The 144179-nt window shown below is 37.2% G+C and overlaps 1 protein-coding gene and 1 long non-coding RNA gene across 4 annotated transcripts in view; one reads left to right on the top strand and one right to left on the bottom strand.

The window, feature by feature from the left end:
* The first annotated feature begins 2861 nt into the window (after positions 1-2861).
* Positions 2862-69969, top strand: HNF4G (hepatocyte nuclear factor 4 gamma). 3 transcript variants are annotated; one of them, XM_084510170.1, is made up of 11 exons: positions 2862-3109; positions 30410-30512; positions 49196-49364; positions 51405-51499; positions 55185-55291; positions 58272-58427; positions 60845-60932; positions 63013-63165; positions 63305-63541; positions 66485-66607; positions 66998-69969. In XM_084510170.1, the coding sequence occupies exons 3-11, from the start codon at positions 49219-49221 to the stop codon at positions 67114-67116; spliced, it is 1224 nt and encodes a 407-aa protein (XP_084366296.1). In that variant the 5' UTR covers positions 2862-3109; positions 30410-30512; positions 49196-49218; the 3' UTR covers positions 67117-69969. The 3 variants fall into 3 exon arrangements, with proteins under 3 accessions (XP_084366296.1, XP_084366297.1, XP_084366295.1); XM_084510171.1 differs by lacking the exon at positions 2862-3109 and adding an exon at positions 24775-24961; XM_084510169.1 differs by lacking the exons at positions 2862-3109; positions 30410-30512 and adding an exon at positions 45959-46151.
* Positions 69970-91242: 21273 nt separating this feature from the next.
* Positions 91243-144179, bottom strand: part of LOC311432587 — a 72200-nt gene continuing 19263 nt past the window's right edge. Inside the window, exon 2 of the long non-coding RNA XR_014690153.1 lies at positions 91243-92137. This is a non-coding gene — a long non-coding RNA (uncharacterized lncRNA). The remainder of the gene's footprint in view (positions 92138-144179) is intronic.

Here is a 144179-nt window from a genome sequence, read left to right on the forward strand (position 1 = left end):
GGGCTGAGCCAGCGGGCAGCCGCTTAGCGGGGGTCTGCAGCCACGGCCAGCGGCGGCCGAGTGCTTAGAGAGGTTTGTCCAAATTGCCACGGAAACTCTACTGTTCGGGGCTTCCCCCTCGAGGTCAGCGCCTGGAAATATTCGTTAACTGCGCCGCAAAAGGCTATGTGTATTTGCTCGCCGCCCTAACCTCAGTAGCGTCTCCCTGCCTTGCCTCCCGGGATGTAGTTGGGGGTGAGAAGTGGTGAGCGAAGGGGCATCACCTGCCCCTGCTGGCCCAGACGGTGCTTTCAGAGATCCCAGGCAGAGGATCCACGCTGCCGCCGTGGCTTGCTTGGTGCTCCCTCCTCAGATGAGGGGGGCAGGACTGAAGTTTGGGGGAGCCCCTGCCGCTGGGGGGAAGCCGGGGGGTGACGCCGGTGAAATTTAGAGCCACTGCGGCTCTTAGGGCGGTCTCATGATTTCGTCGTGGAGGTGCCACGTGAAAATGCTGCTTCGGAGGTAACACTGGCTGCGAGGTGACCGTCAAGGGACTCTATGCTGCCCCCCACTCTTCCTCAAAAACGTTGTTGATAACTAAAAGAGGCAACCACATCATAAAAAAAAACATTTAAGAAAACGCTGAAGTCGAAATGAAAGCCACTAGTTAGATTAAGGTTAAATCAAACGTGGCCTTATGTGATGAGATATACACACAAATATTCCCCGCACAGGAAAGAAATTCTATTTACTATTCTTTAGGCTATTTGCTTTTGGTACAAAGCAGCACCTTTTCCGCAGAAAGAATAATAATAACGTTTGTACACGCTGAGGTGACTGGAATCAAAACGTCCAGCCCCCCCCTCCCACCTTCCCGCCCCTTCACCCCGTAAAATCTGTTCACATCTCAGTTTACGATCCAGATTCAAGTGTGGAAATACAGTTGCTACAGATGACCACTTGGCTTTAGTATGTTAATTTTATTTTAATTAAGACAGCAAAGAGATGAGGACCCATCCTTTTTATTCACGTAAGCAAACTGTTTATTAGCTCACGGCACACAGCTGAGATTCTCAAAAGAAAGGTAAAAAGCGACCCCCATGTAAGTGACAGTCACTTTTTAAACCGGCTATTTGCTCCTGCGGATCGCTCCGAGGCGCGCTGTAGCCAGCAGCAGTAACGTTTATTTCACTGTCAGTACTGCCCTCGCCTGCAGTATTTTATCTGTGGCAGGCGATGGGCAAGAACTCCTCAGGAACAAGTCTTCCTCGGCGACTTTTATTGGCCTTTTAAAAACCACCTCTGAAATAACACCGGAGGACTTTGGATGTATTTACACCTTTCTTGTGGCTATCTGGGCGATTATTTCCAGTGATTATTAATGTTTCGTAATGGGAGGGAATTGTCAAGCGAAATTCCCTTTGTTCCCTCCAAGTGACAATCGAAAGCCTCCAGAAATTGGCTCCAGAGTTTCCACGGGGAAACTCTGGAAATGAAGAATTGGCCATCTTAACGAGATACAACAGCATGGCAAGGTACCACCGGTAAGAAAGTAAAGCAACCTTGCTGATCTCCTCACTGGGGAAACCAATCAATCACCGGCCGCTTACAGAGGCTAGAAGAAAAGAACATTTTTCATATTTTTTTTTCCAATCTCCTTCCTGTGCAGAGCCCGCGTAGTGCCTCTCCTCCGAGAGTGCCGTTAAATCACTGACACGGGTGTGCGGCTACGGGAGCCAGACATGCTCACGCATCAAAGCAGACCCTTTCTGCGGGGACTTCCCATTCTCGCATGGGACCTTCTTCCTCCTCTTGCACTGCCACCCGTCGTGTATCCCGCGTCCCCCACCCCGCACGATGTTTGGAGGTACAAGACGACACCTTCACCGCCTTGAATTACTTTCTTTCTTCCTGATACCTCTGAGGGCGTGAGCGGGTGATATCGTGGTCAAGGCGTTAATTATTGTTTCGAGTCTGTGAATGTGCAATGTCGGAGGACAATGACAATTATTATTTTATAAATACTTCCTTGTGTCATGACCTCCTCCCTAAGAGGCCGACGAAGTGCCTGCAGTGCTGTGAACAGCGAGTTTGCGGTGGATCCTCCTGTTTAGCCCCGTTCCTTTGTACAATCAGGCGCCTAACTAAAAAGGGGAGGCTTTATTTTTGCTTTCCTCCCCCTGACGGCTTCAGAGAAGCAAAGGGAGCGTCGCACGGGGAGGAACCTTTGAGATTTCTGCTCCCCAAACCCCTAGCTTTCAAACACCGTGGAGCCCCGAGGGCTGCGGTTTGGCTCCCCCGCCGCGGGCCGTGCCGTGCCCAGCCGTGCCGGGCTGTTCTTGCGTGTCCCCAGCCCAGGGCCGCCTGCAGCCCGGGCTGGTGCCGCTGCTTCCGGCACTTTCTCTGCCCTGAGCACCGGGCCCGTAGCGGCCGCTGGCTGAGCCCTCAAGCCAGGGTGCTGTGCCCTTCGCCCCGCGGGGCTTGGAGGAGACCCCGGCCCTTGCCGTGCCACGGCAGGAGGGTCCCCACTAAGGGGCACCCACTCACGTTCCCACACAGCGGGAGGGGTTGCCGGGGGTGGGGGGAATGAAGCCAAAGCCCCGCCGCAACACCGCGGCGAACGAGCCCAGCCCGCAGGGAGGGCGCAGGAAAGCCCAGGTGCGGCCCGCCCGAACCCCAGCGGGCCGAGCCGGGCCGGGCCGGGCCGGGCCGGGAGCGCCTTGCGCGGCCGCGGGCGGGGCAGGAGGGTGCCCGCAGGGCCCAGCCTCTGTCGGCAGCAGCTTTCAGTTTTCATTGAGCCTGCTGGTTACTGTTTAACATCCCCACCCACGTTTCAGTTTGTTTAGTAAATCGATCTGATGCTTGTACTGAGGCTGCTGCCCTGTCGCCATTGAGCAAAGTTAATTCCCCCCCCCTTTCCACACACACGCTCTCCTCCGCCTCCTTCCCTCCCGCTACAGCATATGGTAAAGACGGTGCCAGCGGCACCCAACAAGTCACGCAGCCCAGCGCCGGGACGCCCGCGGGGAGCCGGGGGGTGCAGGGAGGCAGGCGACCCGGGGGATGCTGCCGCCGCCGCCCTGAGCTGCGACCGCGCCGCCGGAGCCCGAAGGACGGCGCGGCCCCGCCGGTAAGTCACCGGGGCTGGCGGCCGCCCACTGACCCAGCCCCGCCGCAGGAGGCAAACGTGCGGAGTGGGGAAAGTTGGCCCGGCTGGCGTGAGACCGCCCGGCAGCCGGTTTTGGGGGAGGACGGGGGGGGGGGGGGGGGTGTTCTGTGTTTCATACATACGACTTTTTTTTTTTTTTTTTAATAAATACGTCTGGTCACGTGTCTCTGTTGTCGGCGCCCCGGGGCGCACCGGAGAAACGCGCAGAGCTGGGCACAGCCTCGGGCCCCCGGGGCGGGGTGTGCTGCCCTGCCCGGTCGCCGGCCGAGGCCGTGGGAGCGCGGCGATGCGCGGCCCCGCTGCACGCTCCTGCGGTCCCGGCGCCACCGGCCGGGAGCGCTGCTACCACTGCCCGGGGCTGTGCAGGCATTTGGGACGCCTTCGCAGTCCAAGTTACATTTTTGGACTGCGTTTAGGAAGATTTTCTGTTTGCCTCCCCCCCTTTCCCCTCCCCCCTTCTTTTTTTCTCCGTCCCCGCCCTCGTGGTCACCTGTGCAGCAGGTGGATTTGTTATGGTGGTGCTGCTCCTAGTAGAACTTCTTGGTTGCTGCAATACACCTTGGTAAGGAATCCCGGAATACTTCTAGGGGAAAAATAATGACAAAAAAAGAAAATCAAAACATTAAAAGGGCAAAGCAAGCCAAGAAAAAGTATTGCAGGGAGATAGAACGGTGGTGCCAGTGCTTTAACAGTGCTGCAGGTGCATTGAAATGGGCTACCTTAACTTTGCTGAAGGCAAACTTTCAGATGTTAACACTTAATCTGTTCCTGTACACTGAAATAAGAGATGTAGTCAAACGTTTTCTGAAGTAAACAGTAGATTGCAACGATAACACTATTTTAAAACAACTTTTCACATTTGTAGTAATGAGCAATATCCCATAGTGATGTATGGTTATATCAGACCTTCCTTTTTGTAGGCCATTTCTTGTACAATGCAGCACATACTTTATTGTGATTTCTCATCGATATTACGAAGACAGTAGTCTAGTTTAAAGTGACATCTTTGTTATTGCTGCTGAGTTTGTTAAAACTGAGTTAGTGAATAAGAGTGATTATGCTGCACATATTTGCAAGTCCCCGAGTCTTTTATGTGCTGGAGAAAACTGCAAAGTGCTATGTAATTCTTCATATTCCTTAAGAATAGCAGTTCTCACAACTTATATAGAAGGCATATTAAATATTTATATATGTGCAGGTGCTTTTCAACTGTTAGGAATTGAATCAGCCATTTCATTCTTCTTTCCTTTTTCTAGTCATATGATAAGGGAAAAAGGAAGACAATGCTGTGTTGAAACTCAGTTCATGCTTCCCATTATCACAGAATCATTGAATCATTAAGGTTGGAAGAGACCTTCAAGATCATCTGGTCCAACCATCACCCTACTACCAATGTCACCCTCTAAACCATGTCCCTAAGTGCCAGGTCCAACCTTTCCTTCAACACCCCCAGGAACAGTGACACCACCACTTCCCTGGGCAAATTGTCCCTTGGTCTGTGAATCAATGAGAGGAAAAAAAAATAATTTAAATTATATTTTCCATCAGCCAGTGCTCAGCTCTCTGTCCCTGTTTTGCTTACCAAAGCATACCAGACTGACTGAGGGTCACTTCATACATATGAAAAAGAATGCAGTCAGGTGTAGGACAAGATCAGGATGCCATCATCTTGCTCATGGAATCAAAGAATCACTTAGGCTGGAAAAGAACTTTATGAAGTTGCCTTTCATTTTATTAGCTCAAGCATTTGGAGCCTAAAACTGATTTCCCAGAACTAATTCTTTACCACTTTCTCTGTGACTTATATAATTAGAGGAATACCTATATTCCATAATGTTGTATTAAGTGGCATTAATGTAAAAACAAGGCAATGCAGAGATCCAGTTTGGATTTTCAAGACGGCTTTTGTAAGTACCGATGTAAAATATACTGGGAAAAGTGTCTGTTGGCATTGAGCTAACACTGTCGTCTATCCCACCTCCAACCAATGAAGAGCAGAGGAGATACAGAGAGGAAAACAGAATTCCTGTGGCCTGGCAGTATCTAGTTCCTTGGATGGTCAAGTGATATTTACTGCTAATTTGCGCGCATCACTAAAACAGCTTCAGGCCAGCTCCTTAACAAAGGTATTCTAGTATAAACACACCTTTGCTACTCCTATTCCTCCAGAGGTGAAGGCCTAGTATAGCTTTGCCACATTTGAATTTCTGAACCAAATCCTGTTTGATCCCTCTGAGTTTACTATAAACTGCACTAGTGCAAGAACAGAACTTGGTTCTTCTGATCCACATGGATTCTGTTTTGAACCATGCTGCAGAATTTATAACAGATTGACTCTAATGCAAGAGGTTGTTCCTGTTGTCTCTTCAAGCTCTTTAGGGCTGGTGTGGAGAAATGAGGTCCAGAACATATCACCAAAGTTACTTGCAAATCTTCATCACATAGATCAGTTTCCACTGGCTTTTTGTCACCTACAAGAAACGAAACACTACTTTAAACACTATTCATTCTTTTTTACTAGATTGTTAGTATAGACTTCATGAGAAAATTCAAAGGTACCAATGCAGCAACCCATTCTACTTTTGTATGGTCTATATCAAAAAGATTCTGGTAACCGTTAAAGCTACAGAGGTTTTGGAAAATCCATCAAATTTTATGCTTGCTTATTTGGGAATTGGATTTTTAAACAAAACAACAATAATAGTTCTCAACTTGATTTAAGACTGAGTCATTGCTATAATGTGGTTCTGAGTTGAGCAGCTGCACTTTTATGTCTCTCAGATAGCAGGGGCAAGTTACTCCATTTATTAACTGACAAACAGACTCTTTCAGTGTGGGAATTTAGCTACCTCACATCTCAGTGATTTTAAAGTTCCATCTTCATCTTGTAAGCTTTGAAATATTCTCTGTTTATTTTATTTTATTTTATTTTATTTTTTAATTTAAATGAAGTGGTTTGGCTGTTTGGAAGTCTCTCTTGATTCCTATGTGTGTTTAAAAGTGACTGAAACAATTCACACTGTTTGAAGCTAAGCCTGAAAATTAGCATGATTTGAATATCTTGTGCCATGTTGATATGAGGTATATACCATCAGTAATTGCATTTTTCTGGTACTCAAGCCTGGTAACATAGACTGCTTTAGAATATAAAGAAAGATTTTATTTCTGTAGTAAATAGTTACCTGTTGTATATGGTAATATGTTCTGTGATAGAATTTAATTTCACAAGAAAAATATTGCTGCAGCATAAGGTAACTTAACATTACAGAAAGGCACGGCTCTTAGGTTTTAATGTCTTTTAATGAATGAAGCATTATGTAACATGATGAGAAAACAAGGAAAATTCATTTCTAACAGATTAAGATGTTTGAGTGTCTTGAAACAGCTTTGATTGAATCAAATATTTTTCATTTCAAATTTTCAATTTTAAAATAGCACACCCTAAAAATCAGGTCAGAATGCTGTGTGCAATGTCAGAGCTGAGATATATCAAACTGAAAGGCTCCAACAACATTTTCAAACCTTTCTCAATTGTCAATTTAAGTTAATTGAAAATGAAAGGTCTTGGTTTCAGGATTGGGCCATTTAAATAGAAGCCTGCTGCTTTCATTTTGTAGAAGGGCAATCTCCTTCCACATACGTGTTTTAAAAGGTTCATTCATAATTCTCCCTTCACACTTCTATTGGAAATGACAGAATTCATTATTTTGAGTTCTTGAACTATTTTTCTGCAACTTGGGTGATGAATTGTATGAGATCTAGTTCATAACATGGTACGGCAACCCACAAGATTTAAAATTCTCACAGCTCGATCTGTCACTTTATGACGCTTGGCTGGCAAAGGTGCATGAAGCCTCCATGTTCATCTTCTACCCATAATGGAGTGGTAGGTTGGGATTTTTTTCTTTAATACTAACTAGGAAAGAGACTAGCACCCTTATTTGGTAATTCACTAGAGGTATCCAATCTACAAGGATATACATTACAGTAAGCTATATAAAAGACACTGTGAATTTTCTTTGCCTCCAGCTTATCTGGGAATCCAAACACAACAGATGTATATAAATATTGCTGTTTACAGTCTCTATTCCTAACATGGCAAACTTTGCCCCAAGACTTCTGTTTTTAATTATATTTAATTCTCTGATAGAAGAGGAATTTTTTGGCACATATGTACAAAAGTACCTGTTAAAACACAGGTTCTGTTGGGAGAGGGGATTCAAGAAGTACTAATTAATACTCTGAACTGTTCCCAAAGTTAAGTTCTATCTCTGTGAAATGGTAAATATGATTCAGCTTGCAGCTGTAGTGCATCTATGGCAATGGCAATGTTGCAACGAGAATCCCCCGATCTTTTGTACGGGGTTGCTCTGCTGTACCAGCCTAGTTTGTACTTGTCTGGAAAAAAAAAAAAAAAGTAGCAATGCTTACCAGCTACTTCTTTACCAAAATAGGCCTCACTAGCAGTAAGGTAAGCATACCTTAGAATTTCCCCTTTTCTTTGTTGAACAAGACATTTGTTCATTAATTACTTTATTTTGAAGTATCAGCACCAGGCACAGAATGGAACCTGTTAATGCTCTCAGAGCTTTCTCACATACTTAGACTCTTAATTGAAACCACCATGTTTCTTCATATGCCTCAGGCACATTTTGTGACTCTTGCAGATAGAGATTTTTTCCTTTTCCTTTTCCTTTTCCTTTTCCTTTTCCTTTTCCTTTTCCTTTTCCTTTTCCTTTTCCTTTTCCTTTTCCTTTTCCTTTTCCTTTTCCTTTTCCTTTTCCTTTTCCTTTTCCTTTTTCCTTTTTCCTTTTTCCTTTTCCTTTTTTTTTTTTTTTTAATTGATGACTGTGATGAGAAAGATTACTTTTGTTCATATTACTTGTCTCAGAGTCATGCTCCAAAGTGTTTTGCAGACAGCATCTTTTGATATGCCCTTCAAGATAATAGTATTTATTCCTTGTGCAAGGAAATGTCAGACTGACATTACATTAGCAGATGAAATTCCTTCAGTAGAGGTCTAGAGATGACTCAGAGAAATGAAATGGTGCCTACACTGTGATTATACATTGATACCCACCCACTGTCCTCAGTAGCTGTAGTCATGTGTTGGTTTTTGTCTGCTGCTACAGTTGCAGGAGTAATTATGATTTTGTGAACTGACAGGATTTCATTTACCTTATTGCTAAATACTTCACCTGTTTATTACTTTTCTTCTCCCAACTGCCGAACAAGGTAAAAACAGTCTTTTCTGCTGGACCATTTAGTAGCCATGCAGTGACGCTGGCAGTTTGGATAGAGACCTTATACAGTGCTGGCTACATCTGTGGTTTCATATGATTTCTGAGCAGTTAACCTTCGATCTATATTTCTTCTTCTGTGTCGTGGTTTAACCCGACCGGCAGCTAAACACCACGCAGCCGTTCGCTCACCCTCCCCCCTCCCTCTCTGGGACGGGGGAGAGAAATGGAAAGTGAAGCCCGTGAGTTGAGATAAAGACAGTTTAATAAGACAGGAAAAAAATAACAAAATAATAATAACAATAATAATAATGATGATACAATGGTGATAATACGAAAGTAATAATAGTATGTACAAACAAGTGATGCACAATGCAATTGCTCACCACCCGCTGACCGATGCCCAGCCTAACCCCGAGCAGTCCGGCCCCCTCCCCCTGGCTAGCCACCCCTATATATTGTTTAGCATGACGTCAGATGCTATGGAATACCCCTTTGGCTAGTTTGGGTCACCTGTCCTGGGTCTGTCCCCTCCCAGCTCTTACTGCACCCCCCAGCCTGCCCGTTGGCAGGACAGAGCAAAGGCTGAGATGTCCTTGGCTTAGTATAAGCACTGCTCTGCAACAATTAAAGCATCGGGGTGTTATCAGCACTCTTCTCATTCTAAGCCAAAACACAGCATTCCACCAGCTACTAGGAAGAAAATTAATTCTGTGCTAACTGAAACCAGGACATTCTGTCATCACAGAAATGGAGGTTGACTTTTTCTTACGAACTCTGAAAACAAAACATAGGTTTTACTACTAGGTCTGACTTTGTTGGTAGTTGCTATCTACATAATAGGTATGTATAAGCATTACTTAATACCCTTCTTAACTTTTGGGAGAAAAATGGTATTCCCATCTCCAGTGTCCAAATCCAAAATATTTTTAAAGGACTTACATTTTTAAAGAAGCTTTAATGTCTTCTGAGCTTATTGTCTCCATTCATGTTTAACAGTATTAAACAGTTTATTATTGTTATTATTATTTATTTATTTATTTAATTTTTCCCCTTATCATGTGGCTCTTTCTTTCAGCATCAGTGACTTTTTCATTCACTTCAGTTTTGAAGTGCCAGAACATGGTCTGACATTTAAAGGAGAACTTTTGATTTAATTACTGTAACATGAACAACTTTAGCTGTGATAGTAAAGAAAAAAAAAAGGCAAAACAAACAAAGGAAGGCACTCAGTTTTATTGTGAGAATCTTGAGAATCTTTCTGTGTTTCATTTCAGAATCTTCTAGATAAATTACAGGGATTCACAGTATCCCCTTTAAGAGTTTGGCTTGACACCCAAGCTTACTTGAAAAACCTAAACGTTAGATCAAAGATGAAACACCATCAGCAAAAATGAATTTCCCCAAAGAAAAAAATTAAACACAGGATTAAGGTAATTTTTTTTGTTTGTTTGTTTATTGATTGATTGGTTTAGGGCTATTTTGGTTTAATGTTAGTCAAGATAAAAAGAAAATAAATAAAAACAAGTGCTTTTCAGATTCTTTATCTCCTTTGCTATTGTTATTTTTCATTGAGAATAAAACATGAATGGGATGTAGTACAGCTTCAGCTTCCGGGAATGAACAATATGTATTACATTAAAAAATGGAGGTGCATTCTGTACTTCACGAGCACATGTTTGCTTTGAGCCTTTGGGTTGATTTGGAGTCCATTTTCCCAGCCAGATTTCTCAGGCTTTATTAAAATGCATTTGTTTGCAGGTAAATAAAAGCAGAGAAGAAACTCTACATGCTTCCTGATGCATTTCACACAGTTCAGTCAGGCCTGACTGAAATAACTGAGGCAGTTTATGGCATTAGCACCATTTGCTTATATGCTTCATCTTCCACCTCACTTGAAGGTCTTTGTCCCCATAACAGAGGCAACAGAATGCATATTCTTGTTTCCAACAGAGGTAGTAGTTTAAGTTGCTGCATGCAGAGCCACTTACATTAATGTAGTGGATTATGAACATCAGTGTCCAGGTGTGGGTGCATGCTTGCCTCTGCTTTATCCATAGAGTGGAATGGTTGGTTCTAAGAAGAGACGAGGCTGAAGTTGTAGAGTACTGCAACCAGATCATAACCATAAATTGTTATGTCAGAAATATTATCTATGCCTTTTCTTGCTCCCAAGAGTGAGCTGTACTGGTGGATGTGTAATGGTGGGGATATTTGCGTGCTTGAAAATTGATTGAAAGCACTTCATCTGTCGTTTTTAACATCATGTTGATCAGTGTAAAATAAGAGAACAAGCAACTTTGCTATAGAAATCTTTATAATAGAAAGTCTGTAAAGACCTTTTTAATAACAGATAAAATATGGGAAACTTTAAATAAATAGGCTTACATTTCAAGGACAAGGAAATGCTAAACTATTTACAGGCTTTAGCTGAGAAAGGAATTCAAATTTTAGCAAAAATTTCATCATTAATTTTGCTATCTAACTTAATAGAGTTTTTATCTCATTTTAATCCACTAGGCCAAGTAATTTATTTCTCAATATGTATTTGAGGCTGAAAGAAGGTAGAAAATGAAAAACACTCCCAATGATCATTCCCAAGTTTCTATGGTATCATAAAGTGTAAATGAGCATTTTGAAATTAAGATACATGTATGAATAGGAAAAACCTTGGCAGGTAGAAAATGAGCACAGCTTTTACTGGCTTGAAGAACATATCTAAAAGACTGCAGAAAACATTTTAACCCTTTATGATGTTCTTTTGCATCTAGCAGCTTTGAATTTATAAGGCTGGCCTCTTGCTTTCCACAACAGGAACGAAAGCAATGTTGTAAAGCAGCTCAAGCCAACAAGGTGCTTGTTAAACCTCCGCTGTGTGAAGAAGGTTATGAAGGAAAAAAAAAAATCCTGATACAGAAGTATTTCATTAGTTGGGCAAAATAGCACAGTTAGTTGTAGGGAAGCTGCAGTTTAGAATGAAACACATTATCAAACCTAGAAAGACAATGTGCTCTGAGAGGTCACTATGAAAACAGCTTCTTTGTCTGCCTTGTCTGGTAATTTTAGGTGATCAAAGTAATAGATTTCTATTTCTCAGTTTAAGAGCACTTTCTACCTCAGACAAGTACAACTGATGGTAGAAACTGTGGGGAGTACAGGCATCAGTAATAGTTTAGAAATGTCAAAAATGGCTAGCGTGGTATACTTCACCACAAAGGGTATATGCCCACCACAACTGTAGCTTGTGATCCTAGAAGATTAAAGATTCTCCATTGCTCTTAGCTAGATAAAGAATCCAACATGTCCTGTAATCCAGGATGAGACAAGATATATTTTTTCAGATAGCAAGAAAATCTGCCACTTTCTAGTGGCTGCTGCTTTCAGGAATCCTTTTATTTCAGCTAAGACTCTTTCCTTATAGAGTTTGTATTTGTTGTGGAACAGAACATACAGGCATCCAGGTGTCCTAGTCCTAATACCAGTGAATTCAAAATCCTAGCTAATTTTGTGTCACACTCAGTATTGGCTGTTTGAAATGACCCTGACCTTACAGTCAGCGTAGATATAGTAGAACTGTGAGAAAAGCTTTTGTACGTACAAAGGTAAGTACAAGGGTTCCAGTTAGGAACACTGGGCGTTACTTATGGTGTATCTCATGCTTTAGATACATCACTTAGATGAATGTACATTTTCTGTGGTTGGGAGTCATACAAGTCTGCAACTTACTTGCTTTTTTTTTGCCCTGAAACAACAAAAATAATGCTGTTATTAGTATGTGACATAGTTAGATTCCTGTTGAAAATCAATAACCTTCCCTTAAAACAACCCTTACATTCTTTCCTAAACCCATTTAGAATCATTTTGTATGCCTCATTAGCCTTGCAATTTAAGAAAGAACAAAAGAAAGAGAAAACAAGCCAGCCACCTACTGTTAAACGGCGTGCCTCATTTACATTTTCCAACCAAAGGGAATGTTTATGACACTAAATATATCTGTTAGTCTATAAGTACCTCTGTTTAGAATTGAACAGGACAGTGGTTCTCAAACTGAGTCCCATCAAACATGTAGTAATGATTCCCAGTGTGCTGTAGGAAGTTTGAAACCACTGCTACCTTCCTTCTTTTGTCAGCTATGTGGCTTACTTACATAGGAACTAAACAGATACTGAATGCATTCTTGAGGATTCTGTGCAACTGCCTGTTAGAAGGTGGGTGGTAAATGTGAACAGATATGGGCATTTTATTTTTTAAAAAGTAGGCCCAATACTTAAGCACAGTTGGCATTTAAAAGAAAATGTACTGAGCTTCTGAAAGGAAAGACACTGTACAATGTAGAATAATATTGTTGACTTTTAAGTGAGTGTTTTGGAAGTTGATTGATCAGATTATGGTGAGAGAAAGGGTCATGTACTTTTATGTACAGTTGTCAACTTTTAATTATAGTGAACCTTTGAAATTCCATGCAGTAACCCTGTGGGAATCAAACCAAATGAAATAAATGAGATGGAGGTGATAATGACCTACAGAAAAACTGAAGCTAGGCATTATTTGAGTTATAAAAATATAAACTGTCATATGTAATGCATGTTTGAAGAAATAAGATTTGCTACACTTATAAGTACAGCAACACCTACTTTTTCATGTAGTAAAATGTGTAGCAAACCAAAACAGATGCAGCTATATTAGACAGTTATAAGAAGGAAAAAAAAAAAAAAAAAAAAGCTTTTGACAGCTCCTCTATTAAACAATTCTTACTTTTTATAGTTATTTTTACTGTATGTATGTTTATATTTATTTATGACAAGCAGTCAATGTTTAGGAATTTTATTTGAATATATTAAGCAAGCTGTTTGCTCTTCTAAATTTTATTCTAAAAAATAATCTCAATATTTCAAAGATTTGCTTATTTAATTATTTATTTAGGAAATAGATTCTTAACATAATATGTAAAAAAAAGAAAAATAAAAAAAAAATATTGGAAGAAGTGATTGAACAGGTTTTGGCAACTTATATCAAATTCTTTAATTTCTAGGAATTTGACTTAAAACACGTTGGAATAATATCTTACATGTATTTTGCATGACATGAATCTTCTGGTAAACTATTTTTAAATAGAAAGTGAAGGTTTATTAAGTTCTATTAAAAAACAGAGTTGTGTCTCTTGAAGGAAAAAAATACCACACATTTTCAGTTTTCTGAGTATTTCTTTGTGTTTCATTCATCCTGTTGACTTTTTACCGCACTTTGTGCTCAACATTGAGAGGTTAGACTTTTTATATATTCTGTGTTAATACCTATGTTCAAAGAGTTAACTTTAATTTTTCTATGGATGCCTCTAAACAAGGAATAAACATACACACATTTTTATTTAAGCAAAATAATTTATTTATATGAACTTTGTATTACCATTATATGTCTTTCTCCTATTTTTAGTGTAGTTGTCTGTTTCCTTCAGAATTGCCAATTCACCTTTAGGTGAATTAAGATAAACTTGCGTGTTATTTATAAGTGTTAGTACTAATAAAAAGTGTTTTTTTATTATTTTTTTTTTCTGTGTATAAAGGCTGATCATATATGTATGCTTTGTGTGTGTGTGTTTGAGAGTTTGAACTTTTTCTTTTTTCTTTTGTTTGTCCTTTGAGTAACCCATCAACTTTTGCTAAAGACACAAGTTGAACAGCTGGCTACATATTAAATGTAGCTGGTTGGCTGGTAGTTGCAGCATAAAAAAAAATGTGGCATACCATGATCTGCTTCCATTGCCGTAGATTTCTTCCAAGCAAATGTTTTGGTGAGGGAAAGGGTGAATGCTGGAGGACTTTTTTATTAGTATTATTTTTTATTTTTCGTAACTTATTCATGGGGAAGGAGCAGGAGCACCATTCTGTGTGTTAGAGGATGGATTATAGTCTGTACATCTGTAGGACTAGAGAGCTTGTCTCGAGGACAGAAGAAGGTGTAACTGGATTGAAAACAGATGAGTGTCAAGATGAGGAATGTGGTGAAGATGCATGTAGAGTGCATTTTCAAAGGCTCTACCCTCCCACCTTATGTTTGGAAGGGATGAAGTGAGGTGGCTTGCCTCTAGCACCTGAAGTGGTTATGGCCAGGAAGACCATAGTTCAGGTATCAGTTCTAGCAGCTACTGAACCGGGCTCCAACTTCTAGTTGGAGGCATCTTTGAAAAGAGACAAAGGCTGCAAAACTTTACATTACAAGGTCTTGGTTTCTGAGTAAACTGTTGCCTCATGGTTTGTGGGTAAGAAAAACACTGCATCTGCACACCAAGGAAATCTTTGTATAAAGAGAATGTTTCAGGAATCATCAAGCAATTTGAAGATGTAAGAGAAGACCCGATTTGATGCTGAGATTATGAAATAGGCAAAAAGTTCAAAAAGAACAGAGAAAAAGGGCAGATAATGAAAGAGATTATTTGTTTGGGCTCATTTAAAGCTTTGGTATAGGAAGCCAAGAGGAAGCCTAGAACTTGAACAGCAGGGACAATGTTGAATAAGATATGAATGATAACAAGTGTCTACAGATAAACATCACTGAAGATGGTGTAGTGGTTAGCATTTAGGTGACTGATGACCTTAGGTCTGATGCTTAGGAGGTAGTAAGGTGATAACCTGGGAGAGAACAGAACAGAGGGCTCAAAATTGAGCCTTGCAGGACTACGTAAAAGAAGGATTCTCTGCTTAGAAGAAAATGTTGAAGCATGTAAAACAAGTTTTTCACAGATAAAGCAGTAAGAAGAGATGTATATTCCCATCCAGCAATGGGAAAGTTGTAGGCATTAGAGAAATATGTGTGCATTACAAGGTGTGTGTACATATGCATGTTAGAGGGTTACTTTTAATATGTTGCAGGTTCCCAAGTTTATTAGGGTCTTATTCTGTACCGTATGCACACTTACGGAATCATACTGCAGTAAACCTGATAAGAATAATGTAATTCCCTGAAGAGTCATGGAGAAATGCTAGCAATTTTCAGCTGAAGCCTAGATTTTTAAAAGCTCAGCTGAAAAAAAATAATGATAATAATTTTTTATATATTATAAATATATAAATATGTTTATATATAATTAAAATAAAACATATAAATAAATAAATATTTTTTAAAATTTATTATTATTATTATTATTAACACTTCCTATTTCATGCTGAATAAAGAATTCCAAGTATTGCTTTTCAAAGTGAAACTGTTTCAATTGTCATGGGGGCTCTAGGAACATCTGCATCAAGCTAGATTATGCTATTACTGTTTCATGTGCCACATCATAACAGTGATACTGATATGATGTGGCACATGGGAATCATTAGAACTAATTCTGCACACTGTTGATGATTTCTCTGCTTATCATACTTTAATTAGTTGAGTTACACCAGTTTAAAATAATGGCGACAGAAGGAAAAATGAATTATTTTGTTTTTATTATAATTCACAATCCTTGTATGAAACATTTTTGAATTCAGTGATACCCTTCTTTGCATGTAATTCCATTGAAGCAATTGTATGACTTGTACCTCAACCATGGCACATTTTGGATACAGACAACTACTTGTTCTTGATTGCAAAAATTACTTAGAGGCATCATTATATAACAAAGTGTTTTCTCACCATAGAGAACCTTAATAAATGTCTTTGCTCAATCCTTTCATCTGGAAATCACTTTCAAGATCAAGAAGTGTATTTCAGCAAAATCAGTGATTAACATTGACACTCCTATGTTACTGTAAGGAGGTCTTGTTTTTATTAACACATTCTCATTTGGTAATGAGAGAGGTGATAGCACCTTACCATAGTTCAGGTTTACTTGATGAAGCAGACTTGTAGACCTTGAGAGAACGGGACCCATAGGATTGATTGTGGTCCAGTTTCTCATTTGTGATTTTCTCTTTTTCATTTTGTTTGAGATTGAATTTGAGAGAGGGCTTTGTTCCGGACAATAGTTTATGGCAGTGGGCTGAAGAGATGAGATTTCACTGAATCATAGAACTAATACACAAAAAGAAAATATGTGAAAATTGAAATGACAAGGTAGAGTAGCTTGGTTGTTGAGGTAGATAAAATAACTAGGTTCTCAGGGAAATGAGGTGGGGATATTTTCCTGAACTAGATTTAGTTTGAACAAGAGCAGTTGAGATGGAAAACCTAGACATTATAAAAACTTGATAAAAATAGGAAAAAAAATGTATTTGTCCCTCTTTTTGTTGTAACTTTATATTGAAGGGTCTGTAATGGTGTGATACCACGGCCCAAAGGAAACAAACTAGAGTCCATTTTTGTCAAGGTAACACAGCTAAATGAATCATAAGTATATCTGATCAGAGTGTATTTCTTTTTACTTTATTTACTATGCAGCATTACTGTCTGAGCAGCTTGTGATGTAGAAATGCACAGGAAAATGAGTAGTACTCAACAAAATCAGTGTTTTGTTTTTTTTTTTTTTTTTAATCTAGAATAATAGTATATTTATTTTATTTATTTTATTTTATTTTATTTTATTTTATTTTATTTTATTTTATTTTATTTTATTTTATTTTATTTATTTTATTTTATTTTATTTTATTTTATTTTATCTTTTCTTTCTTTCAAATCATTCGGGCAAGATGTGACTGATCTAAGATATGTGAAGTACCCTTTTGTGAACAGAAGAATAAAGTCAGTTCAGTATAATCATGCCACAGCGCTGGCAGAGATATACTGTTTTGGGCTAAAAGAACCAGGAGGGCTGCCAGGGTTCTCCAGGTCCCAAATAACTGTCCCCCTGTGATGTGACCTAAAGAGAGAGAATTATTTTGCCTTTGATTAATAAGGATTTAATTTCAGTAAAGCTTCTTTTAACTCTTCTACAAATGCTCAGGGAGAAAAAGTCAGCACCACTTTTGGTGGTACAGAAGGGAGCATGCCTTAGGGAATGCAGAGCTTTGCAACAAGCAGAACAAGCCTGGACTGAACCCCAAGCAGGACAGTATTTCTGATTTTTTAGTGCTCTTGTTTTTAGCACCGGAACAGATGTCCGTTACGGTAAGATCACATCAATTTTGAATGTAGGACAACTGTAACAAATTTGTCACTTTTTGTCAATTTGCTAATTTTTTTTTTTTTTTTTTTTCCAGAAGTGTAGTTTTTTCATATTTGCTTTTTGATTTTTTTGTATGTATTGTATGTAAACTTTCTGTATTGCATCTACTAAATTCCCATGCAGTATTATTTACTACTATCCTGGATCATATTTTTTCACCAAAATTGTTAATCTGGCACCAGATAACTACATTCTCATCCCAACACTTTGAGCTATCAGTTCCATCACCAGTGAGGAACACTAAACATAAAGTGTCTTTCTTTTTCCTCTTCTGCTCTTATTCCTCTTCCTTGCATAAGCAAGTGGTGACATCTTACACTGTAGTTTCACTCTTCCATTTTGCTGTTGGCTGCTGTCGATGGCTGCCTAAATTTAGAATTATTTATGGAACTGTACAAAAATATATGATGGGAAAGTTTAAAAGTCAGTAATTTAAATTGACTGCTGACTCCTAACTTTCCATGCACCTGAGGTTCAAAGGAGACCCCAGACTGGTCTGAACCATCACTAGGTTTTTCATATATTGCAGTAATGCTTGCTAGCCTCAAGAGACTGAATGCTGTTTGCTGGCATAATAAAAAGGTAGCCTTTGCTCTAGGACCGTTAGTGCTTTTAAAAGTATTATCAGCAAAGTTAATATTTCTACTGCAGATTTGACTTTCACAGCCCCTTCCCTTCTTTATTTGCCAAAACAAATTGGCTTCATTTTTGACCTGTGGAAAAGCAGAGTTTACTCACTCCATTTGTTTTTCTTTCAGGATGACACACTGCCAAAGAGGGAGAACTTTTAACTCTTTGAAACTACCTTTTATAGTTGTTGTTTGCAACATAGCACACTCATTTATTTGGTGTAAAATGAATGAACTTGTCCTTTTTGAAAAGTACCAATACCTCTGTTTTGGGAAAACTGATGTCTGGATGTTCTGGAGGTATCGTTAGGGGAGACAAATGCGTAACTTTGAAGAGCCATATGGTATAATCAAGACCTACAATGTCCAATGTAACCATCACAGTAGCTATAATAAATTGACTGAACATTGCAAAATAATGTAAAAATCTTTTTTTTTTTTTTTTTTTTTTTTTTATCTAATTTTACAATCCCCCTTACTTCTTGCTGCCACCTGCTGATATTTGTACCTGGCCAAAAGGAACTTGGCTGGAAGTGATTCTTTTGAATCCTCTGAGGATAGCTAGTTATTTGTTAAACAGAGCAGCGAGACTGCCAAGTTCCTTTCTTAAAAAACATGAAGTTAATTAGTCACCATGATCAGAGCAAGAGACTGATGAGGCATATTTAATATGAGTGAGAAAAGTGGTCGTCAAAGGAGAGAGATAACTTTATTAGTGTAATATTTTAATTAAGTTCCCTTTTCATTCTTTTGCTGTACAAACATCATAGAAACAAACAGTTCTGATAACTTCTCTAATTTTTCCTGCCCTTAGAGGAGCACTGCAACAGTTTAGTTTATGTTATAGAGGTTAGAAGTTACTGCTGTAGTACCTTGAGAGCTGGAGCATATGTGATTACAGGGAGGTACTAATGAAGTATTATGACACTCAGTGAATCTACCCTTGTTTTCACCCCTAGAGAAATAAACTTTCACCCCTAGGTAATAAACTAGAACAGAATGGTATTTTAAGGCTTCAAACACTGCAATTTAATATCAGCTTTTTTTTTTTTTTTAAAGTGCCTTTTGTTGTATTTGACAATTAAAACTTTTGAAAGTAGAATTTTACTCCTTGATTCAGTAAAAAAAATCTCTCCAATATCTTATTTTTTTCAGTGTGTATATATATATGTATATATAGGGAAGTGACGTTCCCCCTGTACTCTCAGAAATACGGCCCCCTCACTAAAAGAAGGACATTGAGGCCCTGGAGCATGTCCAGAGAAAGGCTATGGTGAAGGGTCTGGAATACAAGTCCTATGAGGAGCAGCTGAGGGAACTGTTTTTTTTTCGTCTGGGGAAGAGGAAGCTCAGGAGAGACCTTATTGCTCTACAACTGCCTGAAAGGAAGTAGTGGGGAACTGGGGGTCGGCCTCTTCTCACAGATAACTAGTGATAAGACAAGAGGGAATTGCCTCAAATTGTGCCAGGGGAGGTTTAGGTTGGAAATTAGGAGACATTTCTTCTCAGACAGAGTGGTTAGGCGTTCCAACGGAGACCAGGGAAGCTATGGAGTCACCATACCTTGCGGTGTTTAAGAAAAGGCTTGTCCTTAGAGACATGGTTTAGTGGGTAGGGAAGTGGTTGGACAAGATGATCTTAGAGGTCTTTTCCAACCTTAACAATTCTATGATACACACACACACACATATATAGAATGCATATTTTATGTGTGTATATACATGTATTTTACATGTGCACACCTTGCAGTAGGATTGAAAATGCAGTGATCACTGTCCAATAATGGAGGAAGACACAGCTCTTGCTCACAAAACATTTGATGAAGATCTTAGACTTAAGAAATGAAGTTGTTTTCTACAGCTAGCTTGTCTTTACTCTTATCAAAACTATGGGGCTTTCCAATGTCAGGACACTTGGTGGGTGGTTACTTCTTAGAAGAATAAAGAGGACTTATCAGTGTTTGCTTAGGATATATTACATTCTCAGCCATAAAAGTAGCTATGCTGTATATAGCACTCATAAATCTTCAGCTAGTCAAGGCTACTGTCTCTTTCTTCATGCAAGTTTGCAGTTAAAAACATGGGCATAAACCAATTGTATGAAATAGTTGTAATCTCAAAATACCTAATTTCTTCACTGCTGGTTTTGAGAATTGATACCATAATGCAGTTCACAAAATTGTTCAAATTACTTACCAACCATGCCACAGAATCATTGTCTTTGTCCTTAGAGTGAAAACATATTTCTTGGGCACATACTCACCAGAGGGCACTGTTACACATATTCTTAGAGATTATGTTTTTAATTATTTATTTATTTATTTATTTGGGGGTGGGGGGTGAGTAATTTCTGGTCTTGGAAGAAATGGTGTATTAGTATTGATTTTCTTAGGGGAGCTGTTGTTAAAAAGGCAGTTTGAACTGTGTTTTAGTCTCTTTATATGGACAAAGTACATTCTTCCTAGTCATAAGTGAACACTGCTACCAGAGCTGACATTTCTGCTGAAGAGGGCCTATCTTTTTATGAATTAACTAAATTATGTCAAGCCCCATATAAATTATAAGAAGTGAATCTAAAAATTTCTGAACCTGTAGATGTCCACTGAATCAGTAGCAGAAGAGCAGTGATATTTCTGTTCTTCTTATTTTTTGTTGAAGAGAATGGACAGGTAATATCAAGGAAAACCAGTAATTCAGCTTTAGATAATTATTATGTCTTCAGTTGATTAATTAAAAATACATACTTGGGTATTGAGGCAACAATATGATTACAGAGGAGATCTTTATATCTACACAGTTACACAAGTTTGTATTGATATTAGGTAAATAATTATAGATGAGAAAAATAAATAATGACAAAGTAAATGATTCAGGCTATATTTTATTGTGGAAATAGGCTAGTTTTGCCAATTTTATTGAGACAAATTTTACTCCAATGTCTCTTCAGCCTGATCATGTACTTCCTGATTATTTGTATTTTTTTATAGCAAAATGTGTTCCATATGTGCTTTTTTCACTTTTTTTTTAGTGTTTTTCAAAACAGCAAAATGAAATAACACATGCCATATAAAAATGGACTTCCCCACAAATGAACACAGCCATTTGTTAAGGATCAGACATGTTTCCAGTTTTTACTGACCACGCTTTGACACCTATTGTGGGTGAACATCAATGACTTCTGGTTGCAGAGTGGACTTCTCATATTTAAATAAATTCATTATCATTGATCTGGTTGGCATTGGTTGCAGAGAGAGAGCTGCCATCTAGAGTCCAAGCTGACAGCACTGCCTTTTATGCTACCAACGGTGAGGTGCTTCTTTGTCCATGCAGAAGAACAAAGGTAGGAGCATGAGAACCACCATTCTTGTCCTTTCCACAGGAAGTTGTTACACATCATCCTGGTAAAAAGAATGGTCATTCTAGCATGCTGTTTGCAAGTAGGAAGATATTTGAAGGTATTATTATTTCATCTATCTTGCTACAGCATGATCCATAATTACTAATCTGTCTCACTAGCCCATGTCTATGTCACTATATACCTTTGTATCAAAGTACCAGAATGTCATGGAAAATGGTAAATGCCACACATTTTTTTTTCCCCCCTATATAAAGGTCTGTAGATGAAATCCAATGAAATATAGCGTAAGCTCTGTATAGAAAACAAAGTGTTTAAGTTATAACAGAAAGCATATTTCCAGCAGGATCACCCACTTCATAAGATTTTACGTCTTTCAATAAGTTAGTAAATACAGGGAAAAGATATTACTGATCTTGGTGTGCCTTGATGGAACTCCTGGTGCTATGTGTTCCCTGTCTCCTGGTCCCTGACTATCCTGTCCTGAGAAAGCAAGCAAATGCCATAGCTCCTGTCCCATCATCAAGAATGCTGAGAGGGAAACAACAAGTCTGCTGCCCTTATCCCAATATAATTCATGGCTAAGACTTGGGAATTTTGAAGTGCTTCCTGATTGGGACTTTAGACACTATCACAGCATAGCCAGTTTTCCAAAAAGTCTTTGGCAAATTTCCTCCAGAAAGCATTGAAAGAAAATAAGATATCATGGGTTAAACCGAAAGATTTTTCCTGGATTAATGATTGTTTAATAGATGGAAAACAAAGGGTAGGGCTAGGATTAGGCTTATGGTTGGCTTTTGTAATGAAAGGATTGCTAACATTTTATCTATTTATTTATTTATCATATTTATCATATTTATCTATTTCTAGATAAATAGATACTTCTGGGATTTCTGCTATTCAATATATTCATCAGAGCTTCTTGAAAGGGGTTGATTCATGATGTAGTAAAGGTTGCTTGTGCTGCAAACCTGTTGCATCCAGATTGCACCAAAATCTTGAATACTGGATGTGGATCTGGTAACCCACTTAAAAAGATGTAAGAGGATTTGCAAAGATACCCTCTACATGTCATTTTGGTGTCAGTCACTATGGCAGCCATCACAGTGATACTGGGCAGGTTTTTGTAACTACTTGAAAAGCTTTTGGTAAAGAGCAGCATACTCAGGAGCATGACACCATAGATCTGTTCTCCACAAAGTCTGCACTGGAAATCCTAATAAAACAGAAGTGTTAAGATAGTCAGACAACATAAAGATCATAGAACTTCTAAGTGTGTCACTTTCTTTTTTATTGTTTTGTGATTTTTGCCAACTTTTCTGCAACTCCAGTTGATTATACTTAGCACAGCCTTGATTCCATGTGCTTGAATTGTTGTATCAGTGAGATTTTCTATAAAATAAGTTACACATGAATTGTAGGCCATTATCTGTCATTAGCTCATCTAGAATGTCATGGTGAACTAAGTGCTATGTATAATGTGTTTTCTCAATTGCTACTGGCTGTGTTGTCTTAGTATAGCAGAATGTGACTGATACACAGTGCCATGCGGTTGGACTGCTGGAAACCAATTTTTTAAAAAAGGGGTTTAGTTAATAATTGCAGATTTTTTTTTTTCAGTTATTTTAATTAATGAAGAGGCATTTACATTAAAATTTATCCTGTATTTATTTTAGATTTAGTAGTATACATTGCTCATGAAATTCATATCCATGCAGAAGAAAAACAAGGAAAAGACCTTGAGCTCTTTTTTTTTTTTCTTTTTTTTTTTTTTCAGGATATATTTACCAAAAAAAAATACATTTTCAAGTTAATCAGTTGGTGTTTGTACTTTCCAAGAACATGTTTCTGAAAATATGTCTCATTTTCACCTGGAATTGAGCTCTAAGACTTGCCTACAAACATTTATGATTGCCTTAATCATTTACAGTTAACTGACAACTGATGAGCTCAAGACACAAATGGTTTAGTGAAGACAAGCCCTTATCAGCATACTTCTCAAAGGAATATACTTAGGACTGGGATCAGATTTTCACAGGGGCTCATGCACTAGAATATATATGAATCTTTTGATTTGTATAAATAGATATCTAGTGAAATACAGCTTCCATATCTTAAGCAGATAATATCTATATTATTTGTATGTAAACTCAGCTTCTAGTCTGCCAGCAAAAAGGAACAGGATGATCGAAACCATCATAAATAATTATGGGTCGTAGTTCTCTTTCATGTTACAGTGAATACTGCAGCTGTGTGCATGTGTGGAGAAGTGTCTTGTGTGGCACAAGATACTTGCTCCTTTTCACCTTCTTAATGTTAGTGATCCCGTCCTTTAAGTCTTTCAGTTAAAAGTTATGCATTTCACCTTTCTGGTTCCCAATAGGATGAGGCTAGCCATTATTTTAAGAGCCATAGGTTCTTTGCAGTGCAAAAGAAGGTGCCTGAATGTTTTTGAAAAATCTCTGGATCTTTTTTTTTATGGGGGTACATGATCTGTGGATTGTATATACTTCTCATTTCAGTTTGCTCACTGATACTTTACTTTGCTGAGAATATGAGTTCTCAGCAGGTCTAAGGTCTCTGTTCTTGGCTGCTTCTTTAGAATTTTGAACCATTTTAGTATATCACACTTTTTTATATATTTTCATTTCATCTCATCTCACTTAATTTTGTTTAATTTCCTGTAGACTAGATACTGCTTTGCACATTTTCTATACCATGTCTTCCAATACTTAATAGAGTGTTTCAGCTAAAATCAATGTCAGCCTATTAACATATTAATAAGTATTCTTATGGCACAAAACAATGGGAGAGTTTTCTTTCTGTCCCATTAAAAAGTGCAAAATTTTTCTATATAAAATTTGACCATCTTTGGTCAGACTTGCCATCAAGCCATTATCTGAAGATCATCCTAGTTCTAGATCTACTTCTATTTCTAAACTCGAATGTACTTTCTAAATGTACTTATTGCTAACAGTTTTAGCTAGCTTTCCTCACAGGCTTTTTTTGAAAGTAGTATCCCAAATGGTATATTTTTTTTTGTGATACTGATAAGGTTTGCATCCTTTGTCCTTCAGTACCTTCTAGAAGATACTGCATGTTGCTATTGTTGCAGATGTAGTGCTGCTTTGTAATAATTTGCTCATTTTGTGTGTGGATTTGGTTACTGATTGGTATATTTTATGACTGTGTTCAGTTAGTTGTTGGAAGTTTATTGAGTGAAAATATTTGTTTAGCTTAATACAGGTATGTTGGAAAATCAAGAAGAGTGGCTTGAGAAGGCAGTAATCTAATAACACCCGTGCTACAAGTAGTACCATTCACTTTTACGTCTCTGACCAGCAATAGTTTCACTGATGAATTTACCAAAGTGAGTGGTAAAAATCTATGTGCATTAACATAGGAAAATATAATCCTAGTAATATTGAAAAGGATACGGGACAGGTGGATAGGCACAGAAGAGTAACACTGAAAAAATTTAGGGGCTTGAGTGAATTGTAAGGTAAGACATGATTAATTTCATCCAGAGGTTGTGAATAAAGCTGGTTGATAATTCTGCTTTTCTCTGGTTACAGGTTTCCCAGGAGGAAAAAGATAGTATCTTAGCTGGATATATGTGCTATACTGTACTGTAACCTACTGTACTGTAGGGGACCTTCTGTCTTGGGACATTCTGTAGGTCAGAAAAATCATGTAATTTCATAGAAGAGATGATGAATTGGCAGAAATTGGTATAAATCTCAGCCTGGGTTCAGTGTTGCATTTCATTACAGATAGTTAGAAACACAATTTTATTTGCTAAAGTTCTAAAGGATTAAAAACAAACAAACAAACAAAAAAAATGATTAATATATATTTTTTTCATATTTGGATTAACATTTTGTTAATTTTGATAATCAACTTGCTCCTTTTTTTTTTAATTTTTCACTGTCATTATTTTCTAGATGCTTTTTCAGGAAAATTGTTGGATATATCAATTATACTAGTTAGCTATATACAACTTACAACTTATATACAACTAAACAACTTATATAGTAGTTGCCTAGCAAATATCATTCTTGTCAGATACCTCTGATAATGTTAATCTAATAGCTGAAGAATAATTAATAAATATAATAGTATATAAATATAATTAATGCTTACAGTGTCTTGGAAAAGTGTCTGTTAGAAAATCCAGGAATAAATCTGTTATATTTGTATAAATGCATATTTTTCAACTTCATAACTTATCAGCACATTTCATTAAATATAATTATATTGTGTTCAAACATGACTATTTCATAAAATTGTCACTAACTCAACCTGCATAGCCTTCTCTACCTCTTTGTATACACAAAAACATGCTATACCTGTGATGAAAACCAAATTGTAATATAAATCTGTAGATATTAATTTTACTGTATATTCTGTTAATTTATTTACAGTATCCAGGTAAATTGGCACCGGTTTTCATTCTGGAAATGAAAATTGTAACTATTAGTGTGAATATATTTGCTTATCCAACTTCAGTGCCAGCTTTTGCTATTAAGATTAGTTAAAGTACATGTTGGCCACATTTTAACTGTGAGTACTTAGAATAGTTTAAACATGTAAGTAAACAAGGCACAGGGCATATAAGCAGTGTCATTTAAAAGAAAAAAGGAAAAAAAGGTCATCTGTAGAAGTCAGCTACAAATTACTTTTTCCAGTCTAGTTTCATTGCCACTATTTAAGTTATAAAAATTCTTTTTAAAATATACTAAAAATGTTTTTTTAATTATTATTATTATTTTATTGCTGGGTAATTCATTCTTCGTTATGGACATTCTTCCTTGATTTATTTTTAGATTCTTTATTCAAAAAGGTCTTCAAATTTAGGGAGGCATAATGTTGACAAAAAGCTATTTTCCTAGTCTTTTCCCAATTGCCTGAGACTTTGCCAAGAATATAAAATTATGTAGAGGAGAGCAAAATATGGATTAAACAAAATTCAACCACCCTGAAAGGGGTATTTCTTTGTTTTATTTTTCTGCCATTGTCTTCTTAGTTTCTCCTTTATTTTTTTTTTTCCTTGTATCTGTCCATATTTTGTTCTCTGTTTTTCAGTGAAATGAGGTGATTTATACACTGTGCTTTACTTTTGTCCTGGCTCAATAAAATAAAATAATTTAACACATAGCTCTATTTTATTGTATTTTTATTTCAGCAAGCTTTTTTTTTTTTTTTTTTTTTTTTTTTTTTTTTTTTACTGTAAAATACTTTTTGGACACTTAAAAATTCAGATGTAAAAGGACATTTTTTTTTCTTCATAGTAGTTTTTGACCAACTTTAGAATAAGCTTTTTGAAGAATGTTGCTAAGCTTTTTCTGTATATCATGTGCACTTGCTTGTGCAAACACAACCTGTTTTATCTTTTTGCTTACAATATTAATGCACCGTACCACATATTGTCCTGGTCAGGTAATTTGTTTGTTCTGAGCAGTTGCTAGTGTATGGCTTTGCTTCCACATTTGTGTAGCTCATCCCAGTTTGAAGGAAGACAGGTTCCCTGAGCATATTGGAGACGAACAAAACACTGCTGAAATCTACAGTAAAACAATTTCTGATAAAGTATCTCTGGAAAAGTCTAGAGCAGATGGGAAGAGTAGGAGTATTGCAGCAGATGTGTATTACAGCAGGTGAAATGCAGTTTAAAACCCCAGAATTTACTGAAAAGAGAATTTCAGATCTAAAAAGTGATTTAAAGACCAGTCCTGTCCAAATTGCCACAGAAAATGTATAATTACACTCTCACACATTTGTTATGCAGGTTTTAAAGAAGAAAGTGAAATCTGCTCATATTTCAGTATGATGTAGTAATCCAACAGAGGTCTCTTCCAGGTTCAGGAATATTATGACTTTTTCATCTGGAAAAATGGTTCCATGAAAGGATTTCTCTAATTTCAATACCAGTCTAAAGACATTTTAGCTTCATTAAATATAATGTTTTTAATTTATTTTAGTGTTCTTTTTCTGTAGGGAATGAATTAAACAAAATTAAAGAGGGAAGAGATTGATTGAAATTGAGCAAGTGGGACAGGGAAAGAAGAAAGAGAAATGTTGGGCAGGAAATACTGGAACATACACAGCACGTGAGTGAGGTGAAACTAAAATGATTTTGCAGACATTTGATATGACAAATTGGCAACCCTAAAAAGATAAAATAGATTAATTTTCATTAAAAGAGAGAGAGAGAAAAAGAGAGAAAGAAAGAGAGATAGATAGAAAGAAAGAGGGATAGAAAGAGAGAAAGAGAGAGAAAGAGAGAGAGTGAAAGAAAGAAAAAGAAAATAAAAACAAGGATGGTTGAAGGGTGAAACTAGAAATATCCAAGCTGGAAATAAGTTACTGTTTTTTGACTGTGACCATATTTGTGACTGTTACTAGTCAATGCCATTGGTCCCCTGTGTTTTTGGTAGGCCGTTGATCATTTTAAAATCAAAATGGATTCTCAAAGGAGATGAACATGTGCTTGCTCCTGGTTATGAATAACCAGGTCAAACTGCACTTTTCTGTGTTAATCAGAAGTCAGGGTAGATTAGTGGTATTTTATTAAGAATGGATTTTAGATTGGCACAGCAGTGACTGTAAAAGTAATTACAACATGCTGTAGTTAGTACATCTTCAATTTGTCTGCTTGTCAAGTATTCTGAGAAGAGGAAAGCCTGAATGGCCATCAGATTCACAAATACATAGGTTTTGTAAAAAACTTTCTTACTAGTAAAGATGTCTGTATTGTCTAATAACAATACCCACCAAACTCTATGTTTCAGCCATTTTATGTACCTAGTTTGGATAATACAATTAAAGGCTGAGGCCAACATTTACACATTTTATTACAGTCTCAGTGCAGATGTGCACATTTTTCATTGCATCTAGCCTGTTCAAAGTGTGGGCAGCAGAAATGCGGCCTGAGCACACCTGGTGAGGCAGACCTGATGTCTACTCGTAACCATTCTACCTCACCTAACTACTCTACATGTGTTGCTTTAAAAGAAAATGAGTTTAGGCTGAATTTGAAAATAAATAAATAAATTCATACAACTAACCATTTTTTTTTTTCTTTGAGCTTTTTGTTTGTTTGTTTGTTTGTTTTTCATGGTTTTTGTGATGCAGGCTGTAAAGTATTGGGCATGTCTGAGAATAAGGCTAACCAGGGATTTGAGACAGAGGAGGAATTAGTAACAGCTCCAGGTATCACCAGGTACGAAGGTCTCTGTCATTAAGGACCATGACTAAATAAACAAGCTGGGATATGATTGCTTTATTGCTCTTTGCTCATTTTATGTCATTTTATTACCTTAGTAATGGCTATAGGATTAGGTGTGTAAGGGAGTTCTGAAAATGTAGCACTGAAAGAAGTATATTAAGAAGTGTGTGCTTCCTATAGAGATTCTAAATTTTCCTAATCATGGATGATGGAGAGGCTGATTTAATTTGCGTAGAAAATTTAGGGTAGGGAGAGAGGTGCAAAAGGGTTTAAAGAACAGATCAATTTCTAGGTTTCATCCTTACTTTAGTATAGCTGATAATATTATGCGCCTTTACAGTGGCCCCAGTGGGAGAGGAAATGTCATTACATGTACTGCGCAGTTAGCCAAATGGTACATTTCAGTTCCACAGTCGAAGTGTGAAAATATGCAGATGAGAATTAGTTTTATGTATACATAACTACTAAATAAGTCCTGATATTGCCAACTACTAAATAAAACACTCTAATTTCTAATATTGACAAAACTAACCTCATACACTATAACAGCAGTATCACTTCTGAGGACAAAAAGTACTTATCAGCTAATAATTTTACTGTTTTCTGTTTTGCATGCACTGCAGTTTATACGATCAATAAGGAATACATGTATAATGCCTCAGCAGACCTACAATCTAGACTGTAAGAATATCTGTTCTTGACTAAAGTCCTGTTACATCTTAATAAGGGAAGATATTTTCAGCCCTGGTGTCTAGAAGGTGTCAGTTTATTCCAAGGGAAAGAAAATATACAATCCATAACATTTCTAGTAAAATAAAAAGCAAAGCAAAGAACACTTTCTTAGGTTAAGCCTTTTTTTTTTTTTTTTTTTTTTTAATAGGAGAACCTGAAAATAACATGCTTTTACTTGGAATTTAGTAGTAAAGAATTAGATTTGAGAAGCAGAAAAAAAAGTGTCTTTCAGTGTATTTTAAGTGTATTTTGTTTGTATTTAAGGATTTCTTATAAATGTACAGACTACAGATGTGTAATAGTGTATTTAATTTATAGGTAGCATTGGCAAAAATGTGTATAATGAAAAAAAAAAAAAAAAAAAAAAAAGGGGAAAAAGGGGGGGGGGGGGAGGAGGGAGAAAGGTAGTACTGCTCAGCTAAAGCTTAGTATTTAAAAATGCAAGTCACTCCAGAAAAATTAACATGGCTGTAAGATGTGTAAGGTAGTTCTCAAAGTTACTACAAGTTGTCCCTTGCTTTCCTTCATACCTTTATCCATTTTGAAATTCTCTGCACATAGTCAAACTAAACTTACTTTTCTTTCAGACTTTACTACTACAAAGCCTGTTTTGCTATGTAGTTTATCCAATACGTAACATTAGAGTTATCCAAAACCCAGGGAATCTTTTATTCATATGCTTCTCTGTCAACAGGTCGAGTCTTAAAAACATTTTTTCTCTTTTTCACTATATATAATCCTTGCAGATAGTATTTCAAGAAATTGAATAAATTCTATGCTTTTTCGCTCTACAAGTGGAAGAAAATATAGCAACATTGTCTGATGACTTAAGCATTTTCTTGAAGTTTCTTTAATCTTCTGAAATGCCTATGTACTTTGAATGAATGCACTGTATTCTCAGCATTTATAATCAAAATACATACGTTTTAGAAGCGTGGTTGGTTTACGTTACAGGTAGCTTAGCATTTATTTTACTCTTGTTTACTGCAGGTGTTATCTACAAGTGAGGATGGAAACACAACCCAGGAAATTAGCCTTTCCTCATCTGTATATGGAGAACTGAAGGTTCTGCACTCTTGTTTTGTGCTTGAATGTAAGTTTTGCTGCATGCTTCAATATCCTTCTTGCCTGTTAGAGATTATATAGTTAGCTGTTCTATTTTGACATGCCACTCTCTCAGAAAATTGTGACTATTTGAAGACACAGCTGTCTGAATGATCATGTGCTCCTGAAAGCCACATAAACATCTATGAAATTGAAGAAATTGGTGGTAGGTTGGTGGAAGATATGCCTAACACAAGGACTTTTACCAAAATGTTGTACTGCATATGTCTATGCATCAATTATACATGATTGATATGTTGTTCAACCAAGGCTGTTGTGTGTTCCATTTGAGACAACTGCTCCTTCATCATATATTACTATTCCACCTGTCCAGATTCTTCAATATCTTTCTGAGAAAGGTGACCAGAAGACCTATGAATCACTAGCTTTTTCTTTAATTGTCTTGCTTTAATCAGCTAATTACTTTGCAAATCCAATAAATATTGCCCTTGAAGACCAAGCACTGAAGGGCAAATATTTTATTTTTATTTTTTATACTGTTTTCATTAGACTTTGAATGATCAGATATTCTCCAGTTTGAGGCCTTAGATATACAACATTTCAAAAAATATTTTTCCTCTTTCCACTTTCTTAAGTGAATTCTACCGTGACCTTCTGCCCCCAGTGAACTCCATAGTTCCCATTTTGAGTGAGCAGAAACTCACTGTTTTAATTCAATCACAGTTGGTTCATCAGGATGATTTTTTTGCACATTTTTTCCTGTTTAATTATGTAATGCTTCTTTTGCTCGGTTTGTGTAAACATCCTTTGGACTTGTTACAATTTGATTTTCTGTCAAGGATAGGTATGAAGAAGAGAAAATGATGGGCAGAGAAAATAATGCTGGGGTATATCTTATTTGCAATTCTAATAACAGCTTTGTGAATTTGAACATGTTAGTAAAGAGCACTTCACTCAAGTGCACATTAGCACAGAACTTTCTAAGCATGCCTAAGAATAATGCTACTCCAATCTGGGCAAATTAGATGGATATCACTTACAGCACTTGTTAATTATGTATCAGCTGCAGTCACAGCATAATTCTGTTAATTGCTTATCACACTAAGGTTAACTTTCTGTCATTTGTATTTGTTTAACACATACTTGGAATATCACACTTGATATTGTTCAGTGACCACTTAAAAAAAATAAATCACGATACAAGTGTTGCAAACCATAAGACAAAGAGATATTTCCTAAATCATCACTTTGGCTGAAGTCATCAACCCAAATAATACCTTTCATAAATAAATCGCTGTCTCTTAAAACCAGTTAGGTTCCTTGCCTCTGCCACCGAAGTGGAAGTTTGTTACAGTGCTCTAAGCCTTCCACATTTAGAGAGTTTTCACTTGCCAGCCTAAAAAATATTCCTTTGTTCTTTTGATGGCACTATTTTATTATCTAAATATTTTTCCCCCTACAGCATTCACCATGCATGATTTATTTCCAGAAAACCTTCCCTCTCACTTTTGACTTCCCTGAGATGGGCAAACCAACTCCTTTTAGCCTCTTTCTGTAGTATGTACATTCTCATGTTCTGAACATGGCTGGGAAGCCATTAGCGCTCCTTAACTCCAGCTGTAATGGTAGCTTTTAAGCCCTCCCCCCGTGTAGATGGAATCAGAAATACTGTACACTCTCAGATGAGTGACAGCAGGAGGTGTAGATGAGTTCAGGCTCTATGAAATGTGCCCAGGAGTACAGGTAGAATAAACTGTCTGATTTTTTATCATGGCTAAATGGATGGATGCTACAGTATTTTAGTTAAAATTGAAACAGCTAAATCAATCTTTTCAAACTGAATCCATCATGGTAACTTAATTTATGTATATATCTTAAGCATAAAGAATGTTTTAGCAATTTAGCTAGGGGAGGCTGGAAAGGCATTATGGTCCTTAGAGAACTGGGGAATAATCTTATACTAGGGGGAGAATTAGGGGACTGGCTGGGGAGCAACTCTGCTGAAAAAAATCCAAGGGGTATTGACAGATAGGAAGCAGAGCATGAGCCAGTAGTGTGTGCTGGAGCTGTATTAATAGGATCAAGGGAAGTGATTTCTCCACTTCATTCAGCACTTATTAGGTATTATCTAAAATTGTGTATCCAGTTTTCCCTCTCCTCTTCTGCCATGCAAGAAGAAACATGGATAAACTGCAGCAAGTTCAGTGGAGGGTCACCAGGATGGTCAGGGGCCGGAGCACCTGCCCAGTGAGAAGAGCACTGAGTGAGGCACCAGGGATGTCTTAGCCTGGACATGAGATGGCTTTAGTGGAGGGAGCTTTACAACAGCTCCCAGTACCTCAAAGAGACAAAGAACTAAGTAAAAAAGATGTAGCCAGGCTTTTCACTGTGGTGAGGGAGAGGGGACAACAGGCTATGGACATGAGTTGATACAGAAGAGTTTCAGTCTGTGTGTAAGGAGAAAAAAATACCCCAGTGGGTGAAACCAGATCTGACAGAAGATCTGTCAGAAGATGGCCCAGAGAGTTTGGGCCATCTCCATCCTTCATAGTACTTCAAGATAGGACTGAATAAAGCCCTGAGCAACCTGGTTTGACCTGCATTGAGCAGGAAGTTGAAGTAGATGATCTCCTGAGGTCCTTGAAATTAATGATTAAGAACGCATTCAGGATTCCTCATATATATAGTTTCATTTCATATAGTCCTGTAGACTATATGAAAATTTAGTCTTCATGAGTCTTGTCGGATTTATAAAACTTATTACTGGGTGCTATACAAATGCACAGCCTTTTAGTTCACTTCTGTATCTTTTCTTTCTTGGCTGCATTTTATATTCTGATCCCCTTCAGGAAATAAGAAAAAGCCAGACGTTTTATTTATTTTTTATTTACTTTTCCTTCTCTGCTTCATCACAGCAATCTGCTGCAATACTACTTTAGTCAGTTTAATTCTCTTCAAACTTGGGAGTTAGCAAAGTTTTAGGAAGAGATCACATTTCCTGCTAGACCAAGCTGCTTCAAACAGCAAATGTTAGTATGACGTGTGAGGAGATCCTCTGGTGCAGAAATTGTTGCTGCTAGGTATAACAGTCAGTCTACTAAACAGTGCCTGCAGCTCTAGACCTTACATCACCTGAAAAAGAATATCCTGTCACACCTAACACTTCAATTCACCTGCAGATTCTGAACTTTTTTTTTAATAATTAATTTGTTTTATTTGTAAGAAAACCTTAACATAAATGGTTAGATACGCCCATTAATGACCTTTTTGTCATATGCCTAGTTTGTCATCTTAGTTTCCTTACACCCCATCTCTTCTGACTCAGAAACAGACTTCCTGATTCCTAAACAGATATATTTGTTCTGTGGTTCTTTCTTACCAGGAGACACTCTTCTAGTGTGCTTTTACTTGTTTTTGGGTACTGAAAGACTAACTTTTCACAGGAAGTTACTCTTACCATGCTCCCAAATCAGTTAGTGATATTTAAATACAAATGTGTTTTATGTGCTGATGTATGTATAAAACTTACTGATCAAGTAGACTGTTACCTTGAATATTTTCTCATGTGTAATTAAAGCAATATCATTACCTGGATAATAAATCAGCTTTAGATAGAGAAGGTTGCCAAGGCATTTAATTTTAAATAATACAGTTTACAGATGCTCTTTCCTCCTACATCAGATGAAAAATTGTATGTCTTGACAGCATTATTTTGAAAAATAACTAAAACTTTGGGGTACAACAATTTTTTTTGTGTCTCTTCTTAAATATATTTAATAAATCAGTTGTGATTTCTCCTTTTGTTCAATATAGCATGTAGCTTTGATAAGGCAGCTTAACCTCTAGTGGAGATTCCTGTGGCTGTATTTATACCTTGGGTTGAAAGCATAACAGTCCTTTCCTCAGGAATTGCACCTGAACGGTGTACCAGCAGACTGGGGAACTGGCCTGCGTTTGCTGCATGCCTTGTCCCCAGACCCAAGAATCACACAGAATCACAGAATTTTCTAGGTTGGAAGAGACCTCAAGGTAGAAGGTACTGGCTGGACTCTTATTTTGTCTGCATGCTTGGTGTTCCTTCCAAATGAAACTATACAGTCACCATCCCTGAAGGTATTTATAGTGTTGCCACCTCTGGAAGTATTTAAGAGGACCACACAGAATCACAGAATTGTCTAGGTTGGAAGAGACCTCAAGATGACCGAGTCCAACCTCTAACCTAACACGAACAAGTCCTCCACTAAGCCATAGCACTAAGCTCTACATCTAAACCTCTTGTAAAGATCTCCAGGGATGGTGACTCCACCACTTCCCTGGGCAGCTCATTCCAATGCCTCACAACCCTTTCAGTAAAGAAGTTCTTCCTAATATCTAACCTAAAACACCCCTGGCGCAACTTTAGCCGATTCCCCCTCGTCCTGTCACCAGGCATATGGGAGAATAGACCAACCCCCACCTCACTACAGCCTCCTTTAATGTACCTATACAGTGCAATAAGGTTGCCCCTGAGCCTCTTCTTCTCCAAGCTGAATAAGCCCAGCTCCCTCAGCCACTCCTCATAAGATTTGTTCTCCAGACCCCTCACCTTGCCCTTCTCTGGACTGGCTTGAGCACTTGTACTGGGGAGCCCAGAACTGGACACAATACTCCATGTGAGGCTTCACCAGGGCAGGATCACCTCCCTTGACCTGCCGGCAACACTCTTCTGACTTCACCCCAGGATACCATTAACCTTCTTGACTACAGGAGTACAATGCAGACTCATGGTTAACCTGTTGTCCACCAAGACTCCCAGGTCCTTCTCAGGGCTGTTTTCCAGGTCAGCTCCTAACCTGTACTGGAGCATGGGCTTATTCCTCCCTAGGTGCAGGAGTCTGCATTTGCCCTTGTTGAACTTCTTGAGGCTCCTCACTGCTCCAGCCTGTCCAGGTCCCTCTGAATGGCAGCACAACCCTCTAGGGTATCAGCCACTCCTACCAGTTTTGTGTCATCCACAAACTTGCTGAGGATGTACTCTATTCCATCATCGTCATTGACAAATAGGTTGAACAGGACTGGACCCTGTGTAGACTCCTGGGGTACACTGCTAGGTTCAGGCCTCCAACTAGACTCCATGCTACTAATCACAGCCCTCTGAGCTCTGACATCCAGTCAGTTCTTAATCCACCTCACTGTCCGCTCATGCATCCCACACTTCCTGAGCTTGCCTCTGAGGATGTTATGGGAAACAGTGTCAAAAGCTTTACTGAAATCAAAGTAGACAACATCCACTGCTCTCCCCTCATCCACCCAGCTAGTCATTCCATCATAGAAGGTTATCAGGATGGTCAAGTATGATTTCCCCTTGGTAAACCCATGCTGACTACTCCTGATCATTTTCTTCTCCATGTGTTTGGGATGACTTCCAATATAAGTGACTCCATCACCTTTCCAGGGATGGAGGTGTGACTGACTGGCCTGTAGTTTCCTGGGTCCTCCTTCTTGCCCTTTTTGAAGATGGGGGTAACATGGGATTTCTGCCAAACCTTAGGCACCTCTCCTGTTCTCCATGACCTTTCAAAGATGACAGATAGTGGGCCAGCAATAACTTCTGCCAGCTCCATCAGCACTCGTGGATTCATCTCCTCTGGGTCCATGGATTTGTGGGTTTCAAATTTGCCTAAGAGATCTCTGACATTTCAGTTCAACCCACAATCAAAGACAGGTTTGATGAATCTGTTTAGAAGTGCCAGTGTCTGTTCATTGTATCTAAAGGCAGTTAGACTTCTAGTTTGCATACAGATTACTATGTTGTAGGCACATGGACTCATGTGATAAACACTACCTTTAATTGTCCTTTGTTTTGGTTCTCTGTTTGTAAAAAGAGGAATATAGTTTGACCCTCTCCTACAGATACAGAAATAATTTTACTGACTCCAAGATTCTCAAATATAGTGATGAAGCCTACATGAATAAAAAAGGAATATGACCATGTGAATATAGCTGATGTCTAAAAAACCACCCAGGCACAAGAGTTATCTATAAAATTTAACACAGAATTGATCATGTAACTTACACTATTGTAGTTACACATAGATTGATCTTGATGATTTGCGTTGTGGTTTTGGTCATAACTGCACCTATGACTATTTCTTAAAGTTTCCTCAATTGACTGTTTCCTAAAGTTACCTGGACATAAAGGTAAGCTGAAGTTCAATTTTGCAGCACTGCTTCCCTACCAATACCAATGAATTTTTCGTGTTCATCTTGATCAGTTTTCTGGTTTGTTCGTCAGACAGATAAGTCCATTTTAGCTCTCAAATATTAATCATCAGCTTTCTAATAGAGAATTTTGCTCATTTTGATCTTATTAAAATTGCTGTCAAAAATTCTGTTGGGAATACTTTCATTTGTATCTCTTAGAAGCAATGAGAGTTAATGTTTTATTACTACCTGAGAACAAACTGAGCATGACTTAAAAATTAAGAGTTAAACATTGGCCAATTGCAGAGCTGATATCTCTGTGTGTACAGCAAAGAATAGACTTAAATTTCCTTCCACAGATAATTATTTTTTTATGCACAGCGGGTTGTGAGTTTATTGAATGTACAATGCAGATGCCTCTGCCCATAAACATATTAAGTGTCCAGGGCCTTCCCAACTCTTAGGAAAGCCAGGTTTGTATTTTCAAGGAGACACTGTTGTACTTATGTATTCCCTGAAACCAAGAGTGGCTTTGTTCTCTTAAGGAAAATAATGTAACAATTTCATTGTGAAATTTCTTGGTTTAAAAGCTAGCATAATGGTTTTATTGGCCCAATTTAGGGTTTCTAGAAGCTTTGGATTGTTGGTTTTGACACACTTTGGATGCTAGATTTTCACCAGTATTTAATGCTGTCATATATTATTGTTCTCACAAGGAAAAATATCCTTTTGAAAGTCAGGGTATTTACATACAGGGCCCCACAGAAGATTAGTTGTTTTAAAAATTTTAATATTTATTTGGTGCATAAAACTGAGTTATTTTGATACTTTAAAAAAATGATCCAAAGTATCCTTGAAACAAAATATATGGCTTTCTCTATTCTTGTTGTGCCTTCATGTAGTATTTTGATTTTTCCGTCCCTTTGCAGTACCTCGTTTTTAAAGACTACGACTTTAACCTCGTAGTCTTTAACACACTCTGAACTTTTCATTAACTGAGTTTTGTAACAATAAAAATGAGAGAAGTTGTCAAGCTAAGCATAACTATGCCAATGGCTTGGAAGAGTTACGCCAAGTGTGTTGACATGAGGTTCTCTCTGCAGAAATGTGATGAGTCAGTTCAGACTCTAGTTAAAAATTTTAATTTTAGATAGAGTAACTGAAAATAATGGGACGTTTCTGACCATCCAGTTATTTAAGTAGTTTTTTTTTTACGTAGGACTGAGAGTTATACAGTCACTAACATGGGCAGAAGTTTACTGAATTTGTCCTGAAACATTATGTAGAATATATTACCTATTCAGCAAGGGATAGAATATAGAAGACTTGCTGTGATTGATTTGTCAGAAAAGAAAGATTCTAGGCAAGCTTGAAAACAAAACAAAACAAAATAAACCTTGCCTAGATACTGGTTAACATTTTTTTTTTTTGAACTCTTTTATTGTGTATGACAAAGACAAGGGTGTTTATGGAGAAAAAAAAATATATAAAATATGTATCATTATATGGTATTTATCAAGGTAAACATTGATAATTATAAGCTCTATAACCGGCTATGTAAAACTTTTTTTTTTTTTTTTTTTGAGTAAGTTTGAATAAAAACCTGCCAAGAAGGCTTAATAAGAAATTAATAATCACCTGAGGGTGACTGAACAAGAATGTTTAATCTTGTTTATCGATATCATGATGTTTTGCTTTTATCTTATGCCTGAATTCTTTCCTCTTTTCTTCTCAGTTCATTCTGCTCTTCAAGACAAGTCTCTGATTAATTTTCCCGTGTGTATCAGAAAATAATAAGTTACCTGATCTAAGCAAATAATTAACAAGAGACTTCAGTCATTTAACAGTAACTCAGCAAATCTCATCACAAAAAATGTATGCTACAAAAATCCTTTAAGCCCTCTAAACTGGCAAAACTTCATGGCTATTCTGAGTATTCAAGAATAAAATGAACTGAATAATATTCAGTTAAAATAGAAATATTAAATACTAAAGTCTACCTAATAATAATCCACATACCTAACAGTAAGCCTTATCTGTTGCTATGTAAAAGCAAAAGTATCCTATTTTTTTATCCTACCTCCCCATGAAAAAGTACAATTATCTAATACTGCCTGCTAACACCAGATAGGGTTAGCAAATTTACTGTTAATCTGGACACAAAGCAAGCGCGGGAATGGATTGAAGTGGCAAAATTCAGATTTACTACTAGCTTATGAAGAAAATCTGCATGCAGACAATATAACATCAAGAATTACTGGGATCCAATATTTAGGTTAAAAGTCTCAAATGAGACTTTTTACGACAAAATAGAAAGCTTTCCCCTGCCAAATACATTTTATATAGTCGATATAATAATTCAGGTATAATATATTCAGATATAATAATTCACAGCTATAGTTGATAATAATTCAGGAGCCAAATCCAACTGTTAGAAAAACACTGAAAAGAAATTCATATGTGTATACATACACATATACATGTGTATATTACATAAACTATCTTTTGGTATCTACATGTGTCTCAAGGTCTACTGTCTCCAAATGCCTCCTGGAACTGCTAGATAAGGAAATATAACTACTTTGTGTCCTCAGTCTTCTTCACTTCCTAACCCCTAATCTCCTAACCAGGAACACTATGTCATGACTGTCATCAGGCTTCCACTTCACCATTAGCTGTCCCTCTAAATCTTCCCTTAGAAAGGTGCTTCTTCAAGAGGCACTATCATGACATCAGATTCTCCTTCACACAGACACACTGCTCTCCACCAGTGTGGTTGCACAGCTGCTATCTGACATTTTGTGGTGGCTTATATTCAGTGGTCCGTATGTGACTTCTAGGCTATGAGATAACATTTCCTGGTCAATTTTAGCTCTTCAATAGTGTTATTATTTGGTGGAAGGCTGTCCAAACCTATGCTAAGATGGAAGCCAAGTAATCTCAGAAGAAAGTTTGTAAGTTTCAGTTGCTGACATAGAATTATTTTAGGTGCAATCCAGCTCTCCTAGGTTGAAGAAATTCACTGCAACATGAGGATAATGAAGAAGTGAAATAATAATAGCAAAAATCTTCCTGATTTTGGTATTTATTCAAGGGCTGGTGGCTGCCACTGCAGGACCACCATGCACAGGAACACCACTCTTTTTGCTAGATCGTTGACAGTAGCAGAGCACATTGGGAAAACACATAAGATATTTTCTTAATAATTTTGATCTGTGCAGAAAGCAGGTACTTCCAACATGAGAATAATCCTCAAAACATGCCTTTCTCTTACAGAGAGAGAGAGCTACTAAGGGTTTCTTATCTAAAATGTTTTCTACTTTGATAGTTTCTATTCAAGACACTCACGGCAAACTGATATATGTGAGCATGTGTATGTGATAAATAAAATCAGATAAACCAAATAGCTTTGTTTACCTTGACCTTACACAGTGGGTATAATGTCTTCACTTTGCATATGGCTGCATTATATTAGTGTTGCTATGCTAGTATAACATCTCCTCAGTGACAATGTGGAATGTAAGAGGAATAGAATCATAGAATGGTTTGGGTTGGAAGGGACCATAAAGGTCATCTAATTCCAACCTCCCTGACATGGGCAATGACACTGTCCACTAAACCAGGTTGTTCAAAGCCCCATCCAACTTGGCCTTGAACATTTCCAGGGATTGGGCATCCACAGATTCTCTGGGCAACCTATTCCAATGCCGCAGCACCCTCAGAGTAAGGAATTTCTTCCTAACTTCTCATATAAATCTCCCCTCTTTTAGTTTAAAGCCATTACTCCTTGTCCTATCACAACACTCCCTGACAAAAGAGTCTGTCCCCAGATTTTCTGTAGACCCCCTATAGGTACTGGAAGGTTGTTTTAAGGTCTCCCTAGAGCCTTCTCCTCTCTAGGCTGAACAACCCCAACTCTCTTAGCCTCTCTTCATAGGAGAGGTGCTCCAGCCCCTTGATCATCTTTGTGGCCCTCCTCTGGACTCATTCCAATACTTCCATGTCCTTCTTGTGCTGCAGGGCCCAGAATGAATAAATCATTTATCTTTTAGAATAAGCTGCAGAGGATGATATTGGAATATGGTGAGAGGATCTGAAGGTAGAGTATATGCTCACCTAGTGTAAATTATCTTCAAATGCTCCAGTAACAATTTATCAGGCTTAAAATATTTTACAGCTTTCATATTCCTTTGATATTTCCCCTTAAGTGCAGACAAGCCCCCAGTGGATGCAAGATTAAAATTGTAAATTGCACTTCATAGAATTTGGAATATTAAATCAGCAACTGACCTTTGAAACTTTGATGTAGACTAGTCATAGACATCCTCATAACAGTCTGGGCAATATTTCCAGCTTGCAAAACATACTAAATAGTGTGGGTCCATACCATTTGACAAGTCAGAAGCCAGGCATGTTCTTTATTTTCTCTGTGTATTCATATTTATGGTTGTTGAAGTAGGCGATTGTTGCATTAGATGCTTTATGAAGCTAAAAACATAAAGACAGTTCACACCTCACAGTAACTGTGTTTCCTGTTACTCCAAAACGAAAACAGATAAACAAAATGAACAAAAAACACACAAACAAAACAAAACCCCACAACCCTCTTCATAACTTATTAAAGAAGTCTGTGTATTTTAGCTGTATGATGGAGTTCAATGTAATGAATAACCAATTCAAGTGAAAAAAGAGGCAGATTCAGTATGTGCAAGTATCTCATTTTTATAGAATGCCTGGGGTGGTCTAAGTGTCTAAAAATGTGTGTAATAGAAACAGGCTTAGCCTAGATTTCCTAGAAAGATTTATACTTATGTTTCACCTGGCATGATTTGTCGCAGCTAATCTTACTACCTTGTTTAATACGTGTGTCATGAAAACCTATTCTGGTTCTCATTTCACTTTTCTTGTATTTTATTTAACACCTGTTCTTTCAGGACACAGTGAAAATGGAGATGTAAAATGAAAAAAGACACAGAAGCCTGTAAGTGCTAGAAATTTACTCGGTAAAGCAGATAGTTGATGCTCTGTTTCAGAAGTACGATGGTGCCTTTAATCAGATTATTGGAAGCAGTTGTGCTGTGCATTTACTCTCATGATTCACAAATTGTTCTGAAAATTCCTTTAACCTTAACTATCTCTTTGAGATAACAACATTGTCCTTTTTGTGGTTTGGAACTATGTTGTTGTTTACTGGGAGGAAGGGGAGGGAAGACACCACTACGTTAGAGACTTGTACTGTTTTAGAACTGTAGAGGACATGGCTGTAGCTGTGTAGAAACTGTAGCCATGTTTCCATCATGATATTTAGGTTTTAAGCGCAAGAGATAATTTATGCTCCAAGAAGTCCAAGAAACTGGGTAATAACACATTTGGATTTATCAGTCTTTTTTTTTGGATGTGATTCACCTTTGACATTTTTGTTTTCAAAAAATAAAAACAACCTGATCTCTATCACGCACAGTGATACTGCAGCATTACAGATATCTTCATATCAATCACTCAAATCATTTTATGTGTAATGGAATATAAGCAAACATTTCCCAGCCATTGCTCATGGATAATTTATGAAATACTTTGGGGTGGGTGGCGGCAGAGCTGATGCAGCCTCCCTGTGAAGATACCTGGTGTTGAGGATGCATTACAGAAGAGGGACACTCAGTCTCTGCTAGGTTCATGTTTATGAACCAAAGGTGAAATTCTCCACTGGTGTGAGGAAATTTATGATCAGCTTCCCGCATATCAAGCTTTTAGCAAATAAACTCTGACTTGGAGATCTTTGGCTACGTTGACTGTTGCAAGCTGCTATTATGGCATAAGTTCATATGATTTCATTAGGCTTTGTTATACAGGCTCCCTGACTGCCAGCAAATGGGAGAAAAGACATTTCAAAACATGCGTTATTAACATACTGAATAAGTATGCCAACTTATTGACATAAGTAGGATGTCCATTACAACTCACTGTACATGCAAAACAAAGAGATACTGTGAAGATGTGTTCCTTTTTCAGAACACATGGGAAATAGGAATACATACATTTAAATAAAGACCTTATTATAGGCACCTACATTTCTTACTAAGCTAGAATAATAAAAGGATGTATTGCTACTTATAAAAAAAAAAAAAAAAAAATCAATAGTGATAGTAACCTGAGATTTGTTTTTATTTTCATGAAGACTTTTATGGAAACAACCTTGATTTTATTAGCTTGTGCTCTATTTTATACCACAATCAGAAAGAATGATTACATTTAGTATGGAGAGCTGAACAATTAACAGGGTTAACAGTCCTAAAGATAAGATAGGAATGCTTTCTGTATGTCACAGTGAGGTCAGATGTAAATAATAAAAAATAAAAATAAAAATAAAAACATATGAAGAAAATATTATGCAGTTTTCTACTTCTTCAGAATTAGTGTAAAATTAATTTTGAAATATAACTTCTTACTCAAGTTTGCAATATCACTTACCTGAAAGGTCTGTTTTGCAGTCCAATTATACAACTTTAAAATATCTGCTTATCTAAGGCTAATATTTCTTGGCTGTCAGCAGTAGATGACTTAGAATTTGAAAGAACATATACTACAAGCTGCAAGGTCACAAAGAGTTTGAAAAACAATGGAAGTGTCTAATATGAAAAGAATATTGCTGTACATTGATTCGAATGCTAATGAACTTTATAAAGTTTGGACTGACAGGACCAAAAGCTGATCATTGACTTCCCTCCTCAACTGCTCTAGTTTTGGGACAGCATTGTGATCCACTTCAGAGATAAAGAAAACATATTAATATTTTAGACTAGTCATTTACTATACATTAATGGTTCATGATGCCAAAAATCCCCATATGAATGCAGATTTTTTATGAATTTAAGATTTGACTGCAAGTAATTTCCTTAGCAAAACATGAAGAAGTATAATGAACATTAAAATGGCATAAAGAACAGCTTTCCTATCATTATATATTTTTTTTCCATATCAAAAAATCAATCAAAATTAGTTTTTATATGACAGAGGCACTAATTAATTCCATCTCTTTAGTAGTCACTGAGGGGCCTGTTTTAGCAGCATTGAAGAAGTTCTATTAACAGTGGAAAGAATACTAGGATTTGATCATGTCATATGTGATATCTTCCATTTTACATTCATTTTCGTATTTCAAAGTTATTTGTATGCCAAAGTGGTTTTGGATCTGGAGTTTTGAAATAAAACACAGCTACTTTATGATATATTAAAATATATAAAATTGTATAAAATATATTTTTTATAAAATGATATAAAATAGTTTATGTTTGTGTTTGAGCAACACACAGTCTTGCTATGAAAAAGCCAGAAATTATTAATTGAAAATTTTATCAAGGAATTAAGGAAAATATAAGGAAGGAACAAAAGATAATTCTAGTTAACATGAAAAATTAGTATATTACTTTATGTATGTTAGTATATTATTTTAGTTATATATAGTATATTATTTAATGCAATGAATCATTTTATTCATATAACTAGTAACTAGTTTTGTAGCAAGTAGTGCATTGAAAAAAATTCTATTGAAGAAACTTCAAGCTGAACCATTGGAGTGTAATAGGATTCTATCTCATGATGAAACTACCGTGAGTTCCTAAACAAATAAGGGATGTCAATAAAAAAATAGCTTTTTGTCAATCTAAATTTGCAAAGATACCAATATGCTTTAAAAATAGGGAAAAAATAGTAGTTAGAATCAAAGATAGTGAAACTATACACTAGAAATTTGTGAAATGGCACTTTCTGAATAGAATTTCATGTTTGTAGACATGAAATTGTTTAACATAATGCTAAATATCTTATAACTTTGCCAACTATTGTTTATTTTCTGCAGTGTATAGGAAGTACAGCAGTAGGTTGAAAAGGATAGCCCCCATGGACACCCTCCAAAATTTGCAGAGAATTTGTGCAATCAGGAACACGATCAGAAATGTTCTTCAATTTGGGGATGGCTTTGGGATAGCCACTTCTTTAGGAATCCTATTGTCATAATTATGCCCGTGGTGTCTGCTGGGATCCATGTCCACAAGGAAACAGGACAATTTGTGCCTCATGTAATAATGAGGACTGGGAATTTAGAAGGATGAATTTTGAAACTTTTTTTTTTCTAGGTTGTCTTCTGAGAATGTCCATTTTTCATTGATAGTTTGCCTGATGTTGATTGCTGTCTTTTTATTTATTTATTTATTTATTTAGTCAAGGAATTATTTTATGATGACATTTTGTGGCTACCTATAGTGAACAACAACTGCAGGCACTCTTTCCATTCAAATAAGCATTTCAGTGCTGTATGTATAGTTGCCCTTGTTAGTTAAGCAACCTGGAAAGTTTTCCTATGTACATAATCTTTAATGTAACTGTTCTGAAGTGTAAAGGGTAGTTCTCTGTACAGAATTACTTGGGAAGCAAAAACATTTGACATTTTGCTAATTAGCAAATGAAATTCAGCTTTCCCACTGATACTCAATTAACTTTTTTTTTTTTTTTTTTTTTTTTTTTTTGGGGGGGGGGCAGTTGGCAAAGGTGGAGGTTAACTGGATTTGTATATGCCATGTACACCAGTCGATGAGCAGTGGACCTACCTAAAATCTCTGTCTTCTTTTTAGAGAAGGTGAATTATATTTTTTCTTGTGTCTCTGAATGTTACTTGAAAACAACATGCTTTCATCATAACCTAAGACTGTGCAAGATCCACTGCTGCCATTACGACACAGGATGTGATGGAGGGAATCTCTAAGGTTTCCTTTCTTGCTGTAGCATTTGTGTTGCTTGAGGTCTTGGTTAAGTGTGCCTACACAGTTGCTTGTTGTCACTGTTATTAATAAATAAATAAATATTGTTAATATATAAAAAATAACAACTGTAGAAATAGGTATATTTTTTTCTTTAAATAACGATAAATATATGGGGCTTGAGCATAGTCCATAATCATATCACATTTATTTACTGTTGAGAACAGAGAGAGCAAAATGGCATGCAATCCATTTACAAGCAAGTGTGGTTTGTTTAGGACCTTTTACACTGCAAATTGACAACAAAATGTGTAGAAGGTCGTAAGAGATAGGAAGCTTCCTGGATGTACTTGGGTTCACGGAAGAATTGGAGCCAGTGCAACTCCTGATAAGGTTATTCCATAAAGCATTCCAAGATTATCAGAAGGGTTGCACTGTATCATAAAAGAAAAAAAAAATGCAGACAGAATATAGCATGCAGAAGCAGTTTTCCAGCTCCTCCCATTGCAGCACGCAAGAGACACGGTTATAGTTAACTTTGGATTATCAATCACTGTGAAACAGAATGGAAAGGTTGTACATTTGAGTAGCTTTTTCACTGTTTTTGCACTGAATGATGAGGCTCTCAGAACCAATATTAGACATGGAAATGGCAAACTACAGTGAAGTTTTAGATCCAACGTATACTGCTCTGGAGTTTGAAACTATGCAGATTCTGTATAATGGCAATGGTGAGTTCTGTTCCATGATGCAAAATCAAGACAGTTAGCAGAAAAAGTGAAGTTTAGTAATGTTATAGGGTGGTAGCTAAATGTTTTATTTATGGAGCTTTTGGGGATTGTTTTCAAACTACAAATCTGTTCTTTTACACTTCATTGCTAACTCTAAGTTAATAATATTATAATTCTTTAACATTAAGGGAAATAAACGAGAGGTTATATGTAATAAACTAACTGAACTAACTGTCATCAGTCAGTTAGTCAAAGGAAGAAAACGGTGTATTCAGCAGTTGTTTTATTTGCTGTAAGACAAATGAATAACTAGTATTGACGATTTGGACATGAAGTCTATTTTGTATATAACACTCATGAGGACAGTACAAAATTGTCCAGAGGCTTGTGAAAAAAAAAAATAAATAAAAAGTCTACTGCTTCTTGATGCCTAATTTCTAATTATTGGACTAATATTTTACTTATTTAAATATTAATTAACCATTCTAGATACATGTATCTGTGAATGAGAGTGATTATTTTAAATCATGTTGGCTTTCTACAGGGTACAGTTTAGCTGAGAAAACCCATTGGTATTTGGCTAATATAGCATTAACCACTCTACTTACTCTAGGTGGAATTTTTTAATGCAATTTTTTTTTTTTAGAAATTGAACCAGTCAGTTATGCTTGAAATAGAAAGCACACCATTTAATTCTGCCTTCTTTTAACACTGATGAGAAAAATAGGAAATCTCAGACTATTAAAGTGAAGTGTCAGGTGAATTAAACTAAACTAAACTAAAATGACTTTCGAAATCTTCTAATGTATTTAAAAAATTGTTTTAGCTTTATAATAAAGCATAATTCATAGTTATAGTGTATATATTATAGTGTATGTAATATACATGAAATATAATATATGTTAAAAGGCAAAACAAATATTTAGTGATTTACAGGAAATATTCAGCACCTGCATTTCCTATATATATAAATTCCTGCCATAGGGAGCCCAAGTTAGTTTTTGTTGTTGAGCTTGAAGTTTTATTTGAATTTCTTAGTAAACAGAAAAGTAGATTTGGTTATTGATTTAGGAAGAAAAACCTTCACTGCCAAAATGATTTTGAAGCTATCAACAATGATTATGTAACTTTTAGATGATTTATCTGATTTTTCTTTCAATATAGGTGATTTCATTACTCATTTAAACCTTCACTGCCAAAATGATTTTGAAGCTATCAACAATGATTATGTAACTTTTAGATGATTTATCTGATTTTTCTTTCAATATGGGTGATTTCATTGGTCATTTGTGTTTTGCTGAATTGCACCCTTCAGATCTGTTAATGTTACATAGAATGGGAAAGCAGATTAGGGAGGTTATGCTGTGTTGCGTTATGTGTTGGTGATACAGTTAAATTATTCACTGTAAATGATTAGTTTGACAATTATTAGTTATTGAATGTAGTCCTTTTCTGTTTAGCATTTGCTTTGAGCTAAGCTTATGTGCTTTATGATAGAATTTATCAAAAAGTTTGACTTCGAGTTACAGTGCTAGTCTGGAACAGAATGTCTCTTCTGAACTTTCATATGTGTATTTTTGAAACTTCATTAATTAGAACTATTCAGAGAATGTTAACTGTCCACATTCAGACAGATTATGCAGTTCTGTTGAAATCTGAGAATTTTACAAAATCAGGTCGATTTCACAGATATTTTGTTTCAGAATAATAACAAGGAAAACAAGTATCTCCGTCTCTCTCTTTATGTGTCTATATGTGTCTATATACAAACACATACATGCACATACAAAGAGATACAATTTTATTCTTTATAAACATATACATATACTATATGTACTATATATACTATATATATAATAGCTTACAAAGAAAACTTTTATATTTCTCCAGCTAAATTATTCTGTAAACCATTTTAAAAATAGTTTTCCAGTCAAACAAACCCAATTTTAAAATAATAAGTTCTTCATATAACTGAATTGTTAACTTTCTTATTTTTATATGAGCATTTTATAATTTTCATCAAACACATCTCTGTAAAACAGGAAAAGTTGGTGCTTCTTCTCTCTTTGTCTAAAAAAATCGATTTAAATTTTAAGATCCTTGGAACACAAGCAAAATTATATTATATGTTTGCATAATACATTTCAGATGGATCCACTATGACATGACAAATTATATTTATCAATATCAATAGTTTTACTTTTCAATCTGACCATTCTTCATGAACTGAGGTACTTGAGTTTTTAATGCAGGCTTGAATATCTAAGTAATGTGAAACTCTTTCCTCTCTGACTGAATAAATACAAATGCTTAAGACATACTGCAAACAGTTTTCCTTTCATAAGACTAGAAACATACTCAGAAAACATCTGTTAAACCTTGTGACTCAAAAGAGAATAAATATGACTGTTCTGTTTTAAGGTAAATTTCTTCAGTATTGTTTAACACATTCAGTGACTAAATGTTAATCATATGTAGATAATCTCTCATGGAACCGTAAAGTCTACACAAGTCTTCCTTTGGGAAATTTCTTCAAGGAAGTTAAACCAAGTCATCTTAACATTCATTTTATCATTTATTATGCAAATATTTTATTTTTTTTTTATATGTCATGCATGCAATTGTTTCTTTATATGATAGGAGCTGGCAATAATTTGTGACTACGAAGACAGTATATATCTTTGCCAGCTAAGTAGGCAACACTAGTCAATGTCAAAGTTACTCATCATGTTAGTTAGAACATATATGTAATTATACTTACAAAGTTATACTTTAATTTTTAACCCCTTTCAATTGGATAGAGTTTGGAATAAAATTATTTCTGTTGTGAGCTTCATAAATTCTGCTAATCTGACTCTATCAATTTGGAAGTGTTCATCAGAATGACAACCAGATATAATCACACGTACTGTGGTAAATAAATAGCAAGTGTCAATTAAAAGAGAAAAGACCTGAAAACCCCTCAATTTAAGTATAAATTGGTCATGGAGTCGTTGTTGAAAGTCTTGTCTGTAACTACATATGTTGTTCTTGCCTCTCCTCAGATAGTTCAGGTGAAGCAGTCAACATGAATACTGTTGACAGTGGAGTCAGCAGTCTCTGTGCAATATGTGGAGACCGAGCAACCGGAAAACATTATGGTGCTTCCAGTTGTGATGGATGCAAGGGATTCTTCAGACGAAGTATACGGAAAAATCATGTTTATACATGCAGGTATTAAAGAAGTTCCTCTAGATGCACCAAATTAATGAATGTACCAAAAATTACTTTCAGACTTTTTCAGAATTTTCAGAACTTGTAAGGGGTATTTCAGCTTTATCTGAAGGAATTCTAAACAACATTTTAATGGAGTATGTAAGTGATGGTATGTTCTCAAAATTTGGAAAAAAAACCACCTTCCACTCAAGACTACTGAATTGGACTATCTATAAATGGCTTCTCTGAGGTGAAATTTCTGTAACACCGTACATGCTTTTTTTTTTTTTTTTTTAATTATTATTATTTGTGATTGTAACATGTAAAATTTTATTTATTTATTTATTTATTTTTGCTATGAATTATATTCTTTTTGTCTCTACTAGAAAAAAATTGTCATTGTATTACTAAAGACTAAAGAGCTTACTTTTTTATGGTTATAAAAGGCATCACAGAATCACAGAATAGTTAAGGTTGGAAGGTTGACCTCTGGATGCCCTCTGGAGGCCATCTGGTCCAACCCCCCAGGGACACCTAGAAGAGGTTGCCCTGAACCATGTCCAGAAAGGGATCTCCTGAAAAAAAAAAAAAAAAAAAAAAAAGAAAGAAGAAAACAATATATTTTCTTGTCTCTTCACTGGTAATGTGGAAAGTGTGATTCTTAACTGTTTTTTTTTGGTTTTGTTTTTTCTTTCAAAATTGTTCCTTAGAAGGCAGTTTCTGAATAGAATTTATGAGTCTTCTGAAGACAGTTCAAGCACATCCACACATCTTTCCACTTTGGTGACACACTGCTCCTTTTAGTGACAATTCCCCTCTCCACTCCCCTCCCCCCTGTCAGTATGAATGGCAATCTCCTAATATTTGGATGCTTAGCTGCCCAAATTGTCATATTGCAGGTATGTGTACCATATTTGAGGAATTGCTCTGTGCATGCACAAGTCTGTAATATACCAGTTTTAAGTCATGCACAGGAGTACTTTGTGAGTTTAGATACATCAGTAGCAGAAAACTTATTTATAGCCTGGAAATGCTAAAAGCTATTGCTGGAAATGTTTGCTCAGCTCTTCCTTGAACACTGAGCTTTCTTATAAGGAAGTATCTGCCTTATAAGTAGATTACATTGATATGTCATAGACATGCTTCCAAAGTGGTGTGACATGGTGTGACAATAACTGACTCCAAGCAGAGCTCTGGAAAACATACATCTATTTATATATTTATCTGTGATTTATCTAATACATGCACAACAAAAAGGCAAAAACAAATGGAGAGGAGAGGATATCTCATATCCATTCTCTGTAAGTACATCTATCTGTAAGGGTGAATGAGAAAGCTAGGTAAGCTTACTTGTAGAATCATAGAATCATAGAATCATAGAATATCCTGAGTTGGAAGGGACCCTTAAGGATCATCAAGTCCAACTCTTGACACCGCACAGGTCTACCCAAAAGTTCAGACCGTGTGACTAAGTGCACAGTCCAATCTCTTCTTGTAGTGCTCTGTGCATTTCCTCATGTCTTTATTTTATTGTGGTATTCATTTTTTTTCTCTCACATTTCCTGTTTAAGTTGTCATCTGTAATGACACAACTTGTTCATTGGTATTTCCTGGAAAAAGTAAACTCTGCCAGACAAAGGTACCAGTGTTGCAGGTATGGGCTCCTCCGTGCTTGTAACAGTTGACATTTACATCAATTGTCCCATCTTTTTCCTATTAGTAGGTTTCCTACCCTCCCTCCCCTACCCACCACCTTTCTGTATAGGCAGTTGCTGGCTTAGTTTACAAGTAGACTGAGGTGTAAATAATGCACATAACTCCAAATTTTTCTACACTTGTCCATTCCAATACACACTTTATACACACACACATGCCTACAAAATAAGGAGGTATGAAATGCCTCTCAAGACTGGCTAATGGAAAAAAAATGCATATAAAAAGTGATTATAGACATTATTCTGTCAGGACAGATTATTTAGTTTTCATAATCAAGGTGGTGCTTTGTTAATGCTCTGTATATTTATCTTTTTTTTTTTTTTCTTTTTTTTCATCTGATAGATTCAATCGACAATGCGTTGTTGACAAGGACAAGAGGAATCAATGCAGATATTGTCGTTTAAAAAAATGTTTTCGAGCAGGAATGAAAAAAGAAGGTAATATAGTCATTTACTATTTGATATACTAAGAGAAATAATCTGAATGTGTTCTAAAATTTGATCAAAATTAAAAAACATAACAGCAGAATAATTCAATAGAAAAGTCTGCTCTAGTGCCTGAATGATGGAGAATTGCTTTTATACTGAGGTGACATATGCATCATCTAATTTTCAGGTAGGTAAGAAGTTTTAACACTTTGGGCATTACAAAACATTATAGGTTTAAAGTAAATCTGAAACTGTTCAATGCATGAATCTTGGCACTAAAATGTATTAATTTCTAAACATTGAGCTGTATGCCTGGAAAAATTCAAAGCATGAGATTTTAGTTCAAATTTTTATTTTTTTTAACCAAATTTGAATAATAAAATCCACATCTAGGATTTTGTTTCTACATTACTGAAGTTACAGTGCCAATTTACTTGTTTTTCCCTTAATTTTTGATGTTTGAAACATTTAAACAAGAGGAAGCTTTGTTAAATTGAGAGAAAAAGTACTGATGAGATTAATAGAGGTAACTGTCAGTAGAGTGTCCATAATCAGAAAGACTTCTAACCTCACTGGGGTTCTCATTCGTGTGTATGGGAAGATTTTTATTTAGGCATCTCCATGGCAGACATGAAGAAACATGGGTATCCCAGTGATCTTCTTGTGGAAGTGGAAGGATTAGACAAAGCAATAGCGAAAGAAAAGCAGTAAGAATATCAGAGAATTCTTGTACCAGGTTGTTGGGCCTGTTGCTTCACTGCCAGTTATAATGTAGAGGCAAAAGACATCCTAATCTGGTTCAAATAAGCAGTTAAAATGGTTCTTTCATCACAAAATTTATGTTTGCTGTGATACTCTTTGCAACCTGTTTTATTTGTAACATGGTATGTCCACTTGAAGGCCAGTCTGCAATGTGAGCACATGGCTCTCCTGTACTGTAACTAGTCTATATTAGCTTTAGTCTAGACACAGCTTTCCTAATATGAGGCTTTTTTTTTTTTTTTTTTTTTTTTTTTTTTTTTTTTTTTGTGTGTGTGTGTGTGTGTGTGCATTTTTACCATAGTATTTCTTTGCTAGTGATCAGGTTGTGGTATGAGATAAAAAGAATTTTTTCCTTGCAAACACATGGGAATATTCTAAATAGAATAGTGCTGTGAATATATGAAATGGGTTTGCTAATTTCTGTGGAGCACAGTTTAATCTTCTGAAATTTTAATTAATAAAATTAGTAATGTTGGGTATATATCATCAATCTAAAACGAAGAAAAGGGGAGACTTTCAAGTCCATAGCAGCTGTAAAACTTCTGCAAAAAGCAGAACTTTACAGACATTCAAAAACTGGAATTAAAGAACAGTTTACCTCAGAAGGGACATCTGTAAGTCCAGGCCCCCATTTAAAGCGGGGCTAACTTCTAGCTTCTGTCAGGTTGCTAAGGACCCTGTCTGGCCAGGTTTAGACAGTCCCTGATAGTGGAGATTTCTTAGGCTCTCTCAGCAACTTCTCCCAGTGCTTGACCACCCTCATTATCATTTTCTTCCTCATATCTAACTGGAATGTATTATATTGCAAGTAGTGTAGTGTCCATCACCTTTTGTCTTTTCACTGTGCATCTGAGAAGAATTTCTCTACAAAGATTAGAACCTCACCTCCACTTCCACCTTGGTCCTCTGCCATATAAACAAAGACACATTTCCCTGCTTCACCTTGGACAGCCTGTGGGTTACATCACCATAGCCCTCCACTGGACACCTCCCAGTTTTCCAGTGTCTCCCATATACTGGTGAGCCCAGTGCATGGTTTGCTGACACCACCACAAGACATGCTGCTGACTTATGTTTAGGAACTGAAAAGATATATCCTATTCAAAACTTTTAGTCTCATTTACATTGTTCTGCCTCTTCTGATCCCACTACCTGCAGAACTTTATTTTTAACTTGTGTCCGAGCCATGTTTATTCAAGGCTTGAAATTTTTCAATTTACTAAAGTAATTGAAAAGACTAAACTGTAAATTTCACTACTCATATTCTATTTTAGACCTCTGTACACCATCAGGTTAAATCTTATATTGTAACTGTAATATAGTCTATATGATGTATTTTCAGCTTGTTTTCAGCGACTCTCTCTTTCAGTGTGAAAGTGAAAAAGGGCTTCAGCTGGCAGAGGCTATACAAGCCGTCTTTGAGCAAATATTCCCACTTAATATGCAGATGGAGTCTGAACAAAAGTTTTAGGAAGACAAACAATCCAGTCCATCAGAAATTATACATACACAAGAGCAAATAGAATCATTTACCTATGTAAATCAAAGTGTTCTGCTAGTGACTTTCACTAGTGATTGTCAGAATAACATACTATTTTTCTAATACCAATCATTGCTAACCTTATTTTGACCTTATTTTAAGCACTTAAGCTGCAGAGATCCAAAGTGAATGTTTATTCTTCATTCTTGTAAAAAATGCTATTTGCGTTTGTTTGTTTCACGTCTGCACAAACATTTAGCACTTTGTGTTTATCACTGTGCAACATTTCTTATTGTGACCTTAATAAAAGGCCCATCATTGAATGTCCTTGGCAAAAAGTTACTACACCTCAGGAATAAACTGTGTGAATTGTTCAGATAAACCCTGAAAACTATTCAGTGTATGGATTTTTTATTTATTTATTTTCTTTTTTATTGAAGCCTTTGGTACTACTTCTAAATTCTGTAATGTAGATTGTTTCCCACAAAACAGCAAACATATCTTTGGAAATAAAGCTACTGCTCTTAAAAGATGATGAGATCCCTTGTGCAATGAAAAGATTTTGATTAGTATCATTCTTTTTTTGTTGTTGTTATTGTTTTTCTTCTTTTTTTTTTTTTTTTTTTTTTTTTTCCTTCTTGGCCTAATCTTGGGCATGGTCTGGGGTTTAGAAAAATCTGATTGGGAGTTTTATTTTCTTTTCTTCCTTGAATTCAAAAGTAAGCCTTGTTGCTTCCTGAGCCTTCTGTGTACTAATTAAGGATTTCTTATCCAAAGTGCTTTTAACTGTCTTTTTTTAAGACACCATGAGACAGAACTTACTTTCCTGGAAGTTTTTTCTTGCTTTTTAAAATACATTATATATATTTTGTACTTAGCTAATGTTCTGTGAACTGGCTAAGAATTCATTTTCACTGAGGAGCATGAGATTTAAACCATTAAATTACATTACTAGAGGATTTAGCCATTCATTCTGTTTCAGGATTTTTCACAGAAATCCAAGAGTAGGACTTTCATATTTCCTCTCACTCAGACATTTTGTCAGAGGTGGTGCCTCTTGACCTATTCAGCAGTACCAAGTGTCAATTTCTACCATTGTCATAAAGCCTCATTTACTGAAGTGGGTAAAATAAAAAAAAAAGACAGAATATGTTCTAAAGGAAGAAATATATATATATATATATTTAACTTTAATAATGACAGTCACAAAAGTGCTAGCAATTCAGTATCTAGATGCAAGTAGTTATATTTAGTTTTACAGGCAAACTTCATTATATGAATAAGGACCATGAACAGGTATTGTCATCTTTCCTCATTACACAGAACTAAAAGCAGAAAGTATTTTTTGAGTGTCGTATCTTTTGTTTCTTATGCTTATCTAGTAAACCTCTGAAATGATATTGTATGGTAATGTCTACAAGTTAATAAATGAGACAAATTATTTTCTTACAGCTGTACAAAACGAAAGGGACAGAATAAGTACAAGAAGAAACAATTTTGATGGCTGCAACATTCCATCTATTAGCACACTGTCACAAGCTGAGACACTCTCCCGTCAGGTACTGAGATCCACCATAAAATTATTTCCTGATTTTAAGAACATTTATGCAATAGTTAAATACTTTCAGTTTCTCATTGTATTAAATGAAGATTATTTTTTCTCCTACTTGCAAAATGCACCCAGCTTCGACTTCCTAATGAAAGAATCAGCAATATAATACCTTCTTAAAGCAAAGTCAATAAAAAATTCTACTTTGTCCAGGACAATATGTCCTAGGCACCTTTCTTAATAAAGCTTTATGGTTCTTACTGCTTTTAAATCAGTTGCTGTCTCAGGCAGCTTGTGGCATCTATCTATCCTTGAGACTGGCTTTCTCATGAAAAATTAGGGAAAAAATTGTCCAAAGCCATTAGGTTTCAAAGGGGTGTGGACACTCATTTCCTTAGGTTCTTTTGAAAATCCCATTTTTAATATCCTTAGACATTATAAATGCAGCAAACAAAAGTGTTCCAACTGTAGTCTATTCATATCTCACTTTTAAATTTTATTTGTCTCATCTGAATTTAATTTTCCTTTTTTTTTTTTTTTCCATTTTTTTTCTTTTTTTTCCATGTTCAGTCAATTACTGACTGTAACAGTCTCCAGTCCTTTTCTGCAACTCAGATAAATCATGGTCATTGATTCTGCATTCTTGCACCTCTTACTAACTTACTTAGAATTTAACTGCCACCTTTATGATTTCATGATGAATGATTTATACATCCCCAAATGTTTTGTAATCTCATCCTTTATCAGCATCTCTCTTAGGGTGAAACTGTCTGTAAAGAATTGATGCAGGAATTACTGGGTGATAGTCTTTGGCACATATTGCATGTCTTGGCAGACTAGATGAACGTAATGTACCTTCCTACCTTTCATACTATACAGTATAAAAATATGCCTATTTTTACCTCCTTGGTAATTCTTTGAACTTGCTTATTGTGCTTTGTGTGTGTGTTACTCCCTTAATCATTTTCAACTGACACCTGCAGTCCAGAAATAAGAGCTATCTTAAACAGAATCATGTCCTGAGTCTTTTCTGTCACAAACTTCTTTTCAGCTGTTAGCTTCTTGTCCTAAAACATCATCTTGTGCATACATATGAATGTATTATACTTATTACTTGTTGTAGTGGAAGAGAATTTCTCCCAATAAGCCAAGCACATATGAAGATATATATGAAAGTCACCTCAAAGACCAAGAGGTGACATTAACATGACGGAAAAGTGATATCCTTCAAGTCCTTTTTTTTTTTTTTCTCCTCAATCAAACGGGCCTGTAAGATGAATTCAGTCCTGAGAAGAGACTTGGAAATGGAGGTAGTGTCACAAATAATTGGCTCAGTCCTTCAGCTTTGAAAATGAGGAAGAAGATCGCATTCTTCCATTTTTTTTTAAATTTTCATATTAAAATAGGGAAAATAAATTGTCTTGTCCCCTAATATGCTTCATGAGGGCAAATTGTCCAAGTAAAATGTTTTTTCTCACAGTTACAGGAGAAGCTTTCTGGATCATGTAATTGTGAAAGGGACATGGTAGATTCTCATATCAGTAAAGATATGAGTCACTGACGCTTCTCAGAATTGTGGGGATATAGTGTCATATTGTCATGTTCATCAAGTTGATGACTCCCATGTTGAACCCCAGAAATGAGGGGCATGTCAAAGCAATGAAGAAATAGAAAAAGGAAAGTTCACAGCTTCATGTCCTTGTAAAGAGATGCAAACCTAGGAGTTCATTATGAATCCCCAACAGAAGTTCACAAAGTAATTTCAGAACACGGCCCATATTTTTTCCTAGAAGGTGTAATTTATGAAGTTGTATCGCTTTGATTAAAGGATGGAGAGTGTATCAGGTTCATGAGTCGATAAGTCTAATGATTTAAACTGCCTGTTCTTTCCCCTCTTTGGTGGTCCTTCCCACCAACTGGTTGGTGGATGTCTTTTTTACTATGTCTTTTTCTTGTAGATCAGAGAGTATCCTGCTATCAAAACATTTTTTTTTTTTTCCTGTGTAGGTATTTTTGAATCATGATCAAGACTCCTCTTTTCTGGAAAAAAAAAAAAAAAAAGAAATGTTGAGTTTCTTTATTCTCTTACTGTACTGTGGGTTTTCTAGATTGAATGACTCTGGTAGTTCTTACCTGAATGCTATTCAGTATTTTCAACTTTGTTTTTGTAGAACAGATACCAGAAATGGATTCATGATTACAGCAGGGATTTCATAAATGGTCTGCCTACAAAGAGACAATGTCTCTAATGTTTTTCCTACATGATAGCCTTTGAATTATGTCTGAGGATTTTTTCACCTGCCTGGCTGCTGTATTCCCCTGAGAAGTAATGTTCAGATGGTTAACAGCCATTACTGTCTAAGCTGTTTTCAAGGTTTTAGGCTAGTGAATTATGTAGGAAGTGTTGGGCTTTAGTTCAGAAGTGCAACTCCCTTTGACCCACCAAGTAAAACGGGATTTTACCATGGATCCCAATGGGGGATTTAACATGGATCTGCAAATGAGGGGAATATGGTAGGAGTCAATGCAAATAGCATCCAGCATCCTCAAATTTGTAGCTATGTAAAAACAAAACAATCTTTTCTTATCTTGGAACTGGGGTGGGGGCAGCAGCTATAACCAAATCACCAGATTTCCTGAGGATGCTTTCCTAAGTTAAATAGAAGGTGAAACTCAGATTCAGAGGTCTCATACAGTATTTCCCTCCCCTCCCCCCCTCTCCCCTCTCCTCTCCTCTCCTTTATCTCTCCCTCTATCTCTCTTTTTCTTTGCCCTTAATGTTATTGTCTCTATGAGCTCTTTCATTTTTCTAAAACAAGATAACCATTTCAGAGGAAAAAAGGAGCAACAATAAAACAAAGCTACAACAACAACAACAACCAACTTTTTTTTTTTTTTTTTTTTTTTTTTTTTACTATGCTTTTAAGCTGTCATATAAATTCAATTATATAAAGTTCAACATTATTAATTTTTTCTTTCAATATGTCCAGATCTCAATCTCCAGTCCTGGTGCAAGCACTGACATAAATTCTAAGAAAATTGCTGGTATTAGTGATGTCTGTGAATCTATGAAGCAACAACTTTTGGTCCTGGTAGAATGGGCTAAATATATTCCAGGCTTCTGTGAATTACCATTGGATGACCAGGTACAAGAGGAAACCAAAGAGAGAACTTTAATTACTGTTGTGTCTTTTCTGTGATTTTTAAATTTTATGAGTAAACGGTCATGTTTGTTTTTGTTTTTGTTTTTTTTTTTTTTTTCTGATCAAATAGTTTGTTATTAGATCCCCCCCCCTTTATTTTTTAAGTTTTATAACATTACCACCACAAAAATAGAGGAAATTTATATGACTTCAGCCTTTTAAATCAAGAAATCAAGTCTTCAGCAAACCAATACATCCGTCAGTATTTTGTGCTTTCTGCATTGTTTTGCAAGGAGATACCAAGCTGAATGTAAAAATGAAAAAAAAAAAAATCTTGTAAAAAAAGAACTTTTTTTTTTCTGATCTTGCAAAATGTTTATTTTGTGTCCATCTTTTTTTATAATATGGTTTAAGACATCCTGCTATTTAATATGAAGCATGTTTTCCTTACAAAAAAAAAAAAAAAAGTCATCAGAATCTCGAGTAATTGCCAAACACGTATTTATGTCATTCTATAGCAAGTAATATTTCATATGATGTAATGTACTCAAATTATATTGTATATAACAAGAGTGTGGGGAAAAAATCATGAGACCTTGATGGGTTCTTCAGGGTTTTTATGTGACAGAGGTCTGACCTATCATCACATCTGTAATACACCTAATGTTTAGTGGTTTTCAGAGTCAGCCATGTTGGCACACTTAGAACTGTCTTCATGTAGGCAGTCCTTTCACTGGCCGCCTGGCTAGTAGGCGAATTCATGGCTCAGGATCTCCTGATTCCAGTCCACTGACATTTGATTCTGCTTGAAAATGCCTCTGGGAAGTGGCATTAAGAAATTCTTTTTGCCTCTTCAGTCTTTCAGTTTGTAACAAAGTCCCATGAAGAAGGTTAGTTAGCTCATCCTTCGGTTTGAAACTCAAACTGAGCTCATTTGCTGGTATACTCTTTCCCAGGTATATGGAGTTGTTTCAGGCAACAGAAGATTCCCTCCAAAGTAGGCTCTTGATGCTTTAGTAAACCCACATAATATGTGTGTGCACATGCTCAAAGTACTGAAATAAGTTAAAAATCTGTTCATGTAAAAGAGGGAGAAAAATAATGTTAGATCTTTAAATACAATGGTTCCATAAGGGCAACAAAAGCAAGCAATAAATATTGCTGCTTTTAACTTGTTTAGATGGCATGAAAGAATATGGAAAGGATCAGGCATCATTAAAAAGTTATTGGCTTTCTTAAAAAGAAAAAAATATATTGTGTGGAAAGATAAGAGATAACTTAAGACTGAAAACACCCTTGCAGTGCTCAAAGAGTATGTCTGGGAAATATTCCTGAACTTTAAGTACCTTAGAAAAACAATGACAAATGTATTGGGAGTTAAAACAAATGCCACATTTTCATTTGTGATAACCTCTTTCTATCAGGCATTGTGCATTTACTTATCAAGTAAATTATCAAATTTACGTATATATATATAAATCAAGTTTATTATATATATATAATTTATAAAGTATTTAGAAAAAAAAAAAACACCAACAAAAACAAAAAACAACAAATCAAGTAGTTTGGGAGAAATGATTCTTGATCTTGGAGTCAAACCATGGAGCATGTCAATGTGGATAAGTTAACTCTACTGAGAATCTGTCAAGTCTTAACACATTAAGTATTTCTAGGTGCTGTGTTCCTTTACGTTACCCATAAAGTATTGACTTGTGTTCATAAGAAAAGACTTGCATGCAAAGACACAAATTCTGTGAGGAAATAGAGGTCAGTGCTTCGAGCAAACATTAAAAAGGAGAGTAAATATGTGACAGAGTAAAGTAATGATCACATTTTGAACTGCCTTTCTGGTATGAATCAGGTTTCTTTGTTGTTGACTGTAGCAGATATTTTAGCATATCTGGCTGTGTTGGGGAAAAAAGCTCTTTTAAGTAACATAAATTATTGGTTCAATGTGATAAAAATGAAAGAGCAATACTGCAAAATTTACCACCTTAGTTCATTCCAACCCACTGGAGTCTTTAGTAACAATTTATAATTCCAGAGCAAAATTTGATAATAAAATAAACACTAGGAAATGCAAGTACAAAATACTATTGAGAAGTATTCTGCGGAGCTGTAAGTTTAAAATCTAGACCAATGGTTGGAAGTGAGAAAGTATTACAAATTAATTATAGTGTGTTATTAATTCAGTGCTACAAAATGGAAGGTCTTTTCATTTAGTTTACATTGTATCTTGGAATCTTAACAGTACCTATAGCTGAATGTACCTGTGGTAATATGCATCCTCATTTCTTTTCCCCTCTTTAGAAGTTTTGCTTTATTTTCTAATGAATCTGCTGTTTTTTGTTTGTTTACTTGTTTTTGTTTGTTTGTTTTTGTTTGTTTGTTTTGTTTTGTTTTGTTTTGTTTTGTTTAAGGTTGCCCTGTTAAGAGCACATGCTGGGGAACACCTGTTGCTTGGAGCGGCAAAACGGTCTATGGGGTATAAGGACATTTTACTTTTAGGTAAATATTGATTTTATTTCAATTAATAACAATGATGTTATAGTACACTAGCAACCATGTAATCACTTGAGTGGAACAACTGTTCTGGCACAATTAAAGCTATACATTCTGTGAATGCGAAACAGCTATTAAAGACATAATATCACATGTCCTGTTTTAGCAAAAGCAGGACATTTTTTTGTGTGGATTAACATGGATAAAGATCAGATATGAGAAACAATTCAGAGTTCCTAGCAAATTGTTTCCTTATACTAGCAATATTTCTGGCATCTTTGTTCCATTAAAAATAAGCAAAACAAACAAACAAACAAAACAAAACAACAACCAAAACACATAAGAAACCATTTAAGAGAGGAGTCTCTTAAAGAGAGTCATTTCAGTTTTCATGAAAACTCTTTATCTGGCACTTTCCTGAGAGCTCTTTAGACAGAGATCTTACAGGCTAGCTTTTCTAGCCTGTAACTATTTCTTCCCTGCAACTATTTTTCCCAAGAGGTCTTTCACTGCTGCCTTGACAGTCATCACATGTTCATCACGTAAAGAGCAATCCTTTTGTCCCCTGTTGTGTGGGAGACAGGTACATCCATGGCATGCTAAGGAGTATCGCATGTGTAACAAATCATGAGACAAACTTATTGATGGTCACCTTTTCTGAGTTATATAAAGAGACCATGGATAAAGGGGCATTGTCACATGGCGGAAATATGTCTTCCATTCATTCACACAACAGAGAAGCACAGTCATATGATGAGATGTGTGCCTGTGTGCATAATGACCTGGATTATGACATGTTAGCACTGTCTGACACAGTACTCTGGCAGTCTCAAGTGCACCCTGCCAAAATGGTCTCGCTGAATATGCGCAGTACTTTGGCTGTTTTGTGAGAAAGCATGTAGGTCTTCTTGGAATGTTGATGTGTGTCAAGATTATGAAGAATATGGACTTATCAGTGTCGTGGTACAAGAAAGTTTTCTGCTACTTGTTCTCTTTGGGACTGCCTTTTCATAGCTCTAAATCGTCTTGAATTTACTTTCACACATACCATAACATTAAAGCAACAGAAAGATATTAGTAGAGATTGCTCTGGAGATGTTACTGGCACCAGTGATATTTTCAAATTAGAAACTATACAAATGACTTCCTTGATGTAGCTTCTTTCTCTAGCTGCAGTTTTACTGACAAAATTAATGAAATAAAAATGAGATATCTACATTTTCGTTAGGATTAGTAAGTAATAAGGACAAATAATGAGAAAATAAACAGAAAATTATAATCAGCGTCACCAGAATCAGCATATATACAAAAAGAAGAAACAATTTGAAGCTCTAAGGCGTATTTCCGATGCCTAGAAGTAGATGCCTATATAGTTTATGAGTCATTTTGGCATAGATCTCTTGTGATATAATCATCCGTTTTTCTTTCAAAAACTGCTTTGTGGCTTCTGGAAGCTCTATGTTTTTCCCACTGTTCTCATTACTTATGTTAGATCATTTCTGCACAGAAGTTGAATGAAGATACCAAAAATGGTCACTTACCCAATATCAAAATTTAAAATGATAAGAGCAGAGAAAATTGGTTCTTTACTGAAAATTTTCTGATGCTTCTACATTTTAGTAGGAATAACAGGATCATCTGTTGGATAAAGAAGCATTCCTGGTGCCTTCTGTGAAAGAAGTTTTCTTTGTCCATGGACAAATCCTGATCATTTAGCTTGGGATATGTTATTGTAATGTAGGAGGAAGAATTTTTAGATTACATTGCATTACATTGCATTTATCTTTCATATAAAGGCCTGCTTCCCCCACGTTCATGCATTCAAATGTCCATCTTAGTCCTGTAGACTAAACAGTAACTACACATGTTGCCATATTCATCCACACAGCTTATTGACTAGGTGAGAGCTGTAATTATTTGCAAAATAACAGTTTTGTATCATATAATGGAGAGCTATTGAATAAAAAACAAACAAAAAACAATTTGATTAAGCAAAATGAAGAATACTTTTGAAAATGTTCCTCATGTATTATGTTACATCTAAATCTTTATATCAATCAACATGTTGGTCTTCTTTCTCTCCAAGGTAACAATTACATAATCCATCGCAACAGTACTGAAGTAGAGATCAGTCGAGTGGCAAATCGGATTCTAGATGAACTAGTTCGACCCTTCCAGGAAATTCAAATAGATGACAATGAATACGCTTGCTTGAAAGCAATTGTGTTTTTTGACCCAGGTACATATTTGAAAATATTTGAGAATTATTGCCAATTATTAATTTTGTTAAGATTATATTGAAAATAATCTTTGTTCATGTAGCAAGTGCTCATATTTTTTGTTGTTGTTGTTTGTTTGTTGTCCGTTTGTTTTTTCAGATGCAAAGGGCTTGAGTAATCCAGTAAAGATTAAGAACATGCGGTTCCAAGTCCAAATAAGTTTAGAGGATTATATCAATGACCGTCAATATGACTCCCGAGGAAGATTTGGAGAACTTCTGCTTCTACTGCCTACACTCCAGAGCATCACTTGGCAAATGATTGAGCAAATACAGTTGGTTAAACTATTTGGAATGGTTAAAATTGACAGTTTACTTCAAGAAATGTTACTGGGAGGTAAGATAATAACCTCTCAAATTTACCATGTTTTATTCTGTTGAGTTTAGCATACAAGGATGTTGAGAGAATCATGATGTAAGCAAGCACTGTGAGTACTGTGAGTACTGTGACAACGACTGAGCTTTGGGTCATATAATTGTTGGCTAAAGTCTTGGCTGCTCATGTTGTTCCCTCAGTCCTACAACTTGATTTTACTGTATTTTTCTCAGTCATCGCTGGATATCTAAACACAGAATTTACAGACTCACAGAGTATTTGAGGTTGGAAGGGACTTCTGGAGATCATCTAGTCCAACATGCCAGTCTCAGGCAGGGTCCCCTAGAGCACATTACACAGAATTATGTCCAGGAGGGTTTTGAATATCTCCTGAAAAGGTATCACCCATCCCCTTCAACCTCTCTGGGCAACCTGTTCCAGTGCTCACTCATCCTCACCGTGAAGACATTTTTCCTCATATTCAGATGGAACTTCCTGTGATTCAGTTTGTGCCCATTGCTTCTCATTCTGTCATTGGGTACCACCAAAGAGACTGGACCCATCATCTTGACACCCTCTTAAGATATTTATATAGATTGATAAAATCCCCTCTCTGCCTTCTATTCTCCAAGCTAAATAGGCCCAGCTTCCTCAGCCTTTCCTCATAAGAACGATGCTCCAGTCCCCTAATCATATCTGTAGCTCTCTGTTGGACTCTCTCCAGGAGCTCCATAACTCTCTTGTACTAGGGAGCTCAGAACTGGATACAGTACTCTAGATGTGGTTTCACCAGGGCTGAGTAGAATGAGAAGGTTACTTCTCTCAACCTGCTGGCAACTCTTCCTAATGCACCCCAGGATACCACTGGCCTTCTTGTCCAAAAAGCACACCACTGGCTCATGGTTAGCTTGTCTGCCAGGACTCCTGGGCTCTTCTCCGCATAGCTGCTTTCCAGCAACTTGTACTGGTGTATGGAGTTGTCCTTCCCCAGGTGCCAGACTTTGCACTTTCCCTTGCTGAATTTCATGAGGTTCTTGTCAGTCCACCTCTCCAGTGTGTCCAGCTCTCTCTGAATGCAGCACAGCCCTCTGATGAATCAGCCACTCCTCCCAGTTTTGTAGCACTAGCAAACTTGTTGTGGATACACTGATTCTATCCGTTCATTCACATCATTGATAAATAAGTTGAACAAGAGTGAACAAGTACTGACTCCTGTGAGACACCGTTAGCTACAGGTCTCCAACTAGATTCAGCACCACTGATCACAGCCCTCCGAGCTCTGCCATCCATCCATGTTCTCAGTCCTCCACGCTGGCTCCTCTTCTGTCCCATGTTTCCTGAGCTTGCCTGTGAGGATGTTGTGGGAGATAGTACCAAAAGCCTTGCTGAAGTCAAGGTAGACAACATCCACTGGTCTCCCCTCATCTACCCAATCAGTCATTCCATCATAGAAGTCTATCAGGTAAGTTATGCATGATTTCCCCTTGGTGAATCCATGATGACTACTCCTGATCAGCTTCTTTTTCTCCACATACTTAGAGATGACATCCTGGATGAACTGTTCCATCACCTTTCCAGGGATGGAGCTGAGGCTGACTAGCCTGTAGTTTTGTGGGTCTTTTCTTGCCCTTTTTGAAGACTGGGGTGACATGGGCTTTCTTCCAGTCCTCAAGCACCTCCCCTGTTCTCCATGACTTTTCAAAAATGGTGGAGAGTGGCTTAGCAATAACATCCAGCAGCTCCCTCAGCACTTGTGGATGCATCCCAACTGGGCCCATGGATTTGTGGTTATAAGGTTAGTTTAAATGACCTTTAACCTGATCCTCTTCAACCAATGGAAAGTCATTCTTTCTCTAGACTTTTTCTTTGTCTGCAGGGCCTGGGATTCCTGAGGGCTGGCCTTAGCAATAAAGTCTGAAGGAAAGAAAGCATTCAGTAATTCTTCCTTCTCTGTATCCTTTGTCACAAGGACACCCATCCCATTCAGCAGCAGACCCACATTTTCCCTAGTCTTCCTCTCTGATGTAGTTGAAGAAGCCCTTCATGTTGTCCTTGATATCCCTTGCACATGGATCCTAGCCTTCCTTGTTGCATCCCTGCATATTCTGACAATGTTCTGGTATTTCTCCCATGTGGCTTATTGCTTTTTCCACATTCCATATACTTCCTTCTTCTATTTGAGTTCTTCCAGGGGCTCCTTGCTTATCCATGCAGGTCTCCTAACAAAGACACTCTCCTCTCCTCTGACAGATGAATCTCATAGGAGGCCAGGTTTGTCAAGGTGAATCTCATGGTCTGAGTAGCCAAACCCCTGTCTGTGACACCAGCCGTGTTACTGTTTGTTGATTCAACAGATTTGATTGGCCCTTTCAAACCTCTTTCCTTTGACTGTAAAAACTACTTGCTTTTGAGTCCCTTACTGCCACTCCCAGGGCTCTGTAATCTTTCTTGATATTCTTTTGACTGCTCCTATTACTCCTATCACTGGTGCCCACATGAAACAAAAACAGTGGATAATAGTCAGTGAACTGAACTAGGCTTGATAGTGTCCTGATGACTTAATTCCTTGATACAAATGCCCATTAAGCATCACACCCCTCTAGAGAATGCTTCAGGTCGGCTAATATGTGCTTTTGTACCTCTCAAAAGAGAAGTGCCTACTACTATCACCTGTTGCTTTTACTTAGTTGCGCTGGTTGTTATACTGGGAGCAGATTCCTTAGGTAGATTGCAGAACCCTTGCAAATATTTAAATAAATCCACTGTTACTGCAGTCAAAACTGTGCAAATAAACATAGTGCTTAATGTGGTTCAAGTCTGGTTAAATTGTTTAATGAATACCCAGAAGCAATTATTCAAATTGCCAATCAAAATATTTGCTCTACAGAAATGTAATTATTGCAATATAAATTGCTGGCAACAACATGTTCTTTTGAATTGCTATGTGCTCATGTATTTTTGCAGGTACTTCTAATGATGCCAGTCATCTGCATCATCCAGTACATCCTCATTTAGCCCAAGATCCAATAACTGGCCAAACTATCCTCATAAGTTCAATGTCTACTCCTGTACATGCAGAACAGATTTGTAAGTAATTGCAAGTTAGCCTTCTAACATAACATTTCAAAGTTAGAGATTAAAATATTAATTATATTGGTGAGCTGTCAGTGCTCATAGAGCTATTTCATCATCATTCCTAGATTAAAGTAATTGTACATTAGAAACAGGTACTTATAAACAATGTTATATAAGAGACTTTGACTTGAATTTAATCTAATTTTAACAATTCAGCACCATTCTGATATATCATTGGTTTCACATGAACAATTTTTAATAAGTTGAGAAATTCTGATAATGTCCTATTTACCGAGCATGCCAAATGCAGAAGAACATCCATTTGGGGCAGTAGTATGTATATATGTATGCAGAATAGGCAAGAATATAAAAATGCACAATTCTTTATGAATTCTTTTCCAGCTACTCCAGAAACTCCATTACCTTCCCCTCCTCAAGGCTCTGGACAAGAATACAAAATGTCTACAAACCAGGCTTCAGTAATCGCACAGCAGTCTATTTTGAAACAAAAAACATTGTGATAATGTTTATCTCTTTGTCTTGCTCTTCATACCTTCCTTCTTTATCCCAGTCTTTCCCTTCTTCCCCCCTCCCTCCTTTCTTTCTTTCTTCCATTTTATGCACTAAATAAATTGATAGGACACTTGCACATTAAAAATCTCAGGATGATAAAGGAGATTATTTCCTCAGCAGCCACTACTGTGGGTATTTCTTAAAACCCTTCATGATTTAGAAAGTAATATACGCTGTTCTAACTGACATGTGCAGCTGTAACTGTGGCTACTGAAGTGTGAAAAATGTGTATAAAGGTTGATACTATCTTCTGATCTTTTAACTGCACAGATTTTTTTTTTATCTTTTTTTATTAATTTCCTGTTGTAGTTGTTGCCTTAATATTATTGTTTTAGATGTGTATATAATTTTTTTTTTTTTTTTTTTTTTTTTTTGTGACTTAACTGGTTAGTGTTCATTTAGCTGTGAATTGTAGACATGAAAAAATGGGTTAATCAAACCAAAGACAAGATTGCATAAATAATAAGGCAGTAGGCTATCAAACAAAGCACATGTATTAAATAAAAAGGAGAAAATACTGAATGGATAGAAATATACATCCCCCCCCCTTTTTTTTTCTTTAATATCCTGATTTGAAAGAAGCATCTCTTTCAAGTAAAATTCCCACAAACGATTTGAATTCTCCCTGCTTACCTATTTGTATGAATCAGAGAATCTGCCACATGCAAAGACGTTTGGGGACTTTTAAAAATCTGCATACACAGTAATGTTTATATTACTCAACTGGACAGTGCCTAGGCATGGGTGCAGACACCAGACTGCTAGCATTTATATTGCTAAAATGTTAGAAGGGGACTCATAATGTTTTGTCGTCAGGACTAACTATTGGTCTCCCAAACAATTTATGGGCACACTTTGGGAATTAGGCCAGTCTTTTCACTAGGCACTTTGAATATGGCCAACTTTCTTTACAGAGTATAACTATAGGAACGTGGCCAGACCACACCACTTGACCTCAGGGCTGGAGACTTTGTACTGTTTAATTTAATAGTGTAAATGTAGCCATTGTGTTTATTTACCTAACTGACTGGTGAACTTGTGTTTCAGCAATCACTCTAAACTTTACCTACAGAATAGTTGTAGTTTTGTAGTAGCTCTCTGTCTAGAGAGAGGTGGCTTACTAACCCAAGCAACAGACATGTCTGAGTTCACCTTCAGATGTTCCTGTTTTGAGCCATGGTATTTCAAACCATGAAAATAGCCAGCACATCAAATAGTTGCTCTGTGGATTTCAAACTCTTATAGTCTTCAAAAGCTTGGGACGAATTGACTTACTATGAAGAGCCCCCTTTACCATCTTCTTCCTTTACAATTTGGAAGGATCTAGCATTGACTAAAGTTTTGGGTCTGGAGTCTATATTAACCCATCTGGATATGGATGCGCTGTTGATTTGCACAAAGGACACCTTGTGCAAATCTTTCAGTAACAGTGTGTGAAAATGATCTCGTTATGATATACAAAGTGATTATGCTATTCATACAGTACTGGTGTCATAAGAAAATTGCCACTTCGCACATTTTATTTATTCCAAACAGCAATGTTTTTCCTTTAGTACTTTAGACTTTTTATTCCCAGAAGCTGTAAAGGAAAGAAACAGAAAAGAGAGAATAAAATTTTGCAGTTTGCTGAATTATTACAAAAAGAAAACACAGACAAGTCAGAAATTCTTCAAGGTGAGATGTTGATCATCCTGAATCAGACACCTGCCTTAATCACAACATCCAAAGGTGGCATAAAGGCATTGAACCTCTGATTTTTAAAGTTACTTAAACAAATGGGTACTATTCTTCAGATACTATTTTGCAAGCAGAAAATAAATACACAGTAAATGCTGAGCTGACCTAACTGTTCAAAAGATTTTTAATGAGAATACATTTACCACCAGGTAGATGCTGGTTTTCCTTATGTTATTTTGAAGTAGTTGCATTTGTACTTAAGTCTGCACACAGTAGCTTTTGAAGTTTACTTTGCTTTTTAGACAATGTTTTTCTTTTTGCTGGTTACCATTTATTTTTTCTCAATTCATTGCTTTTTTTGCAAGACCCTTTTAGTATGAGTTTTTATGACAAAAAAAAAAAAAGTACCAAAGTTTTCCCATCAACTTTAGAGGGATCAGGACTGTACTATTTCTCCAAGCAGTTCACTATCACTTTGTGCAGAAACAGATAAAGCATGCATGAGAGACACCCAGAAGTTGACTGTCTGGGGTCACTTTTATATACCTGTCATAGAAAGACGGTGAGTATTTGTCTCTAGCTGGATCTGCATGACTTCACTGGATCAGATTAATTAAGCCCATTTCAAGAACATGGCAACATTGGTCTGACTAAAAACATTTAAGTGGAAATAAAAAGTAGTCCACAAGTTGTGCCTTATATGCACATAATAGTTGAATGTGCTTAGTTTTCACACTGTAGTTTAGGTATCAAATGTACAATAAAATGTCCTCTCACACTGCCAAAATGTACTAGATGAAAAATATACTTTAGTATTTTATCTTGCTAAAAGGTGTTATCTATTTTGTATGATATATTACATTTTTGAATAAGAAGAACACCACTATAATTTATTGGGAAAGGCTGATTTATTTTATAAATGTAACATTATTTTTGTAAACTTAATTATGAAAAATCAAAAATGATTAGCTTTGTTAAATATTAAATTATAATAAGATGTAACTTTATATGGTTGAACTCTGATACTAAGTTTTTGTGTTTGAAATTGAAATGGTTGTTGGAAATATTTCAAATGGACTGTTTTTCATCAAAACTCAATAAAGAAAAATGAATGATGCAAATTACACATTTGCCTTTTGGTATTTTTTTTTTTTACTATTTACATAAACAATTATGATGCTTTATATTGCTTATCTTATGAATAAGTATAAAACCATACATGCTTTCATCTCTACAGTGTTCACAGAATCACAAAATGGTTGGGATTGAAAGAGATCTATGGAGGTCATCTAGTCCAACCCAGCTCAACCAGGATATTGAAATCATATGAAAGAATATGATGGCAACATTTTAGTTGATTCTACTGTAACATGACAAAGTAATACATAGCTATGGTTTTCAGTTTTTAGTTCTGCCTCAGAAAAGTATTGAAGCCTGTTCTTAATTCCATATGTGTTTAAAATGAAGCATATGTTCAACAGTTGTGGGTTGTTTTTTTGTTTGTTTGTTTGTTTTCTGGACAGGGATAACTTCAGAAATCACTCTTTCCTTGCTCTAGTGCACTGTTATTTAGACCAATTTAGTTACAACAAAGAAGTTATTTACTTTGTAAGTAAATACGTTTAGTATACTTTTTAGTGAGTAGCTTTTGAATAGAAGTGGTGTAGTGGGTTTACGTGGCAAGGTTTTGGTAGCAGGGAGCCATAGGGGTGGTTTCTGTGAGAAAGATCTAGAAGCTGCCCCATGTTTGGGAAGGGCCCCATTGTTTTCCAGATCTGAGCCAATAAGCGATGTTGTTTGCGCCTTTGTGAGAGCATATTTAAGACAGGGAAAAAAATGCTGCGCCAGACAGCAGCCGGGAGTGAGAAACAGCCTTGCAGGTTCCAAGGTCAGTGTAGAAGGAGGGAGAGAGGTGCTCCAGGCGCCGGAGCAGAAGTCCCCTGAGGCCTGTGGTGAGGACCATAGTGAAGCAGGATGTCCCCCTGCAGCCCATGGAGTACCATGGTGGAGCAGGGTTCCACGCTGCAGCCCGTGGAGGAGACCACGGTGGAGCAGGTGGCCCTGCACCGACGGAGGCTGCCGCCTGTGGAAGACCCCTGCCGGAGCAGATTCCGGGCCGGACCTGTAGCCGGTGGAGAGGAGCCCACGCAGGAGCAGGTGACCTGGCAGGAGCTGCTGCCCGTAGGGGAGCCAGGTTGGAGCAGTTTTCTCCTGAGGGATGGACCCCGTGGTACGGACCCATATCTGGAGCAGTTCTGGAAGAGCTGCTGCCTGTGGGAAGCCCACGCCGGATCAGTTCATCAAGGACTGCATCCCGTGGGTGGGACCCCACAGCACAGGGGACGAGAGTGACCGAGAAGGAGCGGCAGAGAAGAAGTGCTGTAGACTGACCATAACCCCCATTCCCCATTCCCCTGCGCCGCTCGGGGGGAGGAGGTGGAAGAGGGTGGATGGGGGGGGAAGGTGCTTTTGTTTTTTTTTTCCTTTGTTTTCTCACTTCTCTCGCTTGTTAGTTGTAGGCAATAAATCTTACTATCTCCTTATGCCGAGTCTGTTTTGCCCGTTACAATAATTATTGCGTGATTTTCTTGTCCTTATCTCAATCCTTGAGCCCTTTTCACATATTTTCTCCCCATTCCTCTTTGAGGAGGGGGAGTGAGAGAGCGGCTGTGGTGGAGCTCGGCTGCCCACTCGAGCGGAACCACGACAAGTGAGTGTGAGGATTTTTTTTTTTTTTTGGAGGGGGGGAATAGCACAATGAATTGGGTTATTTGCTTTTGTTCAAATGGTCTCTAATTTGGAGTGCAGAGCTTCAGGAAAAAGCTGTCATGGGAGGCAGAAGAGGCTTCTCTCTGAATGCTGGAGATCTTCAGGTCTCTTTGAGAAACTTGTCTGTGGCTGATTATTCTAGATTAAAGATTTCTCTGCTATTTGCTTGTAAATGCTGACTTAGTTGAAATAAGTTAATGATTTTAAGGAGCAGAAGAGTTTTTTGTTTGTTTGCTTGTTTGTTTGTTTGTTTTTCAGCTTAAAATGGAGAAAACATGGAAAATCCCCTAAATCTTCAATGCCATGAAACATTGACAGACAGACTCTTAAAGGATTTCCATAAATCAATTTTACCAACAGCTTCAATAGGTGAATCAGGAGTGTATATTTTACAGAGAGAGATGGATGTATTAGCTTTCAGGTCTAATCACTGCATAAAATTCCTCCCATCTAAGGAATTCTGAATGTGGGTAAAGGTATTGAGTTCCAGGATGCTTCTGTGACAGAAAGTTTAACATTGTCGGAATAAAGGAAGAAAATCCATTATAACTCTTGTTTAATATTTGTGTACTTGGTAGTTCTGTTTTCACCTGAATAATGTCTGTCCATCTGTGATTGAGTAAAATGTGTCTTTCCAACAGACTATTTCTAATTGCTCACCTCCAATATTTGTGTCACTTAGAATCACAAAATAATAGCATCATAGAATCATAGAATGATTTGGGTTGGAAGGGACCTAATTCCATCCCCCTTCCAATGGACAGGGACACCTCCAACAAGATCAGTTTGCCCAGGGCATCATCCAACCTGACCATGAACACTTCAAGGGATGGGGCATCCACAGCTTCTCTGGGCAACCTGTTCCAGTGCCTCACCACCCTCTAAATAAAGAACTTCCTCCTAACATCTAATCAAAACAGACCACCTTAGTTTAAAACCATTCCCCCATATTCTATCTCAACATTCCCTGATAGAGTTCCTCTCCATCTTTTCTGTAGGTCCCCTTAAAATACTTGAAGGCTGCTGTAAGTTCTCACTGGAACATTCTCTTCTCTAGGCTAAATAACCAAAAGTCTCACAGCCTTTCTTCATAGGAGAGGTTCTCATCTGCTCATATTTGTGGCAAATTTTTAACACCACCTTTTCCATGAATTATTTCATACATCTTCTATATTGTTTTGCAAATGCCTACATTTTTCATTTTTTCATGAAAGTAGGTTTCATCTTTCTCTTCATGTTCCTAAAGAAAGAAAGAAAGTAGTACATTCTTTTTTACAGCAATTTTAAGTCATTTTGTTAACAGGTTTCCTTCTCTTCTGTCAGTTTTGTAATACAAAAAGGGAATAAAGCTCTCATCAAAGCTGGTGTTTATCACTACTTCCATCTGGTTCCTTACTGTCCTGTAGTAAATCCAAACATTTTAATGAATTCTAAAGTCTACTTGTCAATAATGAGCCTTCTAGAAAGTCAAAATCTAAACTTGATTACAAAGAGGAGTGAGGGTGCCTGATGTAACAGCTGCTCCAGGTTACACCATGGTGGTATGACCTACACAGCAGTTCTTCATTGCAACCATTGGTGATTCTGGGCTTAACACCACTTTTACCTTTAGAGAAGTTGATTGTCACTAGTGTGACAATGAGTTAACACAATGAGTTAAAAGTCCACAGGGTGAACAGTAGCAAGTGCTGATCAAGGGGTAGTTTAATCTGGAGCTTAAGCTCTGTGCTCTGAGAAAAAAAAAAAAAAAAAAAAAAAAAGCCTAGACATTCACATTTTTACATTTTAGACATCCACTCATTCTACTTGTGTCTGAATAACACTGTCTGGTCTCTTTGTAACAAATCTTACTGTAACAAGAGAGTACTCTCAATGAAATTACCTTATGAAATAAAATGAGATTATGACTGTTTACAGAAAAAAAAACATTTTACTAGAATAAGAGGTATTACAGTCTTTCAAGGAAAATAGTGAAAAAAATGAATAAAATAAGGCTTTCACAAATCTGGTAACATCATTGATTTCATGAAGATATCATCAGAACCTCTGTAATAGAGATGAGAGCTTAGACAATCTTGCTCAAGACAGTTTGTTTGTCTGTGGTCGAGTGTATCACTTGTTCGTTGCAAACATCAGATTAATTTGGAACAGATTATTTCTATTTATTTATCCATTTATTTATTTATTTATTTAAGCAGGTCTGGAAGCATATCCCAGCAATTTAGCATACCCTCAGACAACTTGTTGGCCCCCTGTGGGGTGATTGTACAGGAAGGCATGTGTGCATTCTGCATCAATGTTCAAACATCCTTTCTCTAAGCATTATTTAAACATATTTCTTATCAATGGGTACTAACACCATAGGAATGAAATGAGACTCTCCATCTAACCCATAGAAGTCATCAATCACTTTTACCATGACACATGCTTGTGGCACAGGTGAACCTGCCAGTTATATAGGCCTGAACTATATGCCCTGATGGAGCAACTCTACAAGTTTCCTCATTTTGGGAACATCGCAAGACACAAAGCACAACACTGATGATAGTCAGGACTCACAGTCACAGAATCACAGAATTTCTGGGTTGGAAGAGACCTCAAGATCATCGAGTCCAACCTCTGACCTAACGCTAACAGTCCCCACTAAACCATTTCCCTAAGCTCTACATCTAAACGTCTTTTGAAGACTTCCATGGATGGTGACTCCACCACTTCCCTGGGCAGCCTGTTCCAATGCCTCACAACCCTTTCAGTGAAGAAGTTCTTCCTAACATCTAACCTAAAACTCCCCTGGCTCAACTTAAGCCCATTCCCCCTCGTCCTGTCACCAGGCACGTGGGAGAACAAACCAACCCCCACCTCGCTACAGCCTCCCTTGAGGTACCCATAGAGAGTGATAAGGTCGTCCCTGAGCCTCCTCTTCTCCAGGCTGAACAAGCCCAGGTCCCTCAGCCGCTCCTCGTAGGACTTGTTCTCCAGGCCCCTCACCAGCTTCGTCGCCCTTCTCTGGACCTGCTCAAGCACCTCGATGTCCTTCTTGTAGCGAGGGGCCCAAAACTGAACACAGTACTCGAGGTGCGGCCTCACCAGAGCTGAGTACAGGGGGACGATCACCTCCCTAGCCCTGCTGGTCACACAGTTTCTGATACAAGCCAGGATGCCGTTGGCCTTCTTGGCCACCTGAGCACACTGCTGGCTCATATTCAGCCGACTATCCACCATCACTCCCAGGTCCTTCTCTGCCTGGCAGCTCTCCAACCATTCCTCTCCCAGCCTGTAGCTCTGCTTGGGGTTATTGCGCCCCAGGTGCAGGACCCGGCACTTGGCCTTGTTGAACTTCATGCAGTTGACCTCAGCCCATCGGTGCAGCCTATCCAGATCCTCCTGCAGAGCTTTCCTACCCTCAAGCAGATCGACACACACGCATAGCTTGGTGTCATCTGCGAACTTACTGAGGGTGCACTCAATGCCCTTGTCCAGATCATCAATGAAGATATTAAAGAGGACCGGCCCCAGCACCGAGCCCTGGGGGACGCCACTAGTGACTGGCCTCCAACTGGACTTGGCTCCATTCACCACGACTCTTTGGGCCCGGCTATCCAGCCAGTTTCTAACCCAACGAAGCGTGCGCCAGTCCAAGCCAAGAGCAGCCAGTTTCTTGAGGAGAATGCTGTGGGAGATGGTGTCAAAAGCCTTGCTGAAGTCAAGGTAGACCACATCCACAGCCTTTCCCTCATCCACCCAGCGCGTCACTTTGTCATAGAAGGAGATCAGGTTCGTCAAGCAGGATCCCGTCTCCCACAGCATTCTCCTCAAGAAACTGGCTGAAAGGGTTGTGAGGCACTGGAACAGGCTGCCCAGGGAAGTGGTGGAGTCACCATCCATGGAAGTCTTCAAAAGACGTTTAGATGTAGAGCTTAGGGAAATGGTTTAGTGGGGACTGTTAGCGTTAGGTCAGAGGTTGGACTCGATGATCTTGAGGTCTCTTCCAACCTAGAAAATTCTGTGTGATTCTGTGTGATCTGCCTTTCATAAACCCATGCTGACTGGGCCTGATCGCCTGCTTGTCCTGCAAGTGCTGCGTGATGACTCTCAGGAGGATCTGCTCCATGAGCTTCCCTGGCACTGAGGTCAAACTGACAGGCCTGTAGTTTCCCGGGTCTGCCCTCCGGCCCTTCTTGTAGATGGGCGTCACATTTGCTAGCCACCAGTCAACTGGGACCTCCCCCGATCGCCAGGACTGCTGATAAAGTAATCACGCAAAGTAATCATGATAGCAGCCGATTCAGTATGCTAACTTATACTTTATTTTATATTTCTCACGGGCCAACAAATGTGAGATAAATACATGGCCAATTTTTAGTTTAGTTGCGTACAAAGTCAACACTTTGATACAACAGTGGAGAAAAGAGAAGCACTGAAGTTGGCAATCTGCTGACCTCTTACATCCATAAGTGGTACTGGCCAAAGGCAAACCACTTGATCGGCAGGTCCCTTTTGTTGCCTCAGAATAGTCCTCATTCTCTACCTGTTTGGAATAAAACACAATAGTTCGAGTTAAAAATACTGTCTAGCTAAATGTATGCCAAATTTATAGAAGCCTAGTTTTGATATCATATATGCATTTTCCTGCTTAAATGAAATAGTGCAGCTTATGTTACATTTTGAAGAGCAAGTTTTTTTTGCTTGTTTGTTTGTTTTTCACCGTTTTTTGACCCCCTCACAACTGAATGAATTTTTATGAATATGACTGCCTAACAAAATATCCCATTTTTCAGATGCCTGCCTTTTGTAATTTAAATAATGTAAACATGTGAACATAGAAATTTTGCATTAAGAGGCAAAGGCTATCTCAATAGAGTTTATTCAATATATTTCCAACATCATCTGTTCCAAGATATAATTAAGCTTACCATGACCCAAGACTAATTTGCTGTGGTTGCCAAAAAGTGAAGGAGATAATAATTGTAACAGAGGACAAGAATTTTCCATATAATTTTTTTCATTGTTATATTAGTTTTTTTGTTTGTTTGTTTGTTTTAATGAGGATTAGTCTTGATCAGAAATACAGTATAAGGGAACAATACTCTAAAATATGCAGACTGGTGTATTATAGAATAGCAAAATTATATTATATATTATAAATATTTAATTTATTTACTGTGAAGTACATTTTCTTTTGCAATATGAACTAATATCAATTTTCATCTCAACAGCAAATTCATGATTTAACTGTAGAACGATCTGTCATCTATTTCAACTCATTTTTTTGCAGGTTAATTAAAATTTAATCCTGTGAGTAAATACACAGAAACAGATATTCCATCCCTGTGACACTGTGCCTGTTCAGAGACTGACAGCCTGAGGTGGTGCTTATTAACCAACAAATAGTTTGAAAATGAAAATAGGAATGGAGTCCTTTAGGAGGGAAGAAGAGGAATCTACATCTTGATTGTGAGAAAAGCACTGCTGGAGTTTTCAGTTTTTAACTTACAGAAGAAAACACCTGTTTAAATTGAAATTTACACTTAGAAGATAGGGGAATTGTGGGGAAAAATGCCTTAGAAAAATGAAGTGTTGTAAGTCTCAAGGGAAAACAGAGAAGATAAATTCATGAAGGTTTGATGAGTACAGAAGGACAATCAGCCAAGGAAATAAGAATTATTGACTTTTTCAATGTCTCAGCTTCTAGAGGTATATGAATATATGACAAGGATTTTTTTATTTTTTTATTTTTTTTATTTTGCAGTTAGAGTGAGCTTTGAGGCATCGTGGTTCCAGAGAACCTCCTCAAAAAATGAAACTTACACACAGGAAAATCAGAAGGCATATTATTTTGATCTGGAAATAATTTAGTTTATTGATTATTATATATATATATATAAATTATATATACACATATACATATACAAGTCAATCTTTCTGGTATTTTGAATGCTGCTTCCAGGTTTTAAATACTTGGAATTGACTGTTCTATTTCAAATTTAATCTTCATGTTCTGCCTGGTGGCGGTGTGAGGAATGAAGACATTAGAAGGCTAAAAAAAGAACAAAAAAAGAACCACAAAAAAATAGTAACTCTCAGACCTAAAGAATATGCCTTCAACAGCACACTAAATAGACTCATGGGACCTACTTCAACTAAAGCACGTTAATGGAACTAATTTGCTCAAATTACTGTCTTCAGCCCTAATAATATCATTTGCTGGTGATAAAGGTCCTTTAGTGTAATAACTATTAATTGCATTACTCTGTCTCCTCTTTCACCTGAATCTTATCTTTCCCAGAGTAAGAGTCCTTATTTATTTACAGCTTAATTTATATTGAATCTTGTGCTTGAGAATCCTTGAATCCATCAAGCTTGCAGTACTTGTGTTGTCACACTGTTAGTCTGGTTTCATGTGAGTTCAGACTGAGATTCTCTGGGAAAACAAACAAACAAACAAACAAACAAACAACACCTACTAGAATAACTAGGAAGTGCAAGAGAAAGCAGCAGATTTAGAGGGATGCAGCACATCCTGTCATTTCTGTTACTTACTGCTTCTGAACTCATTGCCTACTATTTATGACCTCTGAACATGTTAGCAGTTGCATGGTAGTTCCTCATGTCACAGGGAGACATATGGTGACACAAAGGTCTATATCCTGCCATTCTTCTCTGTGCATTCTACATCTGGACTAGTATAGGGAGTGTTTGGAAGGATGTAAGCAGAGAAGTTATTTCATGCTATTCCTTTATTTAAAAAGCAAAATTCATGAGTTATTCTTTGTCTCTTTGAACTTTATTTTGTTCATGAATACTAATGCTAAAATAACCAAAAATGTAAGATTTGGACTAGATCCTTAGTTGATACTTTTCACTTTCTCTACTGCTCACCTTACTAAAATCAGTTTTCAGTAGTGCTCTTTTTCTAATACAACTCAATTTTATTACTAGGTAGTTTAAGATTTCTATTTAAAATTATGACATGACTATGTGACGGTAATGAGGAATAACAATATTTCTGTAAATAAAGTGTCATTACAATCAGTATGTGTGCCACAGGCTGTTCTCTGAAGTTCTGTAATTTGGGTGCAATGTGCATTACAGGTTAATCCCCAGAATGCACAAGCCAATTCACCAATTTAAACCTCATTATTTCCTGTCACTTTGCTTTAAACTACAACCACCATGTGAAACAAAGCTGTGCCCGTTGTCCGCTGTCATTTGCTTTATATATGGAGACACTGAGAATTATTTGTTGACCTTTAAAGTAGAGTGTCAAGCTCCTTTAATATTCTTTCATTTCAGATGATGAGGAATACAACTGAGAGTGCTCAGTCAGTCCCACGTGACTAGTGTCCTCTGCGGTAATGAGGCTAAGTGGTGCAGATGACCCCTAATGTGAGAAGGAAGCATCAGATTGCCTGCTCCAGCATCTCTGTAGGGCTGCATCACCCTGTAACTGGAATGAAACTATTCTCTGTTTCTTTTCCTGTGGAATAACAGCTCAGCCTCCACTAAAGTTCCTGCTCCATTTAAATAGTCCTTACTCATGAATTAGCTATTTATTTTTCATATGAAAAATGTTACAAGGAAATATTATGACACTATCCAAAATATTATGGTGTTATGAGAAGAAAAAAATAGCTAAAGAGCTTAACAAGTCTATGTTGGAGTTTTATCAAATTCTGTTATATAAGTAATCAAGTTTGAAAAGAGATAACAGGGGTCTTATTATCTCCCTTCATACAGAAATTTAGAGTATCTGGGTATCACTCACTAATGTAGCCTAGTCTATACAAGGAAGCACACACCCACAGGGCGTAATGTAGAGCTCATCAGGCTGCTAAGATATTTGAGATATAATCTGGAATAATGCTTAGCACTCTGACCCGATCCAGTACAGCAGTTAGGCAATGCTTAACTTCAGTGATATGGTTGACCTCACTGGAGCTACTCATGGGCTAAAAGGTACATTCCATCACATTGTGCTGTGTAGGGACAGTCTGCATGCCACTGCATGTCACCCTGCAGAACTGGTGATACTGCAGTACTGCAACTCATCATGCAAATTACTGCTATTTCAGCCACAGTATTTAAACAAAACATAACAAAACAAAAACACTACACAAACTACAAAACCACAGCAACTTTCAGCAGAACAGCTGCTCTCTCCTAGCCACAGAAGCCCATGTGGGAAGACAAGATGCAGACTGAGCCAAGTGTCTTGTGTAAATGGCAAAGACTGCCCCATCTCCTCATTATTTTGAATACAAAAAGAAAATCACAGATGGAAAATTATGACTTTTATCACTGGAAATTGTTGAGAAAGGTTTGAAGGAAGTAAGTTGTTCTTTTTAGTTTCATATGACATGTTGGTGGAATGGACTGCTCAGCCATCAGCTGGGTGGACACTTTTCTCCACAAAGCTACAGTAGCAAATGGAGTTACACTCACATCCTTGCAGCAAGGTCAGTGACTGAATCAGCTATGAAAACTGCTCTAGTTTATAACACCTTTAGACATAGGACCCCTCAAAATGAATCTAATGATGAGAACTTTGCAATAAAGCTAATATGAAAATGTGAACTTTGGCACTAATCTTCAAAGATTCTTTGGCACCTAACTACTGCTGAAATCAATGGAAGTTGGGTACCTAAATAGTAATTATGTGCCTATGTATCTCTGAGGATCTGTGCTTTTGATCTCCAAACCTGTCAGTACAGCTCATTACAAGCTCTACATTTGCTTTAAAAAATACACGAGGAATGAATTAAGGATAAGATTAATTAATAGTGGCATTAACTGTAGCAAAGCAAAGAGACAGATTGCACTGACAGTGAAACTTAAAAGGATAATGGATTTAATGGCATGTGTTTTAATGGGAAAAAGTAACCTACTGCACAAGACTGTCATATCTGAAAAAAATATGTCTACCATTTACAGTTCATATAGGGACAAAAAGGTTTATACACTGGCAGTACATAAATCACTGAGATCTTTATAGAAGCAGTGATATATTTTTCCTCATGGAAGCCCTAGCCCAATTTTGTGTCTACACAATCTCTTTGTGGCTCAAGGGGCTGACCTACATCAAATGCCCAGTGCTGAAGAAGGATGCATCCTGAGTGGAGATAGGTCCTTTGAGCAAAGGTCCATTGAAGAACAGGAATGAAACCTCTCCTCTTCATGTTTTACTGGCTAACACAAGGGTCTCACCATATAGCCAATATAATTTAAGGTATGTCCCTAAGCAGGGTAGGGACAGAGCCCCTAAAGCAAGTCAGAAGATTTGACTAGTGGGCAGTGAGGTAGAAAGTTAAACATTCCTACTCCAGATACCTACCATGTAGAAATTTGAATGAGTGATAACCACCGTAAAAAGAAGGCAGAAAAAGATGTGTCCTTATTGAGCCTTTTTCCTGAGCAAGCTGTGGATCTCCATAGGAAAGCTTGATCAAGTTCCAAGTTATTGAGGCTATGATGCATCTGCGTATGGATACAAGTTAGACTTTAGGAGCTTTTCTAGGGGACTTTGGTGTTAGGAAGAGCAGAATCTTGATGGTTAGAGTTGGGACCTGTGTCCCTCTTTGGTCCTGTGTTCTTCATCATGATTGTATGGCCTCTAACTACCTCTGGGCTCTCACTGACAGCTGTCATATTGCAATAATTATACTTTTGTTGGTATAACAATAAGCTTAGTGATTTAATGAGGCTGATAAGGCTAAACTGACATCAGACCTAAACTAACATTTCCAGACATTTCTGTACAAACTGCCATCAGACCTAAGACAGCATTTCCAGATATTTCTCTACTAACTTTGTATTCTTCACGTGTTATTGCACAGGGTAGACATGGCATTATGTTGGATCCCTTTATAGACCTACTTTTCAGTGGTTTCTTCAGAGGATTCTTTGCCACTTCCCTGAGTCTGACTTCTTAACTGATCCAAATGATTACAGAGGCAGACATGATGGAGAAAGCAAGTAAATTTTAAAATTGACAATAAATGAATACTGTAACTGTTATACTAACTTATAGTCAAGCTGATAAAGAATGCAAAACATGATGACAGCAATATCTTTATCTGGAAACAATGTGGTAAAATCTGTGAGTGAGACTTAAGTGGGGAGAAGGTTTCATCCTAAATTGTTAGAAATGGGAAGTAGTGGCCTGCGACACTGATTTCAAAGTCTGATGGCTGTGGTCTATCCCTGCTTGCTGTTAACATTTGAATTGCAGTAGTTCTCTGTTCCAGATGTTGTGGGGAGGAAAAAAAAGGAAACAAAAAAAAAAAAAAGAAGCAAACAAACAAGGAAGGAAACCTTTGTTATGATATTAAGATGAACAATTTCAGTTCCACAATCCCATGGTATTCAATTTAAACAGACGAATGGAAAAGGAGTGGCTGAAGAACAAAATGCTGATAGATGAACCAGATGTGCAGGTATGGTTAAGTGTATTTTTTGGGTGGGAGACGGAGGAGGGTAGAGAGAGACAGAGGAAAGGAGGAAAAGAGGAAGGGAAGGAATACAAAGGAAGAGGAACTCTTGCCTAAGCCTTCATTCTGGGCTGCTGCTGCATGGCCAGCCCTCAGGCATAGGTTAGAGCAGCCCTGAGGCTACCTTGCTAAGTAGACAGATCCTTCTGCAAGTGCAAGATTATTCCCAAAAGAATGTTATCGACTGCTGTGTTCAATTTCGTTTTAAATGACTCATGTACTAATTGAGCTTCTACTACTTACCAGCTGAAATATCATTCGACCTCCCTGTTAGGGAACACAGTCTTGTTCTGGTGTCCTGATAATTGTCATTGCATAATTGAACACCACTATCAAAAATAAACAAGTGACTGCAGAATAAATTCAAATTTGTTGTATGAGAGTAATCAAGTAAATGTATTGCTGCAGCTGATTTTTTACAGGCAACAAAACTAAAAAATGCTTCAGGGCACCAATGCAAATAGGCAGAAACCAAAACCTAGCACAAAATGAGAACAATAATCCCCAGTGAGCTACTTGTTCAAATGTCCTAGCTCATGTTAGCAATAGCAAAATAGCAGACAATAGTATATGAACTTCATAAGTATTTGCTAACCCCAGAGTACTTGAAAGATGAGTTAGCAATGGAACAGTAAGATAATTTAGAGGCTCCCTGCCAAAATTGCTCTGACAAGTATTCAGTTGACTGGTTGGCCTATGTACATTCTGACTGAAAGAATCCCTTCTTTCACTACTTTTTATTTTATTTATTTATTTATTTATTTATTTATTAAATTTCCTGTGGTAGCTAATGGATCTTAAAACACTTTATTTGGACACTGCTTCTTTACAAGTATTCATCTGTGCCACAAAAAAAACAATAATGTTTGGCACAGATCCTTTCCTTTCCAGTGCTTATTCATCTTTCCCAGAGGATAGGTTTGTATTGGTGCCTGCAATGGTAAAAAAGTGTGGTACAATTAAACTAGTCTATAAAACCTCAGTTTTCAGGGAGACAGCAGTAGTGGCATCCAATGAGTGGCCAGTGGAGTTAAGGAGACACTTGTTCATGTAACTAGACAAAAGACCTCAAGGGACTAACCCAGGAGGCATTTCCATAATTACGTGGCATCTTCCCCTGATCTTTTCTCAGAGAGAAAGGTTAATTTTTAGTTTTGATGAAAGGACTCATTCTGTATCTAAAAACATATTCAAAATATGACTTGAAGTTTCATGAAAACTGAGCCATTCTGGATTTAGATTTGAGTTGGATGAGTTGGTTTATTTCATTTATTTATTTATTTGTTTGTTTATTATCTTTGTGTACTTTTGTTTACCATGTAAAGAGGAGTCAGAGCAGCTGATATAACTTATTTGAGCAAAATTTGTCTATGAAAAAAATGAAAGAGTAAGTGCTCAATCAGTCCATGAATCACCTGTACTGTGGTGATTTTCTCACTCGTGGCAATAGAATCTCATCAGGAGAGGGAGTTATCTGGAGCCAGTTTGTCTCTAGGGCAGGTACAATGACATAGTAGTACTGCCTCAGAACTAACATCTCACTTGCAACCCTGCAAGCTCAGAATCATAGAATCATAGAATATCCTGAGTTGAAAGGGATCCATAAGGATGATCGAGTCCAACTCCTGGCAGCACACAGGTCTACCCAAAAATTCAGACCACAGAACTAAAAGCACATTCCAAACGTTTTTTAAACTGCAACAGGCTTGGTGCCATGACTACGTCCTGGGGGACCCTGTTCCAGTGCGCGCGTGATATCCAGACTGAACCTCCCCTGTTGCAGCTTGACTCCATTCCCTTGGGTCCTATCACTGATCACTAAAGAGAATAGATCGGCGCCTGCCCCTACACTCCTGCTTGTGAGTGCTCCTCATATGCTCCTCATATGTCTTCCCTTGTAGGCCCTTCACCATCTTTGTAGCCCTCCTCTGGACACTCTCCAATAGTTTCACATCTTTTTTGTACTGTGGTGCCCAGAACTGCACACGAGGTGAGGCCGCACCAGCGCAGAGTAGAGCGGGACAGTCACTTCCCTTGACCAACTAGCAATGCCATGCTTGACACACCCCAGGATACGATTGGCCCTCCTGGCTGCCATAGCACACTGCTGGCTCATGTTCAGCTTGCTATCAACCAAAACCCCCAGATTCCTCTCTTGCTGGACTGCTCTTCAGCATCTCATCCCCAGTCTGTACGTAAAGCCAGGGTTGCCTCTTCCCAGGTGCAGGACCTGGACTACTCTTGTTAAACTTCACGCGCTTGGTGATTGCCCAGCTCTCCAATCTGTCCAGATCTCTCTGCAAGGCCTTTCCACCCTCAACAGAGTCAACAACTCCCACTTTAGTATCATCAGCAAACTTACTTAAAGCAACTTCTTAAAACTTACAACTTCAAACATACTTAAAAGAAATTCCAGATCATTTATAAAAACACTGAAGAGAACTGGCCTTAAAATGGAGCACTGGAGGACCCCACTGGTGACTGGCTGCCAGTCTGATGCAACCCCATTTACCACAGCCATTTGAGCCCTACCTGTCAGCCAATTGTTCACCCATCGTATGTTTTTGTCCAGCTGTATGCTAGACATTTTGTCCAGTAGGATCCTATGGGAAACTCTGTCAAAAGCTTTATTGAAATCCAAAAAGATCACATCTGCTGGCTTCCCTTGATCAAGTAGATGGTTGATCTTATCATAAAAGGAAATCAAAGTTGTTAAACAGGACCTACCCCTTATGAACCCACGTTGGCTTGGTCAAATTTTCTGTGCCTTGAAAATATGTTTATTTCCAGCCAGATATTCAAGGGCCATTGCAATAGAGCTGGATGTATATGATATTCTATTTGGTATCATGCATTCTGCCAGCTTCAGTGTGAGCTTCACTGTGAGCCTGTGGTCTTCTTTTTGAGACTGCACTCTAGATCTTGGCCTCTCTCTCACCTGGTGAAAAAGTCTGATGCCCTAGGGTTCACAGGACCTGGATGTGCTTTGGGAATCAGCATAGGTTACATATAGCTCATGTCTCTTTTCCACCTTTCCTCTATCTCTAGAAGATTGTCTGCCCATACATACCTAAAAGACTACACAACCCTAGTCTACAAGTGTTGCTCAGTGAGGTGATCAATCTGAATAAGGATTATGTAATCTGCAAAATAGAAACATTGAGGTTGATCAGCTTGATGTACTGACATGCAAGATACTTTAACTATAACCAAGAGAATCTGTTTTTCTTTCCATGAGTCTTATGTAACTTTGTTAGGATAAAACTGACAGAGATGGTATGTGTATTTCTCCTTGATAAACAGAAGCTTCTATAATGAAACCATCAATCTGATGGATAAGGGGGAAGCAGTGGATATTGTCTTCCTGGACATCGGTAAGATCTTTGACACTGTCTCCCATAAGATCCTCATATGGAAGTTGAAGTATGAGCTGGATGAGCAGACAGTGAGGTGGATTGAAAACTAGCAGAACAGCCGGACCCAGGTAGTGATCTTTGGCAAAAAGTCTAGTTGTAAACCAGCAATAGGCAGGGTTTATTGACCCCCCCAGGGGTCAATACTGGGTCCATTCCTGTTTAACATCTTCATTAACAATCTGGGCAATAAGGTAGAGTGCACCCTCAGTGAATTCAGAGCTGACATGAAACTGAGGGAAGTGGCTGACTCACCATAGGTTCATGTTGCCATCCAGAGAGACCTTACCGTCCAGAGAAACCTTGAGAGTCTGGAGAATTGGGCTGACCAGGACCTCATGAAGCTAAAGAAGGGAAAGTGTAAAGTCCTGCACCTGGGGAGGAAAAATTTCAGGCACCAGTATATGCTGGGGTCCACCCAACTGGAAAGCAACTCCACAGAAAAGGACCTGGGAGTCCTAGCAGACACCAAGATGAACATGGGTCAGCAATGTGCCCTTGATACTAAGAAGTCTGTCAGTATTCTTATCTACATAGATAAGAAGTATAATCCACAAGTTAAAAGAGGTGATCCTTCCACTCTGCTTATCATTGTTGAGGCTGTACCTGAGTACTGTGTCCAGTTCTGAGCTCTCCAGAGCAAACATACAAAACCAGAAATTAAATGCACAATTGTGAACCAGTTCAATGGTCTCTTCATTATATTACAAGACACATAACATAAAGTGAAATCACATCTGTCCTGGTTTCAGTTAGGACAGAGCTAATTTTCCTCCTAGTAGCTAGTAGGGTGCTATGTTTTGGATTAGGATGAGAAGGGTGCAGATAACATGCTGATGTTTTAATTGTCGCAGAGCAGTGTTTACACCAAACCAAAGACTTTCCAGCTTCTCATACTGTCCTGCCAGCAGGCAGGCTGGAGGTGCAGCAGGAGCTGGGAGGGGATAGACCCAGGACTGCTGACCCAAACTGGTCAAAGGAGTATTCCATACCATCTACTGCTAAACAATATATATGCTAAACAATATATATGGGTGGCTAGCTGGGGTGGGGGAGCCGGCTGCTTGGGGTTAGGCTGGGCATCAGTCAGCAGTTGGTGAGCAATTGCATTGTGCAACATTTGTTTTGTACACATTATTAGTAGTAGTACTATTGGTATTGTTATTTTCCTGTCTTAATAAACTGTCTTTATCTCAACTTACAGGCTTCACTTTCCCATTTCTCTCCCCCATTCCATCTCATCTCTAGGAATTAGCATGCTCCTTGGCCACCATCCTTGCTGGCCAGCAACTGGGGAAGCTGTGGCAATGCAGTGGCTGAGAAGTGTTGAACCATGCTACAGCCCAGCACCCAGAATAGCCCTAAATCAAGCACTGTCTTCCCTGCTTGCAATAAAAATAATTAGGAAAGACTAGGACCTGCAGGACACATAGAACCCCTGCCTCCAGGCAAAGAGTATTTTTGCTCTGACATTGCTCATTAGTTTTGTGTTACTTCTGACTATCCTTGGTTTTGATTTTATATGTCATTAACAAGATTAAATGGAGATTTTAAAAATTGCTGCTTTGATATTTTATTTATAAATAATAGGGTGTTAGATGGATATCAATAACCTAACTTTTTAAGTTACAACCCAAATGTTTCATAAGACCTCAACAGGCCACAGATTTATATAGGAGATGAATAAGGAACCAATATGCCGTATTTCTAACACATAACTCTCATATGCATCTGCACACAAAATAACCCAAAACTCCAATTCATTTTAGTGGGACAAAAGCAATCTAAAATAGAAATAAAAACAACTTCATATTACTTGAAATAATTGAACTCTGATGTATATTGATGTTCAGAACTTTCAGATTTTTTTTTTTTGATAGAAGAGGTTCTTTTGCAACATTTTTAGACATTTACTTGTCTTAAATGTGTAAATTTGTCAGTTTAATTAAATAAAGTATATGTATTATGGTTCACACACATGAATTATATTTGTATTTTTATATTACATGAATCAACTGTTATATTAATGTAAAGACTGTCACAATATTTTAGGAACTCTTACCAGATTCAACATCTTGGTCCGTTATCAATTATACAATGAACATTGAACTATTTTAACTGTGTCAGCAACGTTAGTGAAACTGACTCTTCCCTCCTGGACCAGTATGCTTTCCTATTTTATGTACACTCATGCTTAGAAATCCAGGATAAAACATATGTCCTGTTATTCTGTGGAAACTCCAGCTTATTGTAGCACATGAAGACACTAATTTATTTATTTTTTCGTAAAATTATAAAAGTTTATCTTGCTATAGAATATCACCCCAGTTCACACACTATAGTGATATAGTGATATTCTATAGTTTAGAATATCACACCCAGTTCACTATACTCAAGCTTGTGAGGACAATCCCAAAAGAACTCAGGAGTTAAGACATGGAAAGCTATTTCCAACACACAGAAAGTTATTTCCAGCCTAGTCATTTTGCAATAAAGCATGTTCCATTTCTCTAAGTGTTCACTGTAGACACAGATATAAAACAACATTCTTGGTATTCAGAAGCATACTGGGTCTGGCTAGGATGGAGTTAACTTTACCTGCAGCAGCCCATATAGTGCTGTGCTCTGCACTTGGAGCTAGAACAGAATTGGTATCACACCAGTGTTTTGTCTACTGCTGAACAGTACTGGCACTGCATCAGGACTCCCTCTAACCCTCCCTCTCCCTCCATCCCCAAGAGACAGCAGGCTGGGGGTGGGCAAGAGGTGAAGAAGGAACATCACCAGGCAGCTGACCTAAACCAATCAAAGGGATATTCCATACCATATGGTGTCACACTCAGCAATAAAAGGTGGAAAAAGGGAAGGAGAGCAGAGGGGTGGGCTCTTGTCATGAAAATGTCTGCTCTCTTGAACAACAGCTATGCATGTTGAGGCCCTACTTCAAGGACATGGTTAAGCATTGCTAGTTGGAGGGAAGTAGGGAAGTAGAGAGTAATTTCTCTCTGCATTTCCACGTGGACTTTTTTTTTTGTGTGTGTGTGTTGTTTTGTTTTGTTTTTGTTTTCTTCCCTTTTCCCCTTTAGTCAAATTATTTAATTAATAATATTTTATCCTTAATATTTTTTTCCCTTAATAATAATTTTTCTCTTAACAATATTTTTCCCTTAATTAAATTATCCTTATCTCAACCCATGAGTTTTTTCTTTCCTTTTCTTCTTTCCCTCCTCTTCTGAGAGAGTGGTTGTGATGGAGTTCAGCTGCCTAGCAAGATAAAACCACCACTAAAATGCCAAAAACAAACCAAACCACCAACAAAAAATATTCTATTGTTTATTGGATCTTCCACACTATAAATAGAATTGTCACAATATCTGCAAACATTTAAGTGACCATATTACACTTAACTCAAGCACGTCATTTAAAAATAGATATCAATAGTATTAAAATGGTAGCCACATAGGTCACAGAAAATTGCTTTATTGTATCATTGAAGTTCATAAACAGTTTCCACAACTTTGAGTCTGTAGAGAAATCTGAACATTCAAAGCGCAGAGAGAGATGGAAAGATCTGACATTTCAAGGAAGAAGAAGCTGAACAGAGTACAAGTATAGCAAGATATATGTTTTGGTTTAAGCTTGGTAGGCAGGTAAGCACCACACAGCTGCTCACTCTCTCTTCCCAGGTGGGACAGGAGAGAGAATGGGAAAAGTAAAAGTAAGAACTCACGGGCTGAGATAAAGATAGTTCACCATGTAAAGCAAAAGCCATACTAAAGCAAAGCAAAACCAGGAATTCATTTGCTACTTCCGTTGGCAGGCAGGTGTTCAGCCACTTCCAGGAAAGTAGGGCTCATCAGCCATGTAATGGTTTCTTGGGAAAAAAAAAGCCATCATTCTGAATGTCCATCCCATTCTCCCCCACCCTACCCTCCACCCCTTCTCCCGTGTTTACACCAGCTTTTATTGTTGAGGATGATGTCATGTGGTAGGGAATATCTCTTTGACCAGTGTGAGTCAGCTGTCCTGGCTCTGTCCCCCCCCCCCCCCCCCCCCCAGTTTCCTGTGTATCCCCAGCCTCCTCTCCTCACTGGCAGGACAGCACAAGAAGATGAAAAGTACTTGGCTCTGTGTAAGCACTGCTCTGCAGCAAATAAAAGCATTAGTTTATTATCAAAGAAAAAAAAAATCCAAAACACAGCATCATATGAACCTCTGTGAAGATTATCCCAGTCTATGAACTCTATCCCAGTCAAAAACGTGAAAATTCATAAACAGCCTTTAGAGAAAGTTCCACTAAATAAACATGTATATTATAAAAATGTAAGAACCCATACAAAATGAGTTCCTATACATTTCTGTCAGAATGGATTTCCCAGAGGTGTTCTTGGTGTTGTTTTTTGTTTGGGTGGTTTTACTTTCCCTGTATCTTCTGAGCTACTGAGGTACTGGTACTTCTTGTATCAGTCCTGCCTATCTCAAAGCAAGCAGCAGGTGCTAAAAAGGTCTGGAAAACAAAAGCCATGTAATTTCAAGAGGGAAAAGGACATACTGAAGTAAGCTAATGTGCTATATGAAGAATTGGGTGATTTTATAATAAAATAGTATTGTAATGCTATATGATATAATATATGATATTATAATATATGATATGATATGATATATAATATATGATATGATATAATATATCATATGATAACATATGATAGAATGGCGTGAATTTGAAGGGACCTCAAAGACCATCTAGTTCCACACCCCTATGCCATGGCCTGATCAGGCTGCTCAGGGCATCATTTAAACTGGTGTTGAACACCTGCAGGGATGAGACATCCACAGCTTCTCTGGGCAACCTGTGCCAGTGCCTCACTACCCTCTGAGTGAAGAATTTCCTCCTAACCTCTAATCTAAATCTCCCGTCTTATAGTTTTCCCCTTTTCCTTTCATCATCTGCCTAAGCAAAAAGTTGTTCACTTTTTTTTTTTTCTTTTTTTTTTATATATTTACTTTTTAAGTATTGAAAAGCTGAAACGAGGTCTCCTAAAGCCTTCTCCAGGCTAAACATCCCCAGCTCTCTCAGTCTTTCTTCACAGGAGAGGTGTTCCAGCCCTTTTATCAACTTCATAACCATCCTTTGGAACCATTCCAACAACCCCACATCCTTCTTGTGCTGGGAGCCCCGGACCTGTATGCAATACTTCAAATGGGGCCTCACAAGGGCAGAGTAGAGGGGAACAGTAACCTCCCTTGGCCTGCTGGCCACTCCTCTGTTAATGCAGCCCAGGATGCAGTTGGCCTTCTGGGCTGTAAGTGCACATTGCTGGCTCATGTCAAGCATTTTGTCTACTAGAACCCACAAGTCCTTCTCTGCAGGGCTGCTCTCAATGAATTCTCCCAGTCTGTACTCATGTTTGAGATTACCCTAACCTAGGTGCAGCACCTTGCACTGAGACTTTTTGAACCTCATTAGGTTCACATGGGCCCACTTATCTAGCTTGTGCAGGTTCCTTTGGATGGCATCCCTTCCTTCTGTTGTGTCGACTACACTATTCATCTTGGTGTGGTTGTCGTGGTTCCGCTCGAGTGGGCAGCCGAGCTCCACCACAGCCGCTCTCTCACTCCCCCTCCTCAAAGAGGAATGGGGAGAAAATATGTGAAAAGGGCTCAAGGATTGAGATAAGGACGAGAAAATCACGCAATAATTATTGTAACGGGCAAAACAGACTCGGCATAAGGAGATAGTAAGATTTATTGCCTACAACTAACAAGCGAGAGAAGTGAGAAAACAAAGGAAAAAAAAAACAAAAGCACCTTCCCCCCCCATCCACCCTCTTCCACCTCCTCCCCCCGAGCGGCGCAGGGGAATGGGGAATGGGGGTTATGGTCAGTCTACAGCACTTCTTCTCTGCCGCTCCTTCTCGGTCACTCTCGTCCCCTGTGCTGTGGGGTCCCACCCACGGGATGCAGTCCTTGATGAACTGATCCGGCGTGGGCTTCCCACAGGCAGCAGCTCTTCCAGAACTGCTCCAGATATGGGTCCGTACCACGGGGTCCATCCCTCAGGAGAAAACTGCTCCAACCTGGCTCCCCTACGGGCAGCAGCTCCTGCCAGGTCACCTGCTCCTGCGTGGGCTCCTCTCCACCGGCTACAGGTCCGGCCCGGAATCTGCTCCGGCAGGGGTCTTCCACAGGCGGCAGCCTCCGTCGGTGCAGGGCCACCTGCTCCACCGTGGTCTCCTCCACGGGCTGCAGCGTGGAACCCTGCTCCACCGTGGTACTCCATGGGCTGCAGGGGGACATCCTGCTTCACCATGGTCCTCACCACAGGCCTCAGGGGACTTCTGCTCCGGCGCCTGGAGCACCTTTCCCCCTCCTTCTACTCTGACCTTGGTGCTGTTCCTCACTCCCTTGACTCTCCCGGCTGCTGTCTGGCGCAGCATTTTTTTCCCTGTCTTAAATATGCTCTCACAAAGGCGCAAACAACATCGCTTATTGGCTCAGACCTGGAAAACAATGGGGCCTTTCCCAAACATGGGGCAGCTTCTAGATCTTTCTCACAGAAACCACCCCTATAGCCCCCTGCTACCAAAACCTTGCCACGTAAACCCACTACAGTGGTCTGCAAACTTGATGAGGGTGCACTCAATCCTACTATGTTGTTGATGAAAATATTAAACTTTACTTGTCCCAAGACAGATGCCTGATGAGCACTACTCATCAGCAGCCTCCACCTGGACATAGAGCAATTTACCACCACTCTCTGGGTGTGGCCTTCAAGCCAATTCCTTGTCTATTGAATGGTCCACCCTTCAAATCCATATAATCCATATAATACATCACATTCAAATGCTGAAATGTAGGTGATGCTTCAACATTAATGCAATAAACTTAACACCTTCAAAAATGGATTTTGTTTTTATGAAAAGTCAGCATTTATTTTAACAGGCATGGCATAGTTTTGCATAGTCAAAGAATTACTGCTGATATAAAGATGGTCTAACATCCCTTACAGGATGGTAATTCTCTTGGCAGATACTGTAGAGTCTATCATTCCCAGAATCTTTAATATGTTTTCACTACCATGATGAAAAACAAGTATTATCTTCTTAAAGTAGCATAATATAGTCTAAATTGAGAAGATTTTAATACAGTGCTTCTTCTTTTCTTGTTGTAACATAGCCCATGTACTACCATCAACTCATTCCTTTTCTGTTGAAATTATCTGAAGAACGTTATTACTTTTCCCTGAAAACAAGGAATGCGCACAAAATCACAATGTCCTGTATATATGTTACAGGGAATCTCTTTGGACTATTTCAACACTTGCTTCTCAAAACAGGCATGTAACAATACAATAGGAGTAAGTGCAGAATCCTTGCAGCTTGTCAGTGCTAATTCTGGACTAACAGGAAGAGTTGGGCTTATATTTCGGTGAGATTGAAAGGATTAATCAAACAACAACCAAGGAATCTCATGGATATGCAGAGAACAGTCTGTTGCAGTGAGCCAAATTGTCAAGAAAATATATAAATAAATAAATAAAATCTTAGGTTCCTGCATGCCCTTTTTAATATTCTGTTTCATTTTCCCCAGTCCCAACATTACGAGGGGAAAAAGGCAAAGTGCAAAGAAGTACGGAACTTTTCCTTTTTAAGTCTAAAATTTGCCCTGAAATAGGACTCTTTTGTTTGCCATCAAATTTCATGAAATCAGGCTGCTGCTTTTATGTGTAATATATATTCATAAATTCTGTGCAGTTCTTCTTCCAAAACTAACCCCTAATCTATCCAACTCCTAAAACTCAGGGTTTACTTTTGGTATTGACATCTGAAAGCCACTGATATACAGCTGGCCTTAATTGGAATTGTTTTGGGCAGGCTCAGTAAAACAGAGAAACTGAAAGAAGGTGTTAACCTGACATGCAAAGGCCTTCAGAGTCACACAGTTAGGGCCATTGTGTGGTCAAAATTTTCTGCTATACTTCTGTACATTAAAAAGGCTTCCTAGTGATCTTTTGATCTTTGGTACTTTTTTTTTTTTTTTTTTTTTTTTTTTTTTTTAATATTATTTAAATAAATACAACAAAAGAAATGTTTTTTTTTGCTGTCCTAGTTCTGGAGAACTTTTCTTACAGTTTTGATAAATCTACCTACATTTGAGTGCAACTAGTGTTTAGTGTTTTTCCATTAATTCATATTTTTACTTGGGCTCTTCTGTCTGCAAAATATGATTAATTTTAAATTAAAGAATGACCTAAACAGTACTTGAGACTAAACCAAAATGTTTTATGAAATATGTATATTGATTTTAACCAAATGCAAGCTTTTTAGATAAAAAGACTCTTTGATCCATATTCAGTGCACCAAAAACTAACTTTCTTGACCTTGATCATACGAAGGCATAGAGAAGATCTTGCCAGAGATGAAATGCAGAAGTGAAAAGAGGTGAAAAATGGATGAAGTGACATAACACTGGTAGAGCTTTGTTGTCCTTGCTGTACTATACTAGAACAAGCACTTCTTGCTAAAATGATGGAACAGAGCAGCTCAACAATTTTCAGCCACATAGACTACTTGAGGGAAAATTCAATAAGTAAGTTAAGGATACCAAGCCATAATCAGGCCTTGGGGAAGAAACAGTATTGAAACACAACTTTTTTTGACGGTTTTGAGTGTAGCTCTGGTGGTCTGTTTCACAAACTGTCAAAACAATGATAAGCGGTCTTAGGAGTCTAGTCTGATTCTTAAACCATGTAATTTGGCTGCCTTCTGGATATTAGTGCTGTTAGCAATTCAAAAAATAAATAAATAAAGAGAAGAGATGTTAAAATAGAAAAATGACAAAGCTGAAAGTAGAGTAATTACTTTTCATGGCATCCTTATTGAAATCAATAAGATTGACTAATTAAGACATCTAAGCTGAAATCAATAGGATCCGACAGCTAACACCTCCTGGTAGCAATAAGCCAGCATCAACAATTTTGCATGTATACTAATGTGAAAATTAGCCAATCTGATTTATATTATTATTAAGTAATTAACACTTTCCCTAAAAACAATGCCATTCCATACCTAGTATGTGTTCCAAAAGAAAAACTGATGAAATTGATATACATTCCATCTTGTAGTGCACATCTGCGGTTTGTTACAAAAGGACTTTGATAAGCCTGATGAAGCCAAGGGAGCAATAGGCAATTAAAATGTATGCTATAGCCAATAGTGTGAAATGAAGAGCCAGCAGTCCAGCAGTCCAAAAAGAAATAAAAAAGGAGTGTTTTTTTTTTTTTTTTAAAAAAAAAAAGCTCCCCAAAAAGCCTTTTTTAATGGGAAAGCCTATGATGATAGAAACCACAACACCACAACACAGTTTCCTGCCATCTCCTCCACTGAGGGTCTGAAGTTTTGCTCTGTTGTCCTGCAGTCTTCCAGAGTTAAGTTTTAAGTTGCAGAATTAAGTCTTCCCCAGAACAGTCAAGTTGCTTAGGATTAGAGCTAACACTGCACACATCTGAAATAGATGTTTCTTGCACAGTATTTGGACTTGTGCATCCAAAACAAGACTACGTAAATGATAAGAATACTTCATTTGGGTGTGGGAAAAATTGGATTCAGATGCCTGTTCTGCTTTTTCATGGCAGAGAGCTAGCCTAAGTCCTTCCACATCCAAAATAAAAATTGCTGGATTAGAGAAATACTCCTTTTATTATTACTAAAATGTTTGTAAAGGACAAGGCCCAATAAGAAAATTTACACTGCACTGGAAAGCCAAGTTTGTTATGATTTAGAAACTCAAATGAAAACCTGCAGAACTATGCTGACAATTCTCGGTCTAGGTACAGCACAGGCAGAACCTGAGTAGATCTCCTACCTGTGTCTGAGAACTTTAGACTTCAATTTACTCTGCGGTGAGGTACTTGCTCTTTCTGTTATTTTCTTTGCAAAAAGGCAAACCAGTTTAAATTCATGAGTCTTACAGAGGGAGGGTTAATAGCCAAGAATGCCATTAGGTGATGACTTAAATTTTGCAGTGCTGCATCTTCTGATTTTTAAGGGCATAAACCCTTTAAGTTTCTCCCTGTCTCTGTTCCTTGCCCATAATAATGGGACAGGAGTAACTGTAAAATTGCAGGAACAAGGTTAATGGGACCGTGTAACTTCTGTGCATGGATATCTAGTAACACAATAGCAAGTAAACATAATGAGCCAGTGTTTCACACACACAAAAAAAATAATAAAAAGAAACTCCTCTGTATTGTAGACTGCACTAGGTAGTTTTTCTCAAAGTTCCAGGTGTTCACTGTAAAATGAGCTCTAACACAGGTACTACATACAGAAAAGCCATTTCCCTGCCTAAAGGAGAAAATGATTTCTGTAACAATTAAGTTTTGTAATAATAAGGCTGTTTTTAATCTGTTTACATCTTTGTGACATCAAGGAAGGAACTTCATGATATAAATACAGTACAAATTCCATGAATAAGGTAAAAATATATCTATATTTTAACATAAGCGTTCCTGTAAATTATTTTTATCAATTCAGTCAAATACGAGTCTATAAGCAAAACATGACACAGATTAAATAACAAGGTGCATCTGCCATGGTTTAAGCCTGCAGAGCTCTATGTGATACTTCTCAGGAGAATAACTTCCATTTTAAGTGTATTATATTCATCATTCTTTTCCTCCCCCTCCTTTCGTCTTACATTTTAATTCATTTTATGGCTTCCCCTTCATCACATTGGCTTTTATTTTCAAAATAAGCCATTTATGCAGCATCTTTTCAAATGCCTTTGCAAAATTTAAATATATAATGCAGCTACATTCCCTTTATCTGTCACGCTAGCAATATCTTCAAAAAGTTTAGTGTATTTGGAAAGCAAGAGCAGCTCTTCTAACATTCTTACTGCATCTTGTTAACTAATCCCCTTGTCACCACCTCACTTTCACTTTCTTCTGTCACAAATTAATCCATCAACAATCTTGTAATTCGAATGATCTGGTTTCCTTCTTTTTCCATGAAGTGACATTAACTCGTATTTGAGTTGTAAGAAGGCTGCATAGTTTTCACTGAACAAAATATAATCAAATCTTACTTCTTTTAAATGCTACTCTAGGGCTTTGCTAGTTACCATGCAATTCTGTCAAGGATGTTTAAGAACTTAGACAGAGGTAAAATGCAGATTGGTTAAGATGTAGGATCCAGACCCTGCTGGAGCTGATACAAAGCTTCCTGTTGATTTTACTACCATGGCACTAGCACATCCTTCTTTTATGGAAGCAACCAAATTGATTTTCCCCTATCTTGGTGAAGTGAAAGTAGAGCTCCTTGACTGTGCAGTTAAACTATGGGGAGAGAAACAAGGTAGAGATTACCTTATAAAAAAACTTCAGAAATAAAGCCTGTCCAACACTACAGAATTATCATGTATTGGTAATGAGAATAGCATGCAAAAATGATTGTGGAGTCCCCGGTAATTAGGCTTTTAGGTTTTCTGGACTACTAAAAACTGAAGTGTGCTACTAGCAGGCAGAACCAGCTCAAGTACAAATTAAAGCCATAGGCAGATGGTACTATGTTGTCCAGGGATGTCACCAGGGATGGTGACTCCACCACTTCCCTGGGCAGCCTGTTCCAGTGCCTCACAACCCTTTCAGTGAAGAAGTTCTTCCTAACATCTAACCTAAAACTCCCCTGGCGCAACTTAAGCCCATTCCCCCTCGTCCTGTCACCAGGCACGTGGGAGAACAAACCAACCCCCACCTTGCTACAGCCTCCCTTGAGGTACCCATAGAGAGCGATAAGGTCACCCCTGAGCCTCCTCTTCTCCAGGCTGAACAAGCCCAGGTCCCTCAGCCGCTCCTCGTAGGACTTGTTCTCCAGGCCCCTCACCAGCTTTGTTGCCCTTCTCTGGACCCGCTCAAGCATCTCCATGTCCTTCTTGTAGCGAGGGGCCCAAAACTGAACACAGTACTCGAGGTGCGGCCTCACCAGAGCTGAGTACAGGGGGACGATCACCTCCCTAGCCCTGCTGGTCACACAGTTTCTGATACAAGCCAGGATGCCGTTGGCCTTCTTGGCCACCTGAGCACACTGCTGGCTCATATTCAGCCGACTATCCACCATCACTCCCAGGTCCTTCTCTGCCTGGCAGCTCTCCAACCATTCCTCTCCCAGCCTGTAGCTCTGCTTGGGGTTATTGCGCCCCAGGTGCAGGACCCGGCACTTGGCCTTGTTGAACTTCATGCAGTTGACCTCAGCCCATCGGTGCAGCCTATCCAGATCCTCCTGCAGAGCTTTCCTACCCTCAAGCAGATCGACACACACGCATAGCTTGGTGTCATCTGCGAACTTACTGAGGGTGCACTCAATGCTCTTGTCCAGATCATCAATGAAGATATTAAAGAGGACCGGCCCCAGCACCGAGCCCTGGGGGACGCCACTAGTGACTGGCCTCCAACTGGACTTGGCTCCATTCACCACGACTCTTTGGGCCCGGCTATCCAGCCAGTTTCTAACCCAACGAAGCGTGCGCCAGTCCAAGCCAAGAGCAGCCAGTTTCTTGAGGAGAATGCTGTGGGAGATGGTGTCAAAAGCCTTGCTGAAGTCAAGGTAGACCACATCCACAGCCTTTCCCTCATCCACCCAGCGCGTCACTTTGTCATAGAAGGAGATCAGGTTCGTCAAGCAGGATCTGCCTTTCATAAACCCATGCTGACTGGGCCTGATCGCCTGCTTGCCCTGCAAGTGCTGCGTGATGACTCTCAGGAGGATCTGCTCCATGAGCTTCCCTGGCACTGAGGTCAAACTGACAGGCCTGTAGTTTCCCGGGTCTGCCCTCCGGCCCTTCTTGTAGATGGGCGTCACATTTGCTAGCCGCCAGTCAACTGGGACCTCCCCCGATAGCCAGGACTGCTGATAAATGATGGATAGTGGCTTGGCCAGCTCCTCTGCCAGTTCCCTCAGTACCCTTGGGTGGATCCCATCCGGCCCCATCGACTTGTGCACATCCAAGTGCCGTAGCAGGTCGCCAACCAGTTCTTCATGGATAGTGAGGGCCACATCCTGCTCCCCATCCCCTTCCACCAGCTCAGGGTACTGAGTATCCAGAGAACATCCTGTATTGCCGCTAAAGACTGAGGCAAAGAAGGCATTGAGCACCTCCGCCTTTTCCTCATCTCTTGTAACTAAGTTTCCCCCCGCATCCAGTAAAGGATGGAGATTCTCCTTAGTCCTCCTTTTTGTGTTGATGTATTTATAGAAACGTTTTTTGTTATCTTTAACGGCAGTAGCCAGATCGAGCTCCAGATGAGCTTTGGCCTTCCTAATTTTGTCCCTGCACAGCCTCGCTACATCCTTAAAGTCCTCCCTAGTGGCCAGCCCACTTTTCCAAAGCTTATAAACCCTCTTTTTCCTCCTAAGATCAAGCCACAATTCTCTGTTGAGCCAGGCTGGTCTTCTTCCCCGCCAGCTCGTCTTTGGGCACGTGGGGACAGACTGTTCCTGCGCCATTAAGATTTCCCTCTTGAAGAGCACCCAGCCTTCCTGGACCCCTCTGCCCTTCAGAACCGCCTCCCAAGGGACTCCACCAACCAGTGTCCTGAGCAGCTCAAAGTCAGCCCTCCAGAAGTCCAATACAGCGGTTTTACTGGTCCCCTTCCTGACTAGAACCACCTGACCTTCATTCTTGCTTTTGTCCAAGCTAAACAGAAGTTCCATGCAATGCACACCTTGCTACAGGCTCTGACTAACATGATAAGTTCCCTGCTGTACTGATCTTCAGATAGCTGTTTACACCAGTGCAAAATAATTGTAAAGATTTTCCGACTGAACTGGACAGAAGTTTATATCCTCTTGCTTTTTATGTCAAGGCACATTTGACAATAGGAGATAATAGATAGCTGAGAACAAAGCCACAGGAATTAACCTAAAACTGCAATTTAGCAGTCTTCTCTCTGGCTCATATGCACAAAACCTCCAGACAACTTTTAAGACCTTCAATCTCTTTAACCTCTCTCATCGCTAAGATTTTTGAAACTGTGAATTCCAAAGTCACTAGTTTCCCATGAAAAAATACATCTTTAAACTTTGTGTTAGACCTTAACTACATGTCTTAAAAAGGAGGAGATTTGTGGTAAGGAAAAAATGACTATAGTGATATCACAAGAGATTGGCGAACCTCATTCAGTATAGCATCTTCTATCATCTTTTATTTTGTAACATGGAAGATTAATTAGTGTGAAAATTTTATGCATAATAGGTTTTTCTCATATGCAACCTTCTGCAGTAGATATGAACAACATAAAATTTTGAAATACTAACAAATAATTTTATTTTATTTTATTTATTTATTTATTTATTTATTTATTTTTTACATAAGTAGCTTTTGGAGTAATCTTATACTCTATTCCTTTCTTAGGCCAAAATTAAACTTCTTTGAGGAACTATTTTTTTTTCTTTTCTTTTTTTTTTTTTCTGAATTTCTTCAACATGTAGATTCACAGGAGCTCTTTTCCTGTTTTGTGTCATTCTGCTAACACTTGGAAATATATGAAAAACTTTCACAGCCTAAATAATTTGATTTTAGGATGAACCCACACTCAGATAATTTTAGCCCACAAAATAAGTAAGTCAGGAAGTTTTGAAGGTCTGAATTTTATGTGATGAACATGAAAAGGATTACAACTAATGCTGTATGGTAATGGAGTCTGTATCAACAGTCTCCCATGCTGAGAAGTAAGACTCATGTTTTATACATCTGATTCATATGAGAGGAAGAAAGGCACACTTGAAGATAGAGATGTGCTACAATCCTGCAGCTGAGCACGGGGGGATGCATAATATTTTCTGTAGGAGGAAATAGAAATGTCTGCAGCAAGGAGTTAACAGATGCAGAACTGGGTTTTGTTTTCATCTAGAACTCTCATCTTTTCAGTATTTTATCTGCAGAGACCTTGCTACATGAGATCTTATGATGTAACACAGCTAGCATTGGGATCAAATGTCAGGGAAGCATGAGGACATTCAATAGTAGATAGGGAATGTGTGAAGCCTCACAGCTTGTGAGGGACACACCTTCACGATCAAACCTAAGTAGCACAATGCCACCTTGCCCAAGAAGCACTGTCATGCTCTGCTGTGTCAGCAGTGTCTTATGGCATAACCTGCCTCCTAGGAATTTCACGCTTAGTGACATGGACTTGGCTGGTCAATGAACAAGGTTTCAAGATAGTCTGCCATTAAGGAAGCTGCCACAGCAGCATTTCCTCCTGTCCACTGAGTGCCTGTGGGAGCTTATCTAAATTCTGCCATCTGTAGGCCTCATTTTCCCCATTTGCTAACTGAGAACATCTAATCCATGCCATTTCCAGAGCACTTGGAGATTGCTGAATATTAGCAACAGCTGTATGCAGGTATCTACTAAATATTAACTCTTTTAGGAGTAGGTTAAAAAAATTTAGTGGACAAGCTCCAGGAATGTGCTTGGGCACAGAGATTTGCAGAGGGAGCATGGACACAGAGACAGCAGTAACATGCAGTGGGACCCAACTGTCCATTATTACTTTTTATGTTAATTTTCTGTCTTTATGGCTTTTTTATTTTTGATTTTTTTATTTAATTTTGTTTCAAGCACTAGCCATTGGATGCAAAAGCAATTATTACCCCTGTATGAAAGTTGTGCTTTTTCATTTCCATCTCTTTTATTATAGCAATTGAATTTTCATCAATGGCCCGTATTTCTCCTTATCCCTATAAGACAGAGACTTTTTCAGTTCTTCTCTCCATTGTTCTTCAGTATTGATCAAACAATTTGCAACCTGTCTTTCCTTTAATGTCATTTTCAAAATGCCATCTATCTAGCATCCTGTCTTTCCCAGGCAAATATGTGGTTGATATGATCTTATCTAACACAGTATGGCATTATTTCTGTATTTAAATGCCACATTATATACTTAAATGGATGTATTCTATGCAGGAATTCATGAAGAATGTCCTGGTAGGTGTCAAGCAGACCCTATTGTTATTTTAAAAGTGAATGAGATAGAAGAATGGCTTAAAAATAGACAAATAAACAAATAAAAATTACATTCAGAGAGATTTATAAAGGACATCCCTAATACCTCCTTCAACAGTTAGAAGAGCAACAAAAAATTCCTAGGAGAGAAAGTCATCTGTTCCTATGTAGGAGGACAAATATTTATCCAATAACTCTTGAAGAAGCTTGAATGGTTCAGTTCTGATCAGTTTTGTACTAATGTAACACAAACAGTTTCAGAAAGTTGACTTACTGTCTATGTAAGTGATATTCTTAAAGCAATATAGGTGCTTGCACTTGCATTTTATCGCAACTTCTCTTTAATAAATTCTTTTTCACTTATGTACAAGCTGGATCCTTAAAACTGAAGCCTTCTGATAAGGGTCAAATCTTAATTTGGAGATTTATTTATTTATTTGTAATTAGACAATCTCAATTTATATATACGTGTATATATATATTTTAAATAAAACAGTTTTAGTTTGCAATGTGGAGTGTGTCAGTGTCTCAAAGAAAAAAGGAATCTTTAGTCCTTTAAAAAGGAAATAAGGTTTTGAGAAGACCTTCCAAGCAAAAGAAATAAATAAAATAGTAAAATAGTTTACAATTTTCTGTTGAATAGAATATATATTAATTTTATATATAGCCATACTTTTATAAATATTTTATATAAAACTAAGTTATGTATGCATTTATAAGTATTTGTATAAATATATATTTATAAATTATATATATGTACATGTACATACATACATATATATTTCTGCAGACCTTCTGCTTTAGAAACCAAATCAATGTCCAAACTGCTTTTGCTGTGCTCCACATCCATACATTTTTGCCTAGGTCTTTCCCTTCCTGAAACTGGGATGGACAGCAAAAGGCTACTCACAGAGTCTTAACTGAAAGATTGGAAACTCAATATATAGTAGGTAAGCTGTTGTAAGCAAGCTTCACTCCTGAAACCTCTGTAGTTTTTCCTAGCTTTGAATTTAAGGATTCTGCATGAAGTATTGAAATAAAATCTGTTCTTAGCCATTTATAACAAGTTTTTTCACATCAGTTTGCACTCAAAACCTCCAGAAGTTTGCATACAAGCCAAATTGGCAAAAACAGATGAAGAGTAGCTATGTTGTTTCAGATCACTGGAATGATGTTCTTAGAAACAAAGAGCTGCAGTCCATGTTTGCAGTCCAGCTCCTTTCCTCTTCCTAATCCACAGCTCAGTTAAATAACACATTTTCTTCATTCAGGCCTTCTTTTATCTTTTCTCCTTCTCATATGTGTGGGATGATTGTTTTTTTTTTTTGTTTTGTTTTGTTTTGTTTTGCTTTGCTTTTTCCTCTTTACTATCACACTGAATGTTGCTGATAAGTGCTGATGAGAAATTACTTAGGCCAATCCTAGATACATACTTATTTGTTTTCCCTTCAGGTCTGGCAATACCTGATCCTTGCATTTGAGAATAGCAGGTGGCTTAGATTGCTTGAATACAAGGTAGTGCCTTAGTTCAGCCCTAGAGTGGTGCTGGAGAAAGGAGATGCATTAAAGAATGAGGCAGAAATATTTTTCTCAGTGAGTCTCGCAAAAGAACAAAACTACTCTGTCTTCTATGCCATGTGAGCAAAAATCATGGGATGGAGTTGTATTGGAAAGGAGAGAAAACAAAGGTTCAGGGCTGGTGTTCTGGGTCAGTAGGTTCCAAATGTGTACTTACTTTTACATCTGTTACACTGATTTATATACAAGGTGGAGGTTAACTGTTTTCTGTTTTCCTGATGCTACAACTTCCTCTGAGCTCAGACCATATGCTTTCTTGATACTACCTCAGAAGAATTTTATTTATTTTATTTTATTTTATTTTGGTGAGGGGATGGAGATGAAGCAGGGGGAGATTTGACTGGAACTGGTGAAAAAAAAATGTACCCTCTGTGCTTGTTAAAAATGTACATCAATCATTTCCACTTTGCTCCATTTGTTAGGGTCTAGCTGTATTTTTAGTAGCAGAAAAATATATGCCCAAGACTCTTGCTTCCTGCTATATCTGTTATAGTTGTGCTGAGGATGGTCAATGGTTAATGGCTTTCTATGCTGGTTTGTGCTGGAGAAGTGAAAATAAAAATTAAAATATTACAATCAGCTCTGTAGAATGGAAAATAAATTAGGTATATCTTGATAAAAAACTGCCAAGAGAAAATATGTTTTGAACAAGGGGATTGCAGGGAGTCTCCTACTATATCTCCTGTAGGGTAGGGTGAGGTTTGACTAACATAGGCATTTGTATAAGACCCTGCTTCCATCTTACATTGATGTACTTCTGCCAGAGGTAGGGAAGTACCTTTCCTTGTAGAACCAGCAGACCAGCAGAACAGTCCTAATAGGATTACATTGAAGCAAAGCCTTTCTATAATGCTGTTGAAGGAAATGATATATAGGACAGGGGTTTTCCAAAGCTGTGAGATACTGTGCTGGTAAAACTGTGCTGGTTAGTGGGGTAAAACATTTGCTCAAGGGTTCTGTAGTAGGGCAGATACCCTGATGTAGCTTTATTAGTAGAACAAAAAAGTCTATTGTAGGCTACTTAAGTGCAACATCATTGGAAAGTATGCAAATCTATTGGCCTCAATGGGATTATTCTTATATGTAAAGTTGGACACGTGCTTTAGGTCTCTGTTACTTCCACCCAAGAGGTTCTGTTGTTAATTCAACAAGAAAGTGAAGTAATTCCTCTGGTTCTTACCTCCAGAACATCAGAACATTTCTGAAAGTACTGGTAGGAAAAACCTGAAATATATATATATATATATATTCATATATATATATATTCATATATATATATATATATGTTGAAAATTTATAATGAAATGGATTCCATTTTTCTCACTAAAAATAATAGCTGTGGAATTATCCTGTGGAATTACTTTTTGATGGAAGTTTAAGAAGCCCAAATGTTTTCTTCCTCTTCCTCTTCCTCTTCCTCTTCCTCTTCCTCTTCCTCTTCCTCTTCCTCTTCCTCTTCCTCTTCCTCTTCCTCTTCCTCTTCCTCTTCCTCTTCCTCTTCCTCTTCCTCTCCCTCTCCCTCTCCCTCTCCCTCTCCCTCTCCCTCTCCCTCTCCCTCTCCCTCTCCCTCTCCCTCTCCCTCTCCCTCTTCCTCCTCTTTCCTTCCTTTTCTTCTTTTTCCTTCTCCCTTTTTCCATTTCTTCTTTTTTTTTTTTTCTTTTTTACTCCCCTTCCCCTTCCCCTTCCCCTTCCCCTTCCCCTTCCCCTTCCCCTTCCCCTTCCCCTTCCCCTTCCCCTTCCCCTTCCCCTTCCCCTTCCCCTTCCCCTTCCCCTTCCCCTTCCCCTTCCCCTTCCCCTTCCCCTTCCCCTTCCCCTTCCCCTTCCCCTTCCCCTTCCCCTTCCTATTCTCTTAAAAAGGGAAGAAAAAGAAAGACCTGCTATAACTGTTGATAGTAGTAGTTTGTTGCCATCCCAGGTTTGAATAGTCATTGGAAAACATTGAAATATACTTGAAACATACTTGAAATCAGTGGGACTGCTCAAATACTGCAAAGACTTTTGATGGACCTCGGTCCTCTGAAGTGACATATTGCAAAAACCATGCCTTGTTTGAAAATGGTGGTCTGGAGAATACAGTTTGGATAAAGTAAAATATTGGAACCATCTATATTACAAAGTAGGCAGAAACAAACATTTCTCAGTAGAAGTGTGTGAAAACAGTGATCTCTTTTGCAATGGAAATATCTATAAGAGGTACTTCTACCATCTCACAACCACATGCTTAAAGATGTTAATAGCATGAAGCATCTTTTAAAAGCAACTGATAAACCTACTAATTTCTAACATCTCTGTGTATTTGTCATTTACCATGAAATACTTAAATGTTTCCTACATTGTTTAAAGAACCTGTCTATAGTTAAATAAAAAAAATTCTTCTACTGTCCTTGTTACATATTTCATTTTATCTGTATGAGAAATGCGAAACTAGGGAATTAATAATTATTTCACTTGAAAAGGTATGAAGCAAATTCCATTGCCTTTGTCTGATTAGAATCTTCCCTGCTGGTTTAATTAAAAATGGCCATGTGACAACTAAAGAAAGCATTTCTCCTCTGGGGTGGAGGGGGGAGGAGGGAATGGTATTGTATTTTCCAGTAAACAGTGAATCCTGAAGCTCCAGAGTTGTAAAATTTAAATGCTTAATGCAAATGAAAAATGCAGTCTCAGGTCAGCTATAGACAAATGTCACTAGACTGGATGCAAAATGCACCGCAGGCAGAAAAGATGACATTTATCAGTCATCCATACATCAGTAACTAAAACAATTTTAGGGTTGTCTAGACAGGCATCTATTATTCCTTAAATTTAAAAGCTTTAGTAGAAAGACAACAGCAAATGCTCTATTTATATTTAGGGCACTTTTTCGCATTTATTTATTTATTTATTTATTTATTTATTTTTCCCCAGGAGAGACAGGATAGGGTAAGGAAAAACGGTAGTTTTCAACATGAAAAGTATGAATTTTGTTTTATTTCTCTCTCTCTCTCTTTGTTTTATTTATTGTTTTATTTATTTATTTTTCTGTCTGGTCAAAAGAGATTTTCTTGGCATGTTCTGAAGGCAATTTAAGTGAATTATCAGAGTGTGCGTGCAATACTGGCTGTAATTATTACAGTACAGCCCTGTAATATTGAGCTTAATTACTGTGTACAGTGTTTGGCCTTTATGTTTTCTGCTTAATTTACCCTGTATAGTTAATGTGAATTTAGTGAAATCATTATGCACCTTTCAGGTTTCTTCTTTGGGAAAAAATATTTACACTCTCAGAAGGAAAAAAAAATAAAATAGATACAAATATTGAAGTAAATCATCATGGTGGATGGATCCCTTTCCTCTGTTGCTCAAGTGAAGCCAGTTCTGCAAATATATACACATGCTAAATGAAAGTCTGTGAACTGTCCCATTAGCTGTAACAGGACCACTTGGAAGCTACAATTTCAACATCTGACTAAATATTTTCACTATTTAAACCACATGCAGTAAGCTTTTTCTTTTCTTCTCATTTTTTACCCCATACACTACCAAGCATTTTTGTAAGACTGAGCACAAAATTGCAATTGTTCTCATTTCTGTGGAGAACACATACTACATATTTTGGAATGAATGGAATTATTTGTGTGATGAAATTATTTATACTGCTGCTTTAAATTAAAGATAATCTGTGGATATGCTATACTTAAGCAGAAGCAGTATAGCCCTACTCATCTGCAGTCTGTTGTCCATTAATATTTGCTCTGTTCACAGGTTTCTCTTTTATATCTCCTCCTCCTGTAGGAGGAAACAGCTCAGTGTCAGATTACCTCTCTGGCAGCATGGCTGGACCGTTGGCTATTCAAGCCCTTTTCTTTAGTGGCAGGGATTTAGAACCCTGCAAAATGTAAGGTCAGTTCTGGCTGTCACATGAGGTACAGAGAGAGCAAGCAGAGGAACAACTTGGTAAAAAATACAGAAGGAAAAAAAATGTTACTTACACAGTAGGCCTTAACAGAGTGCTCTGATTTTTAAAAAGATGGATCCTTTTAATGGGCAAAAATAAAATACAGATGGCTTGTGAAAGCAGCAGTAAGAAAATCTTTGAAAAGTAAATAATAAAAATAAAATAAATCAAGGTTTCAGGTTCAACTTTATTCATTTATTTTCAGAAAATAAAACTGCTGTAGAGCATAACACCTATATACGTTGAAAGGTTTAGAGGCTTCCTCTCCTCTCCTCTCCTCTCCTCTCCTCTCCTCTCCTCTCCTCTCCTCTCCTCTCCTCTCCTCTCCTCTCCTCTCCTCTCCTCTCCTCTCCTCTCCTCTCCTCTCCTCTCCTCTCCTCTCCTCTCCTCTCCTCTCCTCTCCTCTCCTCTCCTCTCCTCTCCTCTCCTCTCCTCTCCTCTCCTCTCCTCTCCTCTCCTCTCCTCTCCTCTCCTCTCCTCTCCTCTCCTCTCCTCTCCTCTCCTCTCCTCTCCTCTCCTCTCCTCTCCTCTCCTCTCCTCTCCTCTTTCTTACATCTCCAGTTCCTCTACAGTTCTTACATTCAGTGTGGAGGGGATGGGTGTGTGTGACATTATGATTCTCTTATTTTGTCAATTTGGCAAAGTCACACAAAGGTAAAGAAACTAAGGCACAGAGAGATATCAGTAACCATTCCATGGATTCACTTGTATCTAGCTACATGAATGATACTGCTGAAATACTGTTTGGAAAGAACTTTGAAGCAATTAAATATATTACAGAAGTGCAAATTAATACTGCAGTAAAATGTGTACACAGTAAATCCCCTTACGTTTAATTTGGCAGAGGTCATAGGAAAATTCTGAATGTATGTGAAAATTCAGACTCCTTTTGATTAAAAGAACATATATAACTTTGACATCTTTATCTTTTGATTTGATGGACGACCCAGATTTAACGGGTGCTGTTCTCTGGCAAAGATGCCACGCGAGAAAGAAACAAATACTTCATCGTGGACGTCCAGGCCCATAGCATTTGAAACCGCTGGAAAAGACCCATCCATGAGCCTCGCAAGCAGCAGCAGCACCCGGGGCCGCCGCCCGCCGGAGACGGCCCGGGGCAGCCCCGCTGCCCTCGTTCGCTGCCGGCCCCGCGGTTCCCCGGATTGGCGGCCCCTGGGGCTCCGCTCCGCCGCTGTATTTGTCCCAATTCTCCACTAGGTGGAGCTGCAACAATATTTTTCCTGTCTTTATGCTAAGCAGGAAATAACCTATTTGAAAAGCAATGTTCGTTTTAACAATTCAAATGTATTCCTGTTAATTTGTACTTGATAAAGGTTCAGAAGTCTTTTGTTGTATGTCTTGTTAGCCTGCATGTTGCATTTATAGCATTTGCAAATTTTCTGTTTGATCGTGAGCCTTACCGTGATTTTTTATGTGGCTGTATACCTTCATTTATTTGTTTATATGAGTATATGTATGCGTATTCCTGTGTTTATAGGTGTGTGTATATAACAGGTGGGAAGAAAGAGCTGTGTCTTCACTGTTGTTACTTATGAATGGATTGAAGTGATAAAGCACAGAGCAATGCCTAGCATGTACATAATGTCAATATATTGTTCAGAAACAGATGGAGATTAAGGATTTGACTGATGTGATTGTCCTCTGTGTAAAACTTGTTGGGTCAGTACCCAAAACTGAGAGACAGGATAGTGCTTAGCTTTCAGAAAACTCATTTTCTGTTTGCATTCCTCTTTATTGAAGAATGAAGTTTATTGAAGTGGGAGTTCAACACCCTTGTATCACTCTTTAGCATCTAGTTATCATGTCCTCTCTTTAAAGGGTCAGGACCCCCTATGGCAGATACCTCTAAACATGCAGAGGTGGAAAAACAGTTAATGAAAAGTAAAATATGCCAGATGTCCAAGTGTGCTCACCCTTGGAGTTGACTGTCTATAAATTCAGGCCTACCATTATTAGACTGGAAGCACCTGTGTTTTGTTACTGGGATTCAGAGACATGGATGTCCTTTTAGATCTGGGCTGTTTGTGGAGGTCAGGATACTTGAACTGCCCAAGCATGCTCTGCCCTTCCCTGTTAGGCATTGGTGCTGCAAAATGTTCATTCAGATGCATGATCTTCTGGCACTGTCTAAACCTTTGCTGCCTCTGGCTTGTGTGGCTATAATGAGCTGTAAAGGGTGTCTCAGGGTTCAACAAGTAGCAGCATGTCTGATCAAGGGGACCAATGTTGATATCTGTTCCCCAGAGATAGCACTGGCTTCCCTTTGGTTTCTTGATTAAATGTGAGATGCAGTTCTGACTTATCAAGTCCTAGGCCCTTTGTAAATCAGATTATTCCTCATTTGATGCTGGATACAGTATTAATCTGGCAAGCTGACATTCCCAAAAGAGTCTGTGTGATTTTTGATGCACAACTGGAAAAAAGTATTTAAATCCTGTTGCTTGTTTTGAGAATCCCAGTCAGTTATGAGAGGTTCTTCAACACAGAGGCTTCTTTTTCTTTGCACTTTATCAATGAGAACCAAGGAGATGATGAACTAGCAGTACCATTTAGATAATACCAAAGATAGTGTGTGTGTTTGTGTGGTTGTGGGTGAGTGGGTGGAGAGGAGTCTTTGAATATCTCCAGTACAGAGTGGTCGTAGTTTGAGGGCTGAATTTCATTGTGCAATGCAAAGTTTAGGTTACCTGAGACTGTGAGGTCTGTCTGAGGAATACAAAAGGTGTGGAGGGAGATGGGAAAAATGATGTTTGGCAAGTGAAGAGTCTGTCACATTTTTACACAGGTAGGTTTTATGTTGGAATTAATACACTTTTTTTAAATCAGATATCGTCCTGACTACTTGTGATTCATAAAACCTATGAGTTTTATGAGATTCTTTTTAAGTTCTTGTCTAAGTGGGAAACATTGAACACTTGTTTCTCAATTAATAGGTCAGAAGATAAATATACCTGGGTACCTTTGGTCTAGAAATTCTACAAGGTTATGTTTTTACTTAGTCATTTATCTGAAATATTACTGTGACTGCATCTCTCAGAGCTTGTATAGTATTTCCTTTTCAAGAGCAGACTGGAAAGAAGTTCTGCATGCAAAACTACAGGCAGAAATGGCACTACAAGCCTGACTTTTTGGTGAAGCTTTACTTTAGATTTCTTTTTCCATGAACCACATTACTCAGCTCTGATATACATAGCCTTTTAAAGCAGTCTGTAGCACACCTTTTTTCAGTGAAGATGCGTGTCTGAACTGTGCCTTTTAAATCCTCTCCGTGCATTACAACAATAACAACAGATGGAATTTAACACCAATTTTAATGCTGATCAGCTGTAAGAATGCAGTGATCCATTTCAATCTCTTTCTACACTAACAAACTAACAAACAAACAACAACAACAACAAGAAACTTCAGGCAAAGTTTCTAAACATCTGTATATCAGACTAAAGTAAGAAGTACAGAAGGACTTCTAAAATGACATTTTATCAACAGGAGTGCCTGTCTCTATCTTTTTTTTTTTTTTTTTTTTTTTTTTTTTTTTTTTTTTTAACTTTAAAATATCCTGTAAGTTTTAGAAAAAGAAAGAGGGTTTTAGAGCCTTTTGCCTGCAGGATAATGGCTGAAAGAACTGCAGAAAATGGGGGAAATTTTCAGAAAAGATACATGAACCCCCACAAAAATGACCAGTCACAGAAATCAGTGAAAGTGAGACTTTCATGGTGTGAGTAGGTAAATTGCTAGGGTAAGCCACGTGAGCAGATTCCAATCTGACTGTCCCGGGAGCTGTATGCATACTGCACTCATCTCACAGTGCATGTGGGTTTTCAATATTCGTTCTAGGTGAAGAAGTAGGTATGGTCTGTTGCAAACATAATAAAGGGTGAAAAGTTATCTATAAGGTATGGTGTGAGAGGATGTAGTAGGAATGACAAAATATTCCTATTGTGTATAATGGTGATGAACACAATAGGAAAAGGCTGGATTTAACATAATTTTCCTTTTCCTTTTCCTTTTTTTTTTTTTTTTTTTTTTTCTTTTACCCAGGCTGACATTTGTGAAACAGAGCCCTTGGAACAGCATCTGTCCAAATACTGATAGTTAGATTTGTATTACATGATGTAATTAAAATGGAAGAATCTTTTAGGGCTTCTTGCTTAAAACATCAGAGGCACCCTGCAAGGGCAGGAAGCTGCCATTCCAATGGGCATGCGTGTCAGCAGTGAGAAGCTCGGTGCAGCAGTCGACCATCATTACAGTGTGCGTTACATCTGAGCTTCTGGAAAGGGTTGGGGAACTCTCCTGCCAGGAGACTGGCAGGAAAAAGGTGCACCTGGGAAAGAGTGAGCTACATATTATTTCAGTTTAGGTCCTGTAAAAGCTAAGTCACCACTCTTTGAAGACTAGTGACTATATTTATGTAAGTGGGGTAATACAGGGAGACCTGTAGGCAATTAGCCTATAACCAAAGCTGTTGCAGATTTGTGAACTACTAAAAATGTTTGTGAAGAAAGAAAGTATCTAAACTTTTTAGAGCCATTTAATCTAATTTTGACTGGAAATGGTAACCTGACTCGACAAATGGGCATTGCTGCAGCAGCAGTTGTGGTTGCAAAGGTTGCTGTAATGAAAAAAAAGAAAGGGGGGGGATATTTATTTATTTATTTATTCTCTGTACTGATTTTTCTAGTTCAGTAACCAAAATCAGAGATTTTTAATTGCAATATAATTTTGGGGAATTAATTTCCACTCTCTTCTGACATTTCAGTGCAGAAGCACTGCTATGAACATCTTTCAAATGTGGAATTCTCTTGGAGAATTCTCAACATCTATTAGCTTCTGTGGGTGGCATATACCAAAGGATAATACATTCTAGTATCTCTGAGGCCATCACAGTCCTTGATAGCTGAGATGTGCATCTCTCCCATAATTATCTGTAAGTACAGAAGACTCTGTTGATGTAAAAAAAACATTGTGAGCCAAATATGCAGGCTAATGTGAAATTGAACAATGGTATTTTCACACATTACTTTCCTAGCTCTGAGCAGCCCTCTTAGTGCAAGGTGTTATTCTACCTCCTGCGATTACTCACAGCATTCATACAATGAGTAAATACACAACCTTTATTTTTTGGTAACAGAAGAAACAATATGCCTCCTAATATTTTGTAATGCATACATCCCTAATGGTTATTGAAAAATAGCCAAAGGATGACTTAGAATGGAACTACATACATATTTCATTTTTCTTCCACTTCACAGAATGTGAGGCTATTGTGATAAGTTCTAACCCTGGTGTAAAACCGGGGCAGGTAAGAAGAGATTCAGGACAAATATGCTGGCATAGTTTAACATAGTGTCAATCTAGAAGGGAAGCTGTTGATCCTCTGATCATTGCTAGAATATAGTGTAATGGTTCCTTTGACACCTTTGTCTTTTATTTCATCAGCATGTAGTACATGACATTTTGTACTTGTGAAAGGTGCTGAACTGACAGGCCTTGAGACTGAAGTCTTCTCTTTGTACACATATCAGATGATACATAGACAAACACAGCATCCTCTCTGTGTCTCTTTCTCTTTCCTATGCTTCAACTGCTTTCTTTCTGCTGCTGCTTTCTTATATGACCACCATTTGAAGTGAAAAGATAGTCCAATCTCCATTACAATTCAGTAGTTACTGCCTGTTATAAATGTTACCAGGAAGGCTGCTAGTTCTGTAGTCCTGTGCTTTTTTTTTTTTTTTTTTTTTTTTGGTGTGTGTGTATATGTGTGAAATGTGAAATGGACACCTATTTCCATGAATTTAAATAATTCCAGCTCATTTCATGTGGGTTAACCATTAGGCTATAATGTAACCATTAGGCTGTAATATCTTTAGGTTACCAGTGCCCTGAACCAGGCTTGATCTGGTAACCTATAGCAGAGGTGAAATGCTCCATATCCTATTTCCATTCCTGCTCATATATGAATTTGTTCAGTATAAGGTTAATCATGCATATAAGTATTTTTTTTTCTCTGAAATGTACAGTAGATCTGTGTTTTTGTCTTTATTGTTTGGAGCAGACAAAGGGGATTCTAAATGGGTAAAGAAGAAATTATAGTGTTAACAGCATCAGTGAATACACAGTGAAATTATTGTGTTTCATAATATTAGTGAAATTTGTCTCTTTATTCACATAGCACAGAATGCCCATTGGGAATATTGGAACCACCACGCAGATCAGAGAGAATGATTTTGTCTGTAGTATGGAGTTCTAATGGTTTTACCATTCTTGCACTTGGAAGAGAAAGGGACAAGGGGGAAGGAGCTATTGTCTACTCTCATACTTGAATAATGTGACCACTTATAGCAAAAGAAAATATGAAACAATCCATATTTAGGACCAACAGCTTGCAGATTTTAATTTCAAAATGCACAACTATTTTCTGTGGTTGGCATAACCCCAAAGTATTCAAGAATTATTAACAGTTATTTTATATTTGTTTACCATCTTGTAAAAAATAAAATAATACAAGAACTTACAAAAAAAAAAAAAAAAAAGTAGAAATAAAAAGCTATAACTTTCAGGATATTTCCACCAAGCTGCACTGTGGGATGATGGTGGTGCAGGAAAAAAGTTCAAAATACTCAGGGAGGTATTTTTCTGAGAAAAATTTTGAGTAATGTCTATGCTTATATATTTTTGATACCATAATTAGTAAAATATAGACACAATGCATGATTGCATGTAGAAGCTACATTAATATACAGCTTCAAATGATTGTTTTTTTCCAACGTTTTGAATCTTGTTGTGTGTTTCTTGGTGTGTAGAAATTATTTTATTTTCCTCTGTTCTTAAAAGGTTTGTTGTGTACTTAAGTCCTTGGTTATCTTTTACCAGGTGTTGTTAACTATTTTATTTCTTCAAAGACTATGTACCCCTGATTAATAATTTATTAACACTTTGGTAGATTATATAAGAAAATCAATAATATAAAAGAAAAAAGTATAAATGTTTGTTTACAGGTGACAAAAAAAAATTAAAAAAAAATTAAATAATCTCTATATGTACAGTATGGGATGAGGTTTTTGTTTGTTTGTTTGTTTGTTTTTTAGTATTAGCATCATATTCCTATTCTACTTACTCATACAAGGTATCATATGAACATAGGCTTTAATTATTTTTGTCAGGACTGGCTTTGCATTAAGGATTTGTTTAGTGATTAAGGGCAAAAACGGCCCCTATCGTTTTTCACACTTGCTTTTACTCATACTTTCAGACTTGTCTAAACTAGATCAACTAAATTTTCCCTGAAAGATGGAGAACATTTCCGGCCTCACTCAGTCACAGTCCAGAAGGAATTCAGTTATTTCAAGAAGTCTCATTACACAAGATCCTTCTATTGCCTCTTGTTATTTATCTTTCAGTACTATCACCTTTTACTACCCTTTCTTCTTTCTTAATTCAAATTAATAAAGTCCTACAGTGAATGATTCTTCAGTTCCTTTGAAATTTCTTTTGAAAGAGTGAGAAGTCCTCAAAAATCACAATACTCATAAAATGGTTGAGGGGAAAAAAAAACCTTTATTCTTTCCTCTAGACTTCAGTGACACTATGAAGTTTCACATAATTTGCAGACTGCATCTCATAAAATACTGGCAAAATTTATTCAATTCAAATTAAATAGATGTAGCACAGAGTAATCTTTCTCTATTAAATATGTCACTTTTTGCAATTGTTTCTTAATATCCCTCACAGCTTCCATCTAAGATTAGCACTTTCTTTGCTGCCACAGTTTCACTAACCTACTGAATTATTCACTGAAGCATAACCTTCAGATATCAGGTTAGAAAGACCTTGATTATGGCAGGAAGTGAACTGTATAAACCATTTTTCTTTAAAAGAAAATTTCTCAGTATAGAAAAGTCTGAAATGAGATAAGTATTAAATGTGTGTAAAAATTAAGTTCATAATTGATAGGAATTTAGTCAACTGTGACATTCCTGTATTTTGTTTATAACAATGTACAATAACATTCTAGATACCATTTAATAATGTAAAAACATGTGCATTTTCATGGTACTTATTTAAACTTAAAGAAAAAGCTAGGATATCCATTTTGGTCTTAGCTGTAAAGTAGAGCTGTGAAATCTCTCACACAGATTTAACATACTGGACAAAGAATATTTACATCCAATTCCTGATTTTGTCCCATTTGCTGCAAATTACTTTTAAGGGGCTCTCAGCTCTGGAAACCATGGTGACAGAGTGGAAGGCTTCCCTACAGCAAACCGCTGTTATTGACCATTACTTTGTGCCAATCCACTGTTGAAAGGTCATTTGAACACCTACCAAGGAGACAACAGCTTCAGGAACACTTCCTTTGCGAGTATTGAAATACAAACTTGCCGCTCTGCTATCTGCTTCTCATGATCTGGGTGGCACCCAGGATCTGAAATGCAATTGTGAAGTTTAACAGGCTTTAATGACCTCACTTTTTGAGGCACTGTGATAGCAAAATGTCAGGGCAAACAACATTCTACAAATTATTTTGCTAGTCATGCGTACAAATTTTCATAATGACTTGACCTAGAATAGGAAGAAAATTTGTTTTCCTAATGTGGGTGATAACTGCAGAATTATGCAACTGATTCAGCTAATATTATCAGCCTTGTGTTACTTTCCCAGATGTCAGAGAAGTGGCACAGAAGGGGAAAATGGGTGGTAAGATTGTGGGATGTTGCATATTAGTGCAGTTCATAACAGAATTTTCTATGTAGATTTGTTGACCATAGTTAGAAGAATTATACAAAATATGTTGCAGAAGAATTTAACATTTTCAGTGGTTTTGGGAAATTTCCTGTTGTGCAATTAAATGTTCAGTTCCCAAGGCATGTTTAAACTTCTTTCTTATTCTTTTCTGTCTCTATTTCTCAGTGATGTTTGTGGTTTACAAGGCTTTAAGAGCACATAAGGATGTCACTTATAGGTAGCTAAATTTGCATTGAATGATTATGTGAATTCACAAGTCAAATATAATTCTAAAAGAAATAGAAGTAATATAAAAGAAAATATAAATTGTAATAATTATTATTTTTCAATGATTTATATATATATGGCTTTTCAAAGACCCTTTAAACAACAAGAAGCATTTGAAAGCTGTGTGGGATATCATCCAAACTGTGTTTCTGCTGTGAATATATAGATTTATTTTTTCTCATACATGTATTTTAAAATATGCTATGCATACATGTATCATAAAGATGCATGCATTCATATATCGTGGTATGCATTTATCTGATAATTTTACTCTGTATTTATTCTGTCTTTAATAAAGAAGTATGCCTTTGACTGTCTGCAGCTAAGGCATTTGAATAGCACACCAAAATATATGCGAGAGAATTAAACTTCTCATATGGGAAAGAGGCTAGAATGTGGAGAAAAGAGGTCATTTTGGACTTAGAAATATATGTTGGAAGTCACTCAGTGTACACTATTCATTTCAGTTAAGCTGTATCCAGTTAAGCTTCCTGAGAGTTGCACAGAGAGTATTCACAACTTTTTAGTTTCTGCATTTTTGTCTTTTAGTAACGTTTGCTATAATTCTTGTCAGGCTTAAAATAATTGGAAGTGAAGTAAACTACAATATCAGCACTGAAAAAATGAAAAAAAAAAAAAAAAAAAGAATTAAAAAAAGGTTGTAGTAGTGGTTTTCCTAATAAAATAAACAAAATATACATCTCTTTAAGTGCCTGGAAATTGTGTGATAATCTGAAACTCCGATTAAAAGGAATGCTATTAAACTGATATATTCATATCTTATCCAGTGAATAGAATTGCCATCAGACTAGAAGAAAGTTTGTGTAATCTGAGGCAAACTACATTTATTTGATTGTTACCATATCTATGTCTCAAGAATATTTTGAAGAGGAAGCTGTAGAAAATATGAAGAAAAAAAATATGTAGAAAATATGTAGAAAATTCAAATTTAATGGAGTGATAGGAGAACACAAAATATATAATGGAACATAAATACTCTTGCTCAGTTGTTTCTGAAATAGTTTTTTTAAAATTTTCTGATTTTGCATATACATTTTTACAGAATTTTGTAGATTTGGAATCAATAGAAAATTTTCATGGTGCAAAGTAAAAAAGTATCAGATCAAAACATGTTTTTCATATCAGGACATTGGGTAATTGATGGATAAGCATGGACTTTGAATGTTACACTTTTTTCAGATTTGTAGGCATTTGGGAAGTTAATAGTAGACACATGTTACAATGGTTGCCAATAGCAACCCCTGGGAATCGGGTTGGGTTCAAACAGACATTCAACCCCACTTGTCCCCACTCATTATTTCCAAAAGCTAGCCATGCAGATTGTTTTGGGGGGTGACGTTTTACATGTGTGTCTAGCAGTCTCTTCTGTATGTATTTATCTAAACATTTATATTGCTTCCATCACCACATTACACAAGTGTGAATGAATCTTGGCTGACAACATAGCTGTGAGGAATGGAGAGGGAGTATTATCTTTCCCATTTAACACAGAGAGAAAACTATGAATTTAAGACTTACTGAAAGTTCCAAAGAAAATAAGTAACACTGCTGGATATTGCTGCTGAAGTGTCAGAGTCTTTATCAGCTTTCTCATTTTTTTTTGCTGTGTCTGTGCAGAAACATACCTGAGTTTTCTGTGCCAGTGGTTCTTTTCATTTGTTGGGCTGATAGGTTGGCTCTTGGAAAGATCTATAGGATTCCTAGCTTTATTACAAGTTTTTTGCATGGAGTAGTTTGGGTTTTTTAATGTATATGCTTATGTCCATATCTATCAAATATTGTCATCAATTATGCATATACAAATATTTTTAAGTTTCCTTTCTGTAAATTGCCTATACTCAAACCATTTGGGATCTATCTGTAGTTACATAGTGGAAGTATTTTTAATATATGTCTGTTTTTTCTTCTTTAAGAGCTGATAGAGACACCCTCCAGTTATAATAGGACTGGGAGAGAGCTTGTGAAGCCATGCCACAAGACAGATAAACTGCTCCTAGAGAGATCTAAAATATTATTCAAATACTCTTTCAGAAACTGCTAGTAGCTCGTTAAAAAAAAAAAAAAAAAAAAAGAAAGAAACCTCTGAACCACTCTTTGAGTCCACTCTTAGCAAACTTCAGTATGTTGGACTTAGCATATACACCTACCCTCTTCTGTCATGCCACTGCTCCTCTGAAGCTTGAGTCTGTCGCTATATTGTGTGGTAGACAGCAAGAAAAAAAGTTAAGACTTCACACAACTCTTCTGATGGTAGTTTCCAAATCTACTACCATGATTTGTTAGGGGTAATACACAGTCTTTGCTAAAACATTTGAAATCAGCAGTACAGTGCTGGCTGATACATGTATCCAACACACCTTCTTACATTTCCTTTTGATATCTTGTGCTTTTAAGACTTGTTCCTCCAAGTGCACTGTTAAGCCTGTTGGACAATCACATGGAAAAGTGATTATTAGAAGTAATGAAAAGTATAAAAAAATAGGTATGCTAATTGCTGTTGTGTAGCAAGATCACTTTTCCTTATTGTCCAAATGTCTGCTGAGAATATGGTGGATAAAATAGCTGAGCAGAAATATAGTCTAGCTGCCCCCTTGAGAGAACCAATAAGTACATTCTGATCCATTGATGGTTCTGGTAGGTGTCCATCAGTTTTAAACTTGCTTGGGGTCATTTTGTTTGTATATTATAAATATGGTGGGGGCATTGTGTGTGTGGATGCCTCTAATGAAAACCAATGTATTATTACACCTAATGCATTTTGATGGGGTCAGTAAGGAGTATTGCCCACTGCAAGCCTGATATACCCAAATGATACGCATTAAGGGAGGCAGTCTCTCTATTCTCCTAAGCATGGTAAGGTGTGAAGTGAACACTCTGCTCTCAGGCATGAGCTGCTACTAGCATCCATCTCCTGCTCCCTTCCACCCTTTACTATCATGGCTAAAATATTTACATTGTACCTAAGTGCTCATGTTAACAGGCTAAGAGGACCCAGCTGGAGATCTGTGCATGTATTTCATAGAATCATAGAATGGCTTGGGTTGGAAGGGATTTTACAGATCATCAAATTCCAACCCCCTACCATGGGCAGGGTCTCCTTCCACTAGATCAGGTTGCTTAAAGTCCCATCCAACCTGGCCTGGAACATTTCCAGGGATTTGGCATCCAAATCCTCTAAAGACAACCTGTTCCAGTGCCTCATCAGCCTACTTCATTGAGTTCTGCTGAAAGGAAAGAAACTGGTGAGAGTCTATCTCAGACACATGAAGTGTCAATAACCAGGAAAGAAAGTGTGAAGGGAAAGGTCACAAAGAAGGCTGAGGAGAACTTTAAAAAATGGAATAAGAATGGAGGGAATGCATTTAAAGATTGAAAAACAAAACAAAACAAACCAAGCAACAACGACAAAGGCAAACAAAACCCAAACAAAAGAAACAAACAAAAATAAAAACCCACAATGGAACAGATGGAAGGAGATTCATTATTTACAAATGGGAGTGAAAAATTAATTTGGAGGGAAAAAAAAAAAACAAACAAAAAGCAAACAAAAACAAAAACAAAAACAAAAACAAAGGAAGGATTGGAAGGAAAACAAAACAAAGGGATGAAGCTAGTAGGAAAAGGGGGGGGGTGAGGAAGCAGGAGAAAGGACTGGAGGAAGAACAAAAGAAAGAACAAAGAAAGGCACAAAACGCTGCTCATGTTGCAGTTATTGTATTTTGGACATAAATATTTGCAGGTGGTTACAGTAGTAATTTCCCCACTTCTCCTTCCCTCTTCCTTTTTGAACTAAATCACAAATCAGTAGAATCTTCACAACAGATGAAAATCTTAAAAATGTGAGTTGTGTATAAAACCACCAGAGTCACTCTGCAACATCCACATCACTGTAATGAAGTCTTCCTGTTTTTCAGTGCTGCAAGGTATGCTGAACTTGACTGTCACTGTATTACACTAAACTTGAAACAGCCCTTCTTTAGAACAAATGAAAAAAAAAAGAATATAACTTTATCCATGGTCTTCATCAGATTCTGGACTTGTTGCTCTTCCTGTATTTAGTTGCATTTCAATATTTTCTTAGCACATTTAGACACAGTTTAATCACTTTGCATATTAATAGTAGTTTACTAGTGTGAAATGTTTTGTGAAACTTGCCTTATTTAAGTCACTGTGATGACTCTCCCTGCCTACAAGAGGGTCAAATTGTCCTCCTTCTATGCCTTCTGGGTGCATTGCAGCTGCTACTTGTTTTCGCTTGTGGAGCTTCCATGGGAAAACAGAAAACATTTGCAAGTGTGTACCTCGTGCATTTTTAGCACTGCTATGATAATCTCTGCTTGTTGTTGTTCTGTGCTCTGTGTGTGGCAGTGGCAGTTCTACCTGCCCACTTTTGTGTGTCATTAGTTTTCACTGTGCTCTCACATCTGCATCAACACTTCTTCACTGGCAGCGGCTCTGGAACCATGTCTGGGCCTCATAAATCCTGGCAGCAAACACACAGCAAAACCTTAGTAACAAAGCAGAAGAATGACAATTAATGACGGATGAATTCTTGAGAGGCAGGAGGAACATGTTTGGGTTGTGCAGAAAGCTGCATTTCAAGGCTTTTGAGCACAAGGCAAAATGATTTTACAATCCATGCTACAGATGCAGCACCCCCTCGATCCGGCCGAGCTATGCTGTACAGGAGCTCAAAGCCTGCATTAATATCAGTTATTTGCAGAGCCTCTCGACTTTGGTGAGGGCTTGTTCTCGTCATGTAGGGACGTCACTGGATGATTGAGGCACTAGCACTTTGAAAAGGACCTTAATCGTGTGATCAGTTTATAAATTAGATTTTACACAGTGTGAGTGGGGGTGACAGGACTGACACCTTTGGCTTCAGAGGGACTGCTCACCTCGGTAAGCTTTTACATGATCAGGACTTTAAGAATAAACACTATTTTCCCCCAGTTATACAGTAAGAGTTAATCTTTCCAAATTATTCTGAGTCCTGCAAATGCTAAAAATATATTTTTCTTTAATGTGCAGAATTTTTGTTTACAGAAGGCATTAAACAGAGGGAATGACAGTGTAAGGATAGGTGGACTTAATGGGTTAAAAACTGTGTAAATGTTACTCTAGTTAAATTACAGCTTGTTGTTCAGATGAATACTCTCCACTTCTCTTATAGCTTTAAATTATGGACAAATGCTTGCAATTGTGAACTACCTACATTGTGGCTGCCTGTTCCCAGGCTTCATCAACCCTAGCTGTCCAATGGGATTACTGTAAGCTTTCACGGCAGTCTGCCAGCCACTGATCAGAAATTCATATCCCTGGATGTTAGATTGCTCTCTTTATTCCATCCTTGTGATGGCTGTGATTGCTGTCATGGTGTTAGGTTAGAAATTAGCATTTTGTGGCCCAAATTTTGCCATCCAGAACATAATCAGAAAAGAGAGAGAGAGAGGGGGAAAAAATCAAAGAATAGTAATTTCATCTGTCAAGGAAGGGAAATGCAGTGTTACCATGATACAGATGTCTATGAAACTTAGGTCAGGAAATGTTGTGGTATTTATGGTCCTATTTGGTGAATGCTTAGGCAGGTGGTGCTTTTCTGTTATTGCAGACCTCTGTTCATAGATTAATGCTTTTCTTCTGATAAAAATAAAATTAAAAAAAATATATATTGGTGAAACTATAGGTGGGCTTCAGAAACTCTTAAATTAAAAAAACGAGGATCTCTAGCAGATACTTTCAGGGACATGCTGAATTAATCACAAGAGGCTGGTTAGCAGGAGGTCAGAGAGAGACTTCTTAGCATCATTTTGGGTCATATGTCTAGAGGCGATGGCAGCATGTATGTGCTGTATTGTAATATCCCCTTTCTAGTTTTCTTGTCTGAGTCAGAAAAGGATGAACACATATTATATAGGGTTCTTGAAAAGAAAGAAACACTGTTAAATATTACTAGTTTTAAGGTTGTTTGTTTTGTTTGTTCTTTTTTTTTTTTATTTATTTGTTTTTCCTGTTCTGAGTTCTGTTTCACTAGATCATGAAAATACATTATTGTTTTTCACCAGTTTTGTGTTTTTCACCAGTATTTAGCACTCCTTGTATTTTATTTTCTTAGTGTTTTATCTGATGATGCGAAGGTGGTGATTAAATGTCACAGTAGTAGTCACTGATAGATTTAATGAAAATTTATTATTTCTCTAAATAAAGATTTTTCTATTAATCTGTTTCAAAACAATTCATCAGGGTTTATTACATAAAATTATGGAAAACAACTGTTTGAAATTTAGGGTAGTGTATTGCTAGGTCCTTAAAGGTAGCCTGTTATCCTTTTTAGGCAACTCACAGACATGCTAATTTTTACTGTCATTAGCGCTGAACAAGCTGGAAGGATTCTGACATGTGAGGTGCACAGATTCTGTTAGGAGCCTTGATTTTTATCCACCCAAGCTTATCCGTCATCTTTAATCATGCAAAAAGCAGGATTACTTAATCATTTCATTTTATTGAAAAGAAAAAGAAAGATTTACATTAAAATGATGGCATGAAAGAAAAAAAAATAAATTGGAAAAGATTATGAAGAAAATGTAATGTAAAGACTAAAGCTCCATTGGTTTTGTGATGCTCATTTAAAGCAATGATCTAGTAAAACTGAGTTATAAAAGTAATGATGATGTTAGCTGTTGAGGTACTATCATCATATTTTTTGCACTTTAACTTACATTCTAGCATGGTATATGTAGTCAATTACAGTAGATAACTAATGAAGATACTGATTTTCACCTATGCTTTATTTATTCCTTACATTAAGTTGTACCTTTGTCTGAACTAAGTGTGTTTTACAACACAAATGCTAAAATGTAAGGCATACTGGTATTTTCACAGTCACTTTAGTATGCATGTGCTTATTTGTTATATGTGCCTATATTTTCCTATATAGGATTGGCCAGAATTATACTGATTTTTAGCCCATCTACAGAAAGTATTGATTTAATGCAATTGTAAATTGTTTTTTGGAGATAAAATTAATAAATTATTTATCAGTAGGTTCTGTATTTTCTGGATTTTAAACATTGCATATTATTCCTTACCAGTTGTAGTTATTATACATTTGATTTTGTATACTCCATATATATTTTTGTTCTCTTTATCTATTTTTAATATTCTTATTAAAATAAGACTTTTTTTTTTTTTTTTTTCTTACATAATTATAACCTAACATAATTACAATCTTACTTTTTCATTATTTTTTCTTACATAAGCTTTGTTTTAGGTATGTCACAATTTAGGTGATAAAAGGAGTAGGGAAAATATACCTGCAGACTTCATGAAACATTTATTTAGAAAACATATGATTGTTTCAGAAAGAAAGTTAGTAACAGGAGAAAATGAGGAGATGTTTTCTTCTTTGAATATATACAAGTGGTGTATTTTTAAAAAGAGCCTATATTGAAAGTACCAGACTTTTGGGTCTTAGTCTGATATTCACATAAAATGGTGCATTATACAAGTAATTACATTACAAATCAATGTTTACCAATTAGGTCATTAATAATTCAATCTACTGTACTACTACATTCTACTGAGTGAATTTAAGGTTGAATACACTGTTGCCAAATTGTTTTTGGTACACTAACATTTAATGAAATCTGAAAAATGTCCAACTTTTTCTCAATGCATAACATTTCTAAATTCATAATATTCATTTTATTTAAACAGGGGAAAAAAAGGAGAAAAAATCTTTTTTTTTTTTTTTCTTTCATCAGTACGAGAATCCAGTACTGTTATTGGAGGTGAGAGTGTATAAGTAGGAAATAAACCAATTAAGATAAAAGTACGTGTATAGCTGTTTATTTGAATTCAATAACTTTTGAACCATATTGTGACATTAGCTCTGCTTGGTTGTATAGCTGACTGTTTTGATAGGTAAACTTTTAGTAAAATTTTAGGAAATGGTTAATAGTGTCAGGACAAAACCGTATAAGTGGGGAAAAAAAAAAAAAATCTTGCTTATATGTTGTTTTGAAATTCTGTTTTAGAAGTTATCCATTTATTATTATATAAAAATAGTAAATAGAAAAGAAATTTAGACTTCCTTTATCTTTCTTTATACACTTCCTTATGTTACTGTAAAAACCCTAAAACTCTGTGCTACCACAGATATGTTAAATACTTTGACAGTTAAGTAAATGCAGTAATACATTATTATTATTATTATTATTATTATTATTATTATTATTATTATTATTATTATTATTATTTAAATATTTTCTATTCCTCCTGAATGCATCCTTTTTCTGATAATGTCACAAATATGAAAAATCTTTCAGAACTTATAGGACTTATATTTTAACATAGGTTGAACTTCAATGTTCTGTGTTGTGACTGAATATTTTTAGACAGAAAAACTACGGCTTTGTAGAGGGATATTGTAGTACATACAGCTGCTTCTCGGTAGTGATGAAGTAAAGTCAACTTATTTTAGTCACAGACTGAGTAATACATGGAGAGGTCTGTCAACAACACATTTTCTTCTAGAATAACTAACTAATCTTTATAACTGTAAATGAACTTAGATTGTACTTATGAGATATAAGATTATGTAACTGGTGTTATTTTACATTAATCTGTTATCTTCTTGACTGATACATATGACTTTGCTTACTCAGTACCCATTTTTCAGTCTTTCTTTTATATAAAATTAAATAATTTTATTTTCATTATTTATGTATTTATTTGTTTATTTATTTTATTTTGTTGTTGTTTTTATTTTTCAGGCTAGCTAAGTTTTATTCAGATGGTGTGATTCTTGTTCAGATGTGGAATTTGATGGTTGGCTGAAATCGAAGTATTTACTGAAGAGAAATAATATATATACCTATACCTATATATATATATATAAATAATATATATATACCTATACCTATACCACTCATTACCATGCTTTTATATATGTGTCTCGAAAAGAACTGCAGGTGTAGATTTATAATTAGGGTGACCTGACCTCTAACAAAATATTAGCAAAAATCACTTTGGATGACATTAGACATATTTTATCTGACCAGTAACTTGGAATTTGAAATATGTGGCCTACAATAGCATAAAGAATTTTCTTTTGTTTCTTTTCTGGAAGGATCTTATATTTTGTATGATTTTTTTTTTTTTTTTTTTTTTTTTTTTTAGTATTTTATAGAAATTTACTTTCATAGATACTGAAATATTATTGTTATATTTCCATTAATTTTTGGAAATTATAACCATAGTACTGAAGACAGACATTTACTATTAGTTAACCATTCTTGAATATGAAAATCTGAGCCGTTTATTAGAAATAATGAAAGCAAACAAAACAGCAAAGACAAGTGACAAAAAACTGCAACAGAATTTAGTTACTATATCGTTTAAGCAATAGGTGGCAGTATTACCTAAACACTTTGCTTTGAATTGGAAAAGAATGAAAATACTTAAGAGGAACAGGACATTTGTTTCACTTGAACTTAATTGCACATTTGTACAAACAAATTTTACATTGTTAAAGATGTTTTAGAGAAGATTTATTAAACAAACAAACAAACAAACACAACAACAACAACAAAAACACACTAAATTCAGCATCCATCACCTCTTAAATGACCTATATTTTTGTATTATATGATTTATTAATTAAGAGATGTTGCTGGAATCTGAAATATTCAACTTATATCTGAAAAAATAACATTTTTTTCTATGAGATACAGTGTTTGAAAATGTCATCTGTTTTAACAACATTGCATATTTATAGTAGTAAACACCAAGCATAGTATTAGAAAGTAGATTACAGAAATTACTTTTCTGACTTACTACAAATTTGAAGATTTAGGACCAATTTAATAAAGCTTATAGTGCTTTGGTAGAGATTGTAGAATAAACTTTAAGAATTCTTTTAATATGTATAGCACCATATTACAGAATATACCTGCACTAATCTACAAATACTGTCTCCCTCTTTGTATACAAGTAGGTACTCCATTCCACACCTTCTGAAAAGCATGCATTAACCAAAAAAGGGCTGGCATTGCATAGAAAAATTGATGCATTAATACACTTTTCTAAACTGAGTACAGTTCACTTAGATGTAAAATGCTTCACAAAACGCAGCACTGTGCATTAAAATCAGAAACAATTATTTAAGCCATTTTGGTCCTTCGAGTGTTACTTATGTATATTTAATCATATAATAATTAAAATACCATACTGACCAATGAAGCAGCCATATTCCATACCATGTGTTCTACCTCTAGGATACAGTTTTCATATAGAACCAGTTCCAAGAGATGTATTCATCACCGTGTAATAGAAACACTATGCTGTACTTTTTGCAGTTTGACAAGGGAAAAAAACAACAACAACAACAACAACAAAAAAAAAAAACCACCACTTGTTATAGCAGGTAACCTAGGTTTAATAATTAAACTTTAATTATTTATTACTTTACATTTGTTGATTTTTAATCTAAAATTAGGATGTTGCTTGCAAGAAGGAGAAAGGTAAATAACAATCATGCTAGTGAAAGAAGATAGTGACGGATAGGAGCAATGATGAAATCTGTCTGATAGGGTAGTTTTCTTCTATACCACCATTTCGTTGCTGCTCTGGGATTACAGCAAAATGGTGGCTACTTATATTTTTATGAAAAATGTAAATCTTATGGTAACCTTCCTATGGACTCCAAATTGCTTCTCCCTTCTATCCCTGTTATATTGCTTTTTTTTTTTTTTTTTTTTTTTTTAATAAACATGTTGTTTGCCTTCTGATTCTTACTACTAAGAAAAGGTAAATTCTCAGTTGCAAAATTATTTATTGTCAATACAGAATTTATTTAAATACATAGACTTAAAACATAATCAAACAGGAAAATCATGTTATCTTAACTACAGTGGATAAGGTACTAAAAAATCATAAATAAATAAATAATATTTGGATCTTATTCTTGTTTTGCACAGTACAGAACTACTGTAGCTGACTACAAACATAGTTATTTATTTATTTATTTATTTATTTTGGATAAAATTTAGTCTTTATTTTCAAGGAATTCTAATAAGAACTCAAGAAGGAGATGAGATAACATCCTAACACTTTGCTTTCTTGTTGTTTCTCTATTCCCAATAGTTGATATGGCATGGAGTGACAACACTGTCTTGTAAAAGATTCCCTTATCTACCTTCTTGGATAGGGGTAAGGTACTGAAACAGCACCTTCCTCAAACAGCCACACACTTTGTCACATTTTACAGACAGATGTTACTTGCGATAGTATTATTTTTCCAGGTATCTACATTTATAATTGAAATAAACTAAAATTATTAGCTACGTGTGTTAGAGAGAATACAGGCAAGCAAAAAGCAAAGGGAAATGAACAGAACCAAATTAAGAAAATTAACAGAAAGAAAGTAGAAGTAATATTATTAGTATATTAATGTTTTTCTTATTTCTGCAATTACTCTATTATTAAGTTGTATTATTCAAATATAAGGTATTTTAAATGTGAATACCTCTAGATGAATAGATAGATGAATATTTAAAATTAAATGCATATAACATTATGCATTTATAAATAAAGTCTGTACTTAATTTTATGATACACTTCACATAAGATACCTGAATTTTGAAGGTGTAATATTTTAAATATTTTAAATATATTTTTTTAAATCATCTGCCAGGGTCATTTGCACTCTTTATTTATCAGGTGAATGTAAGTGATAAATTCAGTGACAAATTACTGAATTTAAGCAAAACATTATAGATTAAAGGCATTGATACTGTTTAGTTTTAAAGAAGTAGATTCAACAAGGAGCAAATTCTTTCTTTGAATCTTATTGAATTTGACATTGTGGCGACTGTAGTAACAGAATCCACATAAGATTATGTTTTATTTCTAGAGATACCTGTTACCTATAGTGAGAAGTGGTGAATGAATATTGAAATTTACATGAACATGAACAAACACACTATCCTGGTTAGCAGATCATGCCAGTTAGACACAGAAGAGGTACTATGTTCCAAATGTAACTTTTTTTAAAGTTACACTTTGCCCTCTGCACGTTTACACAAGTTGATAACTCTCAGAGTAAATGGTGAATTAGAGCTACATAAAAACAATAGTACTCTGAATCTTTTCTGATGGCTGGATAAATTTAAGCTTCAAATATTAATTGGGGGTGGGGGGATTATTTTGTTCTGAAATGCTCAAACATATTTGAATAGATTTTAAATGTAGAAATTATAATGACATAAATGTTTCTATGATGCAATCATAAATTTGTAGTTACAATTTGTTTTATTACTCCAGTTTTTTATCTATATCCTGAAAGTTGGAAAATAAAATATGGATGATCTGGTTAGAAAATTTTCTATTTTTTACCTACAAAACTTTAGACTAATCTCAAATTACACTACCTGATTTTAAATTGGATTGACTATTTTTCCCTTTGTAACTTGTTCATTTTAACAGCATATTTATGTGCAAACTTCATGGTAATTTGAAGTTTTCTGTTAAATAAAAAAATACTCGGGAAGATCTAAAAATTAACTGTTGTCCCTGTAGCTTGGGACTACAAAGCTTCAACTAATTTTACATATTTAAAATAAGGTTACACAATAAGTAAACACAATAGTTTTATTTTAATAATAATAATAATAAAATCCTAAAGCCCTCTTTATCAATCTGTTTATTAATTATTTAGTAATATTAATCACACTGTAGCATAATTGTGCATGCTAAAATTTGTTATTTCAAACTACTAAAAAATAACAAATATTACTGCAACATCTTATGTATTGCTAGTTTAGAGAGGAGCTATGTAGTCATTTGTTTTTAAGGTTCTCTGGTGCCTACAGAAATACAGTTTTTGATTCTTACATAATGGAGATATATCACTGCAAACACATAGTGAGAAGAAGTTTTAGTATAAGCATTTCAACTTGCATACTAAGAAAAAGAAAGTACTCAAAACACCAAACTTGTAGTGTTCTCATACTGAGCCAAAACAACATAAAAAGTAACCTGAATGAAGTTTAAGCCTACAAAACTACAGATGTGAAGAAGATGTTGGTTTGGTCCGGATCTGCCATAATTACTGTTGTGATCCCTGTTTTCATTGCAGATTGATGTGAAATGAGCTATATGCCAGCAGAGCACTTTAAAAATAAAAATTTGTAAAGGTTTATTGTATATTGTTATAAATCTGTGGGTTAAAATGAGATTTACTGTTTAAAGAAAGAAAAAAAAAAAGATACATGTTAAACATGTTGAATTATGAATTAGATATAACTTTTAAAAATTATTATAACAACATTTTAATAAATAGTCATTTTCACATGCAATGATATTAAGTAATATGTTTATTATTTTTATTAAAATGATATGTTGTTTAATTACTTATTTTGAAATATATGTTAGTCAATATATACATAAACTATTAAGAGGATTTTACTATGTTTGTGTAAAAACCAGTATTTTTATGTACATATTCAATTCCATTTTTTCTATGGATTACCATAGTTGAGTTACCTACAGTTTCAATGCAAACATTAAATATCTCAAGAGTTTTATGCTGTCCAAACAGCATAGTCTAATCCTTTTTAGTGAACAAATATTAAAACCTAACCCGTATGCTATAACTTGCTTCATGCCTGCAAACTTGCTTTTAGCTTGAAAATTGTTTTTCTTCCTTTTTTTTTCTTTTTTTTTTTTTTTTGATATGCTTAAAATAAATTTAAAATAATGTCAAAATAAATTAAAAATAGTGTTTAAATGCAAATGCATTAATATCTCAATTAATTTCTGTTGAATAAACACTTTAATGCAGGATCCTGTAAACTGAAGATTTTTTAAAGAATTCTATTCTATACTGAATTTTCAGCTTTTTTATGTTTTGTTGTGACTGTGAGGCCTGTATATAAAAGTATTTAGTTTCTCAGTTTTCTTCTACAGTTAAATGGGTTTGATTAAAAATATAACAGCTTAACAATCACCCCCACACACCCCACCTCAATTTCTGAAATGAAATGAAAATATTTGTTGTTTTCTTAATTTCAGTCAAGAAACAAATTATCACTAGGTAACTCCAATATAATAAATCACTCAGAACAACGAAACTAATATTCATATTAAAACCAAACCAAAACAACACAACACAATAGAACACTTTTTATTATTTCCTCTTACTCCAGCAAAGATGAACTCCAGCAAAGATGAAAGCTGTCCAGTTACATCTCAACAGCTGGGAATCTGATTTTCACTAGATTTGTCAATCAGAAAAATAAATTTACTTGTTTGCTTTCATAGAAATTAGAAGACAGAATGGTAACCTACGCTTCTGTTTGTACCAGTACAGAATTGTATCTCTCGGAATGTTCTGGCCAGTTATTTTAAAATTGCCTAGCAGTGGGCCATTCTTTGCTCTCCAGAGAGATTTTTCTATTGCTTATCTCACAGTCAGTTTTTTTTTTTCTTTTTCCCTTACTGATATATTCCCTTTATTAATTTCCTCCCATTACTCCTAGTTATATGTCCTTTTACTATGCTAAATAATTCCTTTTATGCTAAATAATTCCTTTTTTCCATTTTTGAGTTATCACTGTAACATTGCTGTTCTCCTTTTTATAGAAACTGTCTCAAATTGGCAAGATCTAAAATATGCTGAGTTAAATCTGCTATAAAAGACTTTATTGACAATTACTATAACTGTACAGTACTGCTTTAATAAGCTCTGCTAAAACTGAAGTTTGAATAATTTTTGTTAGCTGAACCAAGAAATCTATTAAAAGGAACCTTCTATTTTGAGCTGTTTTGTAATGATGTAATAGGGCCAAATGATTAAGCATAGCTTCGATAGACAAAATCCTCTGGGTCAAATTACCCTGTCTGCTGAGAAGCACAACAGGGTTAAAAGAAACACAGACGCTGGACAAATGTTTCTAGTAAGAGGAGAAAAGTAATATAGTGCTGTCTCCTTTTTCCAGAGTTGGAGCTAATTTCAGCAGGCTCTTCTTAGTTCTCTGTGGGTTTTCCTGAAGACTGGAGACTGAAACCTGATGATATCCCCTTCTAAAACATTGCTTTCACTTATAGTCTGTAGGAACGGGGACTTTGTGATGCAAATTTAACCTTGTTCCTAAGCTTTTCTGTGCTTATTCCTAACTTTGAAAAGAGCTGTACATTAACTGTGTGTGTCTGCAACATGGGATGGACAGAGCAATAATAATGTAGGATGGACACACAAAAGCTCCTAGATCTTTAAAGAAGCAAACAGGTGTTCCTGTACTGGATGTTAAACTAAAAACACATCCAGTTTTCCAAACTGTCTTCTACCTCAATTTTCTTTCCCTGGAAAGACCTATAAAATTAGTTGGAGAGACTTTCACACCATCATCTTGACAAGGATTGAAAACCATTGTGATAATGTTGCACTGATGAATGCTACCACCATGGTTACAGTGAGGAGACTTGCTGCTGTTTGATGCTGTGTCTATAGCATTGTTATTTATTCATTTGCATCAGGTCCCTAGCAAGTTAATGGAAACTGAGTGCTCATTCCCTTTGACAAGCTAGGCATGTTTTAGGAGTACATGCATAGGTTTAAAAAGGGACTCAATTGTTTTTTTTTTGTTTGTTTGTTTTTCCTTCAGTCGCTTAATTTTGCAAAACTTAGATTTCTGCATCTCACAGGATTGGGGCCTTGAAGTAAGTGTGTGTGCCAGTAAAACTTCTTTATTTTATTTGACTATCAGACTGAGTAGAATTAGTACAAAGTCTTCAGTGTTGTAGTGATATCTATCTTTGTTACATTATTGTTGGTGACCAACATGTTAGTTCCAACAAAAATTAATATTATTTTGTATAATTTAAGACTCTTTTTAGAACATTTTGTCTGTTCTTGCAATATGATCTCTTACTGAGGATATCTGAAAAGTAAGAGATAATGTAGAAAAAAAAAATCCTGTAAGTAGCTGTAAATATTTTAACAATTACATTTAAGACTTTCAGATTTATTAATTTGTTGTTATTTTTTAGTAATATACTCAAAATCTATTCCAAGATCCTTTGGAGCATGTAAAAGGCGCTTCAGTAAACAGGTCCTTCTGCCCTTGTTCTTTAAACTGCAGTGAGGCTGTTGAAAGGTTTGAGTGATGGTGCAATGCTTTAAATTAAATATAGATTTGGGGTTCTGTGCCTGCTGAGTTGAGTGCTGTAAACATTGGAGGACCAATCAAAACAAACATAAGTGACGCAAATGATCTTCATTGAATCATTTGACATTTCTCTTGACTTGTTTAGAAATAAATGTGTTTGTTTCCTTTGGTGGAATATTGTTTCTAGATTTAGTCTGAATTTTAATTTAAAGAGAGAATATTACAAGATAAATAACATTATTTTACCTTGAGAAACTAGTTAAAAGAAGTGCAAAACATAAAGCAAGAGAAGCATGGCATTTGTAGGCTCCGTTTTCTTGGTGTGAATAGCTGTACTTCATTCCCGATCAACTGTTCTTTCAGTTTACAGTATCTTAATTCCATCGTGTGCAGTTTATGAGTAGAATTTCCAACATAAAATTGCTAGGGCTGAGAAGTGTTAGGTGCACGTGTGTGTGCATGTGTAAGTATGTGTATTCATTAGCATTTGGGGTAGCAGGTGTTGAGAGCTCTTTTTCCTTGGTGTGAATACATTTTGCATTGGTGGAAGGCACTGAGAGATCTTACACTGTAATCTTTTGTGAGAGGCAGCTTAACATTATGTTTATTTTACTACTTCTCTAGAAGACCAGGCAAACCAAGGCCCTTCACCAGTGCTAACAGCTCCAGAGTATTGCTCAGCTAAGTGTTGAAGAGGGCTTATATGCTGAAAGGATTTCAGGAAGAGGACTATTATAGAAAAACAGGAACAAACAAAAAAGACCCCCAAACCTAAAAACATTTTAATTAGTTAGGAAACAGGAGCAAGAGGGTTAAAGCTTTGTCTATCATGCAGCTTTAATTTTTGAGTAGAGAAGACTTATTTGAAAGATTGGACTTGAGTGGAAGAGTAGATGATCATGGGCAAGTGTAAGGACATGATTTTCTCAGTTCTGTAGTTAAAGAGCTCAGAGGTGTAGCAGAGCACCCTGAGTATGGGTATTTATTTATTGTTTTTTCATTCTTGCTCAGTGTAACAGCTTGACATCTCTCCTGGATGAGTTCATCTGGTTGTCCCCTCTTCAGTTCTTTCAGAGACTTTTTACATCTGCAGCCATGTTCATTATTACAAATGTGGCTAGCTAGGGAGAACATAGGAGAACCTTTTCAACTGCAGCAGAAAAATACCTCCTTTGTAAAAGGAGGTAAAACAAAGAATAGGACATTTCAACAAGAATCATTTTATTCTGTAGTATCATTCAAAACACAACATAAATAAATGGGGAAATAATGAACAATTCATACAGAGGTGACTTTAGGAGAGGGTAAAATGAAATGTTAAAAATAAACAAAACAAGCTATTGATGAGAGTTATACTTAGAGCAAAATGTATTATTTCCCTTTGAAGGTCAAAATCACACATCTAGAATATCTTGTACTAAGAAAAGAAAGACCAGTTAGTGGCCAGAAACACCCTGATGTCCTGTGCTACAAATTGAAAGTGAAGGTTACTTTCTTGTAGACTTTATCTTAAAGCAGTAAAACGGGTAGCTGCAGCTACAACTGAAAGTATTGATTTTGTAATTTCAGCAAATTAAGAACAAGACAGGAAACCTATTAAACCTTTCCACTGATTGCCAGGGCACTTTTTGGTGATGCTGGTGCTGACATTAAAATTACATGCGCCTGTCTCTTTAAAGCCAAACATATACATTTTACAGAAGATAGTGCCAGTTAGCATGCTGAAAAAGGATCTTTATAAATCTGTGTAATTTCACATTTCAAGTGTGAAACTTTTGAAGCCTGATGACATGAATGTCAAGCAGCACATCTAAAATTTTCATAAATTATGGTTCATGTTAGATGTGCTTTTATTATATTTTAATAAATTAAAATTTTCACAAAGCCAGAAGATTTTTTATAATAATAGCAAAGATGGTAACGCTAGTAATAGCATTATCTGTCAGAACATTATGAGTAATGATTATGTAAAAATCTATGTAACAAAGGCTAACTGAAGAAATGATCAAATTATATTCTTCTGTATCTTGTATAAAACAAGTTATTTTATTACAGTAAGAAAAAAAACCCTCAAAACAATATTTAAATTACTTTTTAAAAATCAATACAATTAAATTCATTTGAGTTACAATAGTTAAGATCACTTCATATGTTTCATAAAGAATTGTTTTAAAGCTTTGCTTTAATATTATTAAATATAAATATGTTGCATCTTTAACAAATGTAATACTTCTAATAGCCATTAATGAGATAACTTTTCATTAGAAGTGGGGCAGGGAAAGGAAAATTATACCTGGACCCACTCTGAACACCCTATAAAGATGTAAGTTTCCAGTTTATCTGATTCATAAATATTTTGTTTCATCTGAGCAGGTATTTGGCATCTTTCCAGTGTGTAAACAAGCATGGGTTTTACACACACAAATCTAATTTACAGGCAAGCCATCATCTATATTTACTGTAGTAGCCAGCAATTTGTGATGTGCCTGCAATGGAAATGCACAGTGATAGAGGAGGCGGTGAGAATGTAAATTTAAAAAGAGAGATTGGATTTTTAACAACAAAGGTAATCTTAGAGTGTGGGTGAACACTGCTGAGAGACTGTGAGCCAAAGTGTCTGTTGGAGTGAACTTCAGGAACTTGTAGTAGGTGTTTGCGCCATCCCTAAATGTACAAAGGGGAATGTGTGGCCAATGTTAACAGTGAAACAACAGAATAACGTATGAAAATGAATACCAGTTGTGAAAACATGTATTTGAAAATAAAGGTGAGAAATGGCGAAATAGATTTAATAGTAAGAAAGAACTGGAATAATTAGAAGGACAGACTACAGAGAGGTGCCAGACTTTGAACAAACAAACAAGCTAAATCAGTCTTCATTATCTACTGAAGAAGTAATCCATCTGGAGAATTGGGGAGCTCCATAACCACCTGTCCCAAACCAGCAGAAATGCAGGTGATAACAGTGACTCTTTGTAGCACATCTCTTCAACTTACCATAAATGTATGTGCATGACTACTTATACAGACCTATATCTTTTTCTTTTGTTTTCACAGTAGATAGTGCCAGGCTTTTTGATGCCTACCAAGGTAGATATGCAATGCATATTACAATTATATTAGGCAATACCTTTAACTCCAAAAAAGGGTTGGTATTTTACTGTACTACACAGACAGAAAATTGCACAAAGATATCCAGCTCGCCCACACACTTTATGGTCTGGGGCTTCACTGAACCTGGAGAAAGGAATATGAAGAGAATAAAGATGCAATAATAGCAAAGACAAGTGTCCATGTAAGTTATTCACAGTGGCCTAAATACTTACAGGTGTCTGTCAGGGTAACCACTCCCAGATGGTGATGATTTGAGGTAGGGAAGCAAAAGGTGATATTAAGGAGGAATTTAAAGGGATAAAGATCAGATTTTGCTAGAGAGATGACAATTTATTTGGCACAGGATAGGCTCAATAACCTGAGCAGAAGCTTTAAATTATCTTGCTAGAGTTTATTCTGGCCGTTCAACAATGCTGAGATTTTATTAAATCTAGTGTGGGTTTGTGCCTTCTTCTGAAATTTTCTTTGAATTGTCTTTTTTCTTTTTTCTTTTTTTTTTTTTTTTTCCTTTTTTCTTTTTTTTTTTTTTTTTTTTTCTTTTTAATCTCATTAAATGTTGGGTTTCCTTTCCTCCGTCATATGTATGTGCTAGCTGCCAATTTCCTGTAGAAATATATTCCTTATAATATTGCCAGAGTTGTGAGCTTAGGTGTTTCCACCTAAACTGCTGATGTTTTCTTTGTTTTATTTTATTAATTTAATTTTATTAAACTGGTTTTGTTTTTAAATGGAAGGTTCCAGTAAGTGTTCCAGTTAGGTACTCAACAACTTCTTTGCTTCAGTCTTCACTGTCAGTCAGGCTTTCCAAGTCTTTTGTTTCCCTGAACTCATACATGGGGATTGGGGAAGTAAAGTCTCCCCAACTATAAGCAAAGAGCAGGTTCAAGAGCACCTGATGAAACTAAACAAGTACAAGTCCATGGAGCCTGATGACATGCATCTTCAGGATCCTGAAGAAATCGGCTGATGGAAGAATTACCAGTCCTCTCTCCATCATGTTTGAAAAGTCCTGGCAGTCAGGTAAAGTCTCTGGCAACTGGAAAAAGAGAAACATCACTCATATTTTAAAAAGGGTAGAAAGGAAGACACAGGGAACTACAGACTGGTAGTTCCTCTGTGCCTGGCAAGATCGTGGAAAAGATCCTCCTGGAAGCAATGTCAAGGCACATGTAAGACACAGAGGTGATCTGAGACAGCCAGCATGGCTTCACCAAGGGAAAATCGTGCCTGGTGTATTTTTTTTTTTTTTTGGAGTGACTGTGTCAGTTGAGAAGGGATGACTGACTGCTGTTATCTACCTGAACTTCTGCAAGGCCTTTGACATGGTCCCACATGATCCTGATCTCCAAATTGGAGGGATCTGTATCTGATGAGTAGACTGTTCACTCAGTAAGGCGTTGTCTTGAAGGTCACACCCGGAGAGTGGTGGTCAGTGGCTCTATATCCAGGTAGAGGTCAGTGATGAGTGGTGTCTATCAGGGGTCTGTCCTGGCATGGTTACTTTTTAATATTTTGATTATTGACATAGACAGTGGGACTGGAGGCACTCTCAGCAAGTTTGCAGATGACATCAAGCTGAGTGGCACAGTTGATACAATAGAAGGAAGGGATGCCATCCAAAGAGACCTAGACAAGCTTGAGAGGTGGGCCCATGTGGACCTAATGAAGTTCAAGAACTTTAAGTGCATGGTGCTGCACCTGAGTCAGGCAATCCCAGACATGAGTACAGACAGGGAGAAGAACAAACTGAGATTATCCCTGCTTGAGGGTTCTGGTGGATGAAAAGCTCAGCATGATCCAGCCAACTGCATCCTGGATTGCATCAAAAAAGGAATGGCCAGTACATCAAAGGAGGGGATTATCCCGTTCTACTCTGCCCTTGTGAGGCCCCACTTGGAGTACTGGGTCTGGGTCTGGGGATCCCAGCCCAAGAAGTATGTGGGCCTCTGAGAGCAGTTCCAGAGTAGGGCCCCAAAAATGATCGGAAGTCTGGATCACCTCTCCTGTGAAGAAAGACTGAGAGAGCTGGGGATGTTCATTCTATGGAAGAGAAGGGTCTGAGGTGACCTCATTGCAGCTTTTCAATGCTTAAAGGGGCTTATAAAAAAGATGGAGAACAACTTTTTGCTTAATCGGATAATGAAAGAGCAAGGGGGAATGGTTTTAAACTAAAAGAGGGGAGATTTAGGTTAGAGATTCTGAGGAAATTTTTCACTCAGAGGGTGGTGAGGCACTGGAGCAGGTTGCCCAGAGAGGTTGTGGATGCCCCATTCCTGGAGGTGTTCAAGGCCACGTTGGACAAGGCCCTGGTCGACCTGATCTGGTGGGTGGTATCACAGCCTAGGGCAGGGGATTGGAACTGGATGATCTTTATGGTCCCTTCCAACCTGAGTCATTCTACGTTTTTATGATTAAATGGAATATGTTTTATATGTTAATGTGCTTTTTTGGGGGTGTGTTTGTAAACATGTATACATATATGTGCAAAAATCCCCAACCTATTGGGGTTCCACCTATATCAGGAATGTGGAAGAATCAAGAGTGAGTGAGTGGCAGAAGGTACACCCTAGTATTGTTCAAATTCTTCCTTTACTTGGAAGAACTTGGAAGAATAAAGTGAAGGTTAGAACCTCAGTCTTCTATGTACAAGGACAAGACCTTAAAAATGAGACTAAAATCCTAAAGAATATATTTATTTTTTCTTCAGTAGAAGAGGTGGGTGGAGAAGAATAACACAAGAAGAACTAGTAGGCAGGTGACGTAAGACTGTTGCTGGAACATCACACAGTAACAGAACATAGTCCGGTGTACAGGCCTCCTGCTTTCCTGAGATGTGTCCACATTAAAAACTCTTTTATGGATTCTGCAGAAGTAGATTTCCATATGAAACACTTAGAGTATCTGTGTTATGACCCATAACAGACAGTGGGGGAAAAAAATATCAAATCTTCCCAAATGCTGCAGTATAGGAGAATCATGTCCTGCACACCTTTTCTTTCCCACTGAAAATAATAGAAGATTTTTATTTTTTTATTTTTTTTGACACACGCGTAAACTTGTGCTCATGAATTCACACATGCATACTGGAAAACACCGACCTGTATTAAAATTTGATTTTTGCTTTGAAGCCTGTCCAACAATGCAAAACCAGAACTGTCCAAAGGCCACTTGAAATTGAACGAATTGGTGATTAAAAGTTTGGCAGAAACATTTGAATACATGGGAGGTAACTTTGGATACCAGTGCCTCCCTTTCTAAGTGTGTTGCAAATGGCAAGTGCTAAATGCATTTGCATTGTCGAGATAGTGTAATGAACCACTGCTAGAATTGTGATTTAGATGGAAAATGTGCCTACTGATGTTCTTGAGATAATAACATTAAACTCTCAAGAGCTGATTATCAGCAGACATACAGTGAAGATAATGCATGTATCTGAGAGATATGGAAGTTAATAAATATTAAGTTAATAGGACTCTGATAACAGGATTGTGCTAAATCAAATAGTAGAAAACATAGGATATTCTTGTAATTAGTGTCAATTCAAACTTAAGTTCCTACATATTTCTACTCAAATCTCACAGAAATAGCATAAAAAAAGCAAGCTCCTATACTTGTAAGCTAAATACAGAAATAATGAATGTAAATGTCATCTTAAATAAACTGCTGAAATAAAAGTCACTGGTCTTGGAATTGCCAAACTAGATAAAGACACATCTATACAAATCCTAATATACAAAATCTAGTTTTTGTGCTAGAAATAGTTATATTTATTATATTTATTTATTTATTTATTTTGCAGGTATCAAACCAGTATGGAATTAGAAATGGTTAAGGGGACAAAATAAGAAAAGACGCAAAATATTTTCTGTGAATAGTGTGCACTTTTCACATATAATACATAAAAAGCACACATCCTTGTTTTTATTTTTTGTGTGTGTGTGAGCATTTTTGTTGTTGTTTTGTTTGTCTGTTTTTTGTTGTTGTTGTTGTTTTGTTTTGTTTTGTTTTTCTTCTCCAAGTGGACAAGCAAACTGATAGGAAGCAGGTGTTCTTTTATGAATTGACTTTTCCATTGAAAAAAACATTGAGTGCTAAATATTCTTTCATGACCTAAAAAATGGTTCTAAGGATAGCAGAAAGGAGAAATTTTTTGATGTTAAAAGGCTTTTTTTTTTTTTTTTTTTTTTTTTTTTTTTCCCCATCGCTTTCCAAGAAGAAGAAGAAAAAAGTCGAGAAAAGAGAAACTATTCTTTCAGTTTATGGAATTCAGTTATATATGAATCGTACAGGAATTTTGTGTTTATTTTCTTTATTCCCTTCAAATTTTCCTTATTGTTTACTAAATGTTTCTACTGAAGCAGATACATGAAAATAATGATTTTGTTTCATGGTTGTTACTAATAAAGACATGGTTAAAGGCAGAGGTAGTAAATTCTTGTGTTGAATCAGACTTGGAAATAGTGAAGAAAATATCATATGTTTTCCAAAAATAATTAAGTGAAAATCAATAGCTCTGCTTGTTAGTTCCCTAGCACTTGTTATCTTTTCTATTTTCTCTAAGAAATAGGCAATAGTTAGAATTTTTTTTTTTTGTTTATATCATAGAATGTTTGGATGTTCTGAATTTACTGAAATTGTTTTGTTTTTTGATGTTTTAGGTATTTTCCACACTTGTTTCTTCATCCTTCAAATATTTTATTACTATTACTATATTTATTATTAGTTGGGGACAGGCAGTTTATTGATCTTCTCGTTTTCCTTATATTGCTTTTCTTAATATAAATTAGTTATGTTGAAAAAATTACAGGAGTGATGTTTCTAAATTTTGTTGCCTTCAGATGTTCTCCCATATGAACTAGTACCATTTCCTTCCCTTCCCCCTTCCCTTCCCACTTCCTTTCATCTTTTCCCAACTATTGTATCATAGGTAGAACTGATGAAATCAGTGCTCTTGAGCCTTTTTCTCTACCTCTTTTCTTCATTAGAGAGTGCTTCGCAGATTGGGAAATAAGGAGTCTGTTGGTCACAGTGTACCTGCATATGTATGCTCAGCAGGCATAAGCATTTTTCCATCTTCTGTTAATTAAGATCTACCTTCCTAAACCATCAATGTTTTGCTTTGGATGTCTGCTGACATTGCTCTTTAATACAAGGTCCTCCACTTCAGTTCTAGCTTTCCTGGCAAATGCCTCTCAGAATAAAGGATCATATTTCCCCACTGCTCTCACAGTTTATTTTTCTTTCTTTCTTTCTACTGAGTGCGGAAACTGGATTTGGCTTTGCCTGTCTCTGCTGTGTTCCCATGGTAAGCAAAATTTTCTTACATGTCTACTAATGTAGATCACATAATGGGAGACATTGACAGATCTTTACATAGGCAGGTTAACTAGTGAGCAGTCCCAGACTGACTTCTGAGGTGTGTTCCTTTTGGGAAATCTCTCTCCATGTGGGAAACTTGTGATTACTGGTTGCAATTGCTGTTACCACTTAGCCAGGCTAAGCTCAAACATGAACACTGACACTAAATGTAAACATAGATATTGCCTAAAATATAGATATAGCATAAGGTCTTGTTTCCTATTGCTTGTCAAGAAAAAGAAGCTTTTAATTTATTTATTTATTTTTTTTCTTTTCACATTCTCATCCTTTGGTCAAAGAGCTGACCAAAAAAAGGAGAGGAGGAGTCATGGGATGGGGTTAAATATTACATTAAAAAAATAATATATTGCAGGTTCTTATTATGTGTCTTATCTTTTACACTGCTAAAATACATGGACTTTTAATTTGGAAATGTGCCTATAAATGTAACAGCAAGAAAATTAGTATTTAAATATGAAACATCAATTTCATATGCAAGTGCATATTTCCAGAGAGAGGAAGGAGATGGAGATTAGAAATGTTTTCTCAACTGTAAAGCCATCTATTTCTTCAGGAAATTATTTACGGAAACTAAGATTAGAGTGTCTGAAGAATCTGTCAGTGAAGGAGGCATTATCTAAACAGCAAGTTTGTTCCTGCAAAGAACAGGGAATATGATAAACTTTCTAGCGACTAACACTTCGTTGTGTGTTGTTGTTGTTTTTTATTTTTTATTTTAAAAAGAAAATGAGGAAAATGTCCATTAGGACTGGTTTAGGTGAGGTCTTGAGTTATGGAGTAAGACTGATGACTTGAGAAGGTCTTTTCTTGTCAATTTTAGATCTTCTGTAAGAGCTTCATCAGGTTTTCAGCTGGCTGGTGCTCCCCAGAAATGGGTCTCCTACTAAAAATATGAAGCAGAACCAAGTAGAGCATGTGTATGTTGAAATTTTTCCTAGTCTGACTCTTTGCCACAGACATAAAAGGAACATGCCTTTTCTCAGTGAAAACAGTTCTCACAGACATGGCACACACACGGGTCCAAACTACAAGCAGGTCTACACAAAAAAAAAAAAAAAAAAAATGTTCTTGACAATTATACTTTGATTTTGTTTCAGCTGCTCTAAGTTTAGAGGATTTCATTCTTGGCACACATGTAATTGCATTGAACTTACAGTTTAGCAGGAGGAGCAATTCTTTCGCCCCTTTTGAATAGCTGAGAAGAAGGTGTCTGAAGAGGTAAAGAGAGAAAGCAGCCGAAAAACTCAACTTGGGACACAGTACTACTCAGCATATGCATCTCTGCTGTCTTGGAAGTAGCTTTATAGCACCTAGCAAAAAAAGATGATAATCTCCAAATAGGTTTCCACAGCCTAAAATATGCCTCCTAAAATGGAAAGAGTTAGGTAACCAATTCATATTTATAATAGAACAGATACTGGATTTGTACTGGTTTGAAGCTGAACCACTTAAGGAGACAAAGGATAGGTGATAAAGCCCTAACTCAACAGTCTCCACTTGGCCTAGTAGCAAAAATATCCAGCTTTCCCTTTTTAAAGGTCTGGGAGAAAGAAAGTAATTGGGAGAGAGAATAAGGTAGTCTTTTGTATCTGAGTGCACTGTCTCCCATGGAATATAGGTAATATCACAGAATCACAGAATTTTCTAGGTTGGAAGAGACCTCAAGGTCATCGAGTCCAACCTCTGACCTAACGCTAACAGCCCTCCACTAAACCATATCCCTAAGCTCTACATCTAAACGTCTTTTGAAGACTTCCAAGGATGGTGACTCCACCACTTCCCTGGGCAGCCTGTTCCAGTGCCTCACAACCCTTTCAGTGAAGAAGTTCTTCCTAACATCTAACCTAAAACTCCCCTGGCGCAACTTAAGCCCATTCCCCCTCGTCCTGTCACCAGGCACGTGGGAGAACAGGCCAACCCCCACCTTGCTACAGCCTCCCTTGAGGTACCTAAAAAGAGCGATAAGGTCGCCCCTGAGCCTCCTCTTCTCCAGGCTGAACAAGCCCAGGTCCCTCAGCCGCTCCTCGTAGGACTTGTTCTCCAGGCCCCTCACCAGCTTCGTCGCCCTTCTCTGCACCCGCTCAAGCACCTCGATGTCCTTCTTGTAGCGAGGGGCCCAAAACTGAACACAGTACTCGAGGTGCGGCCTCACCAGAGCTGAGTACAGGGGGACGATCACCTCCCTAGCCCTGCTGGTCACGCTGTTCCTAATACAAGCCAGGATGCCGTTGGCCTTCTTGGCCACCTGAGCACACTGCTGGCTCATATTCAGCCGACTGTCCACCATCACTCCCAGGTCCTTCTCTGCCTGGCAGCTCTCCAACCATTCCTCTCCCAGCCTGTAGCTTTGCTTGGGGTTATTGCGCCCCAGGTGCAGGACCCGGCACTTGGCCTTGTTAAACTTCATGCAGTTGACCTCAGCCCATCGGTCCAGCCTATCCAGATCCTCCTGCAGAGCTTTCCTACCCTCAAGCAGATCGACACACGCACCTAACTTGGTGTCATCTGCGAACTTACTGAGGGTGCACTCGATGCCCTCGTCCAGATCATCGATGAAGATATTAAAGAGGACCGGCCCCAGCACCGAGCCCTGGGGGACGCCACTAGTGACTGGCCTCCAACTGGACTTGGCTCCATTCACCACGACTCTTTGGGCCCGGCTATCCAGCCAGTTTCTAACCCAACGAAGCGTGCGCCAGTCCAAGCCAAGAGCAGCCAGTTTCTTGAGGAGAATGCTGTGGGAGATGGTGTCAAAAGCCTTGCTGAAGTCAAGGTAGACCACATCCACAGCCTTTCCCTCATCCACCCAGCGCGTCACTCTGTCATAGAAGGAGATCAGGTTCGTCAGGCATGACCTGCCTTTCATAAAGCCATGCTGACTGGGCCTGATCGCCTGCTTCCCCTGCAAGTGCTGCATGATGACTCTCAGGAGGATCTGCTCCATGAGCTTTCCTGGCACTGAGGTCAAACTGACAGGCCTGTAGTTTCCCGGGTCTGCCCTCCGGCCCTTCTTGTAGATGGGCGTCACGTTTGCTAGCCGCCAGTCGATTGGGACCTCCCCCGATAGCCAGGACTGTTGATAAATGATGGACAGTGGCTTGGCCAGCTCCTCTGCCAGTTCCCTCAGTACCCTTGGGTGGATCCCATCTGGCCCCATCGACTTGTGCACATCTAAGTGCCGTAGTAGGTCACCAACCAGTTCTTCATGGATAATGAGGGCCACATCCTGCTCCCCATCCCCTTCCACCAGCTCAGGGTACTGGGTATCCAGAGAACATCCGGTATTGCCGCTAAAGACTGAGGCAAAGAAGGCATTGAGCACCTCCGCCTTTTCCCCATCTCTTGTAACTAAGTTTCCCCCCGCATCCAGTAAAGGATGGAGATTCTCCTTAGTCCTCCTTTTTGTGTTGATGTATTTATAGAAAC

The sequence above is a fragment of the Aythya ferina genome, assembly GCF_964211825.1.
Source record: "Aythya ferina genome assembly, chromosome: 2".
Taxonomy (NCBI): domain Eukaryota; kingdom Metazoa; phylum Chordata; class Aves; order Anseriformes; family Anatidae; genus Aythya; species Aythya ferina.

Bases quoted from the DNA above. Each gene is read 5' to 3' on its own strand.
- HNF4G (XM_084510169.1), top strand. From the start codon at position 46,034: ATGATGAGGCTCTCAGAACCAATATTAGACATGGAAATGGCAAACTAC. The intron at 51,500-55,184 runs GTAATATAGTCA...ATTTTCTTACAG, and splicing joins AGCAGGAATGAAAAAAGAAG to CTGTACAAAACGAAAGGGAC. The intron at 60,933-63,012 runs GTAAATATTGAT...TTTCTCTCCAAG, and splicing joins TAAGGACATTTTACTTTTAG to GTAACAATTACATAATCCAT.